Source organism: Bombina bombina, chromosome 11, assembly GCF_027579735.1.
Source record: "Bombina bombina isolate aBomBom1 chromosome 11, aBomBom1.pri, whole genome shotgun sequence".
NCBI lineage: Eukaryota > Metazoa > Chordata > Amphibia > Anura > Bombinatoridae > Bombina > Bombina bombina.
This window is the reverse complement of record NC_069509.1, coordinates 135,718,734-135,862,912: the sequence shown is the minus strand read 5'-3', so window position 1 is coordinate 135,862,912 and position 144,179 is coordinate 135,718,734. Positions and strand designations below refer to the sequence as shown.

Sequence of the window (144,179 nt, the reverse complement as noted above, 5' to 3'; positions counted from 1 at the left end):
AATAATGAAAAAGTTATAAAGGCTCAAAGGTATTTGGTATATTACTAGGTGTTTAAATCGAAATGGCTATAACATATAAATAGTATATACTGTATATGTGTCTAAATATGTGTATGTGGGTGTATCTATGTGTATACATGTGTATTTATATATGCATATACACACATATATACTTATATAAACACATTTATACACATGTATACACTTATAGACATATATATATAGATAGATAGATAGATAGATAGATAGATAGATAGATACACACACACACTTTGGAGCCCTTTTCACTCAAATACCTTAAACCTTGAAAAAATAATTTGTATTCAATATTAATATTTAATAATGTGTTTTTTGTTTATTTACTGTGAAAAATTACATTCAAATGTTCTTTACATAGGAGAAAATGTTCTTTGTATTTTTAAATTATATATTGCTATATACAGTATATATCTATACCTACAGTATATATATTCATATAGATATATAGGTATAGATATATTTTACAATAAAATATATATAATATTAATAACTCACGTCGGGTTGAGCACACTTGGTCATGGTCAGGTTAGCCCGCAAGTGATAGATGTAAGTTTTTTTTTATAAAAATGTGCCCTATTGAAGCCTATGGGGAGAATAAGTTAACAGCGGTTAGCGCACATTGGGTTTCGCGCACATGGAAACAATTTACTTTCAACTTGTAACATGAGCTCTAACTCGTCCGCATTACAAGTTTATATAATGTTTAATACTTTTGTATACATAACACCACCAGAAAGATAGTTCAGTAATTAGAAATGTAATAGTTGTTTTAAATAAATATAAACTATCATTTGTATTTTAGATCACAAAAATTAAACCAAAGAAACAGGGAGAGAAGATTGTGACTCGCTGACATGAAAAATAGTCATCTTTAATCATTTATTTTATAAACAAAATATGAATGAATTTTAGAATTCTGGATGTGGGTATTTTTACATTTATTAGGTTCAAATGAAAAACAAAATATGTTACTTCTAAACCAGTAAGAGAGACTCTGGGCTCCACCAGCTGCAGGAAGCAGGCAGCATTGCACAAGCATTGGTGGTGCAATGCTTGTGCAAGGTTAAAGGAACAGTCTACTGCAGAATTTTTATTGTTTAAAAAGATAGATAATCCCTTTATTACCCATTCGCCAGTTCTGCACAACCAACACGGTTATATTAAAGGGCCAGTGAATGTACCAAATAATATTACATAATTCTACTAAACCAGAGCGGTAGCAAGCTAGATTGAGTTTAATGGCGCGATCGGGCCGGCTGTGAATAGACAGCGTGCCACTATGCGCGTCTGAAAAAAGCAGACCCGCTCAGTAGAGCAAGGAGCGGAGTTCTGTAAAAGTCATTTTCTTAGGTAAATATCTATGCAGCCCTTTGTTTTATAAAGTTAGCGCTAAGCTAATGTTATATAATTCTGCATTATGTGCAGAATTATATAATATTATTTGGTACGTTCACTGGCCCTTTAATATACTTTTTACCTCTGTGATTACCTTGTATCTAAGCCTCTGCAGACTCCCCCTTATTTCAGTTATTTTAGCAGACATGCATTTTAGCAAGTCAGTGCCCTCTCATAAGTAACTCCATGGGAGTGAGCACAATGTTGTCTATATGACACACATGAACTAACTCCCTCTAGCTGTGAAAAACGGTCAAATGCATTCATATAAGAGGCGGCCTTCAAGGGCTTAGAAATTTGCATTGGAGCCTACCTAGGTTTAGCTTTAATCTAAGAATACCAAGAGAACAAAGCAAATTTGATTCTAAAAGTATATTGAAAAGTTGTTTAAAACGGCATGCCCTATATAAATCATTAAAGTTTAATTTTGACTAGACTGTCCCTTTAAATGCGGACAGTATATGCTGTCTGCTTACAGTGAGGTCCGGCGGACATGAATCAAGGTAGCGAATCATGTCCACCAGACCATTAGTAATTAGAGCCCTCTGTGTTTAAATCTACAGCACAAACAGTTCTGACACTGTGTAAAGAAATTTGTCCAAGAGATGTATCCAATACAGAAAATGTGCTAATGAGTGATACAAATCTTATATAATATTCCTAGTCTTCATCCATTGAAAAACTCTGTGAAGAACGTAGTTAGTACCTAAAAATTAATAAATGTGTACATAGTGCAAAAAACCTATGAAACTATAAATTAAAAGCCCCCAGTATTATAAAGGCTTACCAGATGCAATCTTGCATTGAACGTCAGCCAATAACAACTGAACAGAGTTTTTCTATGGATGAAGACCATATTATATATGATTTTTATCAGTCATTAGGACACTTTCTGTATTGGATACTTTTTTGGACAAACTTGGACATTTTTCACACAACTTGGATATTCGTATTACTATATGCGCATATAGGTACTGTCCGCATTTAAAGGGACAGTCCAGTCAAACTTAAACTTTAATGATTTAGATAGGGCATGCGATTTTAAACAACTTTTCAATTTACTTTTATCATTAAATTTGCTTTGTTTTCTTGGTATTCTTAGTTGAAAGCTAAACCTAGGTAGGCTCATATGCTAATTTCTAAGCCCTTGAAGGCTGCCTTCTATCTGAATGCATTTGTCAGTTTTTCACAGCTAAAGGGCATTAGTTCATGTGTTTCATATTAAATAACATTGTGCTCATGCACGTGGAGTTATTTAAGAGTCAGCACTAATTGCCTGAAATGCAAGTCTGTCAACAGATCTGTGATAAGGAGGCAGTCAGCAGAAGCTTGGATACAAGGTAATTACAGAGGTACAGAGGGGTTTTTTTTAGTTTGTGTTGATTTATTATAGCGGTTATTATTGTTTTAGAATTGTGTTCCAAAGGTCAACCCCAGCCTAACTATAAATGAGGTAGTAAATCTATAGAATCAATATCAAATCACTGTTTGCAAATCAAAATGTCTCTATCTTCCACCATATCAGAAGATACATAAGGAATACAGAACCTTAATACATTAAACATGTTTTCCAAACAGAGGCTTACCATAGTGTAAAATTATACATCCAACCTCAGGCCCCAGGTCCTGCAACCTACTTGACATCTTTATCAGACCTCAGGCCCCTCTGTCAGTTGCATCAAACCCCTGGCACTGTATCAGGCCTCACGCCTTGCAACCCCACTGTCAGCTACATCAGACCTCAGACTCCTCTGACCCCCTGACTCTGCAACCCCTTTGTCAGCTAGATCAGACCTCTGCAAACCCTCCATCAGCTGCACCAGACTTCAAAACCCTGGCCCTGCAACCCCTCCATCAGCTGCACCAGACTTCAGAACACTTGCTCTGCAACCCCTCCATCAGCTGCACCAGACTTCAGAACACTTGCTCTGCAACCCCTCCATCAGCTGCACCAGACTTCAGAACACTTGCTCTGCAACCCCTCCATCAGCTGCACCAGACTTCAGAACACTGGCTCTGCAACCCCTCCATCAGCTGCCCCAGACTTCAGAACACTTGCTCTGCAACCCCTCCATCAGCTGCCCCAGACTTCAGAAGCCTGGCCCTGTAACTCCTCCATCAGCTGCATCAGACTTTGGAAGCCTGGCCCTGCAACCCCTCCATCAGCTGCACCAGTCCTCAGATCCCTGGCCCTGCAAACCCTCCATCAGCCACACCAGACCACAGTCCACTGGCCCTGCAACCCCCCATTAGCTACACCAGACCTCAGACCCCTGCAACCCCTCCATCAGCTGCACTAGTCCTCAGATCCCTGGCCCTGCAACCCCTCCATCATCTGCACCAGACCACAGTCCCCTGGCCCTGCAACCCCCCATTAGCTACACCAGACCTCAGACCCCTGGCCCTGCAACCCCTCCATCAGCTATACCAGACCCCTGGCCCTCCAGCCCATCTGTCAGCTACAGCAGACCTTAGACTTCTGGCCCCTTGCAAACCCTCTGTCAGCTACATCAGACCTCAGACCCCTGCAACCTCTCCATCAGACCCTTGGCCCTGCAATCCCTCTGTCAGCTACACCAGACCCCTGGCCCTGCAACCCCTCCATCAGCTACACCAGACCTCAGATCCCTGCAAGCTCTCCATCAGACCCCTGCAACCTCTCCATCAGACCCCTGGCCCTACAACCCCTCTACCAGCTGTACCAGACCTTAGACATATTGCACAATAAAAATATTTTTTAACTAGATGTTTGTGCATACCTTAACATGAGTAAAATATTTGTATACAAATTCTAACCAGTATGAATTATCCTTTATTTCTAAAGCGCTACCAAACTGTGTAGCCCTGGGTACAAGTCAGGACACACAATGACACTAATTCATGGTAAAATGAATATAGACACATAGAACAGACTACCCAAAACAAAGTAACAACTAGGACCTGCTAAACAAGTTTCTAATCCACAGAAACAATCATACATATATTTATACAAACGAAAGAAAATAAGCACATCGGTACAATTATATAGTAAAGAGAAATTTTAATCTGAAGCAAGAAAAAAGAAGCGATCTGAATTGGTAAATTTATTGATCCCATTTGAATAAAACCCAGTCTATGGATAAAGCAGTCCAGACAGGTGACATTAAAAAACACAAGGGACCAATGTTTCTTTCAGGCTCTTCCCTCAAGGATGGGATAGGAACAATAATCATAGCCCTTCTGTTCCCTAGACCGACTATGGGGCTGCTCAATTATCTTTAAAGCCCTTTATATATGCATTAGCAAATCTCACAGCACAGCTGCGCTTTTATATGTATTTTCAAAAGGGTCTCCATGGGGACGACAAGATTACGTTATCTCCATCCTTTTGCACGTACCACACTAGCTTGCTGGGCACATTATAGGAAGGGCAAGAGAGGTCTTGATGTCTCAGAAATTCTGGATCAGAGAGGTCATGTGGGATTGGGTGCCGGGGGGGATCATGTCTTAGATGTGTATTGTGAAAATGAACAGGAGTTGATTAATGATCTTCCTGTCTGGGTGAAAAAAAAACGTATGCTCATTTGAATGTCTACTCATTCTGTGATGGAACTAGAAGCAATCAATTGAAACAAACAAACAAAAAATGATAGTTACACAGACAAGTATTTTGCACTATGTAGACTAAAAAGAAAATGTATTAATGGTGTGAATATGTGCAGCACCAAAAAGGGGCAATGAATTATGTATGAAAGTGCACTAATTCACAAATATTTATATAAAAAAAAACAGACTCCTAGTTTATGGCTAGATTACAAGTGAAGCTCCCGCTCAAGCGTTAACTGCGCTCGTATTATGAGTTGAAAGTAAACAGTTTCTGTTTGTGCACTAAACCGACGAGCCTAAAAAGCCTAACTTAGGATATTGCACACACGATAGCGTATTCACCCATAGAAGTCAATTGAGCAAAAACACCCTCGTTGTGCACAAACACGATCGCATATTCTCAAGTATTCTAACTGGACATGAAAATATGAATATTTCACATTCCAATGTTCTTCACATAGCAGAATATGTTTTATTTATTCAAATATAAAAAAACACAGTTTTCAGAACAAAATGGCTTCTTCAGGCAAAAGTCAGTATTTAGTGTGACCTTCCTTGGCACTAAGCACACCTTGAACTCTCTTGGGGAGACTGTCCTGAAGTTTTCTGAAGTAATCTTCTGGTATATTTTACCAGGCTTTTATCAGCACTTCCTAGAGTTCTTCTTTAGATTTAGGTTGTCTTACTCTGTCCAGGTGATCCCATATAATATTCAGGTCTGGGCTCTGTGGAGGCCAGTCCATGACTGTCAATGTTTTATCAGCTGTTTTTCTCTCTAAATATGATTCCGTGCAATGCTAATTATGGGTAATAAATGCACCCCAGAATTTGAAGAGAAATGCGGGCAGGTTCACAACATGTGAACCTTGTCCGTCTGATAATTAATAAATCTAGCCCTGAAAGTAGTCTTCTTCAGTAAACAAGACCAATGACTTCTTTAAAACCATAATCAACTGATAATAACGGTTAATGTACAGTTTTGTAATTAAATGTGTTGCGGCAAAAATTGGGATTCTCTATAAGCCAGTCATATATTAAAGAACCATTATAGCTGAAAAATTACATGCTCTAATCCAGAAGAGCATGTAATTTCCTGACTATCGACTGGGCTCTTCTGTGTATTTAACCCCCACAAAAGGGTTAAACACACAGTATAAGTTCCACTTGGGACCTGTAGTGCACTGCTGGTCCCTAGCAGAATCTGCTGCCGATCCATTCAGCAGTGCTAGTCGTGCGACTAAGATGTGCAACTATCGCTGCTGATTGGATCAGCGACAGGGTCCGCTCGGGAGCAACAGTATACTGCGGGTCCAGAGTAGAATTTCTACTGTGTGTTTAACCACGTTGTGGGGGTAAAATACACAGAAGAGCATGGTTAATAGTTGAAAAATTATATGCTCTAACGGTTTAGAGTATGTCATTTTTTACTATAATAGCCCTTTTTAAATTTGTATTTTCTATCTTTTATGACTGTAAAATCTCATGATAATAAAAATGAAATTTCACAGGATGTTTGTTTTACTCTGGCTGTTATGGAAACCAGTATAAATGAACGCTCTGTAAAGGATAGAGAGGGTTTTCATTTGATTTCCACAACCCATAGTAAGTGCGTACAGTGAACACTGCACTTATAGTTCAAGTGGTAAAAGGTTTCCAAACACAAAAATTAAAAATGTATAAATGTTTAAATTCATAATTTTTTTCCATGCTGGTTTAGTAGAAGTTTAAATACACATTCCCCTCCAGTCTCATGAGAATCACATTTAATCCATGTTAATACAGATTCCAAGCAATATATACCAATATAGGGCTAGACTACAAGTGGAGCGCTATTTTTTTGCGCACCTGCAAATGTGCCCGTTTGCAGGCAGTGATAACCAGCCATTACAAGTGGCTGGTTATTGCTTCCACAAGCTCGCGGGAGCAATTAGCGCTCAGAAAATTAACCAGAGATCATATCTCTGGTTAATTTTCTAAATGTCCACAAAATGTCCCCAAAATCAAGTGTAATATATTTTACTAAAAAACTAAGAGAGTAGCATATTTATTTTTTAATAAAATAACTGCAGAAAGCAGTTGTTGGGGTCTAAAGGGAGTGGGTGTTGGGTGTTAAAAAATAACCCTTGATTCTGTTCCTCTAGTGGGACTGGATTAATAGATCCCATAGTTTCTATGTCTGTTATACATGCCAATAAGGCACTGACCTATCTGAGAATATGAAACAGGGTGGATCTTCCTTGAGGAGGGTGAGACTGAAAGTTTATGTGGTAACCTTGGGAAATAATGTGCAGTACCCAAGCATCCTGAACAGACGTCTCCTAAGCCTCCTAAAAAAGGTTCAATTTGCCCCCCCCCACCAGTACTTCGTCTGGCTCAAGGGCCACATGTTCATGCAGATTTAGAGGAGAGGGTGGACTTTTTGGCCAGTTTGACTTAGACCAGGAGGCAAAAAGAGTCTTCCAGAAGGACTTGTTGATGTGTAACTTTTGAGACACTGCGGAGGAGGATATTTGACTCTGAGACTGATGAAAAAAGCAATAATGTCCACAAGACTGCTTTCAGGTACGTGAATATAATCCCTGCTCATCTGCAACCTATTCACTGCATTCTAGTGCTCTTTCCTCTCATGTAACTCTCTTTTGGTACGTGAATAGAATCCCTGCTCATCTGCAACCTATCCACTGCATTCTAGTGCTCTTTCCTCTCCTGTAACTCTCTTTTGGTACATGAATATAATCCCTGCTCATCTGCAACCTATTCACTGCATTCTAGTGCTCTCTCCTCTCCTGTAACTCTCTTTTGGTACGTGAATAGAATCCCTGCTCATCTGCAACCTATTCAATGCATTCTATTGCTTTCTCCTCTCCTGTAACTCTCTTTCGGTATGTGAATATAATCCCTGCTCATCTGCAACCTATTCACTGCATTCTAGTGCTCTCTCCTCTCCTGTAACTCTCTTTTTGTATGTGAATATAATCCCTGCTCATCTGCAACCTATTCACTGCATTCTAGTGCTCTCTCCTCTCCTGTAACTCTCTTTTGGTACGTGAATATAATCCCTGCATATCTCCAACCTATTCACTGCATTCTAGTGCTCTTTCCTCTCCTGTAACTCTCTTTTTGTACGTGGATATAATCCCTGCTCATCTGCAACCTATTCACTGCATTCTAGTGCTCTCGCCTCTCCTGTAACTCTCTTTTGATACGTGTATATGTATATTGAGCATATGATTTTAGGTTTTAATGTAGTCCTGCATTTATTGTAATGTTATCCCAATGTCTTACTTCTAATGTTTTGTTAATTGCCATGTGATGTCCAATCATTATCAATACCTGCTATTATTCTTAAATTTATAGCTCCTCAAAATGTTACTGTCTTGTTTATCTTAACTTATCTCACCCTGACCAGAATCTAACTTTTAAATTGTCTTTGGACGGGGGGGGGGGCGGAGCCAACCAGCTATCAGAGTAGACGTGTGGGACCACAGCTCCTGCCATAATTATACATAAACAAACTAAAAGCAAATAATATTTAATATAAAATTGGCCTGGGTCACCCTTGTAACTGAAAGACCAGCCTAGTTATTATTGATATGCCCGCAGAGGGCGAGAATTATGAAAATTCGGGAGCCCTAGGAGCACCGCAGTGTTAGGCCTTCAGGCTGAGATCGCCAGAGCCGCTGAGACTCATTGTCGCAATTGGACCCTCATTACCGGAGGATTGAAGATATCAGCCAGGAGACATAAGGGCTATAGAGGCCGATATCAGAGGGAAACGGATGCTAGATTTTCTACTGGGGAGAAGCTTGCCCTTGTACAGCATTACGAGGAGATACCTCATGCACCGCTACGACCTATAAATCCTTTAGAATGTCGGATCAAAAGAGCGCACTACAAGCCTTATTTGAAGACTATGAGACTGCAATACTGGCTAGGTTTGATAGCCTTTTGCTGAAAATGCAGTCTGTTGGTGGCCAGGGCTCTGCTGCTACGGTAATGGCGGCAGGGGAGTTGGTCTCTGGTAGACAACAAAGGTTCACGCCATGTTTTGCCGGTCAGGCGCTACTACTATGTCAAGATATGACACTAGTGGGAGCAAGGGGATCCGATCACTCGCAGTTTCTTTCCCACTCTGACTCAGCAGTGAGAACTGCTCCTGTGCCTGAAGCAGTGGGGCATGCGGAGCTCAGTGAGGATTGTAAGGATCAGCAACTTAACCTATATCCATTGAGCCAAGAGAACGGGAGTATTTACCCCATGCTGCCTTGCGCTGAGAATTCACTGCATTTAGCCCTGACCATTCTGCGTGGGGTTTTGGCTGTCCCTCTGATTGTGGGCTTTCAGGACAGAAGCAGCGCTGGTCAGCCATTTCGGGTCCTGCGTAGGCTTCCCCATAGGAGACTAGCAGCATTTGAATGTGCCTTAGCTGGATGTGTGGAGTCCGGTTGTACAGCTTTTTCACTAACCTCCAGGAAAGGAGTGGGCTGAGGAGAGACATTGAAAGTGGGTTTGGGATACAAGATGTCAAAGCCTGATTACTTTAATCCCACAATTTATTAGAGCACAGTTACTGATCATTATACATTGTGTCTATGAAGCCCTTGGGCTGATTTAGTACTGTAGCTCACACACTGGATAACATGACTGAGAACTACTCTAGATCACGGTAGCTAAAGCTATGAGAATAGGGGTCAATCTAGTTGTTTCAGTCTCCTCCTCATTTCTGAAGTTCCTACCCTCAATATGTACCCTAGGGTCTCATGCCACAATACTAATAGTTCCTGTCTTTTAGATATATTTATTACTATGGGAAGTTATCTACTTCTAATAGTTCCTGTCCTTTAGATATATTTATTACTATGGGAAGTTACCTACTTTATATGTATAAGTTGCCTATCCTATGAAAGAAAGTTTTCTAGTATTTTTGCCTTAGCTGAGAAAATGCTTTGATTACTGTATACTTTATCACATATTAAATGGACGATATGAATAGTGTGTTAAGGAACTAACTGGGGATGCGTATTTAACACTTTGAGAGATATGTCCCTTACGTAGATTATATCACATTTAGCTAGCAATCCAGTCAGCTATTATTATGTATAAATAACCACATGCTAGATTCAATGTCCCTAGAGTCTTCCTTTTGTGACACTTTGAAGCTCCTGGCTTCACATAACACAAAAAGTGAATGTTCCCTTAGCATTATTGCAATCCCCTCCAGAAAGTGTGTATTCTCTTGTTTTGTGCGAGAGCGCCTTTACGGTATGAGTATATTAAACTGTACAATTTCTTTAAGGAAGGGAAGGTCACTGCCAGGTTTGGATCCGCCCCCCCCCCCCCACACACATTCGTGTGGCAAAGGATAAACAAGATATCCTCCACACTCCCTTTTAGCAGAGTTAAGCAGTCTCTGCTCTGTCCGTAGAGCCTTACCATAGATTGTACTTATAGTAGTGTGAAGATGGCTCATCGGATCTTATTAAAGATAGTTCCAGTAAGACTATTCTTTTGTGTCTTAATATTAGCAGTATGTCTATCCCTATCATTTTTTAACTTTTAATATAACTATTACCCTATATACCTATTCACTATAGTTTGTAAATTGAGGCTGTGATGGTCAAGGCTTAAGAGGAATCAGACGCGACAAATGTAGATGTTTTCCATATACAACCTCTATACCCTTTTCTTTTTCTTTTTTTGACTCTTTTCTGGTACTTTGTACCTGCCATAGCAATGGTAATGTGAACAGCCCTATTGTCAGTTATGTTAGTACTCAGACTAATTCATGTATCCTGCAAAGGATCAACTTGTACCAATATATTGCTTATAGTTTACACATGTCATTATGCTATATTGTGTTTTGTCTAATTTTCTTGCAGACGTTTTGGTGGGTCCAGTTTGAGTCCGCAGTTTTTCTTGACTTTTCATATGATGTTTTTGCATTAATAATGTGTCTCCAACTATATTCTAGATGTCAGATCCCTTGAGTGGATCTCTGTCTCATGGAGGACGCTCTGCTGATATATTAATAAAATGAGGTAAATTGTTGTAGGGTAATATTTGGAACCGATTAGGAGAGATGTAATTTCCTATTAATTGGGATATTGAACTATGTAACCAATTTCTCTTGCATTACTGTACTTGTGATATTGCCCTTCAACATGTAAGTGTTTTGTGTATGTTTTGATCGCCTCAATAAAAAAATATTTTTCAAAAAAAAAAATTGTCTTTTGACTTAGCAATTAAGTAATTTAGTGGACCCAGCTGACTGCCCTGCCTATATATCTAACACTAGCTTGGGCTGTGCATTGCCTGGGCAGTATGCATTGTTACAAAAGCATATGTTCACATTTCTAAAGTGAACATTTTATAAGTGAGGCATTAAGATAAGAATTATACAAGAATTAAGTGAATATTTTATAAGTGAGGCATAAAGATAGGAATTATACAAGGGTTGGACAAGGGGCAAGACATAAGGCAAGTACCTTTGTAATATTGTGTTTTACGTATCTCATTGTTTCCTTGTGCAAGTGCTGCTGTAATTCTGTCTTTTATGTGTTTAATTGACTCCTACTTTTATAAAATTGCTCAATATATTCATATTCCTTTTTGCTACCTCTTGCCTCTATAACAAACTACTCAATTACTCCTTCCCCCGCACACCTGCTCTGTTCATTAGCCCATCTCTCTTAAACTCAACTTACTTTTGTACTCATGAACTTTACCTATTCCTAAACACTCTCTCTCCCCCCTGCACCTCATCCCAAAAACAGTCTCATTACTGCAAAAATGTATCTCACCTCATGTCACTCTCCCTCTTGCTCATACTAGTTGCTGGTGACATCTCCCCTAATCCTGGCCCCCAACAACTTCCTAGCCGTGCACATCTATGTGTACCTTTTCACATACCCAGAAAACAAAACTCTAGTAACCTCACTCACATTCTTGTATCTAAAGCCACTACCCCCTTCAATTGTGTACTCTGGAACTCTCGCTCTGTTTGCAACAAGCTCACTTCTATGCATGACCTCTTTATCTCCCACTCCCTCAACCTTCTGGCTCTCACAGAAACTTGGCTCTCTCCTTTAGACACAGCATCCACTGCTGCATTGTCACATGGGGGTCTCCACTTCAGCCATACTCCTAGGTCTGGTAACAGACAAGGAAGTGGTGTAGGTATTTTACTTTCTTCAGATTGCACCTTTCAACAAATACAACCCATCTCTTCCATTTTCTTCATTCGAAACCCACATGATTCGCTTATTCGCTCCCCTCTCTATGGGCTCGATTTATCCTAAGCTGAGGCGGACAGGGGCGCATATACGCACCCCTGTATGCCTCAGCTCGCTTGTGGCGGGGCAAATTTACCCGCAGGTAGTCACCATTGCACACAAGCGCAATTTTGCGCTCGTGTGCAATCCCGCCCCCTGCCCGTGCACAGCGAATCACGCGTCCTCGGTCGGACTAGACTTCAGAGATTAAATTTCGCCACCTTAGAGGTGGTGAAGAGGTTAGGAAAGCAGCGGTCTAATGACCGCTGCTTCTTAAATACGGCGAGCAGGTTCTTGTGAGAACTTGCAGCTGTAGGGCTTTGATAAATCGAGCCCTATATGTGTTGCAGTAATATACCGCCCCCCCTGGATCCTCAACTCAATTTCTAGATCACTTTGCTGCCTGGCTACCTTATTTCCTTTCCTCAGACACTCCTGCCCTCATTCTTGGTGACTTCAACATCTCTCTTGACAATCCCACTGCCTCCTCTGCAAAACAACTTCTGCAACTTACTTCCTCTTTCGGGCCGTCACAATGGACAAACTCTCCCACTCACAAAGATGGTCACTCCCTTGATCTGATCTTTAGCTATAGATGCACTATTTCAAACTTCAGAAACTCCCCTTTTCCTCTTTCTGACCATCATCTACTCACTTGCAACATCTCATCCCTCCCTACCACTCTCCCTCCTTCTACCCCTCACACCAAACTTCACAGAGGCTGATGAGCATCAGCTCGCTAGTTCTCTCGACCCTCTGCTCTCATCCATCCCCTCCTTTTCCTGCCCTGACTAATCTATCTGCCACTATAATTCCACCCTTACATCAGTCCTTTACAATCTGGCCCCTCCTACCATAGCTCGGAAATCACACACTCACCCTCAGCCCTGGCATACTCCTCTGACATTTTACCTATGCAGATGTTCCCGTACTGTTGAGCGGCACTGGAGAAAATCTTGGAGTTCAGCTGACTTTCTTCACTACAAGTTCATCTTGAACTCCTACTACTCTGCCATAATCTTTTTAAGCAACACTACTTCTCTACTCTTATCTCCACTCTTTCTTCAAACCCCAAACTATAGTAACAAGGTAGTAGGTAAAGTAGTACTAATGGTGAGTACCTATAGGTGCCAAATATTTTTGTAATCAACAAGCACCTGTTAGGGGGACAATATAGCACTAAGGAGACTCATAGATAAATGAGTTACAAAGTCTGTAACAAAAAATAGTGCTTTACCCCTGAAATTATTTAGAAAAAATTCTCACTAAAAAATACAGGAATGATTTAACTATTCATACTTTATCTTTTTTGAAAGGTTTGAAAAATAAGACATACAGACAAGTCATGGCATTTGCAAAACAGAAATACATAGAATACATTGCGAAACAGAAATGTAGCCTTTTGTGTATAGGTAAGTAAACATATCATCTGCTCATTTGGAATCTTCTTTAAAACTTATAGAGATAACACCTCAATTTAAAGGGTAAGGGGGGGTATATCAATAACATACTAGTCAAAAACATTTTTGAACAGGATTAGGGGGTTCGTATGGGGTCTGTGCCCCTAAGCTTAACCAGTAAGCTATATTAGCCGGGGGGGGGAGCAATCTAATAGAGCTCATATTGGAAATAACCACTAAATAGTTAGGTTCTGACACAATGATGCTGAGTGTATTCATTTGGCCAGGTTCAATATTAAACCACATCTTGGTAAGATATGGACTATAAATTCTAGTAACGCCTATCATATACTAAATAATATTAAACATCTAGATCCATTAACCCCTAACTTGCAGCTTGCACAGATCTTAAACATCAGGCTTATAATTCTCACTGGGAAGATTACTATTAATATAGCAGTTAAGGTCACATATATCATTGGGCATAATATAACACTGACCAGGAGCATGGGCCCTATACCCCTAGGTCAATATACAAATAACAATATATTCACACACAGAAAAGGAAAAACTACTGTAGTCAATGTGCATATGTAATTATAATAATCAGCTTCCACTTAGTCTGTCTTACTAGAGTCTCATATGTCAACAGCAAGCATATTGTATATTTCCATTAAACCATAGCCATAATGTGACCAATGGAACTTAAAAACATGCATGTGTATCAACATAGTAATATAAAATGGAAGCCACAGTATTGTCACATACTCATTGCATATTCATAGTAACTGGAAAAACATACAGTATCAGAGCTGGTCATTGAATTGGTCACATATCATGAGACCTCTAGCTATCAGTGCTGAGTAATATAAATACTTGCTGCATGGTAATAAAACATATAAGGGGAGGAGTATGTGTTCTATGTAAAGAAGTGGGCTAGAAAAACAATATATGTAAATAGTGATTATCTGAATCATGATCCTAAACCATAACCATGGAAGCTCAAGCCTAGCTAAATAGTGGGAACATAAAATCTCAGGACTAGCAGCCATGAAATTATTATTAAAGACTTAGGCTGCAAGATATATTCTGGTTGTTATAACATTCACATATCATCATTGACTTCCTGTTGCAGTAAAAGCACATTAAATCCGACTAGAAAAGTTAACATGTGGGTTGTAAAGTACAGGCATTGCTGATGTGAGTCTAGATTGGTTATGTGTAGACAAAAATACACAGTCGAAGGCTGTGATAAGCTATTCTCAGAACTATAGGTCTTATGACTAACTGGTGAATGTCCCGAGCAGAAACCATTCAATGTCCCACAAACGAAGCAAGATATTCTTCTGCTGGCTAGACAATAGTCATCTTACCCCACATCAAAATGGAGGATAAGTCCCAATGGGGATTCAGAGCAACTTGGTGAGGTTTCTATGGCCGCAACTGCGGCTCCTCCAGAGCGACACTGCAACACTGAGAGTAACAGCTTCAGGCTCAATTGCGTACGTGAGCACCTATCTCTCTCCATTGTGTCGATCCGGCAAACCAGCAGGTAGGATTCCATGATCCAGCAGCAAGGACCCTTCTCCCCTATCCATAAAACATTGGGTAGAAGCGCTAGGTGAACAGGAGGATCGCTCTGTGTAGTTAACTTGCCAGGTAGATAGGTCGGTTGGACTATAGCCCATTCTTCAGAAGAAACCACATGCCACGAGGTTGGGCTAACACACTTCGGCCCCTTACATTCATGGGGTTGCTCACGCTGTTTAAGAGGCTTAGCTGCTGGTGGATGCCAACAATCCAAACATTGAATGTCATCAGGGTTAGCGCTCCATCTCAAATGTTCAATCTGACTAGTCAGCTCGATTCTAAAGTCTGTGAAAATTGTCTGCAGCTTCTTTAGAAAATCCTCCATATTATAAAGTGGGCCAGACCATGTAGAATAGCCCCAATAAATCAAAAGTATAGAACCAGTAATTAGAACAATAAGCGTATCTGTGTACGTTCTGACCCAGAGGCCTGGGGGGGAATGTATACGGCAGCCCGAACCACACTGATCACTAGCTCCAAATTTATGAAGGCCTAGTACTCAAAAGATATGCGCAGCTCACTTGGATATCATAGGTCAGGGTGTCTGTTGTCCACTCCTGGACTTTTGATATATTAGGTAGACAACTTTAGCTTTCAAGTGGAACAATCCTAGCTAAATAGCTCTTCTTAGAAAAAAGAAAAAAAGAAGCAAAGTAAATAGAAAATAAGGAGGAGCTTCTCTAGAACACGTCCTGCCGCTCCAAGAATAGGCTCCGCCCCCTATTCATACTTTATCTTTATTGGTTTAAATATTCAATCATACACGTTTAAAAACACTTAAACTCTCTAGATATCAATATATAGCATAGATGTGTGAATATTACCTCCGAGAATCATGTATCTAGATGTGAAACATTGTACTTGGTTTGTATAATATCAAGCAGTCAGATACAAACAATATCTTTTGTAGCCGGCTATTAATAAATTCAGAAATAATGCTGTAACAAGAGGACCTACAAAAGATAATGTTTGTATCTGACTGCTTGATATTATACAACCCAAGTACTGTACAATGTTTCACATATAGATACATGATTCTCAGAGGTATTATTCACACACCTATGCTATATATTGATATCTAGAGAGTTTAAGTGTTTTTAAACGTGTATGATTGAATAGTTAAACCAATAAAGATAAAGTATGAATAGTTAAAATCATTCCTGTGGGGGCGGAGCCAACTGGAGACGGGAGCGGTCGCATGCTGCATGAGATCCTCAGCTAAATCACCTAATTAAGCCATAATTTTCGCTATATCGCTATAAACAGTTCCTAAAATAACATGGGATTATCTCGAACACAGCCTAAACTGAACTTGTCACCTCTACTCAACTAGCTGCTGCAGATAATCAGTGCACATTCGATCGTATCACCAAGGAGGCTTTTACTAGGCCCAAAAGCCATATTTAGGATTACTTACAGCTTCACAACCCACATCAGAGCTTTGGGCAGCAGCAACCCCGCTTCTTAATAAGAGCCCAATTACAGCAACAAGGGGGACAGGTTGGTGCCCCATCTGTGACAATACTACAAAGCCACATTTTGAGTGGCGCGAGTCGCCATCTTTGCCAGAAAATCGCTCTGCATAGCTCGGGCCCATAAAAACCTTCTCCGGTAGTTGTGGCCCATAGAAAATATACTTGAGACCTACAGCTATGGAGTTTATAACTCTCCTCTTAAGTGAACTATCCGAGCACCTGGACCGTCATCATACGTCTTGTGTGAAGATACTGAAGACAGCAGTCAGCTCACCACGGGATGAAGTACCTACCGAAGCTTTGCAAGTATCTTACAATATTTGTTACATTGATGTAGAGTCCCGGCATCAACCGCCCACTATGGTAGGTACACTGCATGCCCATAACAAGCGGAAGGAAGAATCGGTTCCGAAGCAGAGGAAGGAAATGATGGCAGTTACACTTGCAAACACAAAAGTGTCTACAGAGTTACGAGCTCTGAGTAAATTCCCTAAGCCACCTAAAAAGTCCTTTATCACCCGGTAACTGTCGAGTGCTTAAAGCACAGCGTGATGGAGGCCCCAGGCCCAAACAATTGCTGTCATTTGTGGATCTCCTACAAACGATATGGAACTTCTGCAAGCTACCTTACCCACTTCCTATTAAATCCGGGTGGGATATCCCCATATTGGCTGACATTAATAGCCATTAAAATATGTGGAACTGTGCCCAGACTGCAACAAGTTCACTGTTTATTTTCCAACCTTTAATGTCATTTATTGATGCATATTTGCCCCTTTATTGTGTTCATCTGTCTTTAAAACTTATGATATTGGGAGAAGCTGTTATATCTCCTAGAATTGTTATTACCTAAGGGGTAAATAGCTAGTCACATGCAAACTTGTTCTTGGTAATCTAGATCTTTTTTTGCAAGCTCTGTTATACTTTATATCTGTCTGTTTGTAACATGGGTAATCTTAGTATACACTATTCTAGTTCATGTTCACATAGCATGAAGATGTTGCAGCGAGAACTCAGAGTAAGCAATGGGGTTTAGTATACTTGTATGATACGCAGGTGGGCTATAATACTTATACTGTAGACAGATAGTCTCTAGTTGATTTGGTTGATGGCATCTGACTAGTTTGTGACAAATTATTTTATGTTTGTGGGGCGCTGTTGGTAGCCGAGATGGCGTCCTGTGAATCATGCCTAAAATAACTAAACATTCCCAAACCAATCTCATTCACCACCCTTCCTCAGGGTCCAAAATGGAGTGACTCTCGTTCACTATCAGTGTTTATATACTATTATAGCCATATGATAGTGATTTATAGATTACATAAGCTGCTATATTTCTCAATTGCTAGGATATTTAATACGCATATATGCTATCTAAATTTGGAGCTAATTTTTACTATACTATTTTTAGTATGTCGTATTATTTCCACCCTCTAAGTACCATCACTGTGATGGCATTATTGCTTTGAAGGCGGTCTAGCTTTAGCTATTTAACATTGCTTTATGCCAAGGTCTAAGTATTGCACTATTTATAACATGTGTTCCCTTCAATTAATATGATGCTATGGGTATAGGTGGGGTGCGTTGTATAAGTTAGACCTTGGATACCCTGATATAAGCTAAATGTAGCGGTACTCCGCTTTTGGTCTCCCTTCCTCTGTCCAAACCCAGGGGTGGCCACTGGATAGTGGGACCAGAGATATAGTTGCTGAGACTGGGGTCAAGCCAGCAGCTGTATCTCCCCCAGCTGGGCTTGTCTCAGTGGGCTCCCAATCAGGTAGCGTCTTCTCTGCCCTGCAGCTCTTTCTTGGCAGGTATCATCCCCTCTGCCTGTCTGCTTCTAGGCAGGAATAGATCCCTCTGCCTCCAAATAGTGGGACCAGGGCTATCGTGGCTGAGACAAGGGTCAAGCCAGCGGCTATATCTCCCCCAGCTGGGCTGGTCTCCCAGGCAGGTAGCGCCCCCTCTGCTTCTAGGCAGGAATAGATCCCTCTGCCTCACTGCACACTTCCAGCAGGTAGCGTCCCATCTGGTTACTCCTAGGCAGGAATAGATCCCTCTGCCTTGTTGCTCCTTTCAGGCAGGTAACATCCCCTCTGCCACACTCCTTTCTTCAGGTAGGTATCAAATCCTTTCCGTGCACTGTCTTTAAAAAGACAATTGGGGCTCACTAGACCAGCTCTTTGCATACAGGCCCACAGACTCTGTAAAAGGTCTCATTTGCAGGGAGAAGTGCAGCCAGAATGCAGGATCAGAACCTCTGTAACAGGTATACCTGAAAGAATTAGACAGGACTACCTACTCCAGAAGGAACAACTGCTAATGCTTTAATTCACTCAGGACTAGCTTTTACAAACACACCAGTAAGCTTATGGTGACACACACTCCTTAAAATAAGCATAGAAAAACATATAGGAAACAATATAATAAAGCAATATAACTTTGCCAACAGGATGGAGGATTTAGGTAGTTCTAAGCAGTAAAAATAACATTTATCTGTTGGTATTTTCGCCTATGCAAATTAGTCATTCCTTCTCCAGTGTCCATTTTGGTGGTGAGCTTGCAACCAATAGATGGCGCTGTTATGATGTTTTTGGGATAGTTCAACCAATAGATGGCACTGTGTCACACATTGTCCGTGTATGTGACTAGGGAACCGTCACACTAACTATGTCAGTTTGTAGTACTTTTATATATACAACACACTAGGCAGTATATCCTGATAAAGAGGTACCACAGTAACCACTCACAAAAAATAAAATTCTAAAGTATCAATGTAAAACCTGCAATATATATATATATCTGTGACATGCTAGTAATATAGTATACCATGCTCGCCTTAAGAATGACTATCATGATTTATCTCTGTTATTAGCCATGTTCATCTTGAGGTCACTTGTATTCTCATTTATGTATGACTATTGTCTTGCTAAATAACTTAATAAAAAAAACTTTGATTTAAATTAAAAAAAAATCATTCCTGTATTATTCAGTGAGAATTTTTCCTAAATAATTGCAGGGGTAAAGCACTCTTTTTTTGTTACAGACTTTGTAACTCATTTATCTTCAAACCCAAAACGTCTGTTCTCCACTTTCAAAACTCTTCTCTGCCCACCCTCACCTCCTCATACAACTTCTATCAGCTCAAGATTTTGCCAGCCACTTCAATAACAAAAGAGATTCCATCAGAAATAAAATCGGCTCTCAGCATGCTTCCAGCCTCTCGCCCCCTCAAAAGCTTGCAATTAACCAAAACTGACATAGCCCTAATATTTAGCTCTTTCACCCCTGTTACTGAGAAAGAAGTTTCTGCACTTATACTGCGCTCTCACCTCAATACCTGTCCCCTTGACCCCATCCCCTCACAGCTACTCCCCTTCCTCTCTTCTACCCTTACCCCTATACTCACACACATTTGCAAACTCTCCCTCAGCACTGGTATATTTCCCTCATCTCTAAAACATGCACTGGTCACACCAATCCTAAAAAAAACTTCTCTCGATCCAACCTACCCATCCAACTACCGCCCTATTTCCCTACTCCCTCTTGACTCAAAGCTTCTTGAAAAGCTAGTACATGCACGCCTATCCCATTTCCTCACATTACACTCCCTCCTTGACCTACTGCAATCTGGATTTCGCCCCCATCACTCTATAGAGACAGTGATCGTTACCAATGACCTACTCACAGCAAAATCCAATGGCCACTTCTCTCTGATTATCCTCCTCGATCTGTCTGCATCCTTTGACACTGTTGACCACCCTCGTTTGCCCCAAACTCTCCAATCCTTTGGCATTTGTGACACAGCCCTCTTGTGGTTCTCTTCCTACCCTGTCTAACCATACTTTTAGTGAAGCCTTCTCTGGGGCTTCCTCTGCCCCGTTACCACTTTCTGTTGGGGTACCACAAGGCTCTGTCCTTGGTCCCCTTCTCTTCTCAATCTACACGTCATCATTAGGTTCCTTTATAAAGTCCCACAGGTTTCAATATAATTTGAGTGTCATCAGCATACAAATTATATTGAAACCTGTGGGACTTTATTAAGGAACCTAATGATGACGTGTAGATTGAGTGTCACCAACTAGGAAACAAACTAGATCAAAAGACCACAGAACTCCAAGCCCTCTATCAATTCCACTTAAGGATCTCAGGACCTCTACCCATATGTGGGGAGTTTGTAATTCAGGTGGAATGCCATCTAGACAATCTATTGGAGTCCCCAGTGACACACCAAGTGATCAAAAATCCCCTGACTAGGGGGGCGGAGCCAACAGCCGAGGAGATCAGACGTGGGTCTGCTGAGCTCCTAGGCCTTAACTAGCTAAAATATCTAAATACAGCCATGGACTGAGCTAAATTCATATGAAAATAACTACTAGCTGAGCTATTAAGAAGAGGAACCCCACCTGAGCTGATTTGTGCCATTGATCACCTATTTTGCACCCATTCTATGGGAGGCTGCTAGACTGTCTGAGGTCAGATATTTGGGCCTATCTCCACCATTACGGGACTACAGGACTGAGCCTGACACTGCTCTTAAAATGGAGGAAACTCAGGAACTACTCTATGCTATACTACAAGGGCTGGATAGGCAGCTTGAAAGCTGCTTTATCGATCTCACAGTCACATTGAGATCAGAGATGCGAGGAATGCCAAGCAGCGTGTGCGGAGACGCGCTGACAGATTTCCCCTTCACAGACCTTTTGCCACTACAATCCCAGCTGCCACTAGGACATACTGGAAATAAAGATCCAGATTGCCCTTCACAGGGCCAATCCAGCGTGATGTCAGCCGATCGAACAAGCGGAGCTCTGGATAGCTCACCACAAGACCGATATGAACTGCTGAGGGCTGATCACACAACAGTCGAGATGAGCGCTACTGAGGTTATGGAGCAGTCCTCACTGGGGGTAGAGCTGTGGCAGCCATTGCATTCCAAGCTGCTCTTTACATCGACGGAGATGCCTCACTCCCTCTCGGATTTTAACCGCGAAGAGGTGCCTGCTTACTCTGATGGCGGCCTGCAACCTACCCTAATGCTACTCACACAATCTTGCATATGGCGGTCTGACCTCTCGTCACTGTTGGGGCCCTCCGATGTAGCTACTGCTGTCTTCAGCCCCACGGCGAGAATAGCAATCTCCCCACCTGAAGCTATATTCTCAAGCAGCGAGGCGGATGTATTGCCCCTCTCAACATGGGGTACGATTTGTGTCTTTAGGGATGAATCTTTGACCGCTATAATTATATTAGAGCTATTGCCTAAGCTAGGCATCGGGTGAGTCGGAGTAGTGCCCCAGTATATGAGCGTGGACTACTGGTATTGTTTTGGGACCTTTCCATTTTTCGTTTTGTTTTTTCATTATTTTGGCTACCCATGGTAAATAAAAGACTCAAACACACATGAACAGTTTGCACCAGACTATTTCCTAAATTACAATGATTAAGAGCATCTCATTTTGATATAATTTAAAATGTGCTATCTCCCTCCAAACTATAAGTATGTATAGCTCTGCTGCCAGTATTGGAGGTGTAAATTTTATTGCTGGATACTTAGGAACCCAGTTGGAGTGGGCTGAAGCTACAGTGGGACTTAACAAAAGTGTCAGAAAGCCCCCGGTAATCTGACTACACAGCTTGTAAAGACTAACTTTTTTCCTCCATAGTTTTTATTAGTATAGTTGCACCCTTTTGTTGCTGGTTTAGTTGGGACATTTGCATACCAATATGTGTGTTTACTATATAGAAGTTTTAACATATGGCTAGAAATCAGGAGCCCTATTACCTGTAGTGTTTTTTATTTAACATAGTTAGTGTACAAATAGAAAGTATCTCAATTGACGCTACCGGACTGTATTTTCAGCCTCTATCTGTGCTTATACTCCACTTACAGCGTGAGCTGCAGCAACTGCTACCCCCCGTGCTTATATTGTGCATCTCTCTCTGCCTAGCCTCACATTTAGAACATAATTTAAATAGAGATATCCTGAACCAAACTTTTCTTGTATAAATTTTTATGACCTATGGACATGGTCTAAGATTAGTGCCATTCAACTGATATTGCCATTATACTTGCACTGTTAATTATACAGCCTGTCTACCAGTTAAGGACAAGCAGAGTGTTCACTAATATTTTTAGACATACCTTGCACCTGAGCTAGCATTGAGACAGTACATAAACTATGCCTGAGATGATATATACAGCTTTCTTCACACCAAATCTTCATAACTTAAACTTACACAAAAGAGTAACCGTTACTTATTCAGCCTGCTAAGCAGGTCTCAGTAGCTCATTTATTTTGTTACTTACAGACAACTTCAGTGTACAAGGCACATGTTACTAAAATGTATAGCTATAGTGCAGTTAGGCCTAATACTTACACTGTCAGAGTATATATAACCCAAGTCTCCCTATAATTTACCTAGTCTGACCTAAAACTCTCTTGGCTTCAATATAAGGGTAGGGAACAATTGTTTCTTAATCTTAGGACCACACGAGGCTAAGATCCGTATGGCACATGATATGTTACTCCATGGCTGCTCCATGTTCCTGTGTTTAAACGGGTATAGAATTTAGCTTGGTTTCTTCACTCCAATAGTACATTTTGTTTACTATACACTCCTACAGCAGAAATAATATATTTCTCCCCAGGTTTTTTCTGAAACTACAACATGTTTATTGCAATGTTTGTTAATATGTCTTTCACACACTCGCTAGTGCTTATAAATGCTCAGATACCTTTGTGTCACACTCTTATAATATAGACCCAGAAGATAACCTATGTAGTTCTATTATATATTGATGCTAAAGGGATTTTATAAAGTTCCTTACCTCCTTGCAGGTTATGATGTGTACTATTAATGTAATGTGTTTATTATACGATCAAATGTATCTCATCGTTCCTAAACAGTTTACTATCTTCTCAAATGTTATATGGAAATGTATATTTTCTATCACGCTCCACTTTAATTAGTAGGCAAGTTTGCTACGCAATGTTTAGATAAGCTCCCATTTTGCCTGTTTCATTACTCTCTAGACAAGGCCTGAGCACCTAAGTAAATTAATAATATCGTGACAAGTATACATTCCCTTGTAGTTTATATTTGTGATGTTTGGGTCTCCCTGAATGAATCAACAGAGTGGCCTATAGCCCCTACCTAGTTACTCCATTTTGTGTTGGAATGTTACTTTACTCCACTATATACTCCTAAGTTGATTAATGGACACTTATGAGTCCACACCAAGTACCATATACTATTTACATTTATATATGGCTCCGTCCCCTCCACCTCCTTTCCCTATGCGTATAGCGGTGCTTACCCACTGAATATCCCCTCCCCCCTATATATCTCGGCCCAAGAGTGGCTGATTTCCATGCAAACCCTCCACAGGCTGCTATTTTGGTCTTAGATTAAATATTTTTAGAATGTGGAGTTCATACGCTGACATTATAATATAAAATGAAGTTATGTGTCATCTCGCCTAAGATACTGTCTATCTTCATAATCAGATTTGAAATGTATTTACTATTGCTTTATGCACATATTGCTTTCTCAATAATGCTTTCCTATAGACAATGTAATACTTTCTCTGTTGTAACTTTGGCCTTAGGGCGAGTCCTTGTTGCAATGATATATGCTTTAACTTCAATAAAAAATTATTTTCAAAAAAAAAAAAAAAAAAAAAAATCCCCTGACTAGGCGGACCATTCCCCCAAGTGTAGCGTCAGATAGTCTGCTTCCCAAATATTAGTCCAGGGAATGTGGATTACAGAGGCGGTACCTTGAGGATCTTATTCCCAATGCAATATGTGTGAAACACCTAAATCGTTAAAATGTTGCAAATACCAACCTGACAATAGCTATAGGCTACTGTAGTAATGATGTCAGGCTAAAAGCAAATTAATGAAAACAGTCCAGCACAGAGGACATACCTGAAGAGCTCTGAAAACCACATGGAGTGTGGAGTACGAAAACCTTGACTCCTGAGGAAACCAAACTCCATGAGAGCTTTGAGATCTCCATACCACACCCAAACCCAAAAGGCTGATGTCCATGGCAGCAAACATTCTCCAAGACTGACAAAGTAAGATTATTCCCCAAGAAAATTGTAATGGGGACTATCCACCAGGACTTTTTTTTTTTTTTTTTCCCCCAGAACAATCCAGATTAAACAGACATTTTAGAGACACTTCCATTCCAATGCTTTAGTATGCATAAGTAAAGTGGACACAAATTAAACATTGCAAACGGAAAGGCATCTGATGCTGCCACCATCAGACCCACTACTTCCATGCACTGAGCCACAGACACCTGGGTTAGACACTGCAAATTCCGACAAACAGATTGAAGTTGAAGCATGCGCCGATTGGTCAAAAACAGTTGTGGATAAACTATGATCACTCCCAGAAGAAACACCGTTTTACATAGGCCAGCAAACCCCCAGCAACGTTGACCTACTAGTCATGACAACAAAGAAAACAGTAATTTCATTGTATGAGCAGTCACTAAATGTGACTGTAGGTAAGCATCCTTCAGATCTATAGTTATCATAAACTAATCTTAAAGAATGAAAAAAGAATTGATCTCAGATCTTGTACAGACTGAACAAATTACCCTATTTTCCGGTCTCTTTGAGATATCTGACTGAAAACTAAGCCTTCTGAAAACAAAAAGGCCCAACCTGCCCCTACCAGTAAGGAATCTGGATCAGAACCGCACCTTCATGAAAATTTAGCATTGGAAGATGACTCCTCGAGTTGCTTGGAAATGTCCCAGACTGGATTGGGTTTCCAGGTGGATTTGAAGAAGTCTGGTTTCTAAGAGGAAGATCATGTCTAAGATTTGGATAAGCAAACAAGAGTAAAAACAATTGCCAGGCTTGACCTTGGTTTTAGATATTTTTTTTTCCCTGGGGTCTTGAGTTTGATACCCTTTCAGCAGACTGCAACCTTAAAGGGACACTGAACCCAAACATTTTCTTTTGTGATTCAGAAAGAGCATGCAATTTTAAGCAACTTTCTAATTTACTCCTATTATAAATGTTTCTTCGTTCTCTTGCTATCTTTATATAAAAAAGAATGCATCTAAGCTTTTTTCTTGGTTCAGGACACTGGACAGCAGTTTTTAATTGGTGGATGAATTTATCCACCAATCAGCAAGGACAACCTAGGTTGTTCACCAAAAATGGGCCGGCATCTAAACTTACATTCTTGTATTTCAAAAAAAGAATGAAGAAAAATTAATAATAGGATTAAATTAGAAAGTTGCTTAAAATTTCATGCGCTATCTGAATCACAAAATAATTTTTTTTTGGTTCAGTGTCCCTTTAAAGGACCAGTCAACACTGTAGATTTGAATAATCAACAAATGCAAGATAACAAGACAATGCAATAGTACATTGGGGCATGTTTATCAAGCTCTGTATGGAACTTAAGGCCCCTTGTTTCCCATTGCACCAGCAGTTCACAAGAACTGCTGGTGCAATGATAAAGGCCAACAGCGTATGCTGTCGGCATTTATCGATGTGTAGCGGACATGATATGCTACTTTACTATTCATTTGAAGTTCAGACTAAGGGACAAATTTAACAATGTGTGAGCGGACATGATACAGATTATTTTTTCTGGCAATTTTAAAAGCTACGTCTATTTCTACTCCCCCTGTACCATGTGACAGCCATCAGCCAATCACAAACGCATATACGCTTATTCTGTGAATTCTTGCACATGCTCAGTAGGAGCTGGTGATTCAAAACGTTTAAATATAAAAAGACTGTGCACTTTCTTTTAATGGAAGTAAATTAGAAACTTGTTTACAATTGCTGCTCTGAGTCATGAAAGTTTAATTTTGATTTGAGTGTCCCTTTAACCAAAGGGCCCTTCTCTAATAAGGATACCCAAGGCTAAACTTTTACGTTAATACGGATGATCTGAATGCTCAGGCTACCATAAAGGAGTGTGCCAACTGCAAGCAGCGAATGCACTCCTGAATATCCTCTAAAGGGAGATTTCTCTGAAACCAAGTCAGATAAAGATATGCTGCACCTGCAACACAAGTGATACCCACAGTTGGATGCATAATGAACACTCCTTCAGAAAAAAAGTGCTGCCCTTCAGATTCATGTTTTTTTGACTAGCTAATGTAAAGATGGCTCAATCCACCTTAGGAATGGTTTCCCAGAGTTCCAAATTAGCTTCTGAAACAGGTAAAAACTTTTTTTCTTTTGGAGAAAGGGTAAATGGAACCACAGACCTGTCCCATTTCTTAGAAATATCAGTGAGCAGGACAGGGATAATGAAACCTCCACTGACCTAGACTTGGGATGCAGGCAATATCCAAATGTCTGATTTTTCAGAGACTTGGGGACCTGGATCCATAAAGTTTTTCAACCTTGTTAAGTAAGGAACATAAATGCTCTAACTAAACAAGGAAGGCTGACTCCTTAAATTCCTGATCTGAGTTTAAGGATAATTCCTCAGAGACAGTTCACCTTCAGAAAGAGATGAAAAGCCTTACAGTCAGATATCTGTTCTGGCCTGAGAGGTACAGGGACAGATATCATCTCAATCGATATTTGACAGATGATATCTCACCTCATTAGATTAAGGATAAAAATATATTTACATTTACACATACTGAAGGCAGTATATAACTGCCATTATCCTTGAAATAACGGACTTTAAGAGATTCTTGAATTCTGGGGGGGGAAATTCAGTAACACACCACAACAGAGTATTGTTTGCAGGGCTCAGCCTGAGGTAAAATGTGCATGTGAAACAGGACTAAAACCAGTCACAATCCCCTGTGGGTTACACACCACAACAGAGTACTGTTTGCAGGGCTCAGCCTGAGGTAAAGTGTGCCTGTGAACCTTAACTGCCTCCACTGTTCTTACTCCGATTCTAGTCCTGAGGCTACAGCAGAGAGCCTATCCTGTACTGTGACTGGCAGTAGAGGATCTACTGAGGGAGTACATCATTATGGCCAAACAGGAGAATGCTAAGGAATTGTCCCAGCAACATCTGTGGCAGGCTTGTGACCAAAACTCCAGATAGGAGATTTACATTACACAGTCATGGTGAGAAAAGTCCCTATTTGACCCTTGGAGCTTATTTTCTTTGGCCTATCTGGACCTTAGACACTACAGACACATGTCTGCTGGATTTGGGTGCTGTGTGGGAGTCACGAAGAGCACAGAGTATGGTTCCCTCTGGAGGCAAGGTTACCTATCAACATCCTAGAACTTGATTCTTCGGGCCATTCAATCTTGGCTCCTTCTCAAACAGGAAAAATGTATTTGATTCCAGTCAGACATCACTGCCGTGGTGTACATCAATCATCAGGGAGGGACTCTAAGTCCCCAAGCTATGCAAAAGATATCTCACATTCTGTCTTGGGTAGAGGAAAACTACTGCACCCTATAAGCCATTCACATTCCAGGAGTGAATAATTTGGAAGTAGAATACCTAAGTCATCAGTCTGTCCCTCCAGTGGAATGATCTCTTCTTCAGTATTGGTTCGATCAATTAGTCCTGAGGTGGGATTTTCTACACATAGATATGGCATTCAGCCGGAACCGCAAGCTTCTGGTTTATTATGCCAGGTCAAGAGATCCAAGGGTTCACATGATAGATTCTCTAGTCTGCCCCTTGGAACTTTTATCTGGCCTATCTCCGTTTGATCTTCCAAGAGTCATTGCAAGAATCAATCAGGAATTGGCTTCTGTAATTCTCATAGCTCCAGTGTGGCCCTGCAGAACTTGGTAAGCGAGCCTAATAGAGATCTCATCTCTTCCTCATGGGCTCTACCCCTAAGGAAAGATCTGCTGTCTTAAGGACCCTTGTATCATCCAAATCTCAAATCTCTTAATTTGATGGCGTGGAGGTTGAATGACTAGTTTCTCAGATTCTGTTATCTCTACTTTTGTGTTTTTGTAGAGTTTTCTCTTGGAAATCTTTTAGAATCCCTAGAATTCTTCAGTTCCTTCAAGATGGACTAATTAAGGGATTATCGGCTAGTTCCTTAAAAGGTCAGATTTCAGCATTATGGGTTTTGTTTCACCAAAAACTGGCCAAACTTGTGTACAAGCCTTGTGAGAATTCACCCTGTCATTAGACCAATTTCTCCCCCTTGGAATTGTAATCTGGTTCTTTATGTTCTATGCACTCCTTGGACCTAAAGAAATTGTCAGCGAAGGTTCTCTTTCTTCTACCCATTTCTTCCACTAGAGGAGTTCCTGAATTATCTGCCCTGTCTTCTGATCTCTGCTTCTTGATTTGTCATCAAGATAAAGCAGTTCTCAAGACTAAATATGATTTTTCAATCAAAGTAGTGTCTTCAGAAAAACTTAATCAGGAAAATATTGTTCCTTCTCTGTGACCAAATCCTTCTAACCCTAAGAAAATATAAATTATGCTTAAATGATAATTTCATTTCCATCGTTACAAGGAGAGTCCACGGCTTCATTCATTACTTGTAGGAATACAGAACCTGGCCACCAGGAGGAGGCAAAGACACCCCAGCTAAAGGCTTAAATACCTCCCCCCACTCCCCTCATCCCCCAGTCATTCTGTCGAAGGAACAAGGAACAGAAGGAGAAATATCAGGGTATAAATGGTGCCAGAAGGGAAAACAAAAGAAATTTAGGTCTGCGCAACGGAAAACCGTGCAGGAGCCGTGGACTCTCCTCGTTATGATGGAAATGAAATTATCAGGTAAGCATAATTTATGTTTTCCATCTAATACAAAGAGAGTCCACGGCTACATTCATTACTTGTGGGAAACAAATACCCAAGCTCTAGAGAACACTGAATTAAAAAAACGGGAGGGTAAAAAGAAAGGTGGACCCTATTCTGAGGGCACCACAGCCTGCAAAATCTTTCTCCTAAAAACAGCTTCAGCCGAAGCAAAAACGTCAAATTTGTAACCAGACAGCTGCCTTACAAATCTGCTCCATAGAGGCCTTGTTCTTAAAGGCCCAAGAAGCAGCCACAGCCCTAGTTGAGTGAGCCATAATCCTCTGAGGAGGCTTATGTCCCACTGTCTCATAGGCCAAACGAATTATGCTCCTCAGCCAAAAGGACAGAGAAGAGGAAGAAGTCTTCTGCCCCTTACACTTCCCCGATTAGAAAACAAACAAAGCTGAAGTTTGTCTGAAATCTTTTGTAGCCTGAAGATAGAATTTCAAGGCTTGAACCACATCCAAGTTGTGAAGTAACCGTTCCTTCGAAGGAGGAGGATTAGGACACAAGGAAGGAACCACAATGTCCTGATTAATGTTGCGATCAGACACCACCTTAGGGCGAAATCACAGTGCAGTGCGAAGGATGGCCTTATCTGCATGGAAAACCAGGTAAGGAGGCTCACATTGCAAGGCCGCTAATTCAGACACCCTGCGTACTGAAGCAATAGCCAGTAGAAAAAGAACCTTCCAAGACAGAATCTTAATGTCAAGAGAATGCATAGGCTCGAATGGAGCCCCCTGCAAAACCTTCAGAACCAGATTAAAACTCCAAGGAGGAGCAGAATGTCTAAAACACAGGTCTGATACTGGACAGAGCCTGAACAAAAAAGACTGTATATCAGGAAGCTTAGCAACCTTCTTGTGTAACAAAACAGATAGCACCGAAATCTGTCCCCATAAGGAACTGGCGGCAAGTCCCTTCTCCAACCCCATCCTGGAGGAAGGAAAGAATTCTTGGTTACCCTGACCTTATGCCAGAAATATCCCTGAGATTCACACCAGAGTAAGTAGGTCCTCCACACCTTACGATAGACGTGACGGGTGACTGGCTTTCTAGCTTGAATGAGAGTATCAATCACCCTCTCAGAAAATCCTCTTCTGGCTAAGACTAAGCGTTCAATCTCCACGCAGTCAGCCTCAGAGAATCTAGATTCTGATGCACAAAGGGACCCTGTACCAGCAGATCCCTGCGACAGGGCAACCTCTGTGGAGGGGACAATGACATCCCCACTAGATCCACACGATGGGCCACGACGGAGCAATCAGACTAGTTGATGCTTGCTCCTGTTTGATGTGTGCCAGTACACGAGGTAGAAGTGGTAAAGATGGAAATATGTTAACTAGGTTGAATCCCCACGGCACTGCTAAGGCATCTATCAGTTCTGTCTGGGGATCCCTGGACCGCGACCCGTATCTGGATAGCTTGAAGTTGAGTATGGACGCCATGAGATCTATCTCCGGAGTCCCCCAACTGTTGCAAATCTCCACAAACACTTCGAGGTGAAGAAACCATTTCCTAGGATGAAACGACTGTCTGCTGAGAAAATCCGCTTCCCAGTTGTCAACACCCAGGATGTGGATCGCTGATAGTGAGCAGTCGTGGGCCTCCACCCACTCCAGAATCCGAGAAACTTCCCTCATGGCTAGGGGGCTTCTCGTTTCCCCCTGATGGTTGATGTAAGCCACCGAGGTAATGTTGTCCGACTGGAATCTAATAAACTTGGACGACCCTAGGAAAGGTCAAGCCCCCAGAGCGCTGAAGATCGCCTGAAGTTCCAGGATGTTGATCAGGAGAAGAGACTCCTTCCGATTCCACCTCCCCTGTGCCTTCCTGGCACCACAAACTGCTCCCCAACCTGAGAGACTTGCATCCGTAGTCACAATCTCCCAAGATGGTCTGAGGAAGGATGTCCCCTGGGACAGCTGATCTGGACGGAGCCACCAAGAGAGAGATTCCCTCAACCCGTTGTCCGGAGAGATCAGTTGGGATATGTCCGAATGATCGCCGTTCCACTGCCTCAGCATGCATAGCTGAAGAGGCCTCAGATGGAATCTGGCAAATGGAATTAAATCTATAGTGGATACCATGAGCCCAATCTCCTCCATGCACCGGGCCACTGATGGCCTTGAAGAGGATTGAAGGGCAAGAGAGCTGGAAACAATCTTGCAACATCTCTGGTCTGTTAGGAATATCTTTATGGCTATAGAATCGATTATCGTGCCCAGGAACTCCACTCTGGTACTGGGAACCAGAGAACTATTTCCTGAGTGTATCTTCCAACCATGAGATTGCAGTAGGAGAAGGGCTCTCGAATGATCCTCTGCCACCCGGTAGGACGGAGCCTGAACCAGGATGTCGTCCAGATAAGCAGCTACTGCTATCCCTCTGGATCTCGCCACCATGAGAAGATCTCCCAGAACCTTCATAAAGATTCTTGGAGCAGTAGCCAGCCCAAAGGGAAGAGCTACAAACTGGAAGTGCTGATCCAGAAAGGCGAACCTTAAGAACCTGAAGTGATCCTTGTGTATTAGCACATGAAGGTAAGCGTCCTTCAAGTCTATCGTAGTCATAGTCATAAACTGACCCTCTTGAACTATGGGCAGTATAGACCTTATAGTCTCCATTTTGAACGATGGAACCGACAAACTTGTTTAGGCACTTTAGGTCCAGAACCGGGCGAAATGTGCCCTCCTTCTTTAGTACCACAAACAGGTTTGAATAGTACCCTAGGCCCCTTTCTGCTAGAGGTACCAGTACAATTACTCCTAGAGAGGAGAGATTCCTCACACACTCTAGAAAGGCACCTCATTCTCTGGATTTGACAAGAGGAATCTGCCCCTGGGGGATGAGTTTTGAAACCTATCCTGTAACCCTGGGCAACAACCTCCAGAACCCAATAATCCTGTACGTCTCTCATCCAAGCCTCCGCAAAAAGAGATAGTCTGCCCCCTACGAGATTTAGACACGGATCGTGGCCGCCCTTTGTTACAATACGAGTAATTTGCTAAATATGCTCAAATTATATAACATAATTTATGTAAGAACTTACCTGATAAATTCATTTCTTTCATATTAGCAAGAGTCCATGAGCTAGTGACGTATGGGATATACATTCCTACCAGGAAGGGCAAAGTTTCCCAAACCTCAAAATGCCTATAAATACACCCCTCACCACACCCACAATTCAGTTTAACGAATAGCCAAGAAGTGGGGTGATAAAAAAAGTGCGAAAGCATATAAAATAAGGAATTGGAATAATTGTGCTTTATACAAAATCATAACCACCACAAAAAAAGGGCGGGCCTCATGGACTCTTGCTAATATGAAAGAAATGAATTTATCAGGTAAGTTCTTACATAAATTATGTTTTCTTTCATGTAATTAGCAAGAGTCCATGAGCTAGTGACGTATGGGATAATGACTACCCAAGATGTGGATCTTTCCACACAAGAGTCACTAGAGAGGGAGGGATAAAATAAAGACAGCCAATTCCTGCTGAAAATAATCCACACCCAAAATAAAGTTTAACGAAAAACATAAGCAGAAGATTCAAACTGAAACCGCTGCCTGAAGTACTTTTCTACCAAAAACTGCTTCAGAAGAAGAAAATACATCAAAATGGTAGAATTTAGTAAAAGTATGCAAAGAGGACCAAGTTGCTGCTTTGCAGATTTGGTCAACCGAAGCTTCATTCCTAAACGCCCAGGAAGTAGAAACTGACCTAGTAGAATGAGCTGTAATTCTCTGAGGCGGAGTTTTACCCGACTCAACATAGGCAAGATGAATTAAAGATTTCAACCAAGATGCCAAAGAAATGGCAGAAGCTTTCTGGCCTTTTCTAGAACCGGAAAAGATAACAAATAGACTAGAAGTCTTACGGAAAGATTTCGTAGCTTCAACATAATATTTCAAAGCTCTAACAACATCCAAAGAATGCAACGATTTCTCCTTAGAATTCTTAGGATTAGGACATAATGAAGGAACCACAATTTCTCTACTAATGTTGTTGGAATTCACAACTTTAGGTAAAAATTCAAAAGAAGTTCGCAACACCGCCTTATCCTGATGAAAAATCAGAAAAGGAGACTCACAAGAAAGAGCAGATAATTCAGAAACTCTTCTGGCAGAAGAGATGGCCAAAAGGAACAAAACTTTCCAAGAAAGTAATTTAATGTCCAATGAATGCATAGGTTCAAACGGAGGAGCTTGAAGAGCTCCCAGAACCAAATTCAAACTCCAAGGAGGAGAAATTGACTTAATGACAGGTTTTATACGAACCAAAGCTTGTACAAAACAATGAATATCAGGAAGAATAGCAATCTTTCTGTGAAAAAGAACAGAAAGAGCAGAGATTTGTCCTTTCAAAGAACTTGCGGACAAACCCTTATCTAAACCATCCTGAAGAAACTGTAAAATTCTCGGTATTCTAAAAGAATGCCAGGAAAAATGATGAGAAAGACACCAAGAAATATAAGTCTTCCAGACTCTATAATATATCTCTCGAGATACAGATTTACGAGCCTGTAACATAGTATTAATCACAGAGTCAGAGAAACCTCTTTGACCAAGAATCAAGCGTTCAATCTCCATACCTTTAAATTTAAGGATTTCAGATCCTGATGGAAAAAAGGACCTTGTGACAGAAGGTCTGGTCTTAACGGAAGAGTCCACGGTTGGCAAGAGGCCATCCGGACAAGATCCGCATACCAAAACCTGTGAGGCCATGCCGGAGCTACCAGCAGAACAAACGAGCATTCCTTCAGAATCTTGGAGATTACTCTTGGAAGAAGAACTAGAGGCGGAAAGATATAGGCAGGATGATACTTCCAAGGAAGTGATAATGCATCCACTGCCTCCGCCTGAGGATCCCGGGATCTGGACAGATACCTGGGAAGTTTCTTGTTTAGATGGGACGCCATCAGATCTATTTCTGGAAGTTCCCACATTTGAACAATCTGTAGAAATACCTCTGGGTGAAGAGACCATTCGCCCGGATGCAACGTTTGGCGACTGAGATAATCCGCTTCCCAATTGTCTACACCTGGGATATGAACCGCAGAGATTAGACAGGAGCTGGATTCCGCCCAAACCAAAATTCAAGATACTTCTTTCATAGCCAGAGGACTGTGAGTCCCTCCTTGATGATTGATGTATGCCACAGTTGTGACATTGTCTGTCTGAAAACAAATGAACGATTCTCTCTTCAGAAGAGGCCAAAACTGAAGAGCTCTGAAAATTGCACGGAGTTCCAAAATATTGATCGGTAATCTCACCTCCTGAGATTCCCAAACTCCTTGTGCCGTCAGAGATCCCCACACAGCTCCCCAACCTGTGAGACTTGCATCTGTTGAAATTACAGTCCAGGTCGGAAGCACAAAAGAAGCCCCCTGAATTAAACGATGGTGATCTGTCCACCATGTTAGAGAGTGTCGAACAATCGGTTTTAAAGATATTAATTGAGATATCTTCGTGTAATCCTTGCACCATTGCTTCAGCATACAGAGCTGAAGAGGTCGCATGTGAAAACGAGCAAAGGGGATCGCGTCCGATGCAGCAGTCATAAGACCTAGAATTTCCATGCATAAGGCTACCGAAGGGAATGATTGTGACTGAAGGTTTCGACAAGCTGCAATCAATTTTAGACGTCTCTTGTCTGTTAAAGACAGAGTCATGGACACTGAATCCATCTGGAAACCCAGAAAGGTTACCCTTGTCTGAGGAATCAAAGAACTTTTTGGTAAATTGATCCTCCAACCATGATCTTGAAGAAACAACACAAGTCGATTCGTATGAGATTCTGCTAAATGTAAAGACTGAGCAAGTACCAAGATATCGTCCAAATAAGGAAATACCACAATACCCTGTTTTCTGATTACAGACAGAAGGGCACCGAGAACCTTTGTAAAAATTCTTGGAGCTGTAGCTAGGCCAAACGGCAGAGCCACAAACTGGTAATGCTTGTCCAGAAACGAGAATCTCAGGAACTGATAATGATCTGGATGAATCGGAATATGCAGATATGCATCCTGTAAATCTATTGTGGACATATAATTCCCTTGCTGAACAAAAGGTAAGATAGTCCTTACAGTTACCATCTTGAACGTTGGTATCCTTACATAACGATTCAATATTTTTAGATCCAGAACTGGTCTGAAAGAATTCTCCTTCTTTGGTACAATGAAGAGATTTGAATAAAACCCCATCCCCTGTTCCGGAACTGGAACTGGCATAATTACTCCAGTCAACTCTAGATCTGAAACACATTTCAGAAATGCTTGAGCTTTTACTGGATTTACTGGGACACGGGAAAGAAAAAATCTCTTTGCAGGAGGTCTCAACTTGAAACCAATTCTGTACCCTTCTGAAACAATGCTCTGAATCCAAAGATTGTGAACAGAATTGATCCAAATTTCCTTGAAGAAACGTAACCTGCCCCCTACCAGCTGAGCTGGAATGAGGGCCGCACCTTCATGTGGACTTAGAAGCAGGCTTTGCCTTTCTAGCTGGCTTGGATTTATTCCAGACTGGAGATGGTTTCCAAACTGAAACTGCTCCTGAGGATGAAGGATCAGGCTTTTGTTCTTTGTTGAAACGAAAGGAACGAAAACGATTATTAGCCCTGTTTTTACCTTTAGATTTTTTATCCTGTGGTAAAAAAGTTCCTTTCCCACCAGTAACAGTTGAAATAATGGAATCCAACTGAGAACCAAATAATTTGTTACCCTGGAAAGAAATGGAAAGTAAAGTTGATTTAGAAGCCATATCAGCATTCCAAGTTTTAAGCCATAAAGCTCTTCTAGCTAAAATAGCTAGAGACATAAACCTGACATCAACTCTGATAATATCAAAAATGGCATCACAGATAAAATTATTAGCATGCTGAAGAAGAATAATAATATCATGAGAATCACGATGTGTTACTTGTTGCGCTAAAGTTTCCAACCAAAAAGTTGAAGCTGCAGCAACATCAGCCAAAGATATAGCAGGTCTAAGAAGATTACCTGAACACAGATAAGCTTTTCTTAGAAAGGATTCAATTTTCCTATCTAGAGGATCCTTAAACGAAGTACCATCTGACGTAGGAATAGTAGTACGTTTAGCAAGGGTAGAAATAGCCCCATCAACTTTAGGGATCTTGTCCCAAAATTCTAATCTGTCAGACGGCACAGGATATAATTGCTTAAAACCTTTAGAAGGAGTAAATGAATTACCCAAATTATCCCATTCTTTGGAAATTACTGCAGAAATAGCATTACGAACAGGAAAAACTTCTGGAATAACCACAGGAGCTTTAAATACCTTATCTAAACGTTTAGAATTAGTATCAAGAGGACCAGAATCCTCTATTTCTAAAGCAATTAGTACTTCTTTAAGTAAAGAACGAATAAATTCCATTTTAAATAAATATGAAGATTTATCAGCATCAACCTCTGAGACAGAATCCTCTGAACCAGAGGAATCATCAGAATCAGAATGATGATGTTCATTTAAAAATTCATCTGTAGGGAGAGAAGTTTTAAAAGATGTTTTACGTTTACTAGAAGGAGAAATAACAGACATAGCCTTCTTTATGGATTCAGAAACAAAATCTCTTATATTATCAGGAACATTCTGCACCTTACATATTGCAAGGAACATCTTGCAATATGTAAGAGAAAAAACAACATATATATATAAAGCAAAATTGATCAAATTCCTTAAATGACAGTTTCAGGAATGGGAAAAAATGCCAAAGAACAAGCTTCTAGCAACCAGAAGCAATAAAAAATGAGACTTAAATAATGTGGAGACAAAAGCGACGCCCATATTTTTTCGCGCCAAATAAGACGCCCACATTATTTGGCGCCTAAATGCTTTTTGGCGCCAAAAATGACGCCACATCCGGAACGCCGACATTTTTGGCGCAAAATAACGTCAAAAAATGACGCAACTTCCGGCGACACGTATGACGCCGGAAACGGAAATAGAATTTTTGCGCCAAAAAAGTCCACGCCAAGAATGACGCCATAAAATGAAGCATTTTCAGCCCCCGCGAACCTAACAGCCCACAGGGAAAAAGTCAAATTTTAAGGTAAGAAAAATGGTTAAATCAAAATGCATTATCCCAAATATGAAACTGACTGTCTGAAAATAAGGAAAGTTGAACATTCTGAGTCAAGGCAAATAAATGTTTGAATACATATATTTAGAACTTTATAAACAAAGTGCCCAACCATAGCTTGGAGTGTCACAGAAAATAAGACTTACTTACCCCAGGACACTCATCTACATATAGCAGATAGCCAAACCAGTACTGAAACGAGAATCAGCAGAGGTAATGGTATATATAAGAGTATATCGTCGATCTGAAAAGGGAGGTAAGAGATGAATCTCTACGACCGATAACAGAGAACCTATGAAATAGACCCCGTAGAAGGAGATCACTGCATTCAAATAGGCAATACTCTCCTCACATCCCTCTGACATTCACTGCACGCTGAGAGGAAAACCGGGCTCCAACTTGCTGCGGAGCGCATATCAACGTAGAATCTAGCACAAACTTACTTCACCACCTCCATCGGAGGCAAAGTTTGTAAAACTGAATTGTGGGTGTGGTGAGGGGTGTATTTATAGGCATTTTGAGGTTTGGGAAACTTTGCCCCTCCTGGTAGGAATGTATATCCCATACGTCACTAGCTCATGGACTCTTGCTAATTACATGAAAGAAATATGTATTTGTGGGTGGGTGTGTTTGTGATGTAACTACTACATTTTCAGCTTGCTGAAAGCTTCTCAAGGACACACCTGTTCATGTATAGTAATATAGCAATAAATTCATTTAGTTAAAATAGTTTAGTTAAAAAAGCCATGAAAGGAACTAATAGCCCAACTGGTGTTCTTTTAAGCAGCTGTCCAACAGTCAGAAATAGCATACAGAAATAGGTAAGAGATACAAATTACTGTAGAAACAAAAATATACATTCAGCTATTATTAACCAATCACACTGTTAGCCAACCCAAAATGATAACAAGCATCCATCCTTATCCATTTTGGGAAGTATTAGCAGAAGGGGCCTGTCATAGGTATATAAGATGTAGAAGGGAGAAGGAAGATAAGAGAAGGCAAGAGAGGTAATTATGCACTTACTTACTTTATAGCTATAAGGTTGTTTTTATGTTTGTTTGGATTTGATGTAAGAAATTGTATGCAGTTATGTCAATGTATTTTATGTAATGTATTTAATGTAACTCATTGTATTGGTACCAAATAAGGAAGCATAGAATTATGTATCATGTGATCTAAGATTTTGGGTGCTGTGACTAAATAAAAGTTGTTATATTAAGCTGTCTTTCTCACAAGCAAATTCTTTCATAAATAATAATAATAATTATTATTAATATAAATATTGTATTCCAAAATTAATAATTAATCTTCAATACCTTCATGCCATTTTTGTCTCGGTGGGCTTCTTGCTCTGCTTGGCTTTATTCCAAGACTGAAAAGGCTTCCAAGATCCCTTGGACGAACGAAAGGGATGAAAATTAGGATCCTTAGGTTTATTCTTATCCTGAGTTAGAAAGGCACCCTTGCCCCCCGTAACCATGGATATGATAGAGTCCAGGCCTGGACCAAAGAGAATCTTTCCTTTAAACGGAAGAGAAAGCAATCTAGTTTTGGACGTCATGTAAGCCAACTACGACTTCAACCACAGAGCCATCCAGGCTAGAACAGAAAAGCCTGATTCAAGCGAATAATCTGCATATTAGCATCACAGATAAACGAATTAGCAACCCTCAGGACCCTTATTCTTTCCTGTATCGGGGAGTCTCCGCCTCAACCATTTTCTAACAGAGAGTCACACCAATAGGTAGTGGATCCTACCACAAACTATCCTCAAGCAGGATAGTGGTGCGCTTAGCAAGCATGGAGATAGCTCCGTCTACCTTAGGGACAGATCTCCACAACTCTAGCTGTGAACACAGAACTGGGAACAATTTTTTTTAAACGAAGAAGGGGGAAAAAAGACAATCCAAGTCTCTCCCATTCATTCTTAATATTAAGAATTACCCGGTCCTCATAAACCTGATCGAGCTTAGGAATAGAAGGTTCCTCCGGTAACTTCGGTTTCAGAACCTCTAAAGTAGCCAACACCTCTTTCTTCTGTTAAGTGTGATCAGTCCACGGGTCATCATTACTTCTGGGATATTACTCCTCCCCAACAGGAAGTGCAAGAGGATTCACCCAGCAGAGCTGCATATAGCTCCTCCCCCCTACGTCACTCCCAGTCATTCTCTTGCACCCAACGACTAGATAGGATGTGTGAGAGGACTATGGTGATTTTATTTAGTTTTATTTCTTCAATCAAAAGTTTGTTATTTTTTAATAGCACCGGAGTGTGTTATTCCTTCTCTGGTGGAGTTTGAAGAAGAATCTACCAGAGTTTTTACTATGATTTTAGCCGGAGTTGTTAAGATCATATTGCTGTTTCTCGGCCATCTGAGGAGAGGTAAACTTCAGATCAGGGGACAGCAGGCAGTTTAATCTGCAAAGAGGTATGTAGCAGTTTTTATTTTCTGACAATGGAATTGATGAGAAAATCCTGCCATACTGACATAATATCATGTATGTATATTTAACATTTGAGTATTCTGGGGAATGGTACTTCACTGGAATTACACTGTGTATATAAGACTTTAACCTAATTGCAAAGCAACAGGTTTTTTAATAACTCTTAATTTATGTTAAACGTTTTTGCTGGAATGTAAAATCGTTTCCATTTTCTGAGGTACTGGGTGAATAAAATGTTTGGGCACTATTTTTCCACTTGGCAGTTGCTTGATCTAATTATGACAGTTTACTGATCTCTCTCACTGTTGTGTGTGAGGGGGAGGGACCTTTTTTTGGCACTTTTGCTACGCATCAAAAATTTCAGTCAGAAGCTCATTGTTTTTTCCTGCATGTTCCGGTTTATCTCTACAGAACTCAGGGGTCTTCAAAGCTTGTTTGAGGGAAGTAATCTAACAGAGCTGTGAGATTATAGTTGACTGTGATAAAAAAACGTTTATTCTTTAACTTTTTTATGCCATCAGGGTTAGTTTTTCTTTGCTAATGGGAACAAACCTTTGCTAAATTGTGTTTTGTTTTTCAAAGTTTATTGATTTCAACTGTTATATATCTTTCAGTGCTTCTTAAAGCACAGTACGTTTTTTCATTGTGTTTTACTTGAATAATATTTCCAAGTTGCAAGTTTATTTGCTAGTGTGTTAAACATGTCTGATTCAGAGGATGAGACCTGTACTATTTGTGCCAACGCCAAAGTGGAGCCCAATAGAAATTTATGTACTAACTGTATTGATGCTACTTTAAATAAAAGTCAATCTGTACAAATTGAACAAATTTCACCAAACAACGAGGGGAGAGTTATGCCGACTAACTCGCCTCACGTGACAGTACCTGCATCTCCCGCTCGGGAGGTGCGCGATATGGTGGCGCCCAGTACATCTGGGCGGCCATTACAAATAACATTACAAGATATGGCTACTGTTATGACTGAGGTTTTGGCTAAATTACCAGAACTAAGAGGCAAGCGTGATCACTCTGGGGTGAGAACAGAGTACGCTGATAATGCTAGGGCCATGTCAGATACTGCGTCACAACTTGCAGAACATGAGGACGGAGAGCTTCATTCTGCGGCTGACGGTTCTGATCCAAACAGATTGGATTCAGATATTTCAAATTTTAAATTTAAGCTGGAAAACCTCCGTGTATTACTAGGGGAGGTGTTAGCGGCCCTGAATGATTGTAACACAGTTGCAATACCAGAGAAAATGTGTAGGTTGGATAAATATTTTGCTGTACCAACAAGTACTGACATTTTTCCTATACCTAAGAGACTAACTGAAATTATTACTAAGGAGTGGGATAGACCCGGTGTGCCGTTCTCACCCCCTCCGATATTTAGAAAGATGTTTCCAATAGACACCGCCACACGGGACTTATGGCAAACGGTCCCTAAGGTGGAGGGAGCAGTTTCTACTTTAGCTAAGCGTACCACTATCCCGGTAGAGGATAGCTGTGCCTTTTCAGATCCAATGGATAAAAAGTTAGAGGGTTACCTTAAGAAAATGTTTGTTCAACAAGGTTTTATATTGCAACCCCTTGCATGCATTGCGCCGGTCACGGCTGCAGCGGCATTCTGGATTGAGTCTCTAGAAGAGAACCTTAGTTCAGCTACGCTGGACGACATTTCGGACAGGCTTAGAATTCTTAAGCTAGCTAATTCATTCATTTCGGAAGCCGTAGTACATTTAACTAAACTTACGGCTAAGAATTCCGGATTCGCCATTCAGGCGCGTAGAGCACTGTGGCTAAAATCCTGGTCAGCTGATGTAACTTCTAAGTCCAAATTACTTAATATACCTTTCAAGGGACAGACCTTATTTGGGCCCGGTTTGAAAGAAATTATCGCTGACATTACAGGAGGTAAGGGCCACGCCCTGCCTCAAGACAAAGCCAAATCTAAGGCTAGATAGTCTAATTTTCGTTCCTTTCGGAATTTCAAAGCAGGAGCAGCATCAACTTCCACTGCTCCAAAACAAGAAGGATCTGGTACTCGCTACAGACAAGGCTGGAGACCTAACCAGTCCTGGAACAAGGGCAAGCAGGCCAGGAAACCTGCTGCTGCCCCTAAAACAGCATGAATTGAGGGCCCCCGATCCGGGATCGGATCTAGTGGGGGGCAGACTTTCTCTCTTCGCCCAGGCTTGGGCAAGAGATGTCCAGGATCCCTGGGCGCTAGAGATAATATCTCAGGGATACCTTCTGGACTTCAAATACTCTCCTCCAAGAGAGAGATTTCATCTGTCAAGGTTGTCAACAAACCAAACAAAGAAAGAAGCGTTTCTACGCTGCATACAAGAACTATTGTTAATGGGAGTAATCCATCCAGTTCCACGGTCGGAACAGGGACAGGGGTTTTACTCAAATCTGTTTGTGGTTCCCAAAAAAGAGGGAACTTTCAGACCAATCCTGGATTTAAAGATCCTAAACAAATTCCTAAGAGTTCCATCATTCAAAATGGAGACTATTCGGACAATTTTACCCATGATCCAAGAAGGTCAGTACATGACCACAGTGGATTTAAAGGATGCTTACCTTCACATACCGATTCACAAAGATCATTACCGGTATCTAAGGTTTGCCTTTCTAGACAGGCATTACCAGTTTGTAGCTCTTCCATTCGGATTGGCTACAGCTCCAAGAATCTTCACAAAGGTTCTAGGTGCTCTTCTGGCGGTACTAAGACCGCGGGGAATTTCGGTAGCTCCGTACCTAGACGACATTCTGATACAAGCTTCAAGCTTTCAAACTGCCAAGTCTCATACAGAGTTAGTACTGGCTTTTCTAAGGTCACATGGATGGAAGGTGAACGTAAAGAAAAGTTCACTTGTTCCACTCACAAGAGTTCCCTTCCTGGGGACTCTTATAGATTCTGTAGAAATGAAGATTTACCTGACAGAGGACAGGTTAACAAGACTTCAAAGTGCTTGCCGCACCCTTCATTCCATTCAACACCCGTCAATGGCTCAATGCATGGAGGTAATCGGCTTAATGGTAGCGGCAATGGACATAGTGCCATTTGCTCGCTTACACCTCAGACCACTGCAACTATGCATGCTAAATCAGTGGAATGGGGATTACTCAGACTTGTCCCCTTCTCTGAATCTGGATCAAGAGACCAGAAATTCTCTTCTATGGTGGCTTTCTCGGCCACATCTGTCCAGGGGGATGCCATTCAGCAGACCAGACTGGACAATTGTAACAACAGACGCCAACCTTCTAGGTTGGGGTGCCGTCTGGAATTCTCTGAAGGCTCAGGGACAATGGAGTCAGGAGGAGAGTCTCCTGCCAATAAACATTCTGGAATTGAGAGCAGTTCTCAATGCCCTCCTGGCTTGGCCCCAGTTGACAACTCGGGGGTTCATCAGGTTCCAGTCGGACAACATCACGACTGTAGCTTACATCAACCATCAGGGAGGGACAAGGCGCTCCCTAGCAATGATGGAAGTATCAAAGATAATTCGCTGGGCAGAGTCTCACTCTTGCCACCTGTCAGCAATCCACATCCCGGGAGTGGAGAACTGGGAGGCGGATTTCTTAAGTCGTCAGACTTTTCATCCGGGGGAGTGGGAACTTCATCCGGAGGTCTTTGCCCAAATACTTCGACGTTGGGGCAAACCAGAGATAGATCTCATGGCGTCTCGACAGAACGCCAAGCTTCCTCGTTACGGGTCCAGATCCAGGGATCCAGGAGCAGTCCTAATAGATGCCCTGACAGCACCTTGGGACTTCACGATGGCTTATGTGTTTCCACCCTTCCCGATGCTTCCTCGATTGATTGCCAGAATCAAACAGGAGAGAGCATCAGTGATTCTAATAGCACCTGCATGGCCACGCAGGACTTGGTATGCAGACCTGGTGGACATGTCATCCTGTCCACCTTGGTCTCTACCTCTGAACAGGATCTCCTGATACAGGGTCCTTTCAAACATCAAAATCTAACTTCTCTGAAGCTGACTGCTTGGAAATTGAACTTTTGATTTTATCAAGACGTGAGTTTTCTGAGTCAGTTATTGACACCTTAATACAGGCTAGGAAGCCTGTTACCAGAAAGATTTACCATAAGATATGGCGTAAATACCTATATTGGTGTGAATCCAAAGGTTACTCTTGGAGTAAGGTTAGGATTCCTAGGATATTGTCTTTTCTACAAGAAGGTTTAGAAAAGGGTTTATCTGCTAGTTCATTAAAGGGACAGATCTCAGCTCTGTCCATTCTGTTACACAAACGTCTGTCAGAAGTGCCAGACGTTCAGGCTTTTTGTCAGGCTTTGGCCAGGATTAAGCCTGTGTTTAAAACTGTTGCTCCGCCATGGAGTTTAAACCTTGTTCTTAACGTTTTACAGGGTGTTCCGTTTGAACCCCTCCATTCCATTGATATAAAGTTATCTTGGAAAGTTCTATTTTTAATGGCTATTTCCTCAGCTCGAAGAGTCTCTGAGTTATCAGCCTTACATTGTGATTCTCCTTATTTGATTTTTCATTCGGATAAGGTAGTTCTGCGCACTAAACCTGGGTTCTTACCTAAGGTAGTCACTAACAGGAATATCAATCAAGAGATTGTTGTTCCTTCTTTGTGTCCAAATCCTTCTTCGAAGAAGGAACGTCTTCTGCACAATCTGGATGTAGTTCGTGCCCTAAAGTTTTACTTACAGGCAACTAAGGAATTTCGACAAACGTCTTCCCTGTTTGTCGTTTACTCTGGTCAGAGGAGAGGTCAAAAGGCTTCTGCTACCTCTCTTTCTTTTTGGCTTCGTAGCATAATTTGTTTAGCCTATGAGACTGTTGGACAGCAGCCTCCTGAAAGAATTACAGCTCATTCTACTAGAGCTGTGGCTTCCACTTGGGCCTTTAAGAATGAGGCCTCTGTTGAACAGATTTGCAAGGCTGCAACTTGGTCTTCGCTTCATACTTTTTCCAAATTTTACAAATTTGACACTTTTGCTTCCTCGGAGGCTATTTTTGGGAGAAAGGTTCTTCAGGCAGTGGTTCCTTCTGTATAAAGAGCCTGCCTATCCCTCCCGTCATCCGTGTACTTTTGCTTTGGTATTGGTATCCCAGAAGTAATGATGACCCGTGGACTGATCACACTTAACAGAAGAAAACATAATTTATGCTTACCTGATAAATTCCTTTCTTCTGTAGTGTGATCAGTCCACGGCCCGCCCTGTTTTTTAAGGCAGGTAAATATTTTTTAAATTATACTCCAGTCACCACTATACCCTTGGTTTCTCCTTTCTCGTTGGTCCTTGGTCGAATGACTGGGAGTGACGTAGGGGGGAGGAGCTATATGCAGCTCTGCTGGGTGAATCCTCTTGCACTTCCTGTTGGGGAGGAGTAATATCCCAGAAGTAATGATGACCCGTGGACTGATCACACTACAGAAGAAAGGAATTTATCAGGTAAGTATAAATTATGTTTTTAATAAAAAGCGTAAGTTCTCCATCCTAAACCTAAAAAGTCTGGTTCCTCCGCAGCTGGAGGTTTAGAGGTCGCAGATTCCGACCCAGAGAGAAAGTCCTCTGAAGTATCGGAATCATCTGCATCAGCGGATAATCTAGTCTCAGTTACATCCAACGGAGTAAATGACCCCCCTGGGAAGGATAGCAATGTTTAACCTTTTGATTGCGCTTAGCCTGGCAAGGTAAAGCACCAAGAACCGCAGACACCACTGTTTGCAACTGCTCAGCAAAATCAAGCAGCAGCATGGCCCCTCCTGCAGGAGGATTAGAAGTGGGGAGCTGCATGTGTAATCTGAGATGAATGTAGGGAACGCACCTTGCAGGACGGAGAGCCCTCAGAGGTGGACGGCTCAGTGGTACTAAACATCTTTTTGTCCCAACCATCCTTAAATCTTGTGAAAAGCCATCAGCATCAAAGGAGGTCATATTAATACCCATGAAATGACCAACAAGCCCATTTAAAGGGACATTAAACCGAAAAAATTATTTCATGATTCAGATACAGGACACTATTTTTAAAAAGTTTCCAATTTACTTCTATTATTAATTTTTTATGAATGTTATTCTTTGTTGACGAGATAACTAGGTAGTTAGCGTGTACATGCCTGAAGAACTACACGACAGGAAATAGTGCTGACACGTGCACACTCTTGAGCTTACATTTCTGCTTTTCCACAAAGGATAACAAGAAAACTAAGAAAATTTGATAATAGAAGTAAATTAGAAAGTTTTTTTTAAATGTTATGCTCCATCTAAATCATGAAAGAAAAAATTGTGTTTTATGTCCCTTTAAGTGTGATGGTCAGGTGTCCACATACTTTTGGCCATATAGAGTCAGTCTCTCTCAATATCTTTGATCTATACATAGAGCCTCTACTCAAAGAACCACATTGATCATATGGCTATTAAAACCTATATTGGGCGTCTCTGGGCCTTTTGATGACTTTTATAAGCGTATACAGACCCCATCCTGAAAAGTATGTATGTTTTTTATTTAAAAAATAAAAAAGTAAATGGTGTTTTAATTTTATAGCCCCCAACTTACACACACACACACACCTTTTAAAAAGGCAGCCAATTGCCTTTCCCCAAATGATGACAATCTGTTTGGCCACTTCATAAACTGCCTCATGTGGAGGGAGCGATCAGCTATGAAAACAACCCCCTGAACACTAAACCCGTTGTGCAGGTGATCCAAGGCAGAAAATATTATTATACGAGATGTCATCGCAGAAAATGCAGCATGGCTGCAGAAAGTATGACACACATGCAGGAAATGTTAGCGCTTTCACTTTGAAGAGAACAGTCTGTGGGCAATGCTGCAAACAGAGCTTTGCCCTGGCTGCACTGTGTACATTTTCCTTAAAGGGACAGTCTAGGGCAAAATAAACTTTGATTCAGATTGAGCATGTAATTTTAAACAAGTTTCCAATTTACTTTTACCACCAATTTTGCTTTGTTCTCTTGGTATTCTTAGTTGAAAGCTTAACCTAGGAGGTTCATATGCTAATTTCTTAGACCTTGAAGGCCACCTCTTTTCAGAATGCATTTTAACAGTTTTTAACCACTAGAGGGTGTTAGTTCATGTATTTCATATAGATAACACTGTGCTCGTGCATGTGAAGTTATCTGGGAGCAGGCACCGATTGGCTAAACTGCAAGTCTGTCAAAAGAACTGAAATAAAGGGGCAGTTTGCAGAGGCTTAGATACAAGATAATCACAGAAGTTAAAAGTATATTAATATAACTGTGTTGGTTATGCAAAAATGGGGAATGGGTAATAAAGGGATTATCTATCTTTTAAAATAAAAAAAATTATGGAGTAGACTGTCCCTTTAACACAGTGCAGCCAAAGAAGTGTGCAGTTTGAAGAGATCAATTACAGACCAGTGATACAAAGCAGCAGTGCATCAATTAGAACAGTCTCCGAGGGAATTTCTTTCAACCCCCCCCATGACTTCTGAATGTAAGACATTCTCGTGAGCAATGCACCTTTTTATTATTACATGTTTACAGTATAATTATGTGATGTTAAACCAAGAGAAAAGGAAACAAATTTGTTCGAGGCCTTTTAAAAAATTCACAAAACAATTGTTGGATTTTCTCTGCAGCCAATTAGCAATTTAATTTTTAATTGCTGCAATTTAATATACAACTTAAAAAATTGCTTTATTCTGTAGCTAAATCAACACATTGCAATTGAACTGCCTAATTTAAAATTGAATTTTATTTCAAAATGACCTGCAGAAAATGAAGAAAAGTTATATGTCGTCATCTACATAACGTGGAATAACCATACTTGCCTTTTCTTCACAGCTCCATTACTGAAAGAATTTAAAACATTAGAACATTAACACACTTTGAGATTAAGTTAAAATTTAGGGATTTTAGTTTATTTAGGGGGGGGGGGGGGATACAGATCAAGTTTTCACAGTTGATGAATTGAGCCCTACACAATACAATAAGACCAGTGCAGGAATGCTATAAAAGTACAGAGCAGCATTAAAACAAAACACAAAAGTTATATATTTTAATCCAAGCATTCTTATTCACCGTTCAATTTGTAGGAATTAATGTAAACCGCTTTGCAACAGCTCCTAATCAATGGGTAGAAAGTCAACAACATGCCTAATCCAGACAGCACAAATAAAAGTGTCTTGTGTGCGTTTATCCTTAGATGAGTGTAGTAAAAGCTAAACAGGGGGTTTTTTTCTATGAGAATTACAACACTTGTTAAGGAGCGGTGTAAGGAGATAAAAGTGCCACACTGAAAGGACTGCCAAGACAAAGGAAAACTACTAAAATGTTAGAATGTTTCAGGCAACTGGAATAGGAGAGCATAGGGAATAGAATGTATTTTAACATGTCAAAACGCACGGCGGACATCATGTACACATTAGTGTTTATAACCAAAGTTAAGGGACAGTAAACAAGCAAAACCATTTAAAGGGACATGAAAAGCAAAATTCCTCTTATGATTCAGATAAAGCATTGTTTTTAAACAACTTTCCCAATTAATTATATTATTAATTTTGCTTCAATCTCTTACTATCCTTGATTAAAGGAGCAGGAATGCAGTACTGGGATCAAGCTGAACATATTGATAAGTCAATAAGACGCATATATGTGCATCCACCAAAATGCAAACAGCTCCTGAGCCTACCTAGGTATGCGTTTTAACAAAAGAAACCAAAAGAACTACGCAAACAAGAGAATAGAAATAAATGTGAAAGTTTAAAATTGTATGCTCTGAATAATGAAGGAAACATTTTGAGTTGCGTGTCCCTTTAATGAGTTGCATCGCTCTAAAAAGGGAAAGGAAAAATAAAAAAAAAAGTGTTTCTATGGCTTCAAAGTTTAATAGGATTATACACATTTTTCTCTGGGTCCTGAGTAATTTTAATATTACCTGGTAATTAACCGTCCCCTCAGGCAGATTGCAAAATTAGCTGTACCAAAAATGCAACTGCTGGTAATTTGTTCATCAACTTAATCTTACAGCAACAGCTTAGACAAAACATTTGATTTAAATAAAAAATAAAAATAGACAGGAGAAAAAAAATCTATTAATTTTTTTTTTTTTAAATACAAGTGCCTATATAATTTAGGATATACAAAACAGATGTGTAAAAGGTAACATCTGCCAAGTTAAAAAAAATAAAAAAATAGCCACACCATTAAAAAAAAAAAAGTATGTTGACTTCAGAATAATAAAATGGCAACTTTTTAAACTTTTTTTTTTTACAAACTTGTATGTTTATACAATTTCCATTAATTAAATAAAAAAATATTAATGACATTTAAAGGGACATTCAAATGCAAAAATTAAAGGTTCTAACATAATATTTGCATTAGTGTTGCTGGCCAATTCCAACTACATGTTTAAAGGGACGGAACACCCATATGTTGAACCACTTGATAAAGCATATCTGCAAAACACTGGTTAGAAAATATCATATGAACATCTCTATGTAAAAAAGTAGGATATTTTACCTCAAAATTATTTATTACGGGCTATTTTAAATAGCCTTTAAGCAACCAATCAGGATACTTGTCTCAGGACTTCAATGAAAGGTGAGTCTACCATGTGCAGGCTAAATCACTTTATTTCCCTCCATTTAAGGAAGTTTACTATGAAATCTTGCGAGATTTCATGGAATTCCTAGATGATCACAGTAAAGCAAAGTGTGAGCTCTGTATCACAGAGCACTTACTCTGGTGAGCTGAAGTGTTATCTAAAACAGATGTTCACGTTTACGTGTCAGCTTTTGAGATATATGCTACATATGGGTATTATGTTCCTTTAATTGCTCGCAAAAGGGGGTAAACATACAACTAAAGTCATGTCTGGGATTCACAACACATTGCAGTGTCTGAGCAGAGCACAGAGGGTGAGCCAATTAGGAGTAGTTTGTGTGTGTAGCCACCAATCACCATCTTTGAATTGCTAATGAGCTATATTGCATTGTGCTACCACGACATACTTTTAGCTGTTGGTTTAACCCTTTTGCAGAGGTTAAAAGGGACACTAAACCTAAATTTTTTCTTTCACGATTCAGATAGAGCATTCCCTTTTGAGCAACTTTCTAATTTACTCCTATTATCAATTTGTCTTCGTTCTCTTTGTATCTTCATTTGAAAAAGAAGAATGAACGCTTTGGAGCCGGCCGTTTTAGGTTCAGCACCTGGGTTGCGCTTGTTGATTGGATGGCTAAATGTAGTAATGTAATCCAGAGTGCTGAACCAAAAATGGGTCGGCTCCAACGCTTTCATTCCTGTTTTTATTTTTTTAAATAAAGATACCAAGAGAACAAAGACAAATTAATAGGAGTACATTAGAAAGTTGCTTAAAATTGCATGCTCTATCCAAATAATGAAAGAAAAAAAATTGGGTTTAGTGGTCCCTTTAAACGTGGCTACCAAGTGACACTGGTGCAAAAAACATTTGGTTTAAATTACTTTTTGTATTAGAATATTGCTTTAAACATCAGAGGCTGTTTGGGGAACAAATGAACTAATAAAGCCATTTACTATTCTTCTGTTAAAATGTACCTCTAGCAACAGAGGGACATATAGGTTTCACATATACAAAAAACTAACATGAGGAGAAAGGGGTCTTTGAAATCCTTTTCTCAACAGTTGCTAAAGGATATCCAAGGTTTTCCATATAAGAAACCAGCAGCAACTTGCTTCATAGGTAGGCACGAAGATCATCTTTCTCCCCTTCTAACATAACTATATCTCAGTGAGCCTGTAGAGGGGGCAAAGGCAATGACGTCATAGGCAGTAACCACAGGAACAGGCAATTAGCAGAAGTAGCCTAAGACCCGTGAACGTGCCATGTTAACTCCTTTGCTGCATCTGCAAAATGAAGAACCTAAAAACGTATAAGGCATGGGCGCTGGCACACTTTATATTTCATATTTTATTACCCTCAATACCATGTTACTAATGGCTTAATTGAGAAAACATACTGAGGTAGAACATTGCAAACACGTATTTCCTGAACAGTTGGGTTTGCGGTCTTCGCTCACTGCAGCAAGACATTTTTTCTACTTAAAGGAAAATTAAAACTCAAAATGTAATTCCTCATAAATAATGAAAATTAAACATTACAATATACATTCTTTATTCTGCTGGAAATTATTTTTCTTTGCTATAAAAATTGTGTTTCCTTGACACCCCCGTAAGAGGCTGGATCTCAGATTATGTAATGCACAGCAATTCTTTAGAGACCATTTTGTAGTTAGTCTCAATTGGCCTCAACCAAGTACGTTAAGATATGTAGCTTGTTTAGAAAATGTGCAGCACAATGTATTTATAGACTTTGGCCTCTCTAGGTAACGTAGCATGACCACAAGTTTTACAGCAAAAGCAAGAAAATTTTATAGGGAAAAAATAAGCAAAATAAATAATGTAATCTTATTTTCATTAACTAATTTATGAGGATCTAAAGGGTAAAATATCCCTTTAAATGAGTAACAATACTTTTATCATAGGAAGCGCCCTTAAAGTGAAGGTAAACTTTGATGAATGAAAACCCTTTTTTAAAAATAATATTAAAAACAGTATTCATTCAAAGTTTACAAAGCAGCCATATTGATTAAAAAAAAAAAAAAAAAAAAAATTACCCCTCTTCTTTGCACAGCCAGAGCAGCTTCCCCAACAGAGATCCTCTCTTCACACGTCATCAATGACTAATCCAGCTTCCTCCAATCACGGCTTTTCCCCCAGGGTAGTCATTGCCTGAGGCCATGCCGTGATTGGAGGAAGCTGGATTAGTCATTGACGACGTGTGAAGAGAGGATCTCCGGATGGGGGAAGCTGCTCTGGATGTGAAAAAAACCAAAGGTAAGTTTTTAATCAAAACGGCTGCCTTCTAAACTTTGATGAATGAAAGTGCCCGTTTTAAATAGTATTTATATTAAAAAAAAAAAAAAAAAAAAGGCTTTCATTCATCAAAGTTTACCTTCACTTTAAAAATAAACAGGCCACAGATGACTATTTTACCATAAATTTAGCCAATTATAAAATATAATTATTTCCTGATTCAGGTAAATTGAGGTGGAAACCACCAAACTGCCATTTACCCAAATCTGTAAAAATTTGCTTTAAATTATATAACTTCCCAATACATTTTGCTGGAACAAAGGAGTTATACAAACTGCTATGACTTGTCTGCCCCCTTGAAAACCTGTATACAAAGACTTATCTTTATTTACAGCTTGATACAGTAGAGTATTACCCGGCAATATATATATATATATACATATATATTTATTTTAAAAAAAAGTCTGTTAATATACATGGAATTATAAATAAACAAGGACTGGAAAGAGTAATACTCTATGCTGAAATCTCCCAGGTCCTTGGGTAAGTAGGAGTTAGCCAGGTCCATCATGCAGTGCAAAACCCTTAATATTTAAGGTTGGTTGGGTAGCACCAACCGGAAGGGTGGAAATCTGATCTCTCTCTCTTCATCCACTCGGATTCCCCAAGGACCCCAGCCACTTTGCAGAAGGAAGGGCCTCTTGTTCATGCATATGGCCATTTTTGATGACTCAGTCTTTGCATCCATCTCATAATTTATTTTGGTGGAATTAGTGCCAGCTGGAGGCTCCCATTTCTGCAAACTAAGATATTTTACAGTTGCTTTTTGAGCAGTTCTGAGGTGGGCTCTGGGGCGGCCGGATGGATTTGGAGCGTTTGAGGCTGTTGCCCTTGCTGCCACCTCCACTTCCTGTGGCACCACCACTACCGCCTGCTACAGAGTAGGAGCGTCCGTGCATCATCACAGCGTTCATACCATTGGCCATAGAGAAAGACTTGAGGTGGCTTTTGATAGCCACTGGTAGTGGTAGCTTGTCAATTAGATGCACAGGAGTGCAGGAAACAATGGCACGGCAGCACAAGTCCTGTAGGCTGAACACTGTGAAGATTTCAGAAGAGAAGTGTTAATAACCCAGACAAAAATGTAATTAGCCAGTTCTTCAAGTTCAAAAACAACCCATAGAATAAAAGTGCTCTATGCATGATGGATCATCAGTTCTCATACAGGGATATTCACAAATCCTGGCATGTTTATAACTTTTAAAGGGACACTAAACACATTTCATGCATCTCCCTCTAATCATGGGGGCTGCCATTATAGAACCTAAGTTACATTGCAAATATCTGAAGCGGTTTTACTGCACATGTCCAAACAAATCAGCACTAGAATGAAGTGAAAGATAGATATCAACATGGCACCACCCATAACTAGAGGGAGGTGGGAATAACCTCAATACTATACTTAAATGCATTTTATGTTTAATGTCCTTTTAAGGTATGGAGCGGACAGAGTTCTATAAAGGAGATTCCCTACTTTACATCTTAAGGGCTGGTTTATCATTTGTATATCACAATTTTACATCTCAGTTCTTGTTCTCAAAGGTCTTGCATAAATTACTTTTTCTTAATAGACATGTGCATTCCGCTTTTCATTTTAGAACAAATGCTGAATAAGGCAGCGGGGCCAGATTTTTGTGAGTTGTCCTTACCCACGAATAATTCCTGCACCAAAAAGACCAGAAAGCCGCTACCTGTGGCCATATACGCCATTCGGTTAAAAAAACAAATAGCTAAATACACGTCTAGTGGTTAAAGAGGATAGCAACAGAGATCTCTACCTGTAAATGTCACTCACCTCTGTTTGGTCTCCAGATCTTTTCCATCCCATGTCTCATCAGGACAATGCGAGACAGCTCTGTAAAGGATTCTATTACATTGAAGTTGCAGAGGGGGCTGACTTCAAAAAAGGTCATACCATTTTTTTCAGCGTACGCCCGAGCCTGCTCAGTGGGGACTTGTCTCCTAAATGCTAAGTGCAATCTGTTACCCACCAGTATCCTGGGCACGCCTGGTGCATGCTGATTGAAATAAGATAGACATTTTAGTAAATAAGAGGGTAAAAACCCTTTCATTTACACATTTATTTAAACTTTATTTTCTGTAAACAACTAGCTCTAGCACCGGGGTGAGAAATAGCTCAGCACTAAAAATAAAAAAAAGTTAATATAGCAAATTCACTTTCCCATCTAATATCGCAACTTCCAAATATAATTTATAAAATAAAAATATAAATAAAAATAAATATGTAAATAAGATGTAAAATGCAATAAATTCTGTATTCTACTTTTCAAACCTTACCCCTGCAAAATGTGATTTGATCACTCAGGGACGCTGAATTGCAGCTGAATAGGTTTCTGGAAAAGTTATCATTTAGCTTTCTTAAAGAGACATCTAGTCTAACAGGACAATTCATAGGGCACTGTTTCTCAACCGCGGTCCTCAAGTAACCCCAACAGGCCAGGTTTTCATTATAGGTGAATCAGTCCACAGGTGACAATCAGCTGATGGGTGAGAGCAGGTTAGTAATCATGGATACTGATCAGCTGATTACTTCACCTGTGCACTGGTTCAGCTATAATGAAAACCTGGCCTGTCAGGGGTATTTGAGGACTGCGGTTGAGGAACACAGTCAAAGAAAACACACAAAAACAGAATTTATGCTTACCTGATAAATTACTTTCTCCAACGGTGTGTCCGGTCCACGGCGTCATCCTTACTTGTGGGATATTCTCTTCCCCAACAGGAAATGGCAAAGAGTCCCAGCAAAGCTGGTCACATGATCCCTCCTAGGCTCCGCCCTAGCCCCAGTCATTCGACCGACGGACAGGAGGAAATATATATAGGAGAAACCATATGATACCGTGGTGACTGTAGTTAGAGAAAATAATTCATCAGACCTGATTAAAAAACCAGGGCGGGCCGTGGACCGGACACACCGTTGGAGAAAGTAATTTATCAGGTAAGCATAAATTCTGTTTTCTCCAACATTGGTGTGTCCGGTCCACGGCGTCATCCTTACTTGTGGGAACCAATACCAAAGCTTTAGGACACGGATGAAGGGAGGGAGCAAATCAGGTCACCTAAATGGAAGGCACCACGGCTTGCAAAACCTTTCTCCCAAAAATAGCCTCCGAAGAAGCAAAAGTATCAAATTTGTAAAATTTAGCAAAAGTGTGCAGTGAAGACCAAGTCGCTGCCTTACATATCTGGTCAACAGAAGCCTCGTTCTTGAAGGCCCATGTGGAAGCCACAGCCCTAGTGGAGTGAGCTGTGATTCTTTCAGGAGGCTGCCGTCCGGCAGTCTCATAAGCCAATCGGATAATGCTTTTAAGCCAAAAGGAAAGAGAGGTAGAAGTCGCTTTTTGACCTCTCCTTTTACCAGAATAAACAACAAACAAGGAAGATGTTTGTCTGAAATCCTTAGTAGCCTCTAAATAGAATTTTAGAGCACGGACTACGTCCAAATTGTGTAACAAACGTTCCTTCTTTGAAACTGGATTCGGACACAAAAGGTGGTACAACTATCTCCTGGTTAATATTTTTGTTAGAAACAACTTTCGGAAGAAAACCAGGCTTAGTACGCAAAACCACCTTATCTGCATGGAACACCAGATAGGGCGGAGAACACTGCAGAGCAGATAACTCTGAAACTCTTCTAGCAGAAGAAATTGCAACTAAAAAACAAAACTTTCCAAGATAGTAACTTAATATCTATGGAATGTAAAGGTTCAAACGGAACCCCTTGAAGAACTGAAAGAACTAGATTTAGACTCCAGGGAGGAGTCAAAGGTCTGTAAACAGGCTTGATCCTAACCAGAGCCTGAACAAATGCTTGAACATCTGGCACGGCTGCCAGTCTTTTGTGAAGTAAAACAGATAAAGCAGAGATCTGTCCCTTTAGAGAACTTGCAGATAATCCTTTCTCCAAACCTTCTTGTAGAAAGGATAGAATCTTAGGAATTTTTATCTTGTTCCATGGGAATCCTTTAGATTCACACCAACAGATATATTTTTTCCATATTTTATTGTAAATTTTTCTAGTTACAGGCTTTCTAGCCTGAATCAGAGTATCTATTACAGAATCTGAAAACCCACGCTTTGATAAAATCAAGCGTTCAATCTCCAAGCCGTCAGTTGGAGGGAAACCAGATTCGGATGTTCGAATGGACCCTGAACAAGAAGGTCCTGTCTCAAAGGTAGCTTCCATGGTGGAGCCGATGACATATTCACCAGGTCTGCATACCAAGTCCTGCGTGGCCACGCAGGAGCTATCAAGATCACCGAGGCCCTCTCCTGATTGATCCTGGCTACCAGCCTGGGAATGAGAGGAAACGGTGGGAATACATAAGCTAGGTTGAAGATCCAAGGTGCTACTAGTGCATCTACTAGAGTCGCCTTGGGATCCCTGGATCTGGACCCGTAGCAAGGAACCTTGAAGTTCTGACGAGACGCCATCAGATCCATGTCTGGAATGCCCCATAATTGAGTTATTTGGGCAAAGATTTCCGGATGGAGTTCCCACTCCCCCGGATGGAATGTCTGACGACTCAGAAAATCCGCTTCCCAATTTTCCACTCCTGGGATGTGGATCGCAGACAAGTGGCAGGAGTGATCCTCCGCCCATTGAATTATCTTGGTCACTTCTTTCATCGCCAGGGAACTCCTTGTTCCCCCCTGATGATTGATATATGCAACGGTCGTCATGTTGTCTGATTGAAACCTTATGAATTTGGCCTTTGCTAGTTGAGGCCAAGCTCTGAGAGCATTGAATATCGCTCTCAGTTCCAGAATGTTTATCGGGAGAAGAGACTCTTCCCGAGACCATAGACCCTGAGCTTTCAGGGATTCCCAGACCGCGCCCCAGCCCATTAGACTGGCGTCGGTCGTGACAATGACCCACTCTGGTCTGCGGAAGCTCATTCCCTGTGACAGATTGTCCAGGGTCAGCCACCAACGGAGTGAATCTCTGGTCTTTTGATCTACTTGAATCATCGGAGACAAGTCTGTATAATCCCCATTCCACTGTCTGAGCATGCACAGTTGTAATGGTCTTAGATGAATTCATGCAAAAGGAACTATGTCCATTGTTGCAACCATCAATCCTATTACTTCCATGCACTGCGCTATGGAAGGACGAGGAACAGAATGAAGCACTTGACAAGAGCTTAGAAGTTTTGATTTTCTGACCTCTGTCAGAAAAATCCTCATTTCTAAGGAATCTATTATTGTTCCCAAGAAGGGAACTCTTGTTGACGGGGACAGAGAACTTTTTTCTTTGTTCACCTTCCATCCGTGAGATCTGAGAAAGGCTAGGACGATGTCCGTATGAGCCTTTGCTTTTGACAGGGACAACGCTTGAATTAGGATGTCGTCCAAGTAAGGTACTACTGCAATGCCCCTTGGTCTTAGAACCGCTAGAAGGGACCCTAGTACCTTTGTGAAAATCCTTGGAGCAGTGGCTAATCCGAATGGAAGTGCCACAAACTGGTAATGATTGTCCAGAAAAGCGAACCTTAGGAACTGATGATGTTCCTTGTGGATAGGAATATGTAGGTACGCATCCTTTAAATCCACGGTAGTCATAAATTGACTTTCCTGGATGGTGGGTAGGATCGTTCGAATAGTTTCCATTTTGAACGATGGTACCCTGAGAAATTTGTTTAGGATCTTCAGATCCAAAATTGGTCTGAATGTTCCCTCTTTTTTGGGAACTATGAACAGATTGGAATAAAATCCCATTCCTTGTTCTCTTATTGGAACTGGATGTATCACTCCCATCTTTAACAGGTCTACACAATGTAAGAATGCCTGTCTCTTTATTTGGTTTGAAGATAAGTGAGACCTGTGGAACCTTCCCCTTGGGGGTAGTTCCTTGAATTCCAGGAGATAACCTTGAGAAACTATTTCAAGCGCCCAAGGATCCTGAACATCTCTTGCCCAAGCCTGAGCAAAGAGAGAGAGTCTGCCCCCCACTAGATCCGGTCCCGGATCGGGGGCTATCCCTTCATGCTGTTTTGGTAGCAGTGGTAGGCTTCTTGGCCTGCTTACCCTTGTTCCAGCCTTGCATTGGTTTCCAGGCTGGTTTGGGTTGTGAAGTATTACCCTCTTGCTTAGAGGATGCAGAATTAGAGGCTGGTCCGTTTCTGCGAAAGGGACGAAAATTAGGCTTATTATTAGCCTTAAAAGACCTATCCTGTGGGAGGGCGTGGCCCTTTCCCCCAGTGATGTCTGAAATAATCTCTTTCAAATCTGGTCCAAATAATGTTTTACCTTTGAAAGGAATGTTAAGCAATTTTGTCTTGGAAGACACATCCGCTGACCAAGACTTTAGCCAAAGCGCTCTGCGCGCCACGATAGCAAACCCTGAATTTTTCGCCGCTAATCTAGCTAATTGCAAAGCGGCATCTAAAACAAAAGAGTTAGCCAATTTAAGTGCTTGAACTCTGTCCATAACCTCCTCATACGAAGATTCTTTACTGAGCGACTTTTCTAGTTCCTCGAACCAGAAACACGCTGCCGTAGTGACAGGAACAATGCATGAAATTTGTTGTAGAAGGTAACCTTGCTGTACAAAAATCTTTTTAAGCAAACCCTCTAATTTTTTATCCATAGGATCTTTGAAAGCACAACTATCTTCGATAGGAATAGTAGTGCGTTTGTTTAGAGTAGAAACCGCCCCCTCGACTTTGGGGACTGTCTGCCATAAGTCCTTTCTGGGGTCGACTATAGGAAATAATTTCTTAAATATAGGGGGGGGGGGAACAAAAAGGTATGCCGGGCTTTTCCCACTCTTTATTTACTATGTCCGCCACCCGCTTGGGTATAGGAAAAGCGTCGGGGGGCACCGGAACCTCTAGGAACTTGTCCATCTTACATAATTTCTCTGGAATGACCAAATTGTCACAATCATCCAGAGTAGATAACACCTCCTTAAGCAGTGCGCGGAGATGTTCTAATTTAAATTTAAATGTCACAACATCAGGTTCAGCTTGATGAGAAATTTTTCCTGAATCTGAGATTTCTCCATCAGACAAAACCTCCCTCATGGCCCCTTGAGATTGGTGTGAGGGTATGTCAGAACAGTTATCATCAGCGCCCTCTTGCTCTTCAGTGTTTAAAACAGAGCAATCGCGCTTTCTCTGATAAGTAGGCATTTTGGATAAAAGATTTGCTATGGAGTTATCCATTACAGCCGTTAATTGTTGCATGGTAATAAGTATTGGCGCACTAGATGTACTAGGGGCCTCCTGTGTGGGCAAAACTGGTGTAGACACAGTAGGGGATGATGTAGTATCATGTTTACTCCCCTCATTTGAGGAATCATCTAGGGCAATATCATTATCTGTGGCATTACTGTCCTTACTTTGTTTGGACACTATGGCACAATTAGCACATAAATTTAAATGGGGAGACACATTGGCTTTCATACAAATAGAACATAGCTTATCTGATGGTACAGACATGTTAAACAGGCTTAAACTTGTCAACAAAGCACAAAAAACGTTTTAAAATAAAACCGTTACTGTCTCTTTAAATTTCAAACTGAAAACACTTTATTACTGAATATGTGAAAAAGTATGAAGGAATTGTTCAAAAATTAACAAAATTTCACCACAGTGTCTTAAAGCATTAAAAGTATTGCACACCAAATTTCAGAGCTTTAACCCTTAAAATAACGGAACCGGAGCCGTTTTCAAATTTAAACACCAAAAAACTCTTAACCATCTCCGTGGAGATGTTGCCTGTGCAACGGCAAAGAGAATGACTGGGGTGGGCGGAGCCTAGGAGGGATCATGTGACCAGCTTTGCTGGGACTCTTTGCCATTTCCTGTTGGGGAAGAGAATATCCCACAAGTAAGGATGACGCCGTGGACCGGACACACCAATGTTGGAGAAATAAATTACTATAAAAGTAATAACTTCACCTGTCAGACCAACCCATTCTCCCATGTATCCCCCACAAGTGCTTCCTACCTCATCTATTTCCTTGATCCATCGGTCTATCCCATCAAAGGACCATCGGTTGGTGATATCATAAACCAAGAGAATGCCCTGTAAAAGACGACAAGTGGGCAGCTGTCACTTTGTGACTTCTTCATTTTTACTATGTTCTAAACGTTTTAGGCTTTGCCCTGGGCTCAGGTGCACAGCAGGCAAAAGCCATTTTCACAGCACAGCAAGATACATTTCCAGCCCACAAGGGAATCCCCCCATCTGTGACTGGCTGTAAAGACATCAGCCAACACAATACTTTGAATTTACACTTTTCAGAATTTACTCCTCTGTTTGATTAGCCCTTTGTATTTATGGATGTACCTTTCTTGAACTTTGACCTGTCTGTTCCCTCTTGTGTGTCACTTATCAGCAATCTGACCTCATCTTTAACCATTTAAAGGTCACGTGTGTCTTGCAGCTCACTCCCAATACAAAACAATGTACTTTAAATCCATAAGGCAGTACATGGTTAAACAAGGACAATGCTGCACTTTCCTGTTAAGTGAAGAATGTTCTGTTTATTCTAAATCATATTGTGCCAACTTTTTCCAGACCCACAGCAAGAGCTGAAACCCAATTTATTTTATGATTTAGAAAGAACATGCAATTTTAAACATTCCAATTCACTTCTATTATCTAATTTGCTTCATTCTCAATATATCTAAATAGGCTCAGTAGCTGCTGATTGGTGGCTGCACATAGATGCCTTGTGTGATTGGCGTACACATGTGCATTACTATTTCTTCAACAAAGGATAACTAAAGAATGAAGCAAATTAGATAATAGAAGTAAACTGGAATATTGTATTCTCTATCTAAATCATGAAAGAAAATGTTTTGGATTCATGTTCCTTTAATTGCACTTCAAACATTATAACTGAAATAGCAATTAATGTAGATTCTGAATTTAGACACAATTTGCTCACCAACTTCCCAAATTCTCTATTAGAGGGAAATCACCCTAAGTATAAAAACAAAATTTATCTTTTCAGCACAGGAATATTTATTAAAATGTGCAGTTACATATTAAAATGCCATTTTTAGTTACAACAAATAAAAATTCCGTCCATTCGATTAATCAGATTTTTTTTTTTTTTTAAATCTGAAATATCTAAAAGCTCAAGTATTGTAATGCACAAATATCCGATTCTACTAAATAAACTAATTACAATAAGAGAAACTACAAAGCCATCCAGGAACCAAGTCTGTACATAACCCATCTGTTTCCTAATACTGCTGTTGGTGTAATGAGGTGCAAGTCACTGATGGTATATAATATAATATATAATATATAATATATAATATAATATATAATATAATATATAATATATCTCATTTATTTTATGATCATTCTGGGAATCTGAATTTCAGAAGATGCAGATTATTTTCCTCTAAATCTTCCCATCAAAATATTTTATATTTTTACCTCAGATGTTGCTACAATATATATATATATATAATTTTTTATATTTAATATCCAGTGTTTGACTTCTCAGAACCTTACCTGAGCTCCTCTAGAATATGAGCGAAATATGGTGCAAAACCTTCCTTGGCCAGATGTGTCCCTGCAAAGAGAAGGCAGGATAGCGGTAAGTAAACCTACTTTTAAAAAGGGACATTTTAGTACAAAAACAACAAGCTCGAATCTGTTACAACATGTAGTTTTAGCACTACTGATCCTGAAAGTGTAAAGCTCTCTGCTTTGGTCTCGTCAGTAGTGTGAAGTCCTTCAATCAATTTTATAAAGGCAAATTTTACCTTGAGAGCAGTTTCTCTTGCTATGCATTGTTCTGGTTGTTAAGGAGAGACACCTACCTACAGTACATTACTATACAAAAGCTAAATTAAAAAAAACAAAAACAAAGATTCTGCGTCATTTCTCTATATGTTCTGTATGCGCGCGCGCGCGCGCGTGTGAACACACTCACACTCTGTAGCAAAAGAGTATCGGGGTACAAGCAAAATCAATAAAAAAAAATGTCCACCACAAATGCACTTACTGGATTTAACTTTGTGATATTTTATTTTGTAAACATTTTTGGGGCCTTCATCCCTTGCTCAGACAAAAGTAATAATTAAGAAAGAAAGAAATCGGGGCACTACCCTTGAATTACAAAGGTCTAGTAAATAAGCAGCTTTAAAAGAACTTTCTATTGCAAAAAAGACACACTCTGGGTTTATACACACAAATGGGGTTAAATGCATAGATAAAGTCCTGCTTGGCAGCCACGGTGCTTGCAGGCCCTGAGACATTACCCTATGTCTTTAATCCCTTTGCAGGAGTTAGAGTTTGAGAGTCAGTTATACAAAAATGGCATGTTCTAATGACACTGAGCATCTAACGATTCTCCCTTTAGTACTGGTGATAGACTGGTGACTGACTAAAGGAAAGCAGGACAGCTACAGGAGCGCCGTATGTGGACAAGAATAGGTCACTGTGACAAGTAGAAATAGTAGCAGCCTTACCAAAGCTCTAATTTGACTCGCCGCCCGTCCAGCAGGATAGTAGTGGTTTTGTAGTCAATACCTGCAATTAGAATCAGAAAGCCTGCTCAATGTGAAGTCACACAAATACAAAAAAACTTAAAATAAATGATCTTATAAACTTGCAAGGAAAACACCATAAAATCTTCATAATTAATGTAAAGCACAATGTATAACAGACCAGGGCGTGACTAAATCCAGCAGCTGCAAAGCCACAGCTCCTAGACTGATACATCAGGATCCTTATATCATGGATTATAATAGACAAATGAAGAGCATTTAAAACAAAAACAAAAAAAAAACAAAAAAAAAAAAAAACAACATTAGGAGGCAGATTTTAGGAACTGTAACTTCCTGCATTTGTTAAGATTTGGCTTCATCAGAGCATTTAATTGGTAAAACTAATTTCATATTAATCAGGAAAAGGAAAAAACTGGCTGCACTATGGTAATCTGTTAAAAATGAACTTTTAATGAAGAAAAATAAGAACAAGGTACATAGGAGGTAGAAAAGGCAAGGATCCTTACGCGTTTTGTGCCTGTACTTGGCACTTTGTCATAGGAATATCTCATATGAACCCATTTAGTGCATGGCTATTTCCCACCACTAAAGGTTTTTTTTTGTTTTGTTTTTTTTAAATATACTTTCCAGATCAAATCACTTACTGCCTAAATAAACATGAAATACTGAATTCATGTAAAGGAGTAGCTGTGTAGACAGCTCTTCTGTGGGTGCTCTCTTTGCCACTTCCTGTAAGGAAGGAGCATATCCCACAAGTATAGATGAATCCGTGGACTCGATACATCACAAGAGAAATAAATTTTTCAGGTAAGCATAAATTATGTTTTCTCTTGTAAGATGTATAGAGTCCACGGATTCATCCATACTTGTGGGATACCAATACCAAAGCTTTAGAACGCAGATGAAGGGATGGACAAGACAGGTACCTTAAACGGAAGGCACCACTGCTTGTAGAACCTTTCTCCCAAAAATAGCCTCCGAAGAAGCAAAAGTATCGAATTTGTAAAATTTGGAAAAAGTATGAAGCGAAGACCAGGTCGCCGCCTTACAAATCTGTTCAACAGAAGTATCATTTTTAAAAGCCCATGTGGAATGAGCAGTAATTCTTTCAGGAGGCTGCCGGCCAGCAGTCTCATAAGCCAAATGGATGATGCTTTTCAGCCAAAAGGAAAGAGGTAGCCGTAGCCTTTTGACCTCTCAGTTTACCAGAACAAACAACAAACAGTGAAGATGTTTGACAGAAATCCTTAGTTGCTTGTAAGTAGAACTTTAAAGCACGAACCACATCAAGATTGTGCAACAGACGTTCCTTCTTTGATGAAGGATTAGGACACAGTGAAGGAACAACAATTTCCTGATTGATATTCCTATTAGAAACAACCTTAGGAAGGAATCCAGGTTTGGTACGCAAAACCACCTTATCTGCATGTAAAACAAGGTAAGGGGAAAAACCACCTTATCTGCGTGTAAAACAAGGTAAGGGGAGTCGCACTGTAAAGCAGATAACTCAGAAACTCTTCGAGCCGAAGAGATAGCTACTAAAAACAAAACTTTCCAAGATAGAACCTTAATATCTATGGAATGCATAGGTTCAAACGGAACCCCTTGAAGAACTTTAAGAACCAAGTTTAGGCTCCATGGCGGAGCAACAGGTTTAAATACAGGCTTGATCCTGACTAAGGCCTGACTAAACGCTTGAACGTCGGACATCTGCCAGACGTTTGTGTAAAAGAATAGACAAAGCAGATATTTGTCCTTTTAAGGAACTAGCTGATAATCCCTTCTCCAATCCTTCTTGGAGGAAAGACAATATTCTAGGAATCTTAATTTTACTCCATGAGTAACCCTTGGATTCACACCAATAAAGATATTTGCGCCAAATTTTATGATCGATTTCCTGGTGACAGGCTTTCTAGCTTGAATCAGGGTATCAATGAACGAGAAACCACGCTTTGATAGAATCAGGCGTTCAATCTCCAAGCAGTCAGACGCAGAGAAGTTAGATTTGGATGTTTGAATGGACCTTGGATTAGAAGGTCCTGCCTCATTGGCAGAGTCCACGGTGGAACAGATGACATGTCCACTAGGTCTGCATACCAAGTCCTGCATGGCCACGCAGGTGCTATCAGAACCACCGAAGCTCTCTCCTGCTTGATTCTGGCAACCAGACGTGGGAGAAGAGGAAACTGTGGAAATACCTAGGCCAGATTGAAGGACCAGGGCACTGCTAGAGCATCTATCAGTACCGCCTGGGGATCCCGGGACCTGGACCCGTAACAAGGAAGTTTGGCGTTCTGACGGGACGCCATCAGATCCAATTCTGGTGTGCCCCATAGCTGAGTCAGCTGGGCAAATACCACCGGATGGAGCTCCCACTCCCCCCGGATGAAAAGTCTGACGACTTAGGAAATCCGTCTCCCAGTTCTCTACCCCTGGGATATGGATTGTTGAGAGATGGCAAGAGTGATCCTCCACCCATTGGATTATTTTGGTTACCTCCATCATCGCTAGAGAACTCCGTGTTACTCCTTGATGATTGATATAAGCTACAGTCGTGATGTTTTCCGACTGAAATCTGATGAATTTGGCCGCACCTAGCTGAGGCCACGCCTGAAGTGCATTGAATATCGCTCTCAGTTCTATAATGTTTATCGGGAGGAGAGTTTCCTCCCAAGACCATAAGCCCTGTGCTTTCAGGGAGTTCCAGACTACACCCCAGCCTAGGAGGCTGGCATCTTTCGTTACTATGAGCCACTCTGGCCTGCGGAAACACAGTCCCTGAGACAACTACCAGAGAAGAGAATCTCTGGTCTCCTGGTCCAGACTCAGTTGAGATAAAATCAGCATAATCCCCATTCCACTGTTTGAGCATGCATAGTTGCAGTGGTCTGAGGTGTAGGCGGGCAAAAGGAACTATGTCCATTGCCGCTACCATGAGTCTGATTACCTCCATACACTGAGCCACTGATGGCCGAGGAATGGAATGAAGAGCTCGGCAAGTGGTTAAGAGTTTTGATTTTCTGACCTCCGTCAGAAATATTTTCATTTCTACCGAGTCTATCAAGAGTCCCTAGGAAGGAAACTCTTGTGAGAGGGAAGAGAGAACTTTTTTATGTTCACCTTCCACCCGTGAGATCTCAGAAAAGCCAACACAATGTCCGTGTGAGACTTGGCTAGCTGGAAAGTTGACGCCTGAATTAAGATGTCGTCTAGATAAGGCGCCATTGCTATGCCCCGCGGTCTTAGAACCGCCAAAAGGGACCCTAGCACCTTTGTGAAAATTCTGGGAGCTGTGGCCAACCCAAAGGGAAGGCCCACGAACTGGTAATACCTGTCCAGAAAGGCGAATCTGAGGAATTGATGATGATCTCTGTGAATAGGGATCTGTAGATACGCATCCTTTAAGTCCACGGTAGTCATATATTGACCCTCCTGGATCAAAGGTAGAATAGTCCGAATAGTCTCCATCTTGAATGATGGTACTCTGAGGAATTTGTTTAGAATTTTGAGATCCAAGATTGGTCTGAAAGTTCCCTCTTTTTTGGGAACCACAAACAAGTTTGAGTAAAACCCTAGCCCTTGTTCCACTTTTGGAACTGGGTGGATCACTCCCATGGTATGTAGGTCTTCTACACAGCGTAAGAACGCCTCTCTCTGTCTGGTTTGCAGACAATTGAGAAATGTGAAATCTCCCCCTTGGGGGGGGAGGGGGGAGGAGTCTGAAGTACAGAAGATATCCCTGGGACACAATTTCTAAGGCCCAGGAATCGTGAACATCTCTTGCCCAAGCCTGAGCGAAGAGAGAGAGTCTGCCCCCTACTAGATCCGGTCCCGGATCGGAGGCTACCCCTTCATGCTGTCTTAGAGGCAGCTGCAGGCTTCTTGGCCTGTTTACCCTTGTTCCAAGCCTCGTTAGGTTTCCAGACTGACTTAGATTGGGCAAAATTCCCCTCTTGCTATGCAGCAGGGGAAGCTGAAGCGGGAACACCCTTGAAGTTTCGAAAGGAACGAAAATTATTTTGTTTGGTCCTCATTTTATTTGTTTTATCCTGAGGGAGGGCATGGCCTTTTCCTCCAGTGATGTCTGAAATAATCTCTTTCAGTTCAGGCCCGAATAGGGTTTTTCCTTTGAAAGGGATGTTCAAAAGTTTAGATTTTGATGACACATCAGCAGACCAGGACTTAAGCCATAACGCCCTGCTTGCTAAAATGGCAAAACCTGAATTCTTTGCCGCTAATTTAGCCAGTTGGAAAGCGGCATGCGTAATGAAAGAATTAGCCAGCTTAAGGGCCTTAATTCTATCCATAATATCCTCTAATGGAGTCTCCATCTGAAGAGCCTCGAACCAGAAAGCAGCTGCAGTAGTTACAGGAACAATGCACGCAATAGGTTGGAGAAGAAAACCTTGATGAACAAAAATTTTCTTCAGGAGACCCTCTAATTTTTTATCCATAGGATCTTTGAAAGTACAACTGTCTTCGATAGGTATAGTTGTACGCTTAGCAAGAGTAGAAATAGCTCCCTCCACCTTAGGAACCGTCTGCCACGAGTCCCGCATGGTGTCAGATATGGGAAACATTTTCTTAAAAACAGGAGGGGGAGCGAACGGAATACCTGGTTTATCCCACTCCTTAGTAACAATAGTCACAATCCTCTTAGTGACTGGAAAAACATCAGTGTAAACAGGAACCTCTAAGTACTGTCCATTTTACACAATTTCTCTGGGACCACTATAGGGTCACAATCATCTAGAGTCGCTAATACCTCCCTGAGCAATAAGCGGAGGTGTTCAAGCTTAAATTTAAAGGCCGTCATATCGGAATCTATCTGAGGGAGCGTCTTTCCTGAATCAGAAATTTCTCCCTCAGATAACAAATCCCTTACCCCTACTTTAGAACATTGTGGGGGTATATCGGATATGGCTACTAAAGCGTCAGGCGGCTCAGCATTTGTTCTTAACCCAGAGCTGTCACGCTTTCCGTGTAAACCAGGCAGTTTGGATAAAACCTCTGTGAGGGTTGTATTCATAACTGTGGCCATGTCTTTTAAAGTAAATTAATTAGATGCACTAGAGGTACTTGGCGTCACTCGTGCGGGTGTTACTGGTTGTGACACTTGGGGAGAGCTAGATGGCAAACCCTCATTTCCTTCTGTCTGAGAATCATCTACAGCAATATTTTTAAGTGCTAAAATATGCTCTTTATAATTTATAGACATATCAGTGCAAGTGGGACACATTCTAAGAGGGGGTTCCACAATGGCTTCTAAACACATTGAACAAGGATTTTCCTTAATGTCAGACATGTTAAACAGGCTAGTAATGCAACAAGCAAGCTTGGAAAACACTTTAATCAAAACAAATACTTAGAAAAAAACGGTACTGTGCCTTTAAGAGAAAAAAAGCTGCACAAACTCTGCAAAACAGTGTAAAAAAAGCAGTAAACTCAACAAAATTTTTACAGTAGCATCATAAAGCCTTAGTAACTTTGCACAGCTATGCAAATAAACAATTAACCCATTAATGTAAAAACCGGATTGACAAAACGTCAAAAAACGGTAAAAAACGTTCAGCACCTTGCCACAGCTCTGCTGTGGCGCCTACCTGCCCTTTAGGAACGATTTGTGGGGGAAAAAACTTCTTTAAAGCCCTCAAACACAGTAGGAACCTCTGGAGAAGCAGCTGGATGTCTCTGAGTAAAAGAAACTGCGCAACTGAGGCGCGAAAATAGGCCCCTCCCACCTCACTCGATGTTATGGGGACTAAAAAAACACACCAGAGTGTTTCTTAAACTAGCCATGTGGGTTAATAACCCTTAAACAAGCCACAATGACCCCTTAAAGTCCCTCAAAAAACGTTATATTTGCAATAAAAAAAAATAAAAAAAAAGTTTTTTCCTATCAGTGTCACCAGTAACTGATGAGCCCTTTATGCAAGCTGGGATTCCTACTAAGTGTCTGCATACAGCTTACCCTTCCCTCATGGGGATATTGCCAGCCTTTTCTACAATTATCACAGTCTGTCTAGAAAAAAATAGACTGAACATACCTCAATGCAGTTTAGCATGCAAACCGTTCCCCCAACTGAAGTTTTCCTGTACTCTTCAGCCCTTGTGAGAACAGCAGTGGATCTTAGTTACAAAGTGCTAAGATCATAATCCTCCTTGCAGAAATCTTCATCCCTTTTCTGCCAGAGAGTAAATAGTACACACCGGTACCATTTAAAATAACAAACTTTTGCTTGAGAAAATAAAAACATAATTTATGCTTACCTGATAAATTTATTTCTCTTGTAGTGTGTTCAGTCCACGGGTCATCCATTACTTATGGGATATATTCTCCTTCCCAACAGGAAGTTGCAAGAGGATCACCCAAGCAGAGCTGCTATATAGCTCCTCCCCTCACATGTCATATCCAGTCATTCGACCGAAACAAGACGAGAAAGGAGAAACTATAAGGTGCAGTGGTGACTGGAGTTATAATTTTTAAAATTTAGAACCTGCCTGAAAAAAAGACAGGGCGGGCCGTGGACTGAACACACTACAAGAGAAATAAATTTATCAGGTAAGCATAAATTATGTTTTCTCTTGTTAAGTGTGTTCAGTCCACGGGTCATCCATTATTTATGGGATACCAATACCAAAGCTAAGTACACGGATGATGGGAGGGACAAGGCAGGAACATTAAACAGAAGGAACCACTGCCTGTAGAACCTTTCTCCCAAAACCAGCCTCCGAAGAAGCGAAAGTGTCAAATTTGTAAAATTTGGAAAAAGTATGAAGTGAAGACCAAGTTGCAGCCTTGCAAATCTGTTGAACAGAGGCCTCATTCTTAAAGGCCCAGGTGGAAGCCACAGCTCTGGTGGAATGAGCTGTAATTCTTTCAGGAGGCTGCTGTCCAGCAGTCTCATAGGCTAAACGTATTATGCTACGAAGCCAAAAAGAGAGAGAGGTAGCCGAAGCCTTTTGACCTCTCCTCTGTCCAGAGTAAACGACAAACAGAGAAGAAGTTTGTCTAAAATCTTTAGTTGCCTGTAAGTAGAACTTCAGAGCACGGACCACGTCTAGATTATGCAAAAGACGTTCCTTCTTTGAAGAAGGATTAGAACATAATGATGGAACAACAATCTCTTGATTGATATTCCTGTTAGAAACAACCTTAGGTAAGAACCCAGGTTTAGTACGCAGAACTACCTTGTCTGAATGAAAGATCAGATAAGGAGAATCACAATGTAAGGCAGATAACTCAGAGACTCTTCGAGCCGAGGAAATAGCCATCAAAAACAAAACTTTCCAAGATAAAAGCTTAATATCAATGGAATGAAGGGGTTCAAACGGAACACCCTGAAGAACTTTAAGAACCAAGTTTAAGCTCCACGGAGGAGCAACAGCTTTAAACACAGGCTTAATTCTAGCCAAAGCCTGACAAAAGGCCTGGACGTCTGGATGCTCTGCCAGACGTTTGTGTAAAAGAATAGACAGTGCTAAAATCTGTCCCTTTAGCGAACTAGCGGATAAACCCTTTTCAAAACCCTCTTGTAGAAAAGCTAATATCCTAGGAATCCTAACCTTACTCCATGAGTAACTCTTGGATTCGCACCAATATAAATATTTACGCCATATCTTATGGTAAATTTTTCTTGTCACAGGTTTCCGAGCCTGTATTAATGTATCAATAACCGAATCCGAAAACCCACGCTTTGATAGAATCAAGCGTTCAATTTCCAGGCAGTCAGCCTCAGAGAAATTAGGTTTGGATGGTTGAAAGGACCCTGAATTAGAAGGGCCTGCCTCAGAGGAAGAGACCATGGTGGACAGGACGACATGTCCACTAGGTCTGCATACCAGGTCCTGCGTGGCCACGCAGGCGCTATCAGAATTACCGATGCCCTCTCCTGTTTGATCCTGGCATTCAGTCGAGGTAGCAACGGAAATGGTGGAAACACATAAGCTATGTTGAAAACCCAAGGGGCTGCTAATGCATCTACCAGCACCGCTCCCGGGTCCCTGGACCTGGATCCGTAACAAGGAAGCTTCGCGTTCTGGCGAGATGCCATGAGATCCAGATCCGGTTTGCCCCAACGACGAATCAGTTGAGCAAACACCTCCGGATGAAGTTCCCACTCTCCCGGATGAAAAGTCTGGCGACTTAGGAAATCCGACTCCCAGTTCTCTACGCCTGGGATGTGAATCGCTGACAGGTGGCAAGAGTGAGACTCTGCCCAGCGAATTATCTTCGAGACTTCCAACATCGCTAGGGAACTCCTGGTTCCCCCTTGATGATTGATGCAAGCCACAGTCGTGATATTGTCCGACTGAAATCTGATGAACCTCAGCTTTGCTAACTGAGGCCAAGCTAGAAGAGCATTGAATATTGCTCTTAATTCTAGAATGTTTATTGGGAGGAGTTTCTCCTCCTGAGTCCACGATCCCTGAGCCTTCAGGGAATTCCAGACTGCTCCCCAGCCTAGAAGGCTGGCATCCGTTGTTACAATCGTCCAATCTGGCCTGCGAAAGGTCATTCCTTTGGACAGATGAACCGGTGACAACCACCAGAGAAGCGAATCTCTGGTCTCCTGGTCCAGATTTAGCAAAGGGGACAGATCTGAGTAATCCCCGTTCCATTGACTGAGCATGCATAGTTGCAGCGGTCTGAGATGCAGGCGCGCAAATGGCACTATGTCCATTGCCGCGACCATTAAGCCGATTACCTCCATGCACTGAGCTACTGATGAGCTTGGAACGGAATGAAGGACACGGCAAGCATTGAGAATCTTTGATAACCTGGACTCCGTCAGGTAAATCTTCATCTCTACAGAATCTATAAGAGTCCCTAGAAAAGGAACCCTTGTGAGTGGTAACAGAGAACTCTTTTCCACGTTCACTTTCCACCCATGCAACCTCAGAAATGCTAGAACTATCTCTGTATGAGACTTTGCATTCTGTAAACTTGACGCTTGTATCAGAATGTCGTCTAGGTACGGAGCCACCGCTATGCCTCGTGGTCTTAGTACCGCCAGAAGTGAGCCCAGAACCTTCGTAAAAATTCTCGGGGCCGTGGCTAACCCGAAGGGAAGAGCCACAAACTGGTAATGCCCGTCTAGAAAGGCAAACCTCAGGTACTGATAATGATCTTTGTGAATCGGTATATGAAGGTAAGCATCCTTTAAGTCCACCGTGGTCATATATCGACCCTCTTGGATCATGGGTAGGATGGTTCGAATGGTTTCCATCTTGAACGATGGTACCCTTAGGAATTTGTTTAAGATCTTTAAGTCCAAGATTGGTCTGAAGGTTCCCTCTTTTTTGGGAACCACAAATAGATTTGAGTAAAATCCTTGTCCCTGTTCCGATCGCGGAACTGAGTGGATCACCCCCATGATTAAGAGGTCTTGTACACATTGTAGAAATGCCTCTCTCTTTACTAGGTTTGACGATAACCTCGAAAGATGGAACCTCCCTTGTGGAGGAGAGGTTTTGAAGTCCAGAAGGTATCCCTGAGATATAATCTTTAACGTCCAGGGATCCTGCACATCTCTTGCCCAAGCCTGGGCAAAGAGAGAAAGTCTGCCCCCCACTAAATCCGTCTCTGGATAGGGGGCCCTGACTTCATGCTGTCTTAGGGGCGGGAGTAGGCTTTCTGGCCTGCTTGCCCTTGTTCCATGACTGGTTGCCTTTCCAACCTTGTCTGTAACGAGCAGTAGTTCCTTCCTGTTTTGGAGCGGAGGAAGTCGATGCTGCTCCTGCCTTGAAGTTACGAAAAGGCACGAAAATTAGACTGTTTGGCCTTTGGTTTGGCCCTGTCCTGAGGAAGGGCGTGGCCCTTACCTCCCGTAATGTCAGCAATAATTTCCTTCAAGCCGGGCCCGAATAAGGTCTGCCCTTTGAAAGGAATGTTAAGTAGCTTAGACTTGGAAGTTACATCCGCTGACCAGGATTTAAGCCAGAGCGCTCTGCGCGCCTGTATGGCAAATCCGGAATTTTTAGCCGTAAGTTTGGTTAGATGTACTACGGCATCTGAAACAAACGCATTAGCTTGCTTAAGGGTTCTAACTTTGCTCAAGGCCTCATCCAACGGCTCTGTGCGAATCGCCTCTTCCAGAGACTCAAACCAGAATGCCGCTGCAGCCGTGACAGGCGTAATGCATGCAAGAGGCTGCAATATAAAACCTTGTTGAACAAACATTTTCTTAAGATAACCCTCTAATTTTTTATCCATTGGATCTGAGAAAGCACAGCTATCCTCCACCGGGATAGTGGTACGCTTGGCTAACTTAGAAACTGCTCCCTCCACCTTAGGGACCGTCTGCCATAAGTCTCGTGTGGTGGCGTCTATAGGGAACATTTTTCTAAATATCGGGGGAGGGGATAAAGGCACACCGGGTCTATCCCACTCCTTACTTATAATTTCTGTAAGTCTTTTTGGTATAGGAAAAACGTCTGTACACACCGGTACCGCATAGTATCTATCCAACCTACACAATTTCTCTGGAATTGCCACCGTGTCGCAATCATTCAGAGCCGCTAATACCTCCCCTAGTAACACACGGAGGTTCTCAAGCTTAAATTTAAAATTCGAAATTTCTGAATCCGGTCTCCCCGGATCAGAACCGTCACCGACAGAATGAAGTTCACCGTCCTCATGTTCTGCAAATTGTGACGCAGTATCAGACATGGCTCTCGTGTCATCAGCGCGCTCTGTCCTTAACACAGAGCTATCGCGTTTGCCCCTTAATTCGGGCATATTATATAATGCTTCTATCATAACATTAGCCATATCATGTAAAGTGATTTGTAAGGGCCTAGATGTACTAGGTGTTTCAATCCTACGCATCTCCCGAGCGGGAGACGCAGGTACTGACACGTGAGGAGAGTTAGGCGGCATAACTTCCCCCTCGTTGTCTGGTGATAGTTTCTCTATCGGTACAGATTGACTTTTATTCAAAGCAATATCAATACAATTGGTACACATCGTTCTATTGGGCTCCACATTGGCTTTTGAACATGATGAACAAACAGTTTCCTCTGAATCAGACATGTTTAAAACAGACTTAGTAAAGAAACTAACAAGCTTGGAAATCACTTCAATAAGTTTACAAGCAATATAAAAAACGCTGCAGCGCTTCAAAAATACAGATATAATTAAACAATTCTTAACAAGAAGTGTACTATTAGCAGAGGATTGCACCCATTAGCAAAAGGATGATTAACCCCTCAATACCCAAAACGGATAAAACAGATATCAATTAAGATTTAAAGTGAATGTAAAGTCAAGCTCAATGCTAAACACTGCTTAAAAGCTGACCTTAAAATACTGCCACTTTAATTCATCATTTTTTCAGCAAACCTCTAATTAACTAGTATTTGAGCTTTATTTCATTACGATCGTCATCTCAATCCTCCGCCCGCCATCTTGGATTAATGATTGACATTGTAGGCTCGCTTGTGTCAACCAATAATCCGATCAACCACGGGGGGACCAAACCCCTTTCGGCTACGTCACTCGTATGTAATGCGCCTGTGTTTGGAAGCCGTCACACAGAGCTCTCACGCACGTTCACATTTAGCGCATGCGCTATTACACTTATGGGACTTTTCAGAGCGCTTGGTAAGTACGCAACGCATGCGCTGTGTATAGCAAAGCCGGGAGCGCTCATTGACTTTACGTATACAGTGGGTGGGACTGCTGTATACCTTACAGGGGATTAAATCCGGAAGTTGCGGGTGGGAGGAGCTGCTACCTAAAACGGAGCAAATTTGGTAATAAAAATATAACCTTTACTTTGTTTTTTTTTTTAAAAATAAAGCGGCGGTTTTCTTTATTAACTTGAAAGCAATATTAAAATTGCTTAAAATAAGACAAAATTGACATTCACTTTAACGCTTTTAATCACAGTCAGCACACTGTCACAGATCTGCTGTGACTGATTACCTCCCTCACAAATGAAATTTGCAGACCCCTGAGCTCTCTAGAGACGTCCTGGATCAAGGAGGAAGAAGCAGAAAGACTGTGCAATAATTTTAACTGCGCAACAAGGCGCTAAAACAAGGGCCCTCCCACTCCAATCACAACAGTGGGAGCCCTGATATAACGGTTTCCATGCAGAAAAATATGTTAGCCATGTGGAATAAAATCATGCCCAAAGCGATTTATCACCAAAGTACCTCACAAAAACGAATAACATGCCAGTAAACGTTTTATTAAAAACAACATTTGTCAATGTCATGCAAAGCTATCACTAAGCCTGCTACCAGTCGCTACCACTGCAGAGAAGGCTTAAGTATTATTTCAGTGTTAACAGTATTTTCTCAGTCAAATTCTAGTCCCTAGAATATAACTCGACTGCGCATACATTTATTAGCCTGATACCAGTTGCTACAACTGCATTTAAGGCTGTACTTACATCATATGGTAACAGCAGTATTTTCTTAGTCAATTCCATTCCCAGAAAAACAGAATTTATGTTTACCTGATAAATTACTTTCTCCAACGGTGTGTCCGGTCCACGGCGTCATCCTTACTTGTGGGATATTCTCCTCCCCAACAGGAAATGGCAAAGAGCCCAGCAAAGCTGGTCACATGATCCCTCCTAGGCTCCGCCTACCCCAGTCATTCGACCGACGTTAAGGAGGAATATTTGCATAGGAGAAACCATATGATACCGTGGTGACTGTAGTTAAAGAAAATAAATTATCAGACCTGATGAAAAAAACCAGGGCGGGCCGTGGACCGGACACACCGTTGGAGAAAGTAATTTATCAGGTAAACATAAATTCTGTTTTCTCCAACATAGGTGTGTCCGGTCCACGGCGTCATCCTTACTTGTGGGAACCAATACCAAAGCTTTAGGACACGGATGAAGGGAGGGAGCAAATCAGGTCACCTAAATGGAAGGCACCACGGCTTGCAAAACCTTTCTCCCAAAAATAGCCTCAGAAGAAGCAAAAGTATCAAACTTGTAAAATTTGGTAAAAGTGTGCAGTGAAGACCAAGTCGCTGCCCTACATATCTGATCAACAGAAGCCTCGTTCTTGAAGGCCCATGTGGAAGCCACAGCCCTAGTGGAATGAGCTGTGATTCTTTCGGGAGGCTGCCGTCCGGCAGTCTCGTAAGCCAATCTGATGATGCTTTTAATCCAAAAAGAGAGAGAGGTAGAAGTTGCTTTTTGACCTCTCCTTTTACCAGAATAAACAACAAACAAGGAAGATGTTTGTCTAAAATCCTTTGTAGCATCTAAATAGAATTTTAGAGCGCGAACAACATCCAAATTGTGCAACAAACGTTCCTTCTTTGAAACTGGTTTCGGACACAGAGAAGGTACGATAATCTCCTGGTTAATGTTTTTGTTAGAAACAACTTTTGGAAGAAAACCAGGCTTAGTACGTAAAACCACCTTATCTGCATGGAACACCAGATAAGGAGGAGAACACTGCAGAGCAGATAACTCTGAAACTCTTCTAGCAGAAGAGATTGCAACTAAAAACAAAACTTTCCAAGATAATAACTTAATATCAACGGAATGTAAGGGTTCAAACGGAACCCCCTGAAGAACTGAAAGAACTAAATTGAGACTCCAAGGAGGAGTCAAAGGTTTGTAAACAGGCTTAATTCTAACCAGAGCCTGAACAAAGGCTTGAACATCTGGCACAGCTGCCAGCTTTTTGTGAAGTAACACAGACAAGGCAGAAATCTGTCCCTTCAGGGAACTTGCAGATAATCCTTTTTCCAATCCTTCTTGAAGGAAGGATAGAATCTTAGGAATCTTAACCTTGTCCCAAGGGAATCCTTTAGATTCACACCAACAGATATATTTTTTCCAAATTTTGTGGTAAATTTTTCTAGTTACAGGCTTTCTGGCCTGAACAAGAGTATCGATAACAGAATCTGAGAACCCTCGCTTCGATAAGATCAAGCGTTCAATCTCCAAGCAGTCAGCTGGAGTGAAACCAGGTTCGGATGTTCGAACGGACCCTGAACAAGAAGGTCTCGTCTCAAAGGTAGCTTCCAAGGTGGAGCCGATGACATATTCACCAGATCTGCATACCAAGTCCTGCGTGGCCACGCAGGAGCTATCAAGATCACCGACGCCCTCTCCTGATTGATCCTGGCTACCAGCCTGGGGATGAGAGGAAACGGCGGGAACACATAAGCTAGTTTGAAGGTCCAAGGTGCTACTAGTGCATCCACTAGAGCCGCCTTGGGATCCCTGGATCTGGACCCGTAGCAAGGAACTTTGAAGTTCTGACGAGAGGCCATCAGATCCATGTCTGGAATGCCCCACAGCTGAGTGACTTGGGCAAAGATTTCCGGATGGAGTTCCCACTCCCCCGGATGCAATGTCTGACGACTCAGAAAATCCGCTTCCCAATTTTCCACTCCTGGGATGTGGATAGCGGACAGGTGGCAGGAGTGAGACTCCGCCCATAGAATGATTTTGGTCACTTCTTCCATCGCTAGAGAACTCCTTGTTCCCCCCTGATGGTTGATGTACGCAACAGTTGTCATGTTGTCTGATTGAAACCGTATGAACTTGGCCCTCGCTAGCTGAGGCCAAGCCTTGAGAGTATTGAATATCGCTCTCAGTTCCAGAATATTTATCGGTAGAAGAGATTCTTCCCGAGACCAAAGACCCTGAGCTTTCAGGGATCCCCAGACCGCGCCCCAGCCCATCAGACTGGCGTCGGTCGTGACAATGACCCACTCTGGTCTGCGGAATGTCATCCCTTGTGACAGGTTGTCCAGGGACAGCCACCAACGGAGTGAGTCTCTGGTCCTCTGATTTACTTGTATCTTCGGAGACAAGTCTGTATAATCCCCATTCCACTGACTGAGCATGCACAGTTGTAATGGTCTTAGATGAATGCGCGCAAAAGGAACTATGTCCATTGCCGCTACCATCAACCCGATCACTTCCATGCACTGAGCTATGGAAGGAAGAGGAACGGAATGAAGTATCCGACAAGAGTCTAGAAGCTTTGTTTTTTCTGGCCTCTGTCAGAAATATCCTCATTTCTAAGGAGTCTATTATTGTTCCCAAGAAGGGAACCCTTGTTGACGGAGATAGAGAACTCTTTTCCACGTTCACTTTCCATCCGTGAGATCTGAGAAAGGCCAGGACGATGTCCGTGTGAGCCTTTGCTTGAGGAAGGGACGACGCTTGAATCAGAATGTCGTCCAAGTAAGGTACTACAGCAATGCCCCTTGGTCTTAGCACAGCTAGAAGGGACCCTAGTACCTTTGTGAAAATCCTTGGAGCAGTGGCTAATCCGAAAGGAAGCGCCACGAACTGGAAATGCTTGTCCAGGAATGCGAACCTCAGGAACCGATGATGTTCCTTGTGGATAGGAATATGTAGATACGCATCCTTTAAATCCACCGTGGTCATGAATTGACCTTCCTGGATGGAAGGAAGAATAGTTCGAATGGTTTCCATCTTGAACGATGGAACCTTGAGAAACTTGTTTAAGATCTTGAGATCTAAGATTGGTCTGAACGTTCCCTCTTTTTTGGGAACTATGAACAGATTGGAGTAGAACCCCATCCCTTGTTCTCTTAATGGAACAGGATGAATCACTCCCATTTTTAACAGGTCTTCTACACAATGTAAGAATGCCTGTCTTTTTATGTGGTCTAAAGACAACTGAGACCTGTGGAACCTCCCCCTTGGGGGAAGTCCCTTGAATTCCAGAAGATAACCTTGGGAGACTATTTCTAGCGCCCAAGGATCCAGAACATCTCTTGCCCAAGCCTGAGCGAAGAGAGAGAGTCTGCCCCCCACCAGATCCGGTCCCGGATCGGGGGCCAACATTTCATGCAGTCTTGGTAGCAGTGGCAGGTTTCTTGGCCTGCTTTCCCTTGTTCCAGCCTTGCATTGGTCTCCAAGCTGGCTTGGCTTGAGAAGTATTACCCTCTTGCTTAGAGGACGTAGCACCTCGGGCTGGTCCGTTTCTACGAAAGGGACGAAAAGTAGGTTTATTTTTTGCCTTGAAAGGCCGATCCTGAGGAAGGGCGTGGCCCTTACCCCCAGTGATATCAGAGATAATCTCTTTCAAGTCAGGTCCAAACAGCGTTTTCCCCTTGAAAGGAAAGTTAAGTAGCTTGTTCTTGGAAGACGCATCAGCCGACCAAGATTTCAACCAAAGCGCTCTGCGCGCCACAATAGCAAACCCAGAATTCTTAGCCGCTAACCTAGCCAATTGCAAAGTGGCGTCTAGGGTGAAAGAATTAGCCAATTTGAGAGCATTGATTCTGTCCATAATCTCCTCATAAGGAGGAGAATCACTATCGACCGCCTTTATCAGCTCATCGAACCAGAAACATGCGGCTGTAGCGACAGGGACAATGCATGCAATTGGTTGTAGAAGGTAACCCTGCTGAACAAACATCTTTTTAAGCAAACCTTCTAATTTTTTATCCATAGGATCTTTGAAAGCACAACTATCCTCTATGGGTATAGTGGTGCGTTTGTTTAAAGTGGAAACCGCCCCCTCGACCTTGGGGACTGTCTGCCATAAGTCCTTTCTAGGGTCGACCAAAGGAAACAATTTTTTAAATATGGGGGGAGGGACGAAAGGAATACCGGGCCTTTCCCATTCTTTATTAACAATGTCCGCCACCCGCTTGGGTATAGGAAAAGCTTCTGGGAGCCCCGGCACCTCTAGGAACTTGTCCATTTTACATAGTTTCTCTGGGATGACCAACTTGTCACAATCATCCAGAGTGGATAATACCTCCTTAAGCAGAATGCGGAGATGTTCCAACTTAAATTTAAATGCAATCACATCAGGTTCAGCCTGTTGAGAAATGTTCCCTGAATCAGTAATTTCTCCCTCAGACAAAACTTCCCTGGCCCCATCAGACTGGATTAGGGGCCCTTCAGAGATATTAGTATCAGCGTTGCCATGCTCTCCAGTATCTAAAACAGAGCAGCCGCGCTTACGCTGACAAGTGTTCATTTGGGCTAAAATGTTTTTGACAGAATTATCCATTACAGCCGTTAATTGTTGCATAGTAAGGAGTATTGGCGCGCTAGATGTACTAGGGGCCTCCTGAGTGGGCAAGACTCGTGTAGACGAAGGAGGGAATGATGCAGTACCATGCTTACTCCCCTCACTTGAGGAATCATCTTGGGCATCATTGTCATTATCACATAAATCACATTTATTTAAATGAATAGGAATTCTGGCTTCCCCACATTCAGAACACAGTCTATCTGGTAGTTCAGACATGTTAAACAGGCATAAACTTGATAACAAAGTACAAAAAACGTTTTAAAATAAAACTGTTACTGTCACTTTAAATTTTAAACTGAACACACTTTATTACTGCAATTGCGAAAAAACATGAAGGAATTGTGCAAAATTCACCAAATTTTCACCACAGTGTCTTAAAGCCTTAAAAGTATTGCACACCAAATTTGGAAGCTTTAACCCTTAAAATAACGGAACCGGAGCCGTTTTAAACTTTAACCCCTTTACAGTCCCTGGTATCTGCTTTGCTGAGACCCAACCAAGCCCAAAGGGGAATACGATACCAAATGACGCCTTCAGAAAGTCTTTTCTAAGTGTCAGAGCTCCTCTCACATGCGACTGCATGCCATGCCTCTCAAAAACAAGTGCGCCACACCGGCGCGAAAATGAGGCTCTGCTTATGCTTTGGGAAAGCCCCTAAGGTATAAGGTGTCTAATACAGTGCCTGCCGATATTATTATATCAAAATACCCATATAAAATGATTCCTCAAGGCTAAATATGTGTTAATATTGAATCGATTTAGCCCAAAAAAAGTCCACAGTCTTAATAAGCCCTTGTGAAGCCCTTATTTACGATCGAAATAAACATGGCTTACCGGATCCCATAGGGAAAATGACAGCTTCCAGCATTACATCGTCTTGTTAGAATGTGTCATACCTCAAGCAGCAAGAGACTGCATACTGTTCCCCCAACTGAAGTTAATTGCTCTCAACAGTCCTGTGTGGAACAGCCATGGATTTTAGTTACGGTTGCTAAAATCATTTTCCTCATACAAACAGAAATCTTCATCTCTTTTCTGTTTCTGAGTAAATAGTACATACCAGCACTATTTCAAAATAACAAACTCTTGATTGAATAATAAAAACTACAGTTAAACACTAAAAAACTCTAAGCCATCTCCGTGGAGATGTTGCCTGTACAACGGCAAAGAGAATGACTGGGGTAGGCGGAGCCTAGGAGGGATCATGTGACCAGCTTTGCTGGGCTCTTTGCCATTTCCTGTTGGGGAGGAGAATATCCCACAAGTAAGGATGACGCCGTGGACCGGACACACCTATGTTGGAGAAATAAAGTACTGCACATACCTCATTTGCGGAGGACCCCGCATGCTATTCCCAGTTTCTGAAGTTACCCCACTCCTCAGAATGTCGAGAACAGCCAGTGGATCTTAGTTACGCCTGCTAAGATCATAGATAAAGAACGCAGGCAGTTTCTTCTTCCAAATACTGCCTGAGATAGAAAAACAACACACCCCGGTGCCATTTAAAATAACAAACTTTTGATTGAAGAATAGTTAAGTAAAAACTCCAGCTCCTCTCGCGACCTCCTTCATTGTCGAGGGTTGCAAGAGAATGACTGGATATGACATGTGAGGGGAGGAGCTATATAGCAGCTCTGCTTGGGTGATCCTCTTGCAACTTCCTGTTGGGAAGGAGAATATATCCCATAAGTAATGGATGACCCGTGGACTGAACACACTTAACAAGAGAAAACTAACATTTTTGTCACCACACTCACTTTACCCTTCCTAGCACTTAGAGTAGGCAAAGAGAATGACTGGGGTGTAGAGCTAAAGGAGGAGCTATATAGACAGCTCTGCTGTGGGTGCTCTCTTTGCCACTTCCTGTAAGGAAGGAGAATATCCCACAAGTATGGATGAATCCGTGGACTCGATACATCTTACAAGAGAAAAGATGTTCACTGCAGATGTCACTCACCTACAAATAAAAGAGGGCTATGAGACGTCTCTATGCAGGATCCTCATGCCTGTCTAAGGTTTATGGAGGGGACAGAATCAGTTTTATTATCCTTCACCCTTACTAAGAACTGGTGCCTAGCGCACCAGAGTATTCCTTTTTATGCTGATCAACTGCATCTTACAAGGACATGCAAATGTCTTCTTTTGGGAACACATTTCTCTCTCTTGGCTGAATGCCCCTCTAACTGCTGGGTTGGCTTAGATAAGCGGCTCCAAAAAAAGCCCTCTGTCAGTTGCCAAATAAATAAAGAAGGGCCTTGGCGGTCACCCATTCCATTGAGTACTCTGGTGTTGTGTATAAGGGGAGGAATTAGAGAGCAATTGCTCATCTAAACAAAAAACAAAAACATTTCAGCTTATAGATTATTTTGAACAAACTGGGGATAATGGACGACAAACCCATTTCAACATCTTTTCAAAGGAACAGCAGATAAGGAGGCTAAAGGAAAAGTCATATAAATTTATATAATGACCCCCAAAAATAACCTGAAGTTGGCAATAAACATTATTTATTGCCTAACTAGCAAGCAGCAGTGTTATAATCACTTTATCAGAAAATCCACTGCTCTTGCGAATCAATCATGCAGCAAACATGCTGTCAGAAAACACATTTTCAATCCCTGGAAATGATAAAGGGAGCCAAAACTAGCAGTGGGTGAAAGGCTGGCAATGTATTGGCATTAGAACAAGCACACAAAGCATGCATGTACAGTAGCTACAATATTGAAACACATATATATATATATATATATATATATATATATATATATATATACACATATACACACACACACACACATATATTTAACCCTTCGAGTGCTAAGATTTTTTTAATGTTTTTTTTAACATTTTTTTTTTAACTTTTTTTTAAAAAAAAATTCAGACCCCCACTTAAAGGGACATTACACACTCAAAAAAATATAGCCTATTTAAATAAAGAATTCAAAGAAGATAAAGTTTGCAATTAACATGTATTAGCAATTTTGCTGCTAAAGCTTCTAAAACGGATGATAAAGTTTCACTACCTAAGAATACGTTCGTAGGACACACTAGCTACAAAGCAAGACTTTTCTCCTCTCTCCCTATTGCCCTTACAGCCAGCCCCCATGCTGGAGCAGCTAATACATGTCAATTTCCGGAAGATCTATCTGTGAGCCGTGTTATTACTTTATAGCAATGTACAGGCTGTTGCATATTTTTTTTTTAAATATGTAAACATTTTTATTCTTTGTCCGTTTGTTGTCAGCAGCTCAGCTGACATGAGCACAATGCAGCCAATCGTTTGACATTTTGTTTGCAAACTTTTACTGACTTCACCAAGGCTCTAACACTGCTGAACCGGGAGGGGGGTGGAATTCCTGCAGAGAGTGAGACACAACGGAAGGCAGAGAGGAGAATTAGCTGTGAGTTTAACTGCTTCTCTGTATCTCTGCATCGTCTGCCTTCTGTTGTATTTCTGCAGGAATTCCACCCCCCTTCCCCCCTCCCGGTTACCACGGCATTTAACTATTTTATCCTGACACCGGAGGAACATCTAACACTGCTGAACCGGGAGGGAGGGAGGGAGGAAGGGGGGGGGGGGTGGAATTCCTGCAGAGAGGAGAATAAGCTGTGAGTTTACGGCTACTGTTTATCTTTGCATCGTTTCTGAAGTTTGTATAGAGCAACCCCCTAAAGTCATTTAGTGTTCATAACATATTCTACTGTTTTAGATATTTACTAGTAACCCACATTATTAGCTGTGCATTAAACTAGTTTTCTGAGTTAAATGGACAAAGTATTTTTCTCAGATTTATTCAAAGTTGTTTTTATGCTTGCACTTTGTGCAGTGATATGTGCACACTACATTACACAGATAGCTCCAGCAGGAGGGCTGTCAGTAAACACACTAGTTAGGGACTGAGGTAAAAACTCTCTCTCTAAGTAGTGTGTAGGATGATCGTCTCCATATGCAGTAAAAGCACTGCAAGTTTCTTCCCTATTTTAACACTTTAGAAGTAAAAAAAATAATGCATGTCAATTGCAAACTTTTTATACATCAAGAGTTTTATTAAATTAGCCCAAATTTTTGTGCGTGTATACTGGCCCTTTAACACTGATTGGAAGCTTAGGTGATTACCTTTCCAATGGTGGGTCTTGGGGGTCTGTAGCTGCTTAGATGCCTGGGATACAGGCTTCTAAGTAGCATGCCCCCTGCTCCTATACTTAACATTGTTAAGTATAAATAAAGTTGCGCGGTGACGTAATCGCGTTATTGCGCGTGATGTCACCACGCAAAACGGGAAGCCCCGGCGATGCCTTTCACTCTACAGGCAGAATTGCCGGGGTAGGAGCAGATGGGAGCCCCCAGATCTCCCTCAAGGTGGGAGAGTGCTAGTGACGGCTCTGAGCCGTCGTTCGCACCAGAGTGGGAAACTGTGACGGCTCAGAGCCGTCATTAGCACTCAAAAGGTTAAAAATACAGCTGGCCCCTATCACTGCTATGGTATGCTCAGCCCACAATATAAGTCGACTTATAAAAGGGACACAAATTAAAATTTACATTTTCATGATTCAGTTAGAGCACGTAACAAAAAAATAATCCAATTTACTTCTATTGTCAAATTATGCAGTATTTCTCCAACATAGGTGTGTCCGGTCCACGGCGTCATCCTTACTTGTGGGACATTCTCTTCCCCAACAGGAAATGGCAAAGAGCCCAGCAAAGCTGGTCACATGATCCCTCCTAGGCTCCGCCTACCCCAGTCATTCTCTTTGCCGTTGTACAGGCAACATCTCCACGGAGATGGCTTAGAGTTTTTTAGTGTTTAACTGTAGTTTTTCATTATTCAATCAAGAGTTTGTTATTTTCAAATAGTGCTGGTACGTACTATTTACTCAGAAACAGAAAAGAGATGAAGAATTCTGTTTGTATGAGGAAAATGATTTTAGCAACCGTAACTAAAATCCATGGCTGTTCCACACAGGACTGTTGAGAGCAATTAACTTCAGTTGGGGGAACAGTTTGCAGTCCTTTGCTGCTTGAGGTATGACACATTCTAACAAGACGATGTAATGCTGGAAGCTGTCATTTTCCCTATGGGATCCGGTAAGCCATATTTATTACGATTGTAAATAAGGGCTTCACAAGGGCTTATTTAAACTGTAGACCTTTTTTGGGCTAAATCGATTGATATTAACACTTATTTAGCCTTGAGGAATCATTTATTCTGGGTATTTTGATATAATAATATCGGCAGGCACTGTTTTAGACACCTTATTCTTTAGGGGCTTTCCCAAAGCATAGGCAGAGTCTCATTTTCGCGCCGGTGTTGCGCACTTGTTTTTGAGAGGCATGGCATGCAGTCGCATGTGAGAGGAGCTCTGATACTTAGAAAAGACTTTCTGAAGGCGTCATTTGGTATCGTATTCCCCTTTGGGTTTGGTTGGGTCTCAGCAAAGCAGATACCAGGGACTGTAAAGGGGTTAAAGCTTAAAACGGCTCCGGTTCCGTTATTTTAAGGGTTAAAGCTTCCAAAATTGGTGTGCAATATTTTCAAGGCTTTAAGACACTGTGGTGAAAGTTTGGTGAATTTTGAACAATTCCTTCATGTTTTTTCGCAATTGCAGTAATAAAGTGTGTTCAGTTTAAAATTTAAAGTGACAGTAACGGTTTTATTTCAAAACGCTTTTTGTACTTTCTTATCAAGTTTATGCCTGTTTAACATGTCTGAACTACCAGATAGACTGTGTTCTGAATGTGGGGAAGCCAGAATTCCTATTCATTTAAATAAATGTGATTTATGTGATAATGACAATGATGCCCAAGATGATTCCTCAAGTGAGGGGAGTAAGCATGGTACTGCATCATTCCCTCCTTCGTCTACACGAGTCTTGCCCACTCAGGAGGCCCCTAGTACATCTAGCGCGCCAATACTCCTTACTATGCAACAATTAACGGCTGTAATGGATAATTCTGTCAAAAACATTTTAGCCAAAATGAACCCTTGTCAGCGTAAGCGTGGATGCTCTGTTTTAGTTACTGAAGAGCATGACGACGCTGATATTAATATCTCTGAAGGGCCCCTAACCCAATCTGAGGGGGCCAGGGAGGTTTTGTCTGAGGGAGAAATTTCTGATTTAGGGAACATTTCTCAGCAGGCTGAATCTGATGTGATTACTTTTAAATTTAAATTGGAACACCTCCGCATTTTGCTTAAGGAGGTATTATCCACTCTGGATGATTGTGAAAATTTGGTCATCCCAGAGAAACTATGTAAAATGGACAAGTTCCTAGAGGTGCCGGGGCTCCCAGAAGCTTTTCCTATACCCAAGCGGGTGGCGGACATTGTTAATAAAGAATGGGAAAGGCCCGGTATTCCTTTCGTCCCTCCCCCCATATTTAAAAAATTGTTTCCTATGGTCGACCCCAGAAAGGACTTATGGCAGTCAGTCCCCAAGGTCGAGGGAGCGGTTTCTACTTTAAACAAACGCACCACTATTCCCATAGAGGATAGTTGTGCTTTCAAAGATCCTATGGATAAAAAATTAGAAGGTTTGCTTAAAAAGATGTTTGTTCAGCAGGGTTACCTTCTACAACCCATTTCATGCATTGTCCCTGTCACTACAGCCGCATATTTCTGGTTTGATGAACTGATTAAGGTGCTCGATAGTGACTCTCCTCCTTATGAGGAGATTATGGACAGAGTCAATGCTCTCAAATTGGCTAATTCTTTCACTCTAGACGCCTCTTTGCAATTGGCTAAGTTAGCGGCTAAGAATTCTGGGTTTGCTATTGTGGCGCGCAGAGCGCTTTGGTTGAAATCTTGGTCGGCTGATGCGTCTTCCAAGAACAAGCTACTAAACATTCCTTTCAAGGGGAAAACGCTGTTTGGTCCTGACTTGAAAGAGATTATCTCTGATATCACTGGGGGTAAGGGCCATGCCCTTCCTCAGGATCGGCCTTTCAAGGCAAAAAATAGACCTAATTTTCGTCCCTTTCGTAAAAACGGACCAACCCAAGGTGCTACGTCCTCTAAGCAAGAGGGTAATACTTCTCAGGCCAAGCCAGCTTGGAGACCAATGCAAGGCTGGAACAAGGGAAAGCAGGCCAAGAAACCTGCCACTGCTACCAAGACAGCATGAAATATTGGCCCCCGATCCGGGACCGGATCTGGTGGGGGGCAGACTCTCTCTCTTCGCTCAGGCTTGGGCAAGAGATGTTCTGGATCCTTGGGCGCTAGAAATAGTCTCCCAGGGTTATCTTCTGGAATTCAAGGGACTTCCCCCAAGGGGGAGGTTCCACAGGTCTCAGTTGTCTTCAGACCACATAAAAAGACAGGCGTTCTTACATTGTGTAGAAGACCTGTTAAAAATGGGAGTGATTCATCCTGTTCCATTGAGAGAACAAGGGATGGGGTTCTACTCCAATCTGTTCATAGTTCCCAAAAAAGAGGGAACGTTCAGACCAATCCTAGATCTCAAGATCTTAAACAAATTTCTCAAGGTCCCATCGTTCAAGATGGAAACCATTCGAACTATCCTTCCTTCCATCCAGGAAGGTCAATTCATGTCCACGGTGGATTTAAAGGATGCGTATCTACATATTCCTATCCACAAGGAACATCATCGGTTCCTAAGGTTTGCATTCCTAGACAAACATTACCAGTTCGTGGCGCTTCCTTTCGGATTAGCCACTGCTCCAAGGATTTTCACAAAGGTACTAGGGTCCCTTCTAGCGGTGCTAAGACCAAGGGGCATTGCAGTAGTACCTTACCTGGACGACATTCTGATTCAAGCGTCGTCCCTCCCTCGAGCAAAGGCTCACACGGACATCGTCCTGGCCTTTCTCAGATCTCACGGCTGGAAAGTGAACGTGGAAAAGAGTTCTCTATCCCCGTCAACAAGGGTTCCCTTCTTGGGAACAATTATAGACTCCTCAGAAATGAGGATTTTTCTAACAGAGGCCAGAAAGACAAAACTTCTGGACTCTTGTCGAATTCTTCATTCCGTTCCTCTTCCTTCCGTAGCTCAGTGCATGGAAGTGATCGGGTTGATGGTAGCGGCAATGGACATAGTTCCTTTTGCGCGCATTCATCTAAGACCATTACAACTGTGCATGCTCAGTCAGTGGAATGGGGACTATACAGACTTATCTCCAAAGATACAAGTAAATCAGAGGACCAGAGACTCACTCCGTTGGTGGCTGTCCCTGGACAACCTGTCACGAGGGATGACATTCCGCAGACCAGAGTGGGTCATTGTCACGACCGACGCCAGTCTGATGGGCTGGGGATCCCTGAAAGCTCAGGGTCTTTGGTCTCGGGAAGAATCTCTTCTACCGATAAATATTCTGGAACTGAGAGCGATATTCAATGCTCTCAAGGCTTGGCCTCAGCTAGCGAGGACCAAGTTTATACGGTTTCAATCAGACAACATGACGACTGTTGCGTACATCAACCATCAGGGGGGAACAAGGAGTTCCCTAGCGATGGAAGAAGTGACCAAGATCATTCTATGGGCGGAGTCTCACTCCTGCCACCTGTCTGCTATCCACATCCCGGGAGTGGAAAATTGGGAAGCGGATTTTCTGAGTCGTCAGACATTGCATCCGGGGGAGTGGGAACTCCATCCGGAAATCTTTGCCCAAGTCACTCAACTATGGGGCATTCCAGACATGGATCTGATGGCCTCTCGTCAGAACTTCAAAGTTCCTCGCTACGGGTCCAGATCCAGGGATCCCAAGGCGGCTCTAGTGGATGCACTAGTAGCACCTTGGACCTTCAAACTAGCTTATGTGTTCCCGCCGTTCCCTCTCATCCCCAGGCTGGTAGCCAGGATCAATCAGGAGAGGGCGTCGGTGATCTTGATAGCTCCTGCGTGGCCACGCAGGACTTGGTATGCAGATCTGGTGAATATGTCATCGGCTCCACCTTGGAAGCTACCTTTGAGACGAGACCTTCTTGTTCAGGGTCCGTTCGAACATCCGAATCTGGTTTCACTCCAGCTGACTGCTTGGAGATTGAACGCTTGATTTTATCGAAGCGAGGTTTCTCAGATTCTGTTATCGATACTCTTGTTCAGGCCAGAAAGCCTGTAACTAGAAAGATTTACCACAAAATTTGGAAAAAATATATCTGTTGGTGTGAATCTAAAGGATTCCCTTGGGACAAGGTTAAGATTCCTAGGATTCTATCCTTCCTTCAAGAAGGATTGGAAAAAGGATTATCGGCAAGTTCCCTGAAGGGACAGATTTCTGCCTTGTCGGTGTTACTTCACAAAAAACTGGCAGCTGTGCCAGATGTTCAAGCCTTTGTTCAGGCTTTGGTTAGAATCAAGCCTGTTTACAAACCTTTGACTCCTCCTTGGAGTCTCAATTTAGTTCTTTCAGTTCTTCAGGGGGTTCCGTTTGAACCCTTACATTCCGTTGATATTAAGTTATTATCTTGGAAAGTTTTGTTTTTAGTTGCAATTTCTTCTGCTAGAAGAGTTTCAGAATTATCTGCTCTGCAGTGTTCTCCTCCTTATCTGGTGTTCCATGCAGATAAGGTGGTTTTACGTACTAAACCTGGTTTTCTTCCAAAAGTTGTTTCTAACAAAAACATTAACCAGGAGATTATCGTACCTTCTCTGTGTCCGAAACCAGTTTCAAAGAAGGAACGCTTGTTACACAATTTGGATGTTGTTCGCGCTCTAAAATTCTATTTAGATGCTACAAAGGATTTTAGACAAACATCTTCCTTGTTTGTTGTTTATTCAGGTAAAAGGAGAGGTCAAAAAGCAACTTCTACCTCTCTCTCTTTCTGGATTAAAAGCATCATCAGATTGGCTTACGAGACTGCCGGACGGCAGCCTCCTGAAAGAATCACAGCTCATTCCACTAGGGCTGTGGCTTCCACATGGGCCTTCAAGAACGAGGCTTCTGTTGATCAGATATGTAGGGCAGCGACTTGGTCTTCACTGCACACTTTTACCAAATTTTACAAGTTTGATACTTTTGCTTCTTCTGAGGCTATTTTTGGGAGAAAGGTTTTGCAAGCCGTGGTGCCTTCCATTTAGGTGACCTGATTTGCTCCCTCCCTTCATCCGTGTCCTAAAGCTTTGGTATTGGTTCCCACAAGTAAGGATGACGCCGTGGACCGGACACACCTATGTTGGAGAAAACAGAATTTATGTTTACCTGATAAATTTCTTTCTCCAACGGTGTGTCCGGTCCACGGCCCGCCCTGGTTTTTTTAATCAGGTCTGATAATTTATTTTCTTTAACTACAGTCACCACGGTACCATATGGTTTCTCCTATGCTATTATTCCTCCTTAACGTCGGTCGAATGACTGGGGTAGGCGGAGCCTAGGAGGGATCATGTGACCAGCTTTGCTGGGCTCTTTGCCATTTCCTGTTGGGGAAGAGAATGTCCCACAAGTAAGGATGACGCCGTGGACCGGACACACCGTTGGAGAAAGAAATTTATCAGGTAAACATAAATTCTGTTTTTTATATGCACACATTCTCTGACTCCAACTCCTAAAGAGCATGTGCATAAGTTCAGAGTATATACATTAGTCACATGACACACAGGGCAGGGAAATGTAAGAAAAGTGAATTGTCAAAAACAAAACCCAAAAAAAGCAAGCAAAGCAGCCGAATGTTACATCAATCTGTAATGTAACAGTAAATCTAGGCTTGACACAAGAAAATATTAAAAATGCTTCTATTAAAAGTTATTACGGCTGCATACGTGCGTATGCTGTGAGGGACCATGAACCAGTATGTAAACCCCACACCTTCTCAGAGAGTCAGCAGTGGTTTGTGTGACACAAATTACGCCAGCTGTAATATACACCCCCGCCAGCTCTCTGAAGATGCATGGTGAATACTGGTGCAAGGGTCCGCACACAGCATATGTGTGTATGCCGCAGAAGAAGAAAAAAAAACTAACTTCATTAGAAGCATTTTTGCTAATGGAATTATATTGTAAAAATGCTTATATTTCAAATTGAAATGCACATTTTATTTTGGAACTGTATAACCTCTTTAAAAGGAAAACAGCACAAAGATTGCAATATAGTAAATGTTTCTCTCCTGTAACATTTCTTACATTATAATAAGATGCAAGTGTTGAGAAATCACGGATACGCAATAATAGATCCACATGGCAACATATTTCCAAATGTTACTACAGGGATCATATGGCTGGATATGTGCATATGCTTCCTATTGGGGATGCTTAGCATATACCCAGAGGATCTTACTGTAAAATAGCAACTAATGTATTCAGGCAACAACTGCTGCAAGGAAACCGCTCATTAAAAATTAAAGGGACATTCAGGATTTCCATAAACAGAATCTTAGGTTCTCCCAGGGGTATCTTGCTTAGCTTCAGAAAAATAATAAAATCAAGCACAGAAACATCTACTGCTGTACAAGGATAACGGAACAAGCCGTCTTATTTCTTAAAGCTTACAATATTACAGCTAAAATTAGCTGATGACTTTCTAGATAGACTCCATGGTGGTCCACTGGAAATGAGCCTGCTGGGACAAATACCCCAGGCTTTTTCTATGCAAACTTTGTGGCTCCAGATCCTACAGAGCGTGTGCAAGAGTACACATTATATACATGTATGCATTTTGTGATTGGCTGATGGCTGTTTCATGACACAGGGGGAGGGAAATCTAGACTACCTTGCCAGAAAATATTCTACTGCTTATTTCAAATTGAAAGTGCTACAACATTATTTTGTTTACTGTGCATTTGTCAATTATTCAAAACTACTGTATATAACGGCCCTTTAAAGAGATATTAACCTTTTAGCACTGTTATACTGTTGTATTCCGTGCAAGCGGCGCTGGGCTTTAGCGCCATTAGGATGGAATACAATGTCATAGCCGTTTGGCTGTCCTAAAGTCAACGGTGCTTCCTGGATGTGATCGTGGTCTGGAGGGCGTGCCTAGCATCATAGGGATACCACCCTGACCCCATAATTCAAATCTTGCAACCGTGTGCACGATCGCGGGATTTCAGTTTGTCTACATTTGAACTTTGTTCCGATGTAGACAGTATGACCCTGTCATGAAAGGGTTAAACAGTGCTCTCTTAGTAAAAACAAATACATTAAATCAAAGTAAACAAGTAAAACACAAACTTGTTTCTTGCAAAATGAACACTTAGAAATGTAAAATTGTAGCCACTTCCCTCAGGAAGATAAGAGCTGACATTTTGGCAACATAGGTTGCATTTGTCAAGTCTTGTATTAAAGGGACGCTGAACCCCCAAAAAAAATTCTCTCTTGATAGAGCATTCAATTTTAAGCAACTTTCTAATTTACACCTATTTTCAATTTCTTTGTTCTCTTGCCATCTTTATTTGAAAGTCATGAATGTAAATCTTAGCAGCCAGCCCATTTTAGGTTCAGCACCATGGACAGCGCTTGCTAATTGGAGGCTGACATTTACCCACCAATAAGCAAGCATAACCCAGGTTCTCAACCAAAAATGGGCCAGCTCCTATGCATCACATTGCTGCTTTTTAAATAAAGATGGCAAGAGAACGAAGAAAAAATAGGAGTAAATTAGAAAGTTGCTTAAAATTGCATGCTCTACCTGAATCATGAAAGAAAAGAAAAAAAATTGCGTTGTGTCCCTTTAACCAAACATAATAAAAAAAAATCTCTATATCTACACATACACACACAGCATGCTATAGTACTCTGAATTTAAAACAAACAGTATTTTATTCTGATATATATATAAAAAAAAAAATCAAGTTAGCTGTGTTAAAGGGCCACTAAACCCAAAATCTTTCTTTCATAATTCAGATAGAGAATACAAATTTAAACAACATTACAATTTACTTCTATTATTTATTTTGCTTCATTTTTTTAGATATCCTTAGTTGAAGAAAAAGCAATGCACATGGGTGAGCCAATCACACGAGGCTTCTATGTGCAGCAACCAATCAGCAGCTACTGAGCAAAGAATATCAAGAGAATAAAGCAAATTAGATAATAGAAGTAAATTGGAAAGATGTTTAAAATTGCATTCTCTTTCTAAATCATGAAAGAAAAAATTTGTGTTTCATGTCCCTTTAAGAATCAAATATCCTTAAAGGAAGAGTAAACACTGAGATTGATTGGATTATAAAATGTTAAATAATTAAACTATATTGCAAAATGTATGTTGCTCCCTTTCCCTGTAACATAAAATCAGAAAATTGTGGGGTTTTAGGTTTGAAGAACTCAAAAGTGAACACAGCAGACTCCATAAGCCAAACCCTGCCACATAATTTTTGGCTTCAGAGATAAGATTACAAACTGCAAAACAATGTATAGTTTGCTAACAAAATGACAGTGGCTGGTTTAGTCTACCCCTCTTTTATCCCAACTATTTAATAGCCAAACTCCATTTGCAGGAGCCAATCCAACCTTGAGTCAGCAGACTAGGCTAACCACAGCCATTAATTATGTTAGTATACAAATAGTATCTAATTATATTCGCTTAAAGGGACAGTCAAGTCCAAAATAAACTTTCATGATTCAGATAGAGAATGTAATTTTAAACAACTTTCCAATTTACTTGTATCACCAATTTGCTTTGTTCTCTTGGTATTCTTAGTTGAAACCGAGCTAAACCTAGGTAGGCTTATATGCTAATTTTGTAGACCTAGAAGGCTGCCTCTTATCTGAATGCATTTTGACAGTTTTCCACCACTAGGACGTTAGTTCATGTGTACCATATAGAGAAATTGTGCTCATGAACATGGAGTTACCTAGGATTCAGCACTGATTGGCTAAGATGCAAGTCTGTCAAAAACTGAAATAAGGGGGCATTTTGCAGAGGCTTAGATACAAGGTAATCACAAAATGTATATTAATATAACTGTTGGTTAAGAAAAACTGGGGAATGGGTAATAAAGGCATTATCCATCTTTTTAAACAACAAAAATTATGTTGTTGACTATCCCTTTAAAGGGAGTCTACTCCAAAATGTTTGTTTAAAAAAGATAGATAATCCCTTTATTACCCATTCCTCAGTTTTGCACAACCAACACTGTTACAGTATATTAATATACTTTTTGTGACTACCTTGTATATAAGCCTTTGCTGACTGCCCCCTTACCTCAGTGCTATTTACAGACTTGCATTTTAGCCAATTAGTGCTGACTCACTAATAACTCCACAGGAGTGAGCACAGTGTTATCTGTATGGCACACACAAACTAGCAATGTCTTGGTATGAAAAGCTATAAAAATGCACTCCGATAAGGAGGCAGTTTGTAGTGGCTTAGAAACAGGCAGAAATGTACAGGTTTAAAGGAACACTAAACCCAATGTTTTTTCTTTCCGATTCAGATAGAGCATGCAATTTTAAGCAACTTTCTAATTTACTCCTATTATCAATTTTTATTCGTTCTCTTGATATCTTTATTTGAAAAAGGCATCTAAGCTATGTTTTTGGTTTAGACACTGGACAGCACTTGTTTATTGGTGGATGAATTTATCCACCAATCAGCAAGAACCCAGGTTGTTCACCAAAAATGGGCTGGCATCTAAAGGTACATTCTTGCTTTTCAAATAAAGATACCAAGAGAATGAAGAAAATTTCATAATAGGAGTAAATTAGTAAGTTGCATGCTCTATCTGAATCACAGAAGAAAACATTTAAAGGGACACTGAGCCTAATTTTTTTATGAAGTATATTAATATAACAATGTTGGTTGTGCAAAGCTAAGGAATGGGTAGTAAAGGAGTTATCTATCTTTTTAAACAATTACATTATTTGAGTAGACTCCCCCTGTAAAAGGGACAGTTTACCATAAAATTACCTTTAAATTGTTATCAATGACCCATTTTACCTGCTGGACTGTATTCAAATTTTTTTACAAATAACTCCTTCACCTTTAGGTCATTTAAAATATGATTTTGCCTGCGATATCCCTACCTATACTGAACGTTTATAGCCATAAAAAGTTGTGTAAACATAGCTAGCAGAAAGTAGAATCCCAGTACGAGGTAGTCAAGATGGTAGTTCTCTCTAAGTATTGGGATTTTGTATACAGAGAAAAGATAAGAAAGTGTTTGTGGGTACAGAAAGTGATAACATAAGGAGATCCGATTTCCTTGCAAGCTCAAACCATTATGATTGGTTGTGGCGTCAAAGAACAAAACCAACTATTTCATATACAAAATTAAACCTAAAGAAGCACTTTCCCATACATTTTATACCCTGCTGCTGGTATAACAAGTCATTGGAAAGACATTAAAAGGGAAAAACTATTTTACAGCATACTGCCCCTTTAAACCCTATTTACACACTTCCTGAAATAGGAGAGCTTTGTATGGTTCTCTCTTTAATCCATATGCCGAGAGCTGAAAGACCGTAAAGCAAACTGCAAATTTATAGCAAAGAAATTAGGTCAAATAATGCAAAACCAAGAGCTGCAAATGTAGCATAAAATCACTGAGCTGACATTTGAATGCAGCATGTTAACATTACACTGTGCACATGAAACCACAGCAATGTTAAAAATATTAAAGGAGGACAAAAAGGATATCAACTAAAAAATTCAACTGCACAAGAATAAATTTCAGTTTTGTATAGAAGACATTTTTGCAATACACATTAGAAACAGAATAAAAAGTTATGACCGTTTCAGTGGTAGTCTATACTGTGCAGTCTATGTGCATATGCCCTGTGTACCGTCAAACACTTCACCTGGTTAGAATGTCAGTGGTGGAATGTATTTTTATTTTAACCCCTTCATGCCCAGGGCAAGTGCTTAAAGGGACACTGAACCCAAATTTTTTCTTTTGTAATTCAGAAAGAGCATGCAATTTTAAGCAACTTTCTAATTTACTCCTATTATCCATTTTCCTTCGTTCTTTTGCTATCATTATTTGAAAAAGAAGGCATCTAAGCTTTTTTTTTTTTTTTTTATAAAGAGTTTTAATTAATGAAATTGAAAACTTACAAAACAAATCTAAGCTTTTTTTTGGTTTTAGTACTCTGGACAGCACTTTTTTATTGGTGGATGAATTTATCCACCAATCAGCAAGGACAACCCAGGTTGTTCACCAAAAATGGGCCGGCATCTAAACTTACATTCTTGCATTTCAAATAAAGATACCAAGAGAATGAAGAAAATTTGATAATAGGAGTAAATTAGAAAGTTGCTTAAAATTTCATGCTCAATCTGAATCACGAAAGAAAAATTTTGGGTACAGTGTCCCTTTAACCGATGTAAAGACATGCTTTAAAAATGAAATCACGCAATCTTGATTTCAAAGCCGGGATCGGTTCATGGGGGACTGCCTACTAGTAACGGCCCCAAAGTTGGTTTTCCTATTAAATAAAATGAGGATGCGGCAAGACACGAAAAAAAGGTAGAATGTTCCATGCCGCCCTAAGGGCATTAAAGCCCAGCGCTACGACGGCATGGAACGTCCTATGGGTGTGAAGGGGTTAAATGCAGGTTCACATGCATGGGTACAAAACTGAAAGAAGTTCAATAACTGGCACGTTTGTCTGGGTGAACAGGGAGAAACCTCTACCCGCTTAAAAAAATAATAATTGGGGTTTCATGTCTCTATGTTTCAGATAGAGAATGCAACTTTTTAAACAATTTTACTTCTATCAAACTTGCTTCATTTGCTTGGCATCCTTTGCTGTGGAAGCAGCAACGCACTGGGAGCTAGCTGAACACATCTGTTGAGCCAATGACAAGAGGCATATATACGCAGCAAGCTCCCCGCAGCTCATTGCTGCTCCTGAGCCTACCGAGCTATGCTTTTGAGCAAAGGATACCGAGGGGAAACAAAATGAAATAATAGAAGTAAACCAGAAAAAAAATAAAAAATAATTGTTTAAATTACATGCTCTATCATGAGTGATGAAAAACATTTTTGGTGAATTCTCACTACCTGTATGACAGAATTTTTAGAAAAATCCATTAGGCAACAATACAAAAATAAATGTATCACTTAAAAAAAAAAAAAACCACAAAATAAATTATTTTCGTTACATGAAAGAATAAAAAGTTCAATGTCAAAGCTCCATCAAGTTTTGTTACTAGACTTAAAAGGGACAGTCTACCATAGAATTGTTATTGTTTAAAAAGATAGATAATCCCTTTATTACTCATTTCCCAGTTTTGCATAACCAACACAGTTATATTAATATACTTTTTACCTCTGATTACCTTGTATCTAGGAACCTTCTTCCAGCCCCCTGATCACATGACTGTGACTGTTTATTATCTATTGTCTTAAATTTAGCATTGTATTGTGCTAGATCTTAAATAACCCCCTGTGCCTGAACACAGTGTTATCTAAATGGCCCACGTGTACTTTCTGTCTCTTTGTGTTGAAAAGAGATTTAAAAAGCCTGTGATAAGAGGCAGCCCTCAAAGGCTTAGAAATTAGCATATGAGCCTACATAGGTTTAGTTTAAACTAAGAATACCAAGAGAAAAAAGCAAATTTGATGATAGAAGTAAATTGGAAAGTTGATTAAAATTAAAAGTCCTATCAGAATAATGAAAGTTTAATTTATACTAGACTGTCCCTTTAAAGGAAAAAGTAACGTTATAATTGGACATTCAGAATTTAGACACAACATAACATTTTTAAACAACTTTCCATTGTTGGAAATCTGACCATTTTTGAATGAAGATAGCGGAAAAACTAGTTTAAAGAGAAAACGTAAGGTATTAGAGCACTTCTTAAAATTATTTTAACCTATACAGTGAATATCCGTTATATCCCTTTGCTATCCCTTTAAAACCATCATCTTTATTTCACCAAGGAAAAAAACACTAGATGTGAGAATAAGTAGTCCACCTAAAAGTTTACATGACACGTGGTGGTTACCTTAGTTTGCATGTGTAATTACTACACTTTTATACGCAAGTAGCTTTGATTTTACAAAGTGAGAAAAATTTGCTTGCTCATCCCTTCTTCATATATAATTATCTGCTTCCCGTTGCAGCTGGTATATTCAGCAACTAGGCAATGGGCATGACGCAGAGCAGCCAATCACAGAGATGCTTTAGTCTAGTATGACATCATTGAGTTGGTATTGGCACAACACATTCTGACTCAGGTCAATAAACTAAAACGCACTGCACTAAAAATAAAGCTGGGTGGGGAGTAACCTAAATTCTCAGACGCTCTCACTATCAGCCAAGCAAACTGGTTTTACCAAATGCTATACAACTCCCTTGTCGGATCGCTTGGTGTTGCAGGGCCAGAACTTTCCCTTGTGAATAACCCTGTGGGTATAGAAGCACGATTAACAGAAAAGCCATGCAAGCTCTTTGCCATCATAAGGAATAAAATGCATCTGTTATTGACTAAACAGATATTTGAAAATGTATAGGACCAGTCAACACAGTAGATTTCCATAATCAACAAATGCAAGATAAAAAGACAATGCAATAGCACTAAGTCAACTTCAAATGAGCAGAAGATTTTTTTTCTGACAATGTTAAACGTTATGTCTGTTTCCACTCCCCCTGTACCATGTGACAGCCATCAGCCAATCACAAATGCATACACTTTTATTCTGTGAATTATTGCACACTCAGTAGGAGCTGGTGACTAAAAAAGTTTAAATATAAAAATATACATTTTGTTAATGGAAGTTGGAAAGTTGTTTAAAATTGCATGTGCTATCTGATTCATGAAAGGTTCATTTGGACTAGTGTCCCTTTAAAAAAAAGGGACATTAAATCTGTATTTAGGGAGGCAAGACCAAATAGCGATCCTAAACGGTCGCAACTTCAACAAAGCTTCGGCTGAACATCCAATAATCCGCCGATACTGGAAGTATTTTACAGCAAAAATATAGCATGAACACTCACATTGAATCAGGAACATTGCTGTATTTTTGACACCAGAGCACTGGTTTGGACGTCAGAGGCCTTGAGCGGTGACTCATAGGCAACGCTACCCACTCAGTGCTCTGAGGTTTCTTGTCAAGATCGAACTACTCAACACTCCTGCTCCGATATCTATACAACAGATTTGAAACAAATAAAAGATGGATGAATAACAAATATGGCCACCGAGCGTGAAATTACCCCGTCAAACTGCCTTAGCACCTGGAGAAACTTGAAAGCCTCATGCAAAACCTAATGGACAGAGCACCATTAAACTACCTGATGAATATATATTCCCCTATACCCCAAGCACCTACTACTCCTAATGGAGCGTTAGAGATAACTACTGCCTGACGAGGTCAAGACTGATATCCCTGCAGCTATACCTCACCACTGGAAGATCAAACAACCGAAGACCCAAACAGCCTCACAAACACAATAGCCTATCCCGGGAACTTGGGGGAGATTCCCGGGTGGTTATGACCGCCAAGATAACAGGCTTTTCGCCTACTAGCATAATCCCGATCAACATATATGACTATCTCATCTTACAGTCTGAAACCTTCAACAACCTAAATGAGCTACCGGGGCTCGTGGGCTCACTGAGGGCGCTGCCAGTCAGTACAGACCTGAAGGATTCGTCATTGCTAAAGCGGCTTTCTTGACCTACATTTGAACACTTTTCAGAGGCAAATTTGTGACAGTTCTTTCTACAGACATTACCCTGGGGCTGAAAGCATAAATATAAACCACTACTGTGGTTTGTCATCTCTCTCTTGTGTTACAGTTACCATTTTGTCTAATGTTTATATGCATGTTGTTACATTTTAATTGTGTATTTTATAGAACCTTATGGATATTTTACAGAAAAAGCTATTGTGATAATGGATGGTATACAGATTTTATGCTCCATCCCACTATATTATTTCACACCTATAATGATGCCTTTCAGACTAAAAATGGCAGAGCCTGCACAACTGCCTAATTAGTCTGTAAGCGCCCTTCCTGCGGCTTGCGGCTGGAGCCGCAGAGGGGGAACAACATAAATGACTTACCAGATCATTTCCTTCCTTCGATACAGGGAGAGTCCACAGGTGCATTCATTAATTGTGGGAATACAGAACCTGGCCACCAGGAGGAGGCAAAGAAACCCCAGCCAAAGGCTTAAATACCTCCCCCACTTCCCTCATCCCCCAGTCATTCTGCCGAGGGAACAAGGAACAGTAGGAAAAATATCAGGGTGAAAAAGGTGCCAGAAAAAAACAAAATACATTTAGGGCCGTCCATAGGAGAACATGGGCGGGAGCTGTGGACTCTTCCTGTAGAAAAACACAGAAGTTTAGCGCTAATAGCTAAAAGAGAACAAGGCCACTCTAAAACAGTCACCCCAGGACTGTCAGGAAGAAAACGAAATTATGAGAAAAAGAGAGGGCGCTAAGAGCTAAGTTCTCACCACATTTAGTCAAATAACAGGGGATACAAATGAAATTGAAATGAATACCTTTACTCACATTAAAATACAATTACAACATTACACATTAAAAAATAGAAGGGACGTCTCCCTTTAAAAATTGGAATACCACCTTAAAAATATATAGGATTACCACCTTAAAAATATAAAAATATGGAAAAAATATTTTTAGTTTAGTTAAAAATGTTTGAGCTTTGTAAAAAGATGTAGCAAGATTGTTATAATGTTAATATAGTTCAGCAGTGAGATCTTCACAGTCTTTGTAACAAAGTTTCTTGTGTTAAGCTAGAAATCTAAAGCAAATTCTAGCTCCCAGTGTCCTAAAGAGAGACAATGTCACTATGGCAGATCAAGATCTCAGAGGGAATAATCTAAAAGGTTTTTTTCCCTGCATTTCATGTAGGGCTTGTAGGTATAGTAGCAAAATTAGCTCCATTCAGATAACAGGGACAAATATAGATTTTAAAATTAAAGATATTATAAGATGTTCTCATAAAGGCATTATATATCTTTTAAAATGTTCATGTGATTTATTTTATATTGGAGAGACCACCAGATTTTTACGTGACAGGATCAGGGAACATCTCTGCAACATTGAAAAAGGGAATCTAGACACCCACTTATATAAACATTTTAGAGAGATCCACAAAAATAATTTACAGCATTTAAAATATTGGGGAATATGTAAGGTCAGAGGAGATTGGAGAGGAGGGGACTTCGAAAGCAAAATACTCAAAAAAGAAGCCGAACTAATCTACAAATTTGATACCCTTTTCCCCCGAGGTCTCAACTCAGAGATAGACTGTTCCCCATAAAAGACTTTGCTCTACTTTTAAATCTAGGTACCTAGTTTAAATCTGTAACCCGCGCGTGATTCACGCTAAGTGCGGGTCTGTGGACTTTTCATTATCCCCTTGGAAATCCTACAATATCTGACATATGGAGGTTTGAAAAAACAAGCTGTCTCCAATCACGCTGACCTGGTTCAGCCGATTCAAGCTTAGGAATTTTGGAGCAAAGGAAGCAGTTTCCAATCACGCTGACCTGGTTCAGCCGACTCAAGAAAGTAAGAAAAGTTACTAACACTTTGGAGATATTGCTTACTTTTGTTAATCTCCAAAAGTGTAAGTCATCAAGCCGCTATTACAATCATTTGGAAGAGTGTGAGTATAACCTGAATAAGGTGTTCAACATGATCGCTCTACTTGTATGAAAAATCCTACTATATTAACTCCACGCTGATATTTTTCGCTGAACTGTAACATTTTTTCGATCAGTTAACACAAGAAACTTTGTTACAAAGACTGTGAAGATCTCACTGCTGAACTATATTAACATTATAACAATCTTGCTACATCTTTTTACAAAGCTCAAACATTTTTAACTAAACTAAAAATATTTTTTCCATATTTTTATATTTTTAAGGTGGTAATCCTATATATTTTTAAGGTGGTATTCCAATTTTTAAAGGGAGACGTCCCTTCTATTTTTTAATGTGTAATGTTGTAATTGTATTTTAATGTGAGTAAAGGTATTCATTTCAATTTCATTTGTATCCCCTGTTATTTGACTAAATGTGGTGAGAACTTAGCTCTTAGCGCCCTCTCTTTTTCTCATAATTTCGACTCTTCCTGTAGCCAAGGAAATTATCTGGCAAGTCATAATTTATGTTTTCTTTCTAAATACAGGGAGAATCCACAGCTGCATTAAATACTTGTGGGAACTAATACCCAAGCTACAGAGGACACTAAATGTTAACGGGAGGGCAAAATGGAAGGGGCCCAATATTGAGGGCACCACAGCCTGCAACCAACCCATTCTCCCGATGCTGCTGCAACAGAAGTAAAAAAGAAAAAGAATGTTCAGAGGACCAGATAGCAGGCCAACAATCAGAACCATAAAAATCTCATGACCGAAAACCAGGAAGACATCACTGATCTTGAACTGAGCCATAACCTCTTAGGAGGCTAGAAACCCAATGACTCCCAGGTCATGTGAAAAAAAAAAACACTCCATTAACAATAAAGAAGGCAACCAAGCCTCCGAAGTCCCAAGACCATCAAGGCAAGATTCCCTTAGGGAAAAAAACCCTTTCCATTTAGAAAAGAGAACAATCATCCCAGGGAGAAAACCCTAACAAACTTCTAAACAACTCCTTTAAGGAGTACGTCTTGTAATGGCTTGTAGAAAAACTATCTACTGACAGAATAAATCGCTGAAAAAAGGAAGTCAAAGAACATTCCTGCATGGTTAGAAAAATAAATCTGGTGCCACCACAAAAAAAAAAAAAAAAAAAAAAAGAGATTAAGCTTCCAAGAAGAAGCAAGAAAACTACTGGCCTCACTGTAGTCAGCACCCCAGCAAAAAAACACGAAACGCCTGAAAGTGCAATGATCCTCTAGAACAAAAGAACAATCGGGGAATCGAAAATTGCTTGCAAGCCCACAATCAAGGAGCAAGGACTGCAGCCGGATTCAAACCCACATCTAACGCATACTATGCGACGAAGGTACTCATCAGGATCAGAGAGATATCTGTCCTAAAATGGGCTGCTCTAGCCAGCATGCGCTTGGAAGGACCTTCCTGGGGAAAATAAAGACATACTCCCAAAGTCTAATAGAGAGCCAGAACACACCAGCTCCTCCATAGAAAGGTGATCCTCAGCATCTATGATAGATGACAAGAGACCAATTATGCGCCACAAAAAAGAACATAGCCCTTCCAGAACGCTCTCCCTTGCCCAAACAATTTCTTGCATCCGCTCCTAGAAATAAGAGTCTATGGCGCCCAGTAACAATACTCACGGAGGCGAGACCCTTAAACCGCGATACTAACTCGTGGACATAAGAAGTTCAGTCTCAAATGTAGCTAGCTTAGCTAGGATCAGACCAATCCCAACAACGAAAAATATGGTCCAACAGCACAGACTGAAGGCCCAAGAAAAACCTTCCACTTAGTGATGCTAGCAGACTCCAGACACACTGTCTGGCAGAAAAAAACAAACAAAAAAAACACAGAAGTTGACCTGGGTTTCAAGCCACAACCTTCTGATTCAGAAGCGGTGGATCTAACCACTACACCGCATCTCCGAGAGTGTGAGAGGAAACCAGGGATAGTCAAGGACTCCTGATCGGTTTCTCCAATCAGATATCGCCTTTTGGGAAGAAAAGATAGCCTGGAACTTCTGTTCCTGAAGAATCTGCGTATTAGAGGACTGTCGACAAAGAGCTGTAGTGGGCCTCCGCCCATCGTCAAACACAAGATCATCCCGACTATGCAGTAGGATCTCTCCCCTACCAAACTAAGGGAGCTACCCACGAAAAGTCCCAACTGGTACGAAGTCAGAAGACCAGAGCCTCAAGGCTGAATGCTCAGATGCTCAGATGAGGAACCATAGGATAAAAAGTAACTCCTATAGGACACTCACTCCCCACAGGCAGCGAAGTGACAAAACCGTCCTTGAATAGCCACTTCAGACAAAGACCTGAAATGGAACGCCGGGGATCGAATCCCCCACCGATAGTCCCTATAATGAAGAGAAAAGAAGGGTGACTCCTAGTGCAGATCAGTGAGGTATTCTTGACCCCGTATACAGAACCCAAAGACTAAGGGTACTCACATTTAGTATTGCCCTTAATGGTGCAAATGACACAAACTGGACTGTTGTAGTGGCCCAGTACACACAACCATTATGCTCCCAGGTGTATGAACTCCAAGTGGTCTAAGATGGACGACCGTATAAAAGAGACTCAATAGTGCTTTGTTAAATAAAAGGTACAAAAAAATACAATATAATGGTTAAAACCAACAGTATTTGATACGCGTTTCGCCGCTAAAACAGATATATAAAAAGGGAACACACACATACATATATACACACACACATATACACACACACATATATACATATATATATATACACACACACATATATACACACACACACACATATATACATATATATATACACACACACACACATATATACACACACACACACACATATACACACATATATATATATATATATACACATACAAACATATATATATATATAGTTTGTGACAGGTTTCACTATTTTATATAAAAGGCGTTTGTAAACGTGTTAATATTTTGCACAAGTATCCAACAATATGATCGCTATGTTGTTAGTGCGCGCTGCCGCTTTGAACACTACCCAAGAATCTGATGGGTTGTGACGTGCTGGTGTTCTATCAGATTAGCAAACACGGAGGAATGCATTGGCGGTGAGTATTAGTGATCAGACAGCTGACGGAACGTCACTTCCGTTTGCTAGTCTGATAGAACGCTGGCCCTTTTATGGAGCACTATATGGCAGCAGTTTTGCAAGAATGTTTTCCATTAGATGGCAGCACCATTTCCGGTCATGTAGTGCTTCAGATGCTTAAAGGGACACTGAACCCAAATTTTTTTTCTTTCATGATTCATGCAATTTTAAGCAACTTTCTTATTTACTCCTATTTTTTTCATTCTCTTGCTATCTTTATTTGAAAAGCAAAAAAAAAAATAATAATTTTTGAAACTCCCTCCTGTTTGTATGTACCTTTAAATATCAATAGGCACGTAGCATGCTGCACTCATTCCCATTAATTAGGTGTGTAGAAATGACATATGTGACGCACTGGTACAAGAATGATTAGTATATACACAGGATGGAGCAAACTGAGAATAGAAAACTGCAGCGTTGCAAATTTTCCCATTCAAATAAATATTTAATTATGTAAAGCAGGAAAAAAAAATACCAAACGCTATAAATTTTTAATTGCAGTTTACAGATACATAAACTTTAGAAATTGCAAGGCAGCAGATCAACCTTAGCCATTTGACATGGTTTGTGCAAGGCCGTAAAACAGACTCTCCTATTAGGTATTAAAGGGACAAACACTTTGAAATTTTTTTAAAAAGTGCATAAACATACTAAAATAACTTTACAATAAACTTTATCCCTTTCCTGCAATTAACTCTGAATATTGTAGGTTTTGTAATGCGAGATAATTGGAGTGCATACTGTATACTTCACAAGCCCAACCCTGTTACACATCAGTCCCGAGTTGGCTTCCGCTATGGATTAGATAAGCTACTGCAAAACAATGACACTTTTACTAACAGAATGATAGTGGGAAAGCCTTTTTTTCTTCTTAAAGCAATAAGACCAGATTGGTTACTAGAAGAATGGCAAGTGGGGTCCTGTCTATTATAATAAAAAATGTTTTACAGCAAATAAGGTGTTTACCTACAGGCAGAGTTTAACCCTTTCAATGCCGATACTTTTTTTAACCCCAGTGCTGAGCAAATTGTGAGCTTTATTTAGCTACCTACATTTATACCTTATTGTAAGTCAAATTATACATCGTTTTATTCAGGAGGCTCAGCAGATTCACAATATACCATTATTTTATTTGTGTGATAGCTGCAGCAAAAACTGTAAAAATAATATGTATAATCATTTGTGTATACATTTTAGCAAATAATATTGAAAATAGCCCACTGACCACTGCGGATACTGTGATCAGCTTACTAAATTGTCATCACGGGTAGCCATATGTGAAATAAGGGACCAATACAGGCTTTTTGTGGGTTATAATAAAGAAGGGGTTAAAGCAGGGTTGGGCAAAGCATCATGGAAGATGTAGTCAATAACATCTGGAGGGCGGGAAATAGCCCACCCCTGGGTTAAAAGGGACACGAAAACCAAATTTCCTCATGGTTTTTATGATAGAAAATACAATTTTAACCAACTTTCCAATTTACTTATAGTTATTAAATTTGCTTAATTCCCTTGGTATCCTTTGTTGAAAGAGCAGCAATGTACTACTGGGAGCTAGGTGAACCAATGACAGGAAGCCTATATGTGCAGCCACCAATCAGCTGCCAATATTGCATTGCTGCTCCCGAGCCTAGCTAAATATTCTTTTTAACAAATACTACCGAGAGAGCAAAGCAAATTATATAATAAGTAAATTGGAAAGTTACTCTCTATCTGAATCATTAACCCCTTAGTGACCAGAGCACTTTTCCATTTTCTGTCCGTTTGGGACCAAGGCTATTTTTACATTTTTGCGGTGTTTGTGTTTAGCTGTAATTTTCTTCTTACTCATTTACTGTACCCACACATATTATATACCGTTTTTCTCGCCATTAAATGGACTTTCTAAAGATACCATTATTTTCATCATATCTTATAATTTACTATAAAAAAAAAATGATAAAATATGAGGAAAAATGGAAAAAAAAAACCACACTTTTTCTAACTTTGACCCCCAAAATCTGTTACATATCTAAAACCACCAAAAAACACCCATGCTAAATAGTTTCTAAATTTTGTCCTGAGTTTAGAAATACCCAATGTCTACATGTTCTTTGCAAGTTATAGGGCCATAAATACAAGTAGCACTTTGCTATTTCCAAACCATTTTTTTCCAAAATTAGCGCTAGTTACATTAGAACACTGATATCTTTCAGGAATCCCTGAATATCCCTTGACATGTATATATTTTTTTTTAGTAGACATCCCAAAGTATTGATCTAGGCCAATTTTGGTATATTTCATACCACCATTTCACCGCCAAATGCGATCAAATACAAAAAATTGTTCACTTTTTCACAAATTTTTTCACAAACTTTAGGTTTCTCACTGAAATCATTTACAAACAGCTTGTGCAATTATGGCATAAATGGTTGTAAATTCTTCTCTGGGATCCCCTTTGTTCAGAAATAGCACACATATATGGCTTTGGCGTTGCTTTTTGGTAATTAGAAGGCCGCTAAATGCCACTGCGCACCACAAGTGTATCATGCCCAGCAGTTAAGGGGTTAATTAGGGAGCTTTTAGGGAGCTTGTAGGGTTAATTTTAGCTTTAGTGTAGTAGACAACCCCAAGTATTGATCTAGGCACATTTTGGTATATTTCATGCCACCATTTCACCGCCAAATGCGATCAAATTAAAAAAAACGTAAAATTTTTCACAATTTTAGGTTTCTCACTGAAATCATTTACAAACAGCTTGTGCAATTATGGCACAAATGGTTGTAAATGCTTGTCTGGGATCCCCTTTGTTCAGAAATAGCAGACATATATGACTTTGGCGTTGCTTTCTGGTAATTAGAAGGCCACTAAATCCTGTTGCGCCTCACACGTGTATTATGGCTAGCAGTGAAAGGGTTAATTAGGGAGTTTGTAGTGAGCTTGCAGGGTTAATTTTAGCTTTAGTGTAGAGATCAGCCTCCCATCTGACACATCCCACCCCCTGATCCCTCCCAAACAGCTCCCTTCCCTCCCCCACCCCACAATTGTCCCCGCCATCTTAAGTACTGGCAGAAAGTCTGCCAGTACTAAAATAAAAGGGTTTTTAAAAAAAAATGATTTTTTTTTTAGCATATTTACATATGCTACTGTGTAGGATCCCCCCCTTAGCCCCCAACCTCCCTGATCCCCCCTAAAACCGCTCTCTAACCCTCCCCTCTGCCTTATTGGGGGCCATCTTGGGTACTGGCAGCTGTCTGCCAGTACCCAGTTTACAATAAAAAGTGCTTTTTTTTGTTTTTTTTGTTTTTTCTGTAGTGTAGCTTCCCCCCCCCCACCCCCCACAGACAAACCCCCACCACCTTGCTGATTGTTTTAATTTTCATTTATTATATATTTTTTGTTTCCCCATTTTCTGCAGTGTAGCGGTTCCCACCCGCTCCCTCCCCGTGCACGCGCGCGCCCCCAGCCACCCCCGCCCACGATCCCGCCCCCCTTCACATCCACAGGGCCATCGATGGCCGCCACCCGCCTCCCGGTCCGGCTCCCACCCACCAACACATGGAGCAACCGATCTCCGGTGCAGAGAGGGCCACAGAGTGGCTCTCTCTGCACCGGATGACTTAAAAAGGTTATTGCAGGATGCCTCCATATCGAGGCATTACTGCAATAACCGGAAAGCAGCTGGAAGCGAGCAGGATCGCTTCCAGCTGCTTTCCACACTGAGGACGTGCAGGGTACGTTCTCAGGCATTAACTGCCTTTTTTCTGAGGACGTACCCTGCACGTCCTCAGTCGTTAAGGGGTTAAAGAAAGAAAAAAAAGAGAAGTAATTTTAAAAGATTTTCAAACAGATTACAAATATTCAGGTCCGGTAATTTAAAAGGTGCTTTATGCGATTTAAAGTGACAGTTAAGTCAAAATTAAACTTTCATGATTCCGATAGGGCATGCAATTTTAAACAACTTTCCAATGTACTTTTATCATCAAGTTTGCTTTGGTTTTCGTGGTATTCTTTGTTGAAAGTTAAACCTAGGTAGGCTCATATGCTAATTTTTAAGTCCTTGAAGGCCACCTCTTATCTCAGTACATTTTGACAGTTTTTCACAACTAGACAGCGATACTTCATGTGTGCCATATAGATAACCTTGTGCTCACGCCCGCGGCGTCAGCACTAATTGGCTAAAATGCAAGTCTGCCAAAAGAACTGAAATAAGGGGGCAGTCTGCAGAGGTTTAGATACAAGGTGTAACGGTACCAACAGGATACCAAGGGTTAAAACCAGGGAACAAAGTCCTGAATATGGGATCAGCAACTCACAACCCAGCCAGTTTTCAGGTTTAAAACAGAATGAATTTTATTAACAGGCTATGCCTAGTATTTATGCAGATCTGACCCCAGCTGGGGAGTTGAAAAAAATCTTGTACATTAGATAGAGAACAAACGCCCTTTGACATGCCACAATAGAATTACCTTACTTAGCAGATAACAACTTAAACACAAGACACACTTGGCTTTTCTTATCACCTAGGCGTCTGCTCGCTGGAGGTGATTACACAATGGAATGTTTATCACTAACTTTAATGACAGTACACAATAGCTGAGGCTAGTAACCTTGTCGTTAGAGAATAGCTTCTTAAAGCTGAACACAGTTAACTCTTTAGTTCTGACCGAAGGGTCTGTCACATATACATAGCACACAATACAGTCTATAGACAACCTTTCTTATATTATAGTCCAGAAGTGGCTAGGTTTGCCACAATGCTCTCCCAGAACCAAGCCGGCATACACAGTCTGATCCCAACGGATCGGCTTGGGGATGTCAGTGGAAGTACTCACAGATCCCTTTTCAAGTTCAGTTTGTCTGGACAACCCGTCGGTGTTACCGTTTTGTTTCCCTGGGTGGTAATGGATTGTAAAGTTGAAGGGCTGCAGCGCCAAACTCCAGCGCAGCAGCCTGGCATTGTCCCCGGCCACACGGTTCAGCGACACCAACGGGTTGTGATCTGTGAGTAAGGGAAAAGGTTGTCCATACAGGTACGGCTGCAACTTTTTGTGGGCCCACACCACGGTCAGGCATTCTTTTTAGATGGCGGCGTAGCTTACTTCACGGGGCAACAACTTCCGGCTCAAGTAAGCTACGGGGTGTTCTCCGCCATCTGCTCCAACTTGGCTCAGCACTGCCCCCACTCCAAACATCGAAGCGTCTGTGTAAACAAGAAATCTTTTAGTGGGATCGGGTGCAGCAAGTACAGGCGCATTAGTTAGAGCAGTCTTTAGTTGTTGGGTCACCTCTGCGGTAAACTGGGTGCCCCTATCCGATATCTCCTGGGGGAACCCTACCCGGGAAAATATTTTTATTAAGGCTTCAGCTACCATCTCTGCATGGATGTTGGAGAGAGCAATGGCCTCGGGGTACCTAGTGGCGTAGTCCACCATGGTTAAAATGTACCTCTTCCCGAAGGGACTGGGCTTGGGTAGTCACAGGGTTAACATCAGCGGGACCCATGGGAGCATAGGCAGAAACAAGGGGGGCCAAGTCATTTCCAAGGAGAAAATCAGCAGGTAAGTCCTTCTTGACCCCCACATTCACAGGTCTAGCGCCCACTCCCCAATCCAAATGTACCCTGGCAACAGGTAGGCGGAACACAGTGCCCCCTGCTACCCTCACAGCCACAGTGTCTCCAGTGTGCTGTTTCTCAGACACCAAGTTCTTTTGAAGCAAGGTCATGGTAGCACCAGTATCCCGTAGACCACTGGCCTCCTTCCCATTCACTTTAACCAGTTGCCGGTTATTCCGGTGGGCAGCTTGCACGGGGTCTGCTTCATGTAGGCTGCCCCAGCATTCTGGCGCCTCTACGTAGCGGGCCGCAGGCTGAGGATTATGTGGGATTCCGCCGGCGGGTCTTCTCCAGGACTGTGCTTGGTTCGCTGCGTTTAGGGGACTGGTCTTTTGTGCCCTAGTTGCTTACATCCAAAGCACCGAATAGGTTGCGAGTAGCCCCGCGAATTGAACCGGGCTCTCGGAGGGTAGTTCGTGGCCGGAGGCCGTGTGGTATAGTGGTGCGCCGGGGGTTGGTAACTGGCCGCTGCTGGGGTGACTGGTGGTCTGTACTCCACTCTAGCAGTTGGCAATCAGTATACTGCTCCCCCTGCCACTCGTACTGCCACGGATCCGCCAGTGTGTGCTGTATCCGACACCAAATGGGGAGCTATCAGGGTTAAAGTAGCTCCCGAATCCCGAAGTCCCTGAACCTCCTTCCATCTTAGTCAGTATTGAAGTAGTTGCTCTTCTGGGCGATAAGGTTGATCCCGTCGCTTGCCACCAATTGTAACGGTACCAACAGGATACCAAGGGTTAACACCAGGGAACAAAGTCCTGAATATGGGATCAGCAACTCACAACCCAGCCAGTTTTCAGGTTTAAAACAGAATGAATTTTATTAACAGGCTATGCCTACTATGCCTAGTATTTATGCAGATCTGACCCCAGCTGGGGAGTTGAAAAAATCTTGTACATTAGATAGAGAGCAAACGCCCTTTGACATGCCACAATAGAATTACCTTACTTAGCAGATAACAACTTAAACACAAGACACATTTGGCTTTTCTTATCACCTAGGCGTCTGCTCGCTGGAGGCGATTACACAATGGAATGTTTATCACTAACTTTAATGACAGTACACAATAGCTGAGGCTAGTAACCTCGTTGTTAGAGAATAGCTTCTTAAAGCTGAACACAGTTAACTTTTTAGTTCTGACCGAAGGGTCTGTCACATATACATAGCACACAATACAGTCTATAGACAACCTTTCTTACATTATAGTCCAGAAGTGGCTAGGTTTGCCACACAAGGTAATCACAGAGGTAAACAGTATATTAATGTAACCGTATTAGTTACGCAGAACTGGGGAATGTGTAACAAAGGGATTATCTATCTCTCCCCAGAACTTTTTTAGCAGGTGCACCACCCGGCTGATTTTACTGATCCTCTGGCTAAAATTGGCTAATACTAAAAATGTTATAAATTTTTATTGCACAAATTATTATTTAATAAATCTATGCAGTTTATGCTTTGCATAGCAGAAAATTAAATATTAGAAAGTATTACACTACCCCCACCCAGCTATTTTATAATGCCACACAGCTGGCAACACTATCTTTTTAAACAATAAAAATGGTAGAGTATTGTCCCTATAAAGGAAGGTTTGTTTTAGTAGTGTGTCTAACCTTAGGCCTGACAAATACACACCTAAGATCTTGTGATGCCTGTTAAATATTATTCTAGAACTGTAAAAATCTCTGGGAATCTGTTAAATCAGATTGTTCAATTAAAAAGATTTTAATATACAATGTTGAGTTTTGTGTAGTAAAATAATTTTGCAATAAATTTTCATTATCTTCCCCCAATTTCATGTAACCAAGTGCCTAAAATTGTAGATTTTCTAATTCTGAGAGAAGGAAAACAACAACGAATTGTCAAGGCCAACCCTACTAAATTTATTTTAATTTGCTTTAAAAGGGCCAGTAAACATAGCAAATAATGTTATATAATTCTGCACATAGTGCAGAATTATATAACATTAGCTTAGCGCCAGATTTCTAAAGTGAAGGGTTAAATAGATATCTCACAAAGAAAACAGAACGCCGCTCCTGGCTCTACTGAGCGGGTTTGTTTTCTTCTAAGCGCAGCTGGGCACGCTGTCTAATCACAGCCGGCCCGATCGCGCTATTAAACTCAATGTAACTCGCTCCCGCTACCAGACTAGAGCGGGAGCAAGCTACATTGGAGTTTAATAGCGCAATCACGCGTTGTGACTAGACAGCGTGCCCAGCTGCGCTTAGGAGAAGAAAACAGACCCGCTCAGAAGAGCCAGGAGCGGCGTTCTGTTTTCTTTGTGAGATAGCTATTTAACCCTTTACTTTAGAAATCTGGCGCTAAGCTAATGTTACACTATGTGCAGAATTATATATATATATATATAACATTATTTGCTAGGTTTACTGGCCCTTTAACAGATAACATCTGAAATACAATGCACTCTTTACCAACTACATGACCATGGATAGCCTATTTGCCTGCAGATTGGCTTCTTCAAATAAGGCAAGTGGAGAATGGAGTTAGGCTACTGAAGAACAGATGCAGCAGCAACATACAAGAGGTTAAATTTGTTTAAAAAAGGTTAAGACTTGGCTGATAAATAATTCAATAGCAACACAACGGAAATGTCTTGTAACTACAAGGTGTTTACTGTCCCTCTCTTCTCAGATTACAGCCTGGCTGCCAAAGTCAGAGACAGACCTGGAGCTTGGATCTCATGTGTAAGCAAAAGCAGAATAGTATACCGTATAATAGTCATTGTAATGGGCGTAGGGGGCATGCAACACAAGGGATATAGCTGGCATATATGGGTTTACTGTATGCAGCATCACACAACAATAAGTGACAGCAAATTTATAATAAGGTGGTGTGATGAAAGTATATGTTTTACAATTTGTATACAATTTACAATATGTATACAATTTATTTTAAAAAAGGGACACAAATCCCAATTTCTCTTTCCCGATTCAGATAGAGCATACATTTATAAACAACTATCTAATTTACTCCTGTTATGAACTGTCCTTTGTTTCCTTGTTATCCTTTGTTGAAAATCAGGAAGGTACACTCAGGAGTGTGCATGTGTTTCTGCAGCACTATATATGGAAGCAGTAGGGCAACAATGTTATACATTAGCAAGAGCACTAGATGGCAGCACTATTTCCTGTTATGTAGTGCTCAAGACGTACACGCTACCTATCTAGTTATCTCTTGAACCAAAAAACATGAGAACACCACAAATTTTACAAGAGAAGTAAAATTGGAAACTTTTTAAAATTGTACACTATCTCTGAATCATGAAAGAAAAACAAAATTGGGGTTTCATGTCCCTTAAAAGGTTTAAATCCGGCCTCCCCCTTAGAAATACTTGTGGACAAGAACTTGGAAAGAAAGCTAAGGGGTGCAGCTATTTCTAAAACTAAAGTTAATTTAACAGATTAAAAATTTCAAAAAGTGAGGAAATAAAACAGAATACATACATAATCTGTCCAGAAAAAAAGAGCTGTGAACTTCTCTCCTCCAATTAGCAAAAAATGCCTTGTTTAGGAGGACACCTTTCTCAGGTCTTTGAGAAGAACCAGTAGGGCTGATACCAACACACTGCCAGAGAAGACAGAAGAGAATGCCCCCAAGATTCCCGGCCAATAGCTGGATGCGTTGGGTGGGGACATCTATCGCACACGTCCAACAGACTGAAAAGAGTGAAGGACTTTTGGAGCCAAGGCGACGCGTTTCAGCCCGTATACAGGCCTTTTTCAAACCAAGAAAAGGCTAATAACTAAAAAAACACAATTTTGAACATTTAAATAAAATGGCAACCAATCAGAAAGCATCTGCTGTTTTCCCCGATTGGTCGCCGCTTAAAAAGAAACCAAGCTGAGGATTTTCAAACGGTTATAGGCGGCAGTTCTCAAACAGGTTGATCTAGACGTAAATCATGGCTATCAGATTCATGCCTACCTTCTCCATTTCTAAACTACAGCATAAAGGTTTCTAAGTTCCCATTCAGGTCTGTGTGGTATTGGAGATTGCCGACCAATCAGATTGGCGCCTACCACCTCCATTGTTTATATGGGAAAAAAATAATTTACAATATAACCGGTTTTGAATACATTTAACCTACTGTGGCTATTTTATTATTAAAAGGGACAGTCAACACCAGAATTTTGGTTGTTTTAAAAAAAATATATAGATAATCCCTTAATTATCCATTCCCTAGTTTTGCATAACCAACAGTTATAATAAACGTTTTACCTATGTGATTACCTTGTATCTAAGCCTCTGCAGACTGCCCCCTTATTTCAGTTCTTTTGACAGACTTGCATTTTAATCAATAAGTGCTCACTCCTCTGTAAATTCATGTGCATGAGTTTAATGTTATCTATATGAAACATGATCTAACGCCCTCTAGTGGTGAAAAACTGTCAAATACAGAAGCAGCCTTCAAGGTCTAAGAAATTAGCATATGAACCTCCTAGGTTTAGCTTTCAACTAAGAATACCAAGAGAAAAAGGCAAAATTGTTGCTAAAAGTAAATGGGAAAGTTGTTACATGCCCTATTTGAATCATGAAAGTTTTTATTGGACTCAACTGTCCCTTTAAAACTATAAAACTTTCTACTTATTTACTCATTGCAACTGTGTAATAGTACATTTGTTATATAAAAAGAGGGGGTTTATGTTTACATATATCCCATGTTATAACCCACATTAATATTTCCCATCACAAAAACACCCAATAATTGTTGTTTTCATTCATTCCTCTTGGGTGTGTGCTATTTAATAAGTATATTCACTTTGTTTCTGCTTGTAACAGTAAATTGGTAGGGCTTCCACCTCTAATGCCTGGATTTATCTGTTCAAGTCCCCAGCATTTTAGGTGGTTTTCATTGCTATTATGATGTAGATAAAATGTTTAGCCACTGTGGTCAATTTTTTGTCCTTATCTAAATCCTTACACGGTTTCTAACATTGCACAGATGCTCTATAATTCTAGTGCCCAAGCTCCTAGTAGACATTCCTACATAAAAGAAATCCTCACATCCACATGATATACAATACATTATGTTTTTACTTTGGCAATTAATGTACTTTTTAATTTTCTTTGTTTCCAAATCTATCCTTAATTTCCGATTATTTGCACATAAGTTTGCATACTGTGCAGTGTCCACACCCTATAGATCCACTATGTAGAGGTTTCTTATGCCCATAGTGGCTTCTGACCCATTTATTTTTCAAATTTGGGACTCTTCTATTTGTAATATTAGGGCTCTGTTGTTTTAGATTAAGTCAGTGCTTGACAAATATGTTAAAAAATTAGGAGCCAGTAAGAATATTTTGGAGCCAGGCATATTTTTAGGAGCCAGACAGTTGGATTTGTATATAGATATATGGAGAATAACCCAAAAAGTTAGGAGCCAGGGGTAAAATTCTAGGAGCCAGTGGCTCCCAGGCTCCTGGGTTTGGCGAGCCCTGGATTAAGTCACAGGATCACTATGGAGTACATGCCAATGTTTTCACAAGATATAATTAATTGCCTGAGAATGTTGTAATGAATCTAACTTCATTATCACCTTTCTTAACATTCCTTTTCCTAGGTATTAACAGTTCTTCTCTATTTAGATTAATAGCCCTATGATATGCTCTACTTAGGGACTTAAAGCCGTACCCTCTTTGGAGAAGTCTGAGTATAAACTGGAGTAGGCTCGTGAAGTCTCTCGCTTTTAAATTAAGGGCATCATCTAGGTCAAGGAAATAAGATATGGCCTTCATTCCCCATTCAGTTCTAATGCTGGTGTAAAAAGATTATACATCCAGGGTAACCAATATTGTCTCATGTTTAAGTTTTTGGTTCTTAAATTTTATTTAAAAACATGGATGTATAATCTTTTTACACCAGTATTAGAACTGAATGGGGAATGAAGGACATATCTTATTTCCTTGACCTAGATGATGCCCTTAATTCAAAAGAGAAAGAGTTCATCACAAGCCTACTCCAGTTTATACTGACAATTATTTCCAGTTTAATAACCAGTTTTATTTGCAGGTATGTGGGAATGCGATGGGGACTGCCTGCTCACCCACACATGCAAATTTATACCTAGGCTGGTGGGAGACCAATATGGTCTTTAAAGTGAAAGTAAACCCCAGCGCTGTACAAACGCTAGAATTTACTATTGAAACAAATAAAAGGAACTTTCATTCATGAAGTACAAGATACTTCATGTAGAAAGCTCCTTTATTTGATTCAATTGGTCGCCGTTTTAGCTCCTACAGCAGCCCATGGCTAAAAAATTTTTTTGGCTAAGAGGTGACGTTTTCATCTCTTAGCCAATAGCCATGCGGTAAATCCGGCTTGGCGCCCATGGGAGCAGGATTTACGGCACGGCTATTGGCTAAGAGGTGAAAACGTCACCTCTTAGAAAAAATTATTTTTAGCCGTGGGCTGCTGTAGGAGCGAAGAACGGCGACCAATTGAATCAAATAAAGGAGCTTTCTACATGAAGTATCTTATACTTCATGAATGAAAGTGCCCTTTATGTATTTCAATAGTAAATCCTAGTATTTGTACAACGCTAGGATTCACTTTAAGGAAAACGTCAGAATTTACTAAACATATAAAATTATGGACAAGGTATATAGATGACATTCTGGTATTTTGGGAAGGTCCAATAAAAATCTTAGAGGAGTTTGTTGATAGCCTTAACTTAGTCCGTAGAGCAGATTATCTAATCAGGGATGATGCTCTGTATAGAGTTTGTTACCACAACTACTAGTGATCAATTACTGCAATCGGTATTAGATTCTGAGTGTTAGTGACAGTGTCCTGGAGTAGCGATCTCACCAGAGAGTCCGTCCGCTACAACAAAGAAAACAAGGAAGTGCTGTGAGTACTCACTGTGTTGCAGCTTGCGTGAAGGCAAATTGATTAGTCCCGACTTTGTTTGTGAATCCATGAACAAAGAAAAGGGTACAGCTTATACCGATGTATGCGGTCAAGTAAAATGGAGTCTGGTTGCTTCCTGACGAATTAAATGAATAAGAACAGCAAACCTGTTAACCTCACAGCGTTTGTTTAGCAGATATTGAGAAAGTCTTACAATATTTAGCGTACAGCAAACCTGTTGTCCTCACAGATTTGCTTAGATGGTGTCAGTGATTAAGTCCTTGGAACCGGAATGGAACATAGATGAGTGACTTGACAGCTTCTGAAATAGCAAGTGAATCTGGATAAGCCGAAAGAGATATTTTGTATCCAATGCTTCCTTTCTTTGTAATGAAAAGAGCTGTGAAACTGCAGCTGTAGTGAGAACAGACTTGCAGCGTTTTCTTACAACTTCCAAACATTAATTGGCAATAGGTGAAAGGCATATTGGGAATATATAGGGAAGGAATTAAAGGAACATAGATGTGGTTTGCAGGAATTAAAGGGAAATGCATGTTGTTGTTTAGTAAACATGACAAGCATATCATAGGGCTTTGAATCTAAATATGGAACTGTTAATACCTAGGAAAAGGAATGTTAAGAAAGGTGATAATGAAGTTAGATTCAATACAACATTCTCAGGCAATTATATCTTGCGAAAACATTGGCATGTACTCCATAGTGATCCTGTCACTAAATCTATTATAATAGAGAGCCCTAATATTACACATAGAAGAGGCCCAAATTTGACAAATAAATGGGTCAGACGCCACTATGAAAGATATGGGAGTAAGAAGTCTCTATATAGTGGATCTATAGGGTGTGGACACTGCACAGTATGCAAACGTATGTGCAAATAATCAGAAATTAAGGATAGATTTGGAAACAAAGAAAATTAAAAAGTACATTAATTGCCAAAGTAAAAACATAATGTATTGTATATCATGTGGATGTGAGGATTTCTTTTATGTAGGAATGTCTACTAGGAGCTTTGGCACTAGAATTATAGAGCATCTGTGCAATGTTAGAAAGCTTCTAAGGATTTAGATAAGGACAAAAAATTGACCACAGTGGCTAAACATTTTTATCTACATCATAATAGCAATGAAAACCACCTAAAATGCTGGGGACTTGAACAGATAAATCCAGGCATTAGAGCTGGAGACCCTACCAATTTACTGTTACAAGCAGAAACAAAGTGAATATACTTATTAAATAGCACACACCCAAGAGGGATCAATGAAAACAACAATTATTGGGTGTTTTTTTTATGTGAAATATAAATGTGGGTTATAACATGGGATATATGTAAACATAAACCCCCTCTTTTTAAATCAAAATAGTCCTATTATATTACACAGTTGCAATGAGTAAATAAGAAAAAAAGTTTCTAGATTTAATAATAAAATAGTCACAGTAGGTTAGATGTATTCAAAATTATTATTTTTTAAATTATTTTGTGCCCATTGAAAACTATGGAGGTAGTAGGCACCAATCTGATTGGTCGGCAATCTTCAATACCACACTAACCTGAATGGGAACTTTGAAACCTTATGCTGTAGTTTAGAAATGGAGAAGGTAGGCATGAATCTAATTGGTTGCCATGATTTACGTCTAGACGTACCTGTTTGAGAACTGCCGCCTATAACCGTTGGAATCCTCAGCACAGTTTCTTTGAAGTGGCGGCCAAATGGAAAAGAGAGGATGCTTTCTTATCGGTCGCCATTTTATTTAAATTTTCAAAATGTTTTTTTTTTAGTTATTACAGTTTTCTTGGTTTGAAAAAGGCACATATACGGACCGAAACGTGTCACATTGACTCCAAAAGTCTTGCTCAACTCTTTTCAGTCTGTTGGAGGTGTGTCCCCACCTGACGCATCCAGCTATCGGCCGGGAATCTTGGGGGCATTCTCCTCTCATCTCCGGCAGAGTGTTGGTATCAGCCATGCTGGTTCTTCTCAAAGACCTGAGAAAGGCGCCCTCCTAAACAAGGCCTTATTTGCCAATTAAAGGAGAGAGGTTCGCAGCTCTTTTTTGGACAGATTATGTATGTATTTTCCGGTTTTATTTCCCCACTTTTTTTGTTTTATTAATAATCAAATAGATTTTAATCTGTTAAATAAACTAAGTTTAGAAATAGCTGCAACCCTTAGCTCCCTTTCTCAGCTCTTGTCCACAAGTATTTAAAATTACAAAGGAGTGGGTAACACCGGGGGAATCTCTTTGACCCTTGTCATTTCTATAGTAATTTACTAATCCTGTTATTTCTCTAAATAGTGTCCCCTCTTTTTCCCCCTTAGAGATATCAGGCAGCCATCCCAATCTGCAATAAAGCTAGAATTGAGATATTTAGATAAAATATGGAAAACAATCATAAAAAAAACACATTTAATACTGCACTGGTTTTGTGAATTTGTGTAATATATTATGGGGACAAGATACGATAGATAATTGGTGTTAAGTTTCACAATTGTAAAAGTCAGAGAACAAGGCACCTATAAAAATAAGCCCTATATCCTAACATGTGGGGAAAGGTAAAGAGATTATACATGAACCCCCCTCTACAGCATGCACTGGCTCAGCAGGACACTTCAAAATGTCACTACTCTTTCTGGGACACCCATCCAGGTCCCAATATAATTAAGAATAAATATCCTGCTACAGTTTTTTTTTTAAACCTCTTAATTACTAGGATATGTTTAAGGTACTTAAAGGTTAAATTAGAAGTAGGGCGACATTTTGGGTTTAAATCACACACACACACACACTGGCCAAATATGTGCTGTTCCATAACCCCTTAAGGACCAGCGACAAACCATATACGTCGCTGGTCTTTTGATTGCATTATTAATATCGCAGACCGCACTATTTCCGGTGACCAGAAGGGAGGTGGAAGGGGATAATAACGTGATCTCGCTGCACCAGGGCTATTATAAACAAGAAAACCCTTAAAGGGACATGAAAACCAAATTTTTTCTTTCATAATTCAGATAGAGCATACAATTTTAAACAAATTTTCAATTTACTTCTATTTCGTTTGCTTCCTTCTCTTGTTATCCTTTGCTGAAAGGTTTATCTTGGCAAGCTCAGGAGCAGCAGAGAACCTAGGTTCTAGCTGTTGATTGGTGGCTGCACGTATATATCGATTGCGATTGGCTCACCCATGTGTTCAGTTAGAAACCATTAGTGCATTGCTGCTCCTTCAACAAATGATACCAAGATAATTAAATAAATTATTAAGTTGTTTAAAATTGTATTCTCTATCTGAATCATAAAAGAAACAAATTGGGTTTCATGAACACAATGTTCACTAGGGGCCACTGTCCCCATCTACCATGCAAAAGAGTTTTAAATTACACAAGTCACCTGCAAGTGAGTAAGGACACCCGCTGCAACAGAAAGAAAAGGGTTTATGTGCGAACAGTTCTGACCCGACATCCTATTTAATTATATAGACTTAAAGTGCAAAAAGAAAATGCTCTACTATGCGTTTAATCCCTGCAAATGGATTAAACACATAGTTAAAGTCAGCTCCAGAGCAGCAATGCACTATTGAGAACTAGCTACCTCCATCATGAGCCAAAGACAAGAGAAAAAAAATGCAGCCACCAATCAGCTAGATCTCACTAGTGCATTGCTGCAGTCGAGCATATGTACATACAATATTCAATGATGGTTACCAAGAGAATTAAGTACATTTGATGATAATAGTATAAAAGTTTCTTACAATGACATGCTATTTCTGATTGATCAAAGTTTAATTTGGACTTTCGAAATTCCTTTAAAATAACACATTACATTAAAGCTTTAAAATTATTAATCATTTTGTTTTATATTACTTGCCCGAGATTTTCATAGTAGGCACAAGAATACTGTCAAGGGGGTATGCAATATTATTACGCTGAATGTGTGAAGAAACACCCCCCAAAACCACACATTTTAAAAAAAGACATGAAACCCAAAATTTTGCTTTCACGTTTCAGACAGAGAACACAATTTTAAACAACATTCCTATTTACTTGCATTATCTGATTTTCTTCTTTCTTTAGATATCCTTTGTTGAATAGCAATGCACATGGGTGAGCCAATCACACAAGGCATCTATGTGCAGCTACCAATCAGCAGCTACTGAGCTTATTTAGATATGCTTTTCAACAAAGGATATCAAAAGAATGAATCAAATCAAGTAAGATGATAGAAGTAAATTGGTTTAAAAAAGCATGCTCTTTCTAAATCTTGAAAGAAAAAAAATTGGGTTTTGTGTCCCTTTAAATAAGCATTGATTTACAGAACTGAAAAACACAAGAAACCGGTTTTACATTTTTAAAATAAACTGCCCAGCTGACTCGCATTGGCCAAGGACCTTCACACAATCAATATCTGGGGTCATAGATAGCTTACCATTACTATAAGAGTAAGGAGACTCCGATGCTCCATCCTGTAAGCTTGCCAAGATCTCTCCCTTTCCCACATCGCTGTCTCCAACCAGCAGAAATTTCAGCAAGTAGTCATAGCTCTTCACAGGGCTTCCCTGAGTGCCCATCTTCATCAGGAGTCAAGAGAGGCAACCGGCATGTCAGGCACCCCCCTTCCTCACCCACAGACCCCTGTACCAGGAGCCTGACAGGTGCTTGGTGTAACTGCGCAGTTACTAAATTTCACTGATGATCTCAAATACGTATCTACAGATACAATGCGGTTGAATTGTGCAGTGTGTTTTTAACCTCTGTCTCATCTACTATTCCACTGGGACCACTTGAAGCAAAAAGAACCTGCACACAGAAGAAAAAAAAAAAAAGGAAAAGTTAAGGAGGGGAAAAAAAAAAAAAATCTCTATAGGCAATATTATCATTTACATCTTAAACGAAGCTTAAACGAAGCTATGGTGTGCCATAAATTAAAGGCATACAACAAACTAGCTGTAAAAAATACAAAGACAGAATGATGTATCAGATCAGTACACATGATAAGCATATCTAATTCTATTAAAAATATTCTAGTTTGCTTATTAAATACCTTATGATGCATTAAATCATTTGTTCTTCAACAACTCCATCATCCTCTCGCTGTACACAGCCAGCCATATGGATGGAGCATCTACATGAACATAAAAGGATAAAATTTCCTCTCGGCTACAGAAGAGTAAGGGAGGGGAGAGGTTGTCTGCCAGGCTCCTCCAATAATAGGCTAAAAAGGCTGCTGCCTGCATATCTTGTCACTCCCTGGCAGGGACGCGGATTAGCAGACTATTTGCATAAAGAGCAAAACACAAGCAGATGGCCCAGTTTATTGTACCTAGTAGGGATGGAGAGGCCTGTGGTGCATTGTATAAAAGCACATTATATACAGCTCCAGTCATGAAATTGTTGATCTATGGTAGTTAACATTTCATGTTTTTTTTTTCTCATGTCCTTTAAGCTTTCACTATATTTAAAAAAAACACACACACAAAAAAAATGCAAACAGACACACGTGTAATAACAATCATCAAATCCCTGTTTTTGTCAGTTTTATAGATCATGGTAGGGGGGGAGAATAACTAAAGGTCCCAAGCTGGGGAGTGGGCGGCAGGGAATGTTGCTCTGTGTACTTGGGAACATAACAAAGGGGTGTAAGGCATTATTAGAACACCAGGATAAAAACAGAAATAAAGTGTGTAGTATACTATTTTAGCTAGAATTACTTCTCTAATCAAGAGAGTAAATAATATTTTTTGCATTCTACAGGAGTTGAACAAATATGTACGTGCATTCTCCCTTCATAATAAAGGGTTCCCTCACACTTCTGATCTTGATTATGTCAGACAACATTTTGACCACTATTTAGCCAAGGTGATATAACAAACGATGAACAAAAATATATATAGTAAACACTTAGGAATTTGACATAGATATTAGTAAATAATTGGAGGGAGTGGTAGAGTCACAACAATTCCCAAAGATCCAGAACACTTATCTAACAAATTGTACACACTTAGACTATATATATATATATATATATACATACATACACAGGTAGCCCTCAGTTTACGCCGGGGTTAGGTTCCAGAAGGAATGGCTGTAAATCGAAACCGTTGTAAATTGAAACCCAGTTTATAATGCAAGTCAATGGGAAGCGAGGGAGATAGGTTCCAGGCCCCTCTCAAAATTGTCATAAGTAACACATAGAACTTATTTTTAAAGCTTTGAAATGAAGACTTTAAATGCTAAACAGCATTATAAACCTAATAAAATAATCACAACACAGACTTTACTTGCATTTTTCTGCAAACAGTTCTTTCTATGCATTCCAATCTGGACTGATTTATAGACAGGAAGATCTTGTTCCTTTGAAATCTGCTCGATAGCTCAGGTCTGGTTAAATTGATTAATTTCAGCTTGCTTGGCTTTGCTGCAACACAAGCGGACAGCTCCACCTACTGGCTATTTTAATAAATGCACTGCTTCTCAATGTTTTTCAATAGCAGTCACATGACTGGAAAAAGGTTGATATATAATTTATTTTTTTTAATTAGGAAATGAGATTATATATATATATATATATATATATATATATATATATATATATATAATGTGAGGTGAAAGGATTACAGCTCAACTTTCTATTGTGTTTGTTAGACAAGATTTAAACAAAATATACAGCAAATACTTATGAAAAAACTGCTCACAAACAACCCTGTATCATTTTCAGCTAAACATTTTGAAGCTAAGCATTTAGGGGCATCATCCTTTAATTCAAGGCAACAACAAGAACTCTTCCTGTAGTAAAAGATTACTTTGATTACTACCATCCATATAAATAAGTTCTGTCCACAGTGGATTTATTTTGGGTGGAATATACCCATGGTACATAGAATACTCTGTTCAATCTTTTCCAATATAATTTTAAATAGGTAAAGATTAACTATAAAAAAAACCCACTAACAATATAACATTGAAAGTTACTGTAACATCAAAATAAAGTGGAGTTGTTTTCACTTGTAAGTTTAGAAGTTGCAAGATCATCCAAACCTTATCAATACTATAAAATGTATACAGTTTAACCCTTTCCTTGTCTGACAGGACTATAAAGCATATACAATATGTGATCAATATAATTTATGTACTCAATTATGAACTAAAATTAATGAACCATAACTGTTTTAACCATAGAGACAAATCTTTAATAGTGTTTAAGTAATATAAGTCAGTTGTGTTTCCGGGTGCTCAGTGAGCTGCACCAGGTAAGAATTCATACTCACAAAGAAGACGCCAGGAAAGAGGCCTCAGGCCCTGGATATGGAGTACGCGATATCCCTGGCTGCGGCCTGGTTTCTACACACAAGTATACCGGGGCTGCGGCCTATAACTTCGCATGTACACACAAGAAAGGAAGTCCCACCCTCTCCCCGAGCTCCAGCTCTGCAAATCGGTACAGTAGTCACAGCCAGCACCGTCTCCCGGGTACAATTCGAATACTGCGCATGTGTGAATTACACAAGATGTGTCAATCAAAATGATACCACGCCTCATTGCAAATTAACTGTCCTATCAGCTCCCAGACGACATTGTACCACGCCCCTTTACCGTAGTTCCAATAGCCCCACAAAGCCGTCCAATCACGCACATCCTGTATAGGATGCCAAATAACCATGGCTCCGCCCAGTTACTTATAATTAAAGGGGCTCGCCCAAATCAGGTAGCCTTTGTGTGTCCGGGAGGGGTCACATCCATTAACTGTGGTTGAACGAGTGTTGACATTGTATCACCAGCGAGGATTAAAGGCATATGGTGAAAACAAAAAAAAAAGTGCATTTTTTTTAAAGTTTGTATTTTTTTTTAATCAAAGGTTTGTTACTTTTGGTAAATTATTTTTTTATGCCATTTATATACCAATAACGACCCCAGACCACATTAAAGGGACATTAAACACTTTGAGATGGTAATATAATAATGATAAACTGTTTATGTATATATATATATATATATATATATATATATATATATATATATATATATATATATATATATATATATATATATATAAAAACACTCTGCAATAGACTTTTATTATTTATTTTGCCCCCTTTCCTTTAAAGGGACACTCAAGTCAAAATTAAACATTCATGACTCAGATAGAGCAGCAATTTTAAACAATTTACCAATTTACTTCCATTAACAAAATGTGCACAGTCTCTTTATATTTACACTTTTTGAGTCACCAGCTCCTGCTGAGCATGTGCAAGAATTTTAGAATATACGTATATGCATTTGTGATTGGCTGATGGCTGTCACATAATACAGGAGAAGTGGAAATAGACATGACTTTTAAATGTGTCAGGGAAAAAAAATCTACTACTCATTTGAACTTCAGACTAAGTGCTATTGCATTGTCTTTTTATCATGCATTTGTTGATCATTCAAATCTGCTGTATTTACTGGCCCTTTAATTCCATTCTGAAATTGTGAGCTTTTCAGTTCCTGTTATAAATAGAAGTGCAGAACACGGTTATATTCCACACAGCCATTGGCAGCACACTCTAGTGACCTATTTATAACTGTCCCTAATTGGCCAGATAGAGAAAGAAACCTAAGTTATAACATGGCAACTCCTGTTTTATAGACATTAAAACGTTACACTTCATTTTTAAATATTTCAACTACTCATGAAACTTTAAAAAATATCTCTACATGTTTTTCTCAGAGTAATCTTTTCTTAAAATTAATCATTCCATCTAGCATTTATTTATTGTTTAATGTCCCTTTAAAAGCACATCAAACATCTATTATTTTTGTGTAAAAACAGCTACGGACATTCTGGACATCGTTGATTGGTCACTGGGACCCATGTGATCTAAACATCTAGTTTGAAACAAAGTAACGGCTAAAAGACGCCGCAGCAAGAGAGGACGGAATACCAACACATATTGCCGAAGGATACATTTAAGGTGAAATGAACACAATTGCCTAAACATCGGCTACATTATAACATTTATGATTACCAACATAATTGCTTCTTCATATTGAGAACTAACTAATGTCCTTACTATTGAACTCATTTGGGCAATAGACTCAACATTACTCTTATATATCGAAGTCGGGGCTGCTTAAACGTCAGCATTCCATCGGATTGTTGAACTTTTGGTCAGAGACTGATATATTAAACGTAGTACAGATAATATCCGTTGTTAACATTTAGAGTGCTTATTTTTATTATTTTTTATTTCCACTTTGTATGATTGGTATATAGAATGAATTGTTATAGAATGAACTGTTTATAATGAATGTTTAGAATTTTTTAATTGTCGACACCGGTGTCATTCTTTTTAAAGATTGTGTTTTTTATCATTGTATCGAATTTAGTATTATTAAATTTCTTTACCTGCTATCATAAGTACTTGTATTCCTTTTATCCGTACATTCATTGGCTAAACTATTGATTATCAGCTCAATATTTATAATATTTGTCTAGCCTGACATCGGATTAGATAGGATTTGATTCAAAGAATTGTACACCATACTGATCATTTTGGATCAGTCTTTTTTCATATATATATATGATTGGCTTTTTTTTTTTCTTCACTTATCCACATATAATTTATATATATATATATTTTTTTATTATTTATTATCATTTTTTGGATTCACTTAAAAATGTTGGTATCACTAGTATTTTAAGTAAATGGAGATATAAAGTTTTGGGAGGTATTCTCACTAATTAGTGCCCACTAGAGTTTTATTATATATATTTTTTATTATATTATTATATCACACTTATAGAGTAATTTTTCTTATTAATTTTTCATTTTAATTTTTCTTATTAAATTCCTAAATTTCTTTTTTTATAATTGAAATATTACACTTCCACTATATTAAGTTAATAATAGGGGATTTATTAATTTTAAATCCTATCCATTAATATAATTAATTATCCGGAATCAGATTGCCTTAGGCACCCCTTACAAACCCACATCTACATATTGTATACTGTGGAATTATTTGTGAGAGATTCCACCAGTAAGGGAGGCTTTGAATCTGATGCAGAGTTGATACATTTCAACAAAATCCTTTTTTCAGTTTGGAGTTGGATGCCTCTGTACCACCGCCGGTGGGATCCCCTGTTTTGAGAGGGATGCCTTCCCCTCAGCAAGATCACAGCGGGGATACGTCTTTGCCTGCAGCAGACTCTCAATCACCTTCTTCTGCATCAGAGGACAGTTCATGTAGAATTACATCAAGCGGAAGAGTGGTGAGACTTCCGGCCCGATATCGGGATTAGCACTAGTTAGAACAGTGACCGGAAGTATGGGCAGAATAATCCCATGATCACTGTGGACTAAGGTAGTCTACCCCGATGTTCAAGTCAGGATGTAATTCATGTTGTTTATACAGATATTCTCTTTAACCTGTTATTTGTTATATACTATACAAAACTGTTGTTGTATACTTCTTTTATACCTTGTTATTTGTTGTATTCAAATGAAAAAAAAAATGTATGCTTTGTCCTTTGAAAAGGGGGAATATGTGATGAGAGTGGGAAGTGACGACACTGGATGGGGCAGGGCTTAGGTCCGTTTGTGTATGTCGCAGTTACTAAGTGAGATCAATGGTACCAGATGTATATTTCCATGCTCTGCAATAAAATAGTGTTGTACCCTCTTTGCTGTGTCCTGCATCTCATGACAGAAGTGTTGGAGAGAGATGGAAGAATGAGTGCTTGCGGCCTTCAGTGAAACATGGTGGAGGGTCTGCCCTGGTTTGGGGCAGCATTTCTGCCAGTGGTGTTGGTGATATTTTCCGAATTGATGGAATCATGAATGCTGAAAAGCACAGACAGGTTTTAATTCATCATGCCATTCCTTCTGGAAAGCACCTGATTGGGAATTATTTTATTTTTCAGCATGCTAAATGCAGTGAAACTCTCAGAAAACGTCAGGACAGTCTCCCCAAAAGAGTTCAAGATGTGTTTCGTGCTAAGGGAGGTCACACTAAATACTGAATTTCTGAAAAATTCTGTTTTTTATATTTTGTGTACATATTTTCTATATTTTCTGTTTGTATCTTAATAAAGAGACTAAACAATAAATATGGATGGTCATTAAAACTTTACTAAATCAATAAACCTGGTGGTGGCCTAAGACTTTTGCACAGTACTGTGTCTGTGTGTGTGTGTGTGTGTGTGTGTGTGTGTATATATATATATATATATATATATATATATATATATATATACAGGCAGTCCCCGGGTTACGTACAAGATAGGGACTTTAGGTTTGTTCTTAAGTTGAATTTGTATGTAAGTTGGAACAGGCACTTTTTTTAGGTGAAACTCTAGCCAAACATTTTTTTTTGTTTTGGATAGCATAGGATAAAGTTTGTTTTGCTATCTGTGCCCCTGTTCAGAAAATTTCACATCACTTTCTGTCCTTGTGACAATTGGATTTTCAGTATTTTGGATTATCCTGGAAAGAAGGATTGTCGATAAAGCTCTATTTTCTCTGTATGTAAGTACGAGTTGTACTTAAGTCGGATGTCTGTAACCCGAGGACTGCCTGTATATATGTGTGTGTGTGTACAGATGTATTTATTTGTGTTTTACTGTATATTTACTGTACATATTCAACATGCCAATGTTCTTTTTATTGTAAATACATATTTCTGTACATAGCTGCATATCCCTATATATATATTTATTCCTATAGATATGTATTTTACATGAACAGTATTGTAAGGTTTTCAATTTTAGCTCTTATGTTTTCATCAAAACAAAATAAATGAGTTTGTAGCTAAATGAGATAAACCCAAATATTGCTACCAAATAAAATGTTTAATCACATAAATTAGCAGTTACTTCAAGGTTATATTTTTCATACACAATAGCTTAGACCCAAAGCGTATGACAGATTTAAGTTTATGATAGAAATCATTTTTTATGATAAATCTCAGATAATACAGGAGAATGTTTTGAGCAAGCTGTATTTGGCTTAGTTTTGCTAGTAAGTCCTGGAATGAGCAAGCAAAGGTATGGTAGCAATATAAAACAACAGTCTGTGTAAGGAGAACGCTCAGATGATATGTTTGAAAATAAAGTAATTGATCAACATGAGGCAAAAAGCTGAATAAATGTTAAAGCAAACTTTAGCTGAATAGTATCTTGTTAGCAGGGTAAGTAAGATCAATTAGTAAGCAATAAGAGACAGGCAAACTTGTTAAAGTGAAAGTAAATTTTAGCCCTTTACAACACATCCAAGTATTGTATACATTCCAAATAGTAAGATCGCTATATATATTTTTTTAAACTCTGTGAATTTTAAATTTTAATTTTATTTCTACTACCATTATCCGTCATGCTCCGCCCATCTTAGACTTCCTATGTTTCTGTGTTTTGACGTATAGAGCGGTCCTACCCGCTCTATACGTATGTCAAATGTGCGTTCACAAGCAAAGAACGCATTGCGCATGTGCGAATCGTAGATCTTCCCGTCAATGAGCATGCGATTCTGTGATGAGCCTGTTTACAACGCGCATGCGTGAATGCGTCCTCGGCTGTTATAAAACAAAAGGTGTGCGCATGCGCAAATCGTGAACGCGCGTCCTACACAATGAGCACAAAAAAGATTTGCCGCATGTGCAATTGAACACATAGGCTGTCAAGGTTTTTAAAATATTATTAGATGATATACACAGGTATACTTATTATTATTTAATGGTGATGTGGCTGTGTACATAAAATAAGTAACTTTATTTGTAAAACTCCAAAAGGTCACTGTATGTAAATCAAACCCCCTCCTCACTCATCAGAAGACAGTTGGCCTAGTTAATCTCAGACTGTCATTTCAAAGAAAGACAAATTGTTTCAAAATAAATGGCCATGTTTATTTTGTATATCATAAATCTGGGATCAAACATGAAGTTTTCCTTTCTTGATTAACAGAACATCTGAGAGCAAGATAGTCACTTCAAAACATCCCTTACCCCATACAGTGAATAGAGACGTAAATGTCTAAAACTTTTAATTTAAGGCCTAATGAGATGCTCACAATTTCAAGGAAGTGGAAATTAGCATGATGGAGCCTCAAAAATACATGCCCATATATGGGTTTCCTGCCAAGGTGAGGAGCCGATCCGTCTGGGAGAAGGTTTGAAAACACAAACATTTTCAAGAACTGTAATTTTTAACAACCACAAGTTAAATGATACCCTTTGGAGTTTCCCATGTGGAGACCCCAGACTAATTGGCATTTAAAGTCCCTGTATGGCATAAATAAAAATAAATAAATCTTGCAAGAGGAATTATGCGTGTTTGAAATAATTCAAATAACACATATATGTATATATGTATTGAGCTGGGACATAATATATTAAATAAATATTCGCTGTGTTGAAAAATAAATACATTGATATATGTATACAAATACTGAACCATTGAATTAAAGATAAACATTATTTCTCTGTGTTCCAGGAAGCTAATGGAAAATGATAGGACATTAATGGATATGAAATTGTCTGTTCGTATAATATTAAATATGAATGTCTGTTAAATGAAAAATATAAATAACACTATTATTTTATTTTAGGTCTGCAGCTGGTATGGCCATGCATTTAAGTATGCATTGGAGATATGAAGTGCATTGTGTTCCTGTTGAGATGCAATGCAATGCCAGGATACTGAAGGCTATTATAAATGGATTTTAAGCTAATCAGGTAGCAATATAAATTACTTTGATATAATATAATGTTAAAAACATAATGTGTTTGGTATTGGGATAATCAGAAAAATGATATGATACTACCCAATCTATAATTAATATTGTAAGTGATAAATGCAATAAATTATAGTATGTTTAAAATAATCATTATATAGGGAGATATTAGCAGTATAAAATAAATGTTAGGTCTGTATTGCTGTTTGTTTGTCATGCTGCCCCCCGATGGCCAAAGTCCAGTATTACAGCCAATAGATTTGACTGTTAAAAGATACATTTCCCAAAATGAACCAATAAGAAGGGACAAGGTTTTCAAAGGGCCTCCCATTTTTCTCACCTATGATTAGACAATATAAGCTGGAATGCAGGATGAGAAAGGAGGCTGCTGATGATTTTGCTAAACTGACTGAAAACTGTTGCGTGGGACACAGTCAAACTATAAGCAAAGTGGGCCATGCTTTCTCTTATCAATTGCAATTACACTTATTTTCATATGAGGTGGAACAAATTTGGGAGCTGAATTATCGATTTGGTCATTTTTGGTGATGTATGGTTGTTCTAATTTTTAATATTTTAAACATAGGTAAACATTTAAAAGAAACATTCATTGCTGCTGTAAGTAATAGATTAAAGAGAGCAGTTTGTATTTGAGCTTACATTCATAGTCCTGTATAGTGTTAAGTTTGTCTTTTGTATGCTAAGTAATTTATCTTTGCAAAATATAGATATATATATCTTAGAATTAATTTTAATTATAAGTGACTAAGAATTTATTTCAGCTTAGATAAATTAGCATAGGAATTGGTTGTTTACACAAATAGTATATACAATTTCTGATGTTTTAAATTGGAATTATATAGGATAAATTATGGCTAAATAGCTGATTATATTGCTTGAATGTTAGCAGCTAAATATATTGGAATCTCATTGTGTTAATTGAATGAAATTCTATTGTGAATAAGGCTAGTTAAAAAGTTACAATTTGGTTTGCCTTGTAAAGAGTATTGCAACAGTTTAAACACTATATAGTTTGACTCATATTCTGGTTCTTACAAATATATTTCAGTGTGTCTATAAATATCAACTAATAAAAAGAATTCAGGAATTTATATTAATTTTATTGTCTTAGTATATGCATTTTATTGGGGGTTTATTTTAAAGGATAATTATTAAATATATTGTGTTATAACCCGGCCATATACTGACAAGGTGGATGACTTCGGCTCACGACCGCCTAACGGCCAGAAAGTCAATTGGTCAATCGATAAACGTGATCAGGAAGTAAAACGAGAGGAAAAAAATGGGTTGAATTGTAAGTTGTAAAATATTGAGTTTATTTGCGTCAAAAATGGCATTTACATGCAAATTTGTACAAACTCATGACTAAAACTCCTATTTATTTTAAATGAACTATGTAACTGAGGAGAGCGGACCACATAACTTTATTTTCACTTTAAATCAGTGTAGTTCTACTAGCATGCAGATATTCTTGCGGTTTTGATATCAACTGAAAGATAGCATTTTTAGAGCAGTTCCGTTTTATCACAGGTAGTAGTAGTGCTTAGTAGAAGCGATAGCCTGGATGAAGCTGTGCTTAAATTTGAAGAAAAGCTGTCTGATGCCAGCAGCGCTGGATAGTGAAGGTGAACGGTGATGTTGGATCAGGTAATGGAAGCCGACGAGGAGGGAGTCCAGCGTGAGGTCACTCAGCAGGATGAGATCCGAAGAGAGGCTAGTATGCAGGGGAATCTGGATAAGGAGCAACAAGGCTTGGCAGAGTAGAGGTTTGTATAACGGCTGAATCAAAGCTGAAAACAGGAAGCTTGATGAGCATTTAGATTCAGATAGGCTATGTTCCAAACGATTTGAACTTACAAACAAAATATTCAAGCAAAGTTAAATGGCAGGAAGTAACCTTAAATAGTTTAGACAAGGGGTAGGAGGTGCTGTATTTAAAGAAAAATTACAGATCCCCCTTCTCAAGGAATCCTCTCCAAGTATTTGAGCTGTGGTTTCTGGGGATACCGGAGATGAAATGTCCTAAGTAAGTTTGGGGCATTGACATCTGTATGTAATACCCAAGAATCTTCCTCAGGACCATATCCCTTCCAACTTACAAGGTACTCTAATTTTGAGTCAAGAATTGACTAAACTTCAAATTCTTCATGATCGTCAAAACTTAGTGGCAGTTGGGGCACTCTAGCACGATTTGGATGTTGATTTGGGATATATGGCTTCAAGAGAGAGACGTGAAATGAAGGGTGTACCTTATAAGAATGTGGAAGATCCAAGACAACCATACAAGTATTGATAATTCTTGTTATTGGGAATGAACCAACAAATTGATTCCCTAGTTTCCTGGAAGGAACTTTAAGTCTTAGATGCTTTGTGCTGAGTCATACTAGATCACCTATCTTATAGTCTGGACTAGGTCTATGTCTTAAGTCATAATACTGTTTTTGATTTAATTTAGCTTCAGTCAAATTAATTTTTAGGAGATCTATACCTTCCTTCAAAGTGGTAGAGTAGTCAGTTGCAGGAGGAGATTTCTTGTCAGTATTAGATAAAGTCAAGGTTTTGGGATGATACCCGTATGTGGCGTAAAACTGAGTCATTTTACTGGAGCTGGAGATCGAGTTGTTATAAGAAAACTCGGCCATGGCTAGATAGGAGAACCAAATGCGGTAACTAACCTTTCCATTTTTGCTTTTAAATCTTAGCTGAGAGCTTGTAAGTGAGTGCTGGACTTTCTCTGTGTGTTGTATTAATTTGTTTTGTAATTTTCCCTATGGTTCTTGCACCCAGACCTGTCTGGGGTTAACTGCCTGTGACTCTGGGGACAGCAAAGCTTCCTGTGAGTGCCCATGAGCACCCAGGGCTGAGCATGTTGCAGGGTCATGGGATGTGTACCCGGTCCGGTATGAGAGTGCAGTCCCCTTCCGTGTTTTGTATACGTCTAGGGTGATTACATAAGCCTGTGCACCCTTCCCTTGTTCCCAGTTTGTTTGGATTTGAGAGCTTGCATTGTGTGGCTGTTTTAGGGTCCCAGGTATTGGAAAGGACCTTGATGTGGTACCTGGGCTTGTCCCATTTGGCGAAATGCGATAACTAACCTTTCCATTATTGCTTTTAAATCTTAGCTAAGAGCTTGTAAGTGAGTGCTGGACTTTCCCTGTGTGTTGTATTAATTTGTTTTGTAATTTTCCCTATGGTTCTTGCACCCAGACCTGTCTGGGGTTAACTGCCTGTGACTCTGGGGACAGCACAGCTTCCTGTGAGTGCCCGTGAGCACCCAGGGCTGAGCATGTTGCAGGGTCATGTGATTTGTACCCAGTCCGGTATGAGAGTGCAGTCCCCTTCCGTGTTTTGTATACGTCTAGGGTGATTACATAAGCCTGTTCACCCTTCCCTTGTTCCCAGTTTGTTTGGATTTGAGAGCTTGCATTGTGTGGCTGTTTTAGGGTCCCAGGTATTGGAAAGGACCTTGATGTGGTAACTGGGCTTGTCCCATTTGGCGAAATGCGGTAACTAACCTTTCCATTATTGCTTTTAAATCTTAGCTAAGAGCTTGTAAGTGAATGCTGGACTTTCCCTGTGTGTTGTATTAATTTGTTTTGTAATTTTCCCTATGGTTCTTGCACCCAGACCTGTCTGGGGTTAACTGCCTGTGACTCTGGGGACAGCACAGCTTCCTGTGAGTGCCCGTGAGCACCCAGGGCTGAGCATGTTGCAGGGTCATGGGATGTGTACCCGGTCCAGTATGAGAGTGCAGTCCCCTTCCGTGTTTTGTATATGTCTAGGGTGATTACATAAGCCTGTGCACCCTTCCCTTGTTCTCAGTTTGTTTGGATTTGAGAGCTTGCATTGTGTGGCCTTTTTAGGGTCCCAGGTATTGGAAAGGACCTTGATGTGGTACCTGGGCTAGTCCCATTTGGCCAAATGCGGTAACTAACCTTTCCATTTTTGCTTTTAAATCTTAGCTGAGAGCTTGTAAGTGAGTGCTGGACTTTCTTTGTGTGTTTTATATATATATATATATATATATATATATATATACACCCCCACACACACCCCCACAGCATATATATATATATATATATATATATATATATATATATATATATATATATATATATACGTATATATATATATATATATATATATATATATATATATATACACACACACACACATATAAATATATATGTGTGTGTGTTGGCGGAGAAGAAGACAAACCACTGAAAGGGGGGGGAAACAACTTGTTTAAGTAGAATCCTCATGTTTGTGTTGTGTGCCTGTTTATAGTGCATACTAACATTAAATTAGGGATAACTCACTGGGAGACCAGCTGCAGCCTCTCCTCCATCTCCTGACCACAAAAGCACACCAGCTGGGTGTCCGGACTGTCCGAAAGGGCAAGGGGTTTGTCTCCAAGTTTTTATAATTTACAGTCTGGAGGAGATTAGCCGGTTACCTACTATACAGCCCACTGCTCCCCAGTTATGTGTAGTCTCGTGTAATGTACTTGTGCACCAGCACAGCACTCACCTGTGCACCGGCATGTAGCATTAAAGACCTCTCCTGGTCATCCACATTGCGTAGGGTCAGGTGTAAGGTCCACTCCACCGCTGCTCATCCACGTGCACATCCCACAAGGTAATAAAAGGAACAAAGTAGTAAGTTGCAGGCACTACTAGATAGTTGAAAATAAAAATACAAAATGTATTCATTTAAATTTAAAACATGGAGTGATTCCAGATGGAGGCCAACACAAAAGTAAGTCCTACGCGTTTCATGCCCCCTAGTGGTGCTTAGACTAAGCGCCACTAGGGGGCGTGAAACGTGTAGGATCTTACTTTTGTGTTGGCCTCCGTCTGGGATCACTCCATGTTTTAAATTTAAATGAATACATTTTGTATTTTTATTTTCAACTATCTAGTAGTGCCTGCAACTTACTACTTTAATGCTTCACCCTTTGGTCTGATCCGCCTCACGCTATGGCACTCTGGGTACATTTGGGATACAGTTGTTTTGTATTTTCACACTGCACGATCTGGAGTTTCTGACCATCCACCGGTACACCCCTCCTGCTGTAATAAGCTCCTATGGTTGTAAAACACATGAATTCTAAGGGCAACCCTACCGACACTGCTTCTGTGCTGAACACCCCCCGGCATCAGCACATAAGGGGAAAAAAACGGTGTCATGATTAATGTTAATGTGGTGGTGGTGTCACCCCTTGAAGGCTGTCACCCTGGTGCGGTCCGCACCCCCTAGTAACGCCACTGTATTGGCCTATTGGCCTAAGACCCCCTGTGCGGAGGTAGATAATATTTAGGAATCGAAAACACTTCCACTCCTTAAATGTGCAGATTATATGCGATGCAAACATGCGTATCTTAAATGTTGTGGCAGGTTTCCCAGTAAGTAGCCATGATGCCTACATCCTCAGGAATTCTGGTGTGTGGAGATTGTTTGAGACAAATCAAATGCCTGAAGGACATCTCCTCGATAAGTGTTTATGTATATATTATGTGATCCTATGCCTCTCTCAGTTGGAGTACCGCAAGGCTCTGTCTTGGGTCCCTTGCTTTTCTCTCTTTATACATTCTGCCTTGGAAAACTTATAGCCTCCTTTGGATTCCAGTACTACCTATATGCTGATGATACCCAAATCTATCTTTCCTCTCCTGCTATCTCTCCCTCTTTACTCAACCAGATTTCTGACAGCCTCTCTGCAATTTTCTCTTGGATGTCTTCACACTACCTCCAACTCAATCTGTCCAAAACTGAGCTGCTTCTTATTCCCCCCTCTTCGAGACATCCGACACCTGACATTTCTCTGATGGTTGGAGACTCTATTCTCAACACCTCTCCCCAGGTCCACTGCCTTGGGGTCACACTAGACTCAGAACTCACATTCAACCCACATATACAAACGCTTACCAAATCCTGCCGTTCACACCTACGCAACATTTCCAGAATTTGTCCCTTCCTTACTCAAAATACTACAAAAATACTTATTCATTCCCTCATCCTGATTATTGCAATCTACTCTTAAATGGCCTTCCAAAACACCGCCTCTCCTCCCTCCAATCTATTATGAATGCTTCTGCTAGACTCATCCACCTAAGTCAACGATCTACATCAGCTGCTCCGCTCTGCCAGTCTCTACACTGGCTCCCCATACACTCCAGAATACAATTTAAAGTATTAGCCCTAACCTACAAAGCACTCAACAGTCTAACTCCCAACTATAGTTCCTCTCTCATCGTGAAATACTCCCCATCCCGTCCTCTTCGATCAACCTCTGACCTACGTCTCTACACTCCTGTTATCTCTACATCCCACTCCCGCCTCCAAGACTTCGCACGTGCTGCTCCTGTCCTCTGGAACTCTCTACCCCGCTCCATCAGACTGTCTCCAACCTGTATAGCTTCAGAAGATCCCTGAAAACCCACCTCTTCAGAGAGGCTTACCATCTCTCCTGCATCCCGCATCCGAACCAAGCTAATACATGTACATGAACTGCCTGACTCACTGCTGCAAATACAACCAATGTAACAAGCTACCCCAACCTTATGTCTCTGCACCCTAAACCTATAGACTGTGAGCTCTCCGGAGCAGGGCCCTCTTCCTCCTGTGCTAGATTTGTTTAGTCTTGTTATGTTTTGTATTGTATCACAAATCTTTATCATTGTATACCCCTATCATTGTACCCAGCGCTACGGAATTTGGCGGCGCTATACAAATAAACGATAATAATAATAATATTATGATGCCTTCATGTGTTCAATGTTTTGACATTTTATTGGTTCATTGCTTTATAATCCTTTATGTATGTGTCTAAGGGGGTGTAATTGTTTAAATAAATAAAATGTTAATCATTTTCAAAAGATATACAGTATCTCACAAAAGTGAGTACACCCCTCACATTTTTGTAAATATTTTATTATATCTTTCATGTGACAACACTGAAGAAATGACACTTTGCTGCAATGTAAAGTAGTGAGTGTACAGCCTGTATAAAAGTGTAAATTTGCTGTCCCCTCAAAATAACTCAACACACAAGCCATTAATGTCTAAACTGTTGGCAAAAGTGAGTACACCCCTAAGTGGAAATGTCCAAATTGGACCCAATTTGCCATTTTCCCTCCCCAGTGTCATGTGACTCGTTAGGTCTCAGATGTGAAACTGAGCTGCAGCATGGTGGGCAAGACCATACAGCGGTTTCACAGGACAGGTTCCACTCAGAACAGGCCTCGCCATAGTCGACCAAAGAAGTTGAGTGCACGTGCTCAGCGTCATATCCAGAAGTTGTTTTTGGGAAATAGACGCATGAGTGCTGCCAGCATTGCTGCAGAGGTTGAAGGGGTGGGGGTTCAGTCTGTCAGTGCTTACATCATACGCCGCACACTGCTTCAAATTGGCCTGCATGACTGTCATCTCAGAAGGAAGCCTCTTCTAAAGATGATGCACAAGAAAGCCCGTAAAGTTTGCTGAAGACAAGCAGACTAAGGACTGTGGTCCGATGAGTCCAAGATAAACTTATTTGGTTCAGATTGTGTCAAGCATGTGTGGCTGCAACCAGGTGAGGAGTACAAAGGAGGAGACAAGTGTGTCTTGCCTACAGTCAAACATGTTGGTGGGAGTGTCATAGTCTGGGACTGCATGAGTGCTGCTGGCACTGGGGAGCTACAGTTCATTGAGGGAACCATGAATGCCAACATGTACTGTGACATACTGAAGCAGAGCATGATCCCCCTCCCTTCGGAGACTGGGCCGCAGGGCAGTATTCCAAAATGATAAAAACCCCAAACACACCTCCAAGACGACCAATGCCTTGCTAAAAAAGCTGAGGGTAAAGGTGATGGACTGGCCAAGCATGTCTCCAGACTGAAACCCTATTGAGCATCTGTGGGGCATCCTCAAACAGAAGGTGGGGGCGCGCAAGGGTCTCTAACATCCACCAGCTCTGTGATGTCGTCATTTCCACTTAGGGGTGTACTCACTTTTGTTGCCAACTGTTTAGACATTAATGGCTGTGTAATTAGTTATTTTGAGGGGACAGCAAGTTTACACTGTTATGCAGGCTGTACACTAACTATTTTACATTGTAGCAAAGTGTCACTTCTTCAGTGTTGTCACATGAAAAGATATAATAGAATATTTACAAAAATGTGAGGGGTGTACTCACTTTTGTGAGATACTGTATATTAACTATGTCATAGTAAGACATATGCATTACATTATTTTATGTCATACATTGCTTTTTTGAAAGACGCTTTCATATTTATATTTTTATATACAGTGTGTATATATATATATTTATATATATATATATATAAAGAGTGCAATAGGTCCAGCACAAGTAACAGTTCAGAGTTAGTTAGCAAAGTGCACGGTAGCCAGAGGGTCCTGCTCACCTCTCATATGTAAATCCAAAAGGAAAAAAGTGAATGGCTCCAGCACTGTTTCTTTAAAAATTAAAAAACCTTTATTAAGGTGACAAAATGAACAGACAGCAACATTTCGGGTAACGCAGCATGATTAAGGGTCTGCGTTACCCGAAACGTTGCTGTCCATTTTGTCACCTTAATAAAGGTTTTTTCACTTTTAAAGAAACAGTGCTGGAGCCATTCACTTTTTTCCTTTTGGATTTATATATATATATATATATATATATATATATATATATATATATATATATATATATATATATATATACAGTATATGCATTCATATTTCAGCTGATTCTGCATATCCTCTTAAAAAATGTATTTGGACACCATTGAAAGAGAATCAGGTTGTTTGGCCTGCTGAATTAAGGTCAAATATATTTATTTTCTGCTCTTGTATATCAGAAATATTGATTGTGCCTTGCAAAATGCTCACTATAATCTGTGTTTGTGCACATACATGTGTTGCTTGATTATCTCTTGTGTGTGTGTGTGTATATATATATATATATATATATCACTCTATCACAGACATAACAATGTTGTACTGAGGGCCTTTAAAGAGACAGTCAAAATCCAAATCATCTATTATCAGTGAAGCATTTATAAATCTCTCTGCTTGAATATAAATATATTTATATATGTAAAAAGGTTTAAAGATGTATAAGATCAAACCAGGAATGTAGTTAGCTCATTAGTATTTGATTTGTCTTCACATTATATATTATAATCATATTTCTTGTTGTTTTAATACAGATATAATGAAGCACATATCAGAACACGTGCTATAATAGAAAGACTGTTAGGTGTTCTAAAAATGCGCTTTCGCTGCCTGGACAGATCAGGGGGGAATCTCCAATAAAATCCAGAAAAAGCAATAAAAACCATAGTGGCATGTTGCTGTCTACATAACATGGCACAGGAGCATAGGATGTTGAACGATTTACTTCCACCACAGCCCCCAGGTGAAATATTTGAGCCTGATGTAATTAATCATCCCCAACCACTCAATGCCCATTTGGAGAGAACTGCAACTATTCAAGATTTCTTTTCAGGTATTTTTGTAGTATTGTAATGATACCTTTTAGTTATTTATTATTATGTTTTTTTAATAATACACATTTGTTTCTTTTAATGTTTTACAGATTGAAGATGGTCAGTTACAGATTCTCAGAAATGGAATACCACTCCCCTTCCTCTCGCCTCATCCCCATATTTACCACATTTTCCCTAAATAAATGTGTACTTTACTCAAATATAGTCATGGTGAATGTTTCTTTATTTCCAGCTATGTACTAATCAATGCATTCATCTTTAAAGGGACCTAAAAATATCGCTTCTCTTATGATTTATGTATAACATAATTATCTAAAATCTCATTTTAATTATATTCCAAATATTACTTTCTTCTCTTGGTATCATTTTTTAAACAGCAGCAATGCACTCCTGGTTAATAAAAATGAGTACATGGGTGAACCAATGACAACCAGGATATATATGTTGCCAACAATAAACAGCTCCAACATACAGTAGGTTCTATGCTGCTCCAAATCTTTACCTAGATAAAACTATAATCAAAGGATACTAACGCCTAGATTTAGAGTTCTGCGGCCAAAGGGGTGCGTTAGCTATGCGTGCTTTTTTCCCCCCCGCACCTTTTAAATACCGCTGGTATTTAGAGTTCACAGAAGGGCTGCTTTAGGCTCCAAAAAGGGAGCGTACAGGCATATTTACCGCCACTGCAACTCTAAATACCAGCGGTGCTTACGGACGCGGCCAGCTTCAAAAACGTGCTCGTGCATGATTCCCCCATAGGAAACAATGGGGCCGTTTGAGCTGAAAAAAAAACTAACACCTGCAAAAAAGCAGCGTTCAGCTCCTAACGCAGCCCCATTGTTTCCTATGGGAAAACACTTCCTATGTCTGCACCTAACACCCTAACATGTACCCCGAGTCTAAACACCCCTAACCTTACACTTATTAACCCCTAATCTGCCGCCCCCGATATCGCCGACCCCTGCATATTATTATTAACCCCTAATCTGCTGCTCTGTACACCGCCGCAACCTATGTTATCCCTATGTACCCCTAATCTGCTGCCCCTAACACCGCCGACCCCTATATTATATTTATTAACCCCTAATCTGCCGCCCCCAATGTCGCCGCCACCTACCTACACTTATTAACCCCTAATCTGCCGACCGGACCTCACCGCTACTATAATAAAGTTATTAACCCCTAATCCGCCTCACTCCCGCCTCAAAAACCCTATAATAAATAGTATTAACCCCTAATCTGCCCTCCCTAACATCACCGACACCTAACTTCAAGTATTAACCCCTAATCTGCTGACCGGACCTCGCCGCTACTCTAATAAATGTATTAACCCTTAAAGCTAAGTCTAACCCTAACACCCCCCTAAGTTAAATATAATTTTTATCTAACGAAATAAATTATTTCTTATTAAATAAATTATTCCTATTTAAAGCTAAATACTTACCTGTAAAATAAACCCTAATATAGCTACAATATAAATTATAATTATATTGTAGCTATTTTAGGATTCATATTTATTTTACAGGCAACTTTGTATTTATTTTAACCAGGTACAATAGCTATTAAATAGTTAATAACTATTTAATAGCTACCTAGTTAAAATAATTACAAAATTACCTGTAAAATAAATCCTAATCTAAGTTACAATTAAACCTAACACTACACTATCAATAAATTAATTAAATAAAATACCTACAATTATCTACAATTAAACCTAACACTACACTATCAATAAATTAATTACATACAAATACTTACAAATAAATACAATTAAATAAACTAACTAAAGTACAAAAAATAAAAAGAGAACTAAGTTACAAAAAATAAAAAAATAATTTACAAACATTATAAAAATATTACAACATTTTTAAGCTAATTACACCTACTCTAAGCCCCCTAATAAAATAAAAAAGCCCCCCAAAATAAAAAAAATGCCCTACCCTATTCTAAAATAAAAATTGAAAAGCTCTTTTACCTTACCAGCCCTTAAAAGGGCCTTTTGCGGGGCATGCCCCAAAGAATTCTGCTCTTTTGCCTGTAAAAAAAACCATACAATACCCCCCCAACATTACAACCCACCACCCACATACCCCTAATCTAACCCAAACCCCCCTTAAATAAACACTAAATAAACACTAAGCCCCTGAAGATCTCCCTACCTTGTCTTCACCACGCTGGGTATCACCGATCCGTCCAGAAGAGGGTCCGAAGTCTTCATCCAAGCCCAAGCGGGGGCTGAAGAGGTCCATCATCCGGCTGAAGTCTTGATCCAAGTGGGGGCTGAAGAGGTCCATCATCCGGCTGAAGTCTTGATCCAAGCGGGGGCTGAAGAGGTCCATCATCCGGCTGAAGTCTTCTATCAAGCGGCATCTTCAATCTTCTGGCTCCATCTTCATCCCGCCGACGCGGAACATCCATCCTGGCCGACGACTTCCCGACGAATGATGGTTCCTTTAAGGGACGTCATCCAAGATGACGATCAGCCAATAGAATGCGAGCTCAATCTGATTGGCTGATTGGATCAGCCAATCGGATTGAACTTGAATCTGATTGGCTGATAAGTGTAGGTAGGTGGCGGCGACATTGGGGGCGGCAGATTAGGGGTTAATAAATATAATATAGGGGTCGGCGGTGTTAGGGGCAGCAGATTAGGGGTAAAAATAAATACAAAGTTGCCTGTAAAATAAATATTAATCCTAAAATAGCTACAATATAATTATAATTTATATTGTAGCTATATTAGGGTTTATTTTACAGGTAAGTATTTAGCTTTAAATAGGAATAATTTATTTAATAAGAAATCATTTATTTTGTTAGATAAAAATTATATTTAACTTAGGGGGGTGTTAGGGTTAGACTTAGCTTTAGGGGTTAATACATTTATTAGAGTAGCGGCGAGGTCTGGTCGGCAGATTAGGGGTTAATAAGTGTAGGTAGGTGGCGGCGACGTTGGGTGCGGCAGATTAGGGGTTAATAAATACAATATAGGGGTCGGCGGTGTTAGGGGCAGCAGATTAGGGGTACATAGGGATAATGTAGGTTGCGGTGGTGTGCGGTCGGCAGATTAGGGGTTAAAAAAATTAAATAGAGTGGCGGCGATGTGGGGGGGCCTCGGTTTAGGGGTACATAGGTAGTTTATGGGTGTTAGTGTACTTTAGAGCAAAGTAGTTAAGAGCTTTATGAACCGGCGTTAGCCCAGAAAGCTCTTAACTCCCGGCTTTTCTCTGCGGCTGGAGTTTTGTCGTTAGATTTCTAACGCTCACTTCAGCCAAGACTCTAAATACCAGCGTTAGAAAGATCCCATTGAAAAGATAGGATACGCCAATGGCGTAGGGGGATCTGCGGTATGGAAAAGTCGTGGCTGCAAAGTGAGCGTTAGACCCTTTCCTGACTGACTCTAAATACCAGCGGTAGCCCAAAACCAGCGTTAGGAGCCCCTAACGCTGGTTTTGACGGCTAACGCAGAACTCTAAATCTAGGCGAATGAATATTAAGCAATATAAAGAATATAATTATGTTAGATTTGCTTGTGAATATATATGTTTTAGCAAAATAATAGAATCAAATATTTGTGTTATGTCACTTTAAATTAAAGGGATAGTGTATTCCCAATAAAACATTCATGAACCAGATAAATCATTCAATTCCAATCAACTTACATATGTACTCATAATCAATTTAATTTAGTTATGTTTCTTATTTCAATCATGTATTTAGGTTTAGGAGCCGTTCCATTTAATGTTCAGCACCTGTGGTGCACTTGCTGATTGTTGCCTACATTTAGACAACAATCATCAAGCGCTCCCCATGTGCAGAATAAAAATGGGTAGATTCCTAAGCTAACATTCCTGTTTTACAAAATTACAGATGATAATGAAGTAAAATAGATTATAGGAGTACACATTTAAGTATATAAATACTGCATGCTCTGATTCATGAGTTTAATTTTGAATACTCTATCCCTTTAAGAAATATGTCAGATGCTCATTTCAAAGAGACAAATCCAGATATAATATAATCCTTAAAATAAACATACATTATCAATACATACAATCCCCTGAGATTGCACACTTGAATGGTGTGGTTACCTGACAGAAAATAATATAGAAAAATAAGTCAAAGGAAATAAGTTGTTTATCATGAAGATGAGTTTTATTGTTACAGATTTACCCTCATTCAAATGTAATTTTCAATGTGAAAAACATTGAACATATTTATTTATTCAATACAAAACGATGACACATTAAAGTATAATGTGGCATAGTACTAATATTTATAGAATATATGTAATATCATGTCTGCTAAAGCAGAGAATACATTTGCAATATTTAGACTATTAACCAAAATACAAAAAAAAGTGCTAAATATTACATACTTCAAGAGATTTGAAGTATTGTCTTTAACATATT

At 40.2% G+C, this 144,179-nt stretch overlaps 1 protein-coding gene and 2 long non-coding RNA genes across 5 annotated transcripts; 2 read left to right on the top strand and 1 right to left on the bottom strand.

The window, feature by feature from the left end:
* Positions 1-47,933: 47,933 nt before the first annotated feature.
* RAB40C (RAB40C, member RAS oncogene family) lies at positions 47,934-124,024 on the bottom strand. Of its 3 annotated transcripts, none has more exons than XM_053694874.1 (7): positions 123,812-124,024; positions 120,973-121,343; positions 62,413-62,473; positions 61,451-61,511; positions 59,927-60,004; positions 53,748-53,970; positions 47,934-52,991 (listed from the first exon to the last, which is right to left on the bottom strand). In XM_053694874.1, the coding sequence occupies exons 2-7, from the start codon at positions 121,118-121,120 to the stop codon at positions 52,696-52,698; spliced, it is 867 nt and encodes a 288-aa protein (XP_053550849.1). In that variant the 5' UTR covers positions 121,121-121,343; positions 123,812-124,024; the 3' UTR covers positions 47,934-52,695. The 3 variants fall into 3 exon arrangements, with proteins under 3 accessions (XP_053550849.1, XP_053550850.1, XP_053550851.1); XM_053694875.1 differs by lacking the exon at positions 123,812-124,024 and adding an exon at positions 121,588-121,673; XM_053694876.1 differs by lacking the exon at positions 59,927-60,004.
* A 128-nt stretch (positions 124,025-124,152) lies between these two features.
* LOC128642258 (uncharacterized) lies at positions 124,153-126,743 on the top strand. Its single transcript, XR_008399638.1, has 3 exons — positions 124,153-124,398; positions 125,356-125,497; positions 126,627-126,743. It is a non-coding gene; the product is annotated as an uncharacterized LOC128642258 (long non-coding RNA).
* A 12,938-nt stretch (positions 126,744-139,681) lies between these two features.
* LOC128642150 (uncharacterized) lies at positions 139,682-139,974 on the top strand. The gene is made up of 2 exons (XR_008399628.1): positions 139,682-139,769; positions 139,860-139,974. It is a non-coding gene; the product is annotated as an uncharacterized LOC128642150 (long non-coding RNA).
* The last annotated feature ends 4,205 nt before the right edge of the window (positions 139,975-144,179 follow it).

What these genes read in the sequence shown, in the direction of transcription:
- RAB40C (XM_053694874.1), bottom strand. Translation starts at nt 121,120, where the DNA reads ATGAAGATGGGCACTCAGGGAAGCCCTGTGAAGAGCTATGACTACTTG. An exon ending in CGAGTCAAATTAGAGCTTTG is followed by an intron (nt 61,512 to 62,412) that starts GTAAGGCTGCTA and finishes TTCTCTTTGCAG; the next exon opens with GGACACATCTGGCCAAGGAA. An exon ending in GATCTGGAGACCAAACAGAG is followed by an intron (nt 52,992 to 53,747) that starts GTGAGTGACATT and finishes AAATCTTCACAG; the next exon opens with TGTTCAGCCTACAGGACTTG.